This window comes from Pecten maximus, chromosome 12, assembly GCF_902652985.1.
Source record: "Pecten maximus chromosome 12, xPecMax1.1, whole genome shotgun sequence".
In the NCBI taxonomy this organism is placed as follows: Eukaryota; Metazoa; Mollusca; class Bivalvia; order Pectinida; family Pectinidae; genus Pecten; species Pecten maximus.
The window spans coordinates 5,314,808-5,443,104 of NC_047026.1; the positions used below are offsets into that span (position 1 = coordinate 5,314,808).

Below are 128,297 nucleotides of genomic sequence, written 5' to 3' on the forward strand. Positions count from 1 at the left end.
ATACACATGTACACATGTCGTCTATACACATGTTCACACATCTTCTATACACATGTACACATGTCGTCTATACACATGTTCACACATCTTCTATACACATGTACACATGTCGTCTATACACATGTACACATGTCGTCTATACACATGTTCACACATCTTCTATACACATGTACACATGTCGTCTATACACATGTTCACACATCTTCTATACACATGTACACACGTCGTCTATACACATGTTCACACATCTTCTATACACATGTACACATGTCGTCTATACACATGTTCACACATCTTCTATACACATGTACACACGTCGTCTATACACATGTTCACACATCTTCTATACACACATACACATATCGTCTATACACACACATGTAAATGAGAGATCGTTTTCAAGAAAATCACTTTCATCCATCATTCAAGATAATGACCAGTGGTGTTCTTCCCAAAACTGTCTCAGGATCAGGCCATGAAAACTTGATAAACCATATACTGTGATCAACTCAGTATTCAAGATAGATTAGGTCAGTAATAATGAAAATACATTTTAAAAGTTTTCAATTTTGAGATGATATTTTTGTGCTGCAAATTTACTGAAACGGAATTGAGACTTGAGACCTGACAGGTAATCTTCAATTTGTGACGAGACAGAATACCCTGGTATTCAGATAAACTGTGGAATTGGCTGAACTGTGTTAAGAATCTTGATAATTGCACTTAACAGAAACCACTCCATATTAGGATTGCTTTTATAAAAGCCTTATTAGTTTAGTTGTTTTATTACCTTGCCAACAACATTAACGATCATTTTGAGACAGTGTCTCACTGTAGTAGCTGGTGGCTACCATGCTGACTTAAGGAGGCATGTCACATGACATCTAGCGCAACTGTGGGACACATCTGGGAGGTGAGTCTGGTCCCTGACCTAAATTCAGTACGATACACAATCCAGCAAAGATACAGATCAAACTAGGCCCCTCTGATTTTTACCTGAGATGGCTGAAATAGACGAAGTATGAGCTACATCATGACCCATTCGTGTTAAAAACAAGAGGCCCAATGGGCCTGTATCGCTCACCTGGCTCTAGAGCAAATTTGCAGTTGATTGAGGTCATTTCTACAGATACTATGCTGATAACAACTTTATTCAAATATCAGAGTAAGCTAGGTTTATTCATGTCAATATATTTTTTAGTCCTTCATTCCAGCATACTATTGGCCTAAGATCGGGTCTTGGCTCTTGGCTCTAAGCATGCTACAGACAGGCCCAATATCAAGTCCCTGGGCCTCTTGGTTATTGAGAAGAAGTCATTTGAAGATTATAGTGTATTTGACCCATGTGACCTTGAATGATAGTCAAGGTCATTTATTTTAACAAACTTGGTAGCCCTTCACCCCAGCATGCTACAGGCCCAATATCAATTCCCTGGGCCTCTTGGTTATCGAGAAGAAGTCATTTGAAGATTATAGTGTATTTGACCCATGTGACCTTGAATGATAGTCAAGGTCATTTATTTTAACAAACTTGGTAGCCCTTCACCCCAGCATGCTACAGGCCCAATATCAATTCCCTGGGCCTCTTGGTTATCGAGAAGAAGTCGTTTGAAGATTATAGCCTATTTGACCCATGTGACCTTGAATGATAGTCAAGGTCATTTATTTTAACAAACTTGGTAGCCATTCACTTTAGCATGCTACAGGCCCAATATCAAGTCCCTGGGCCCTAGTTATTGAGAAGTCGTTTGAAGATTATAACCTATTTGACTCATGTGACCTTGAATGAAGGTCAAGGTCATTTATTTTAACAAACTTGGTAGCCTTTCACCCCAGCATGCTACAGGCCAAATATCAAGTCCCTGTGCCTCTTGGTTATTGAGAAGAAGTCTTTTGAAGATTATAGCCTATTTGACCCATGTGACCTTGAATGAAGGTCAAGGTCATTTATTTGAACAAACTTTGTAGCCTTTCACCCCAGCATGCTACAGGCCCAATATCAGGTCCCTGGGTCTTCTGGTTATTGAGAAGAAGTTGTTTGAAGATTATAGTGTATTTGACCCCTGTGACCTTGAATGAAGGTCAAGGTCATTTATTTTAACAAACTTAATAGCCCTTCACCCCAGCATGCTACAGGCCCAATATCAAGTCCCTGGGCCTCTTGGTTATTGAGAAGAAGTCGTTTGAAGATTATAACCTATTTGACAAATGTGACCTTGAATGAAGGTCAAGGTCATTTATTTTAACAAACTTGGTAGCCCTTCACCCTAGCATGCTACAGGCTCAATATCAAGTCCCTGGGCCTCTTGGTTATTGAGAAGAAGTCTTTTGAAGATTATAGCCTATTTGACCCATGTGACCTTGAATGAAGGTCAAGGTCATTTATTTTAACAAACTTTGTATCCCTTCACCCCAGCATGCTACAGGCTAAATATCAAGCCCTTCGGGCAGGTGAGCTAATTAAACTTAACTTCTGATGTTGGCAAAGACAAAAACAGACAATGTCATGGTATTTCACACAATGGCAAAGACAAAAACAGACAACGTCATGGCAGTTCTCACATTGGCAAAGACAAAAACAGACAACGTCATGGCAGTTCTCACATTGGCAAAGACAAAAACAGACAACGTCATGGCATTTCTCACATTGGCAAAGACAAAAACAGACAACGTCATGGTATTTCATAAGTTTAATCACAATCAACAACCCGATTAGTTAATCACCTTACAGGTAAAATAAACAAGTTTAGGTACAACAACAGATATTTCACACCAGTACAGGTAGTATGTTTTAGCAGTATCACTGTCAATCAAGGTGGAATATATTTAAAATAACATGATACTTTATAGTACAGATCTCTGTGATTAAATTAAAAGCTCACTCATCCTGTTTTCCAATCAATATAGTAATTATTTAAACAATCATTAAAACAAGTATTTGATTTAAAACATTATAGAGTATTTATATACTTAATAGGCCCAGTGTTCCAACAAATAAATTGTTGTCTATAAGTAGGGGGTCAAAAAGTCAAAATGTGAAGGGCAAAATCAAATGGAGACAGCCATTTTGTTGCCATGTTCAATTCATGATGTCACACCATTATTAATACGACATCACAATCAATTTCAGACTGGCGCAGCCAATCAAAAATGCTACAGGGTATCTTCCATTCGTAACATAATATGTAAAAATGTTATACAGAGTGAATCCACTCAATAACAGGCCGATTATGTGATATAAAGGTGTTCTGTATATTATATTTTGAAAGAGATAGGATTCTTGGTAGAGGTCAAACTAGTGGTTACTTTGGCTCGGTGTGTTGTGTCCATCACATGACCTTTGCTCAAGGTCAAACATTAGTAAATAAAGAATATTAAGACTCAAGAGCCTAGTAATACTATTTCATCAATGAAACGCACACAAAACCAAAGAAACTGCAATATTTCACACATTCTGAATTGCATAACACTATGGATGTCAACCGGTGATAGAAATAAATAAAATGTTTTGCTATAACTTTATGTATACACAGTAAGTTTTTTGACGTTTCATATATCAATGAAATAACACACGCCACTTGTATGATAATAAATAATTTCATTCATAAAAATAATTTAACAAATATAGAGATAAAGTCTCTGAAACAATAATTAATAAATATCAGCCATCGGGATCTCAAATTGCACATAATGTCCCATGCCTATGAATCTGTATCTATCATCAATAAATAGTTCTGCTTTTTTCAAATGATATCAAAATTCCATCAACACCTTAAAATCCTGATTTCTATTTAAGAAGTCCTTTAAAAATGTTTGACTTAGAATTTTATTTATTAAAGTTTGAAAGCCATAAACTGGATAAAATATCTTCAAAACTTTCTTGTAACGGTCCTGGACACAGGACACACATATTTGTAAACAACAGTTATCCCCCTTTGTGTGATAGACGTTACAAATATTCTACTTAACTCATTCACCCCTAAAGACACATTTAACCTCTTCCAATTCAATTTCAGGGGTAAATGAGTCAAGAGTTACAAAATATATCAAATAAACTGGCAAAAATTCTGCATAAGCTCTGAAGAAGACACATATATGCATAGTAAAAATATTCTTTTAGAAATGTATTAGCAGAAATAAATATAAACAAGAGTTTGATTTCAGTCTGGTGTTTGATTACAATGTAACATGTTTGATGTTTCCCCTTTGAATAATGACATGAAGATGTGTAGCACTAGTTATTTCCTGTGGGAAACAGAAAACTAAAATTTCCCACCACTTAAGTGTGGGAACCTTACACTTACCAACTCACCACTCCAGTGTGGGAAACAGAAATCTAAAATATTCCACCATTCCAGTGTGGGAAACAGAAATCTAAAATTTCCCACCACTCCAGTGTCAGACCCTTATATGTACCATCCCACCACTCCAGTGTGGGAAACAGAAATCTAAAATATTCCACCATTCCAGTGTAGGAAACAATAATCTAAAATATCCTACCACTCCAGTGTGGAAACCTTATATGTACCATCTCACCACTCCAGTGTGGGAAACAGAAATCTAAAATATCCTACCACTCCAGTGTGGGAACCTTATATGTACCATCTCACCACTCCAGTGTGGGAAACAGAAATCTAAAATTTCCCACCACTCCAGTGTCGGAACCTTATATGTACCATCCCACCACTCCAGTGTGGGAAACAGAAAACTAAAATATTCCACCATTCCAGTGTGGGAACCTTATATGTACCATCACACCACTCCAGTGTGGGAAGCAGAAATATAAAACACCTCACTACACCAGTTTGGGAAACAACATCCCACCACTCCAGTGTGGGAAACAGAAATCTAAAATATTCCACCATTCCAGTGTGGGAACCTTGCAGGATCCTTCCGGGAACCTTGCGGGAACCTTGTGGGAACTTTGTGGGAACTTTGCATATAAACGTACCCTACCGATATCCTTCTGTAGCCTACCTACTGACGTAACTGGCCTCACACCATAAACTACTCACTCAATGTAAGTTTACACTGACGCAATTTCCTTTTGATAATTAATGATTAATGTAGTTATTCAAGGAAAACAGATTTAAACTACAGCCTGAATGATTTTAGTCCTTACTGTATTTTTGTCACATCTGGGTAAGTTTACTCCTCCAATGTTCTCTCTATGTTCTCATTCACACTTACAACCTCTAGTGATACAAGACAAGGTCAAGGTCACAGGGTGAGGTCACATGACAGGGATACAGAGGATTGTGGGTAAACAAATCCAAGGGAATTAGGATAACTTCCTCTTACAAGCCTCTACTGTTCACAGTGTACCCTGTCAGCTGTCCCTGTCCGACTATCTGAACGAAACATGCCGAGATTCTAAATGGTCAGTCAAAACTGCATTGACCTTGACCTTCACAGTCATTGGCAGACCTTAACATGTGAAGACAAACACTGTCCGCTGTTAGGGGAAGCAACTCTCAATTGAAGAGGAGATCTTTGTAACAGGACAGGAGACTAACAATGCTAGTAGAGTAGTTTGTTGTTGTCCTAACGACCTTTACTCGATCTGCTCTCTCGAAATTCGACTTGACCATTTCATAATATTCCCCGTCACTCAGAGTAAAGGACTTCATGTTTGGGCAGCGTAACCTACAAAATACAGGACAAAAATACATTTCTAATATTAAAACAGGATACTGGAAAATTTACCCCAATAAATGAGATTTTGGTTTCATGACATCATGAACCAAAGTCTATTGGAAAAGTGATATAGAACTTAACTCTATGTGTTAGTTAGCAACTTAACCCTATGTGTTGGTTAGAAACTTAACCCCATGTGTTAGTCAGCAACTTAACCCCATGTGTTGGTTAGAAACTTAACCCCATGTGTTAGTCAGCAACTTAACCCCATGTGTTGGTTAGAAACTTAACTCCATGTGTTAGTCAGCAACTTAACTCCATGTGTTAGTCAGCAACTTAACTCCATGTGTTAGTCAGCAACTTAACTCCATGTGTTAGTCAGAAACTTAACTCCATGTGTTAGTCAGCAACTTAACTCCATGTGTTAGTCAGAAACTTAACTCCATGTGTTAGTCAGCAACTTAACTCCATGTGTTAGTCAGAAACTTAACTCCATGTGTTAGTCAGCAACTTAACTCCATGTGTTAGTCAGCAACTTAACTCCATGTGTTAGTCAGAAACTTAACTCCATGTGTTAGTCAGCAACTTAACTCCATGTGTTAGTCAGAAACTTAACTCCATGTGTTGGTTAGAAACTTAACTCCATGTGTTAGTCAGCAACTTAACTCCATGTGTTAGTCAGCAACTTAACTCCATGTGTTGGTTAGAAACTTAACTCCATGTGTTAGTCAGCAACTTAACTCCATGTGTTAGTCAGCAACTTAACTCCATGTGTTAGTCAGCAACTTAACTCCATGTGTTAGTCAGCAACTTAACTCCATGTGTTAGTCAGAAACTTAACTCCATGTGTTAGTCAGCAACTTAACTCCATGTGTTAGTCAGAAACTTAACTCCATGTGTTGGTTAGAAACTTAACTCCATGTGTTGGTTAGAAACTTAACTCCATGTGTTAGTCAGCAACTTAACTCCATGTGTTAGTCAGCAACTTAACTCCATGTGTTAGTCAGCAACTTAACTCCATGTGTTAGTCAGCAACTTAACTCCATGTGTTAGTCAGCAACTTAACTCCATGTGTTAGTCAGCAACTTAACTCCATGTGTTAGTCAGCAACTTAACTCCATGTGTTAGTCAGCAACTTAACTCCATGTGTTGGTCAGCAACTCCAGCCAATGTGTTGGTTAGCAATTTAACCTTTTGTGAAGGTAAGTAACTTCTTAACATCTAATACATAGACATGAAAAACCTAGGTAATACAAGTAGATGGTACTACACTTGTAGCATAATTTGAAGAAAACCTTAACTATCAGTAAGCCATATGCAGTACCAACATTTGTCATTATAAAACTAGCGATATCTTTACTGTAAAATTTGACAATTGTCATTATAAACCATTCCCAAGACATCCATGAGTTTATAAACCATTAATTAGACAATCTTGAGTATAATCTTCCAACAGAAATTGAAAATCCTTACTGACGGGGAACATCTACGTACAAAGTTTTGTTACCAATATCATACCTTATATGGTCGACAAATTTGTTGCTCTTGTCAGAGAAACGAATAGTGTCAGGATCCCATTGGATTTCGAGGCGTTCCATTCGGGGACAGTTCTGGGCGTACCACTCGATCACCTGATCGATATGGACCTTACTCTGCATCTTCAGGAACCATCCATTGGCTGTACCGAGTACACAGATCCTAGGTAAACAAACAAAATAACATGATAACTCAGATTCAGTAAACAAACAAAAATAACAGGTTTAATTAGATCAGGTAAACAAACAAAACAAATCCGTTATTAAGTGTCTGCACCGAATGTGACACTATCTACCCAGAATAGATTGACTCATGCTTTAAGTATAAAGTTCTAGTAACAAGTAGTGTAGGAGATGAAGCCTGGAACAGGTCACTTTGATGTAGGTCAAAGGTCAAAATGTAGGTCAGACTGACCTACTTTTGATACATGATAGACTGCATCACCAAGGTCAACCCATGCTCTAAGTATAAAATTCCAGTAGTGTAGGAGTTACAGCCATGACGGATGGACAGATACAACATGAAATTAGATTTCCCCTCAGTTCTGGTAGTGGACCGATTGATCTTAGAAAAAGAAGGGAATCTGACTGAATGGGTAAGTGATGCTTGTAAATAGTGTTACGGTCTCTGTTACTAATCTGTTTGGTTTGGTTTATTTTGTTTATAGTGTCCTATTAACAGCCAGTGTCATTTAAGGACAAGCCTGGAGGTGGAGGAAAGCCGGAGTACCTGGAGAAAAACCACCGGTGCTTAAAATGTTAAAAGTGTTTTCCCTATTCTTTTTTTCATTGTGCTATTTGTTAGCTGTGTATAATACTCCAATCAACATCCAGAGTCATTGTGAGGCAGGGTATCATTGTAGCAGCTGGTGGCTAGCTCAGTGAAAAACATACTGTAAATGTATATAATTTAGCGGTAATATTATTATAGCATTTTTTTTCGCGAGAGGTATTCAGTTAAACTATGATTACCGATATGCTAATTGTAGTTTATCTACATTGATTGGTTTCTATGGCAATCATTGTTGGTGTGCTAATTCAGACCGATGTACAATATCTAAAACCAATCTAAATCATGTAGATCTGTGAATTAATTTCGTTAGTTTTATCTGCAATATTCTAGTTACTGTAAAATATGTATTTTAGTGGTAATCTTATTTTAGAGAAATCTGCACATTCTGCTAAATAATAATGTAATTTCTGCCTGATGTTTTATATAGCAAGTATCATGAGAGAGCCAATTTATTATTAAGCAAAATTATTTTAAAGTGGATATCTGGTATATACAAATGTACGCTAAAATCTGATTCCCCCAAAATATCGTTAGGTACAATAACTGTAAATAGCATTTAAAGTATATCGCTCCTTGAACACCTTATTTTGCATTTTATCATTCATGAATCTGTTAAAACAAATCAGGAATGATGAGCAAAAAGGTCTAAAAACTTGACAGAAGAGAAAATTACTTCAATAAATATGTATATTGGTTTTCAAATGGAAATATATTTGTCATGCATTTACAATAGTGAATTGGACTTTCCATTCTTATTTTGCTATTGTATAGATTTCTGTGTGATGGTAGCAATGCTTTTTGACAAGGCGTAGATCGAACCAGCTGTCTTTATAGAATGACTTCAAGGCGTTTCTATCCTGTATTACATTCCTTACGTCAGAGTTTTATTGCCGGACGAGCAGCGACAGACGTTCCACAGCTCCACACCTTACTCTACCTTTTATCTGGAATGTATTTTTTTTGTCGGCTATCTAACAAGCAACGTAAAAATCTGGATAATCAATAGGGGAAATTCTTACCCAAGACGACCAATTACTATCCGTTCTCACACAACAAATTGGTCTGTCTTAAAGGCACATGGCTGTGTATTGATTTTACAAGGTTTATTTTCTAACTCTGGTAAACGCTTCCGTACCAAATAACTCCCATAACATCTCTCATAGATATTTATTTTTATTTTCGTCCCTAGACAAGAAATGTTGTGACACGACAATTAGCCTCTGTACAAGACTGTATGGTGAGCGACATTGTGTGGTATTTAACTTGTCAAAGATACACATGTCTACCACTTGACTCTTTATGAATTATACATGGAGCACCGCGAAACTAAGTAAAGGGCTGTCTCGAGTCCACGGAAACAGCTTCCGAATCTATATTATCAATCTATCACAGCGGAAAACTAGTCGATGAGGGGTATCCCAGCTTCCGATTCTATATTATCAATCTATCACAGTGGAAAACTAGTCGATGAGGGGTATTTTCTTATTGGTAAAGCTTTAAACATGATCAATACCATCTCATTTTCCTCCCCCTCCAGCAAGAAAAGTCGAAAGATATTTCTAAAACAAATAATTCCTAACTATGACAGAGATATAAAACAAAACATTGACAGCTGCTGAAGCTGGTATGAGGTTTTGAATTATTCCGAATTTGTTAAGATTTACCAAGAAAATGTTAATATAATAGGTCAGTATAATATATTGTTTAAAGTATTATCTCACCGATAGATCCTTAATCAACCCTTTATTTTCACGGTAAATATCAAATGTTCATACCTCAAACGTCTGGTTATGAAGACTTCTCAAAAATTTTACTTAAATAAAAACTAGAAATTGATTTTTTTCTTCTTTTTTATTTGCACTTAATTGACCTTTGACCTTTAAGTCAAAGACACACTGTACTTTGCCAGTGTGGTTATAAGGGTATACAGCAATTCCATTAGAATATCTTAGATGATTTAAATGTGATTGCCCAGAAGTTATTAGAAAAATATGCACTTTGACCTTTTGAAAAATATGCACTTTGACCTTTGACTTCAAGATTAAGGTCAAATTGACCTTACAGTGGTGCATTACACATCGGCTTCTGGTAAAGCAAACATACTGCAATTTTCACCAAGGTATCTTCAATGATTAAGAAGTAATGACACGCAAGAAATTTGCACTTACTTGACCTTTGACCTTGAGGTCAAGATATCTATAATGATTAAAAGTTATTGCCTTGACAAGAATTATTGGAAAAATTTACACTCATATGACCTTTCGTTGACCTGGAGGTCAAGGTCACAGTGACCTAATGTCAGTGCACTGCATAACCCGTGAAGGGTTCAATTGTCAATGGAATGGGCCAATATCTGTTCTATATGATGGAAATAAATTTCAATAGAATGGCCCAATTTCTGTTGTATATAATGGAAAAACATTTCATCGGACTGGCCCAATTTTGGTTATATATAATGGAGACAAATGTCAATGGAATGGCCCAATTTCTGTAAAGGTACCGAATGGAAATGGACTTGCTCAATTGCTATCGTTCATGGATCAAAAGAAAATGTTGTCAAGCAAGAAGACATAAAAAGTCAGTTTTAATCAATTTTGCAAAGGTAATTGATAGAAATGGTCCTGCAATATTTCGCTATCTATGGAAAATGGATTTAATTAACCCAATCCCTATTGTCGAGGGAGAGAAGAAGGCCTACCTATCCCGGCTGAATTCTGGAACAAGAGATAAGGCAGGAAGGATCAGTATTAATCAAAGAGTTACAAGAGTTCCAACTCCAAGAGTTCATACACACATTGGATCAAGAAAAAGTAAAAAAAAAAATTGCTAAGAATTCTGGAAAAATGTCTTCAAAAATAAAAGTGAATTGACCCTTAGTTAGTTCAAGCCTTTGTTTTTTTTAACAAGAGTCTCTATGAGAGTATTTGGTTTGGTTTGGTTTGTTTAACGTCCTATCTACAGCCAGGGTCATTTAAGTATGTGCCAGGTTTTAGAGGTGGAGGGAAGCCGGAGTACTCAGAGAAAAACCACCGGCCTACGGTCAGTACCTGGCAACTGCCCCATGTAGGTTTCAAACTCACAACCCCGAGGTAGAGGGCTAGTGATAAAGTGTCGAGACACCTTAACCACTCGGCCACCGCGGCCCCATGTATGAGACTATAAGGAGGCCATACTGATGTAAAAATCATCGGTGTAGAGATATGGAATGTCATATATATCAAAACTTAACAGCAGGAAATTAGATTTCTTTTGAAATACTGTCACAGGAGCTTTATGCTAAAGACCTTACCAATGCTTACAGTCAAAAGACATATGATTAGACTAAGGTTGTGTCACATAGACTTACCTGATGTTTTTTAAGAATGAAATGACATTGAGCCAGAAGTTTTCTGTGAGTTTGGGTTTGCCAGCAATCATTAGACCCTCCAGGTTGCCCCCTAGTTTCTGTAGCAGCTGATAGATGGCGCTTTCTGACAAGGCATTGGTGTAACTAAGGTCGATGGCCTTCAGATGATTCAGTTTTCCTCTAGCTATCAGCAGTTCTAAAATCTAAAAATAGTCAAGACATATAAATCAAATTCATGTATATAATTCTCAAGATCCTGTGTATTTGAAATATTTTGGGAGATATATAATTTCCGTTATTTTTTAATAAAACGTGATGAACTGTCACAGTGAGAATACATCTTTTTAATTATTGACCAATCAGAATAATGCTTTCTATTTACTGCATAAAATTCAGCAGATTTTCTGTAAGATGTAACTGAGGTGATGGAAGAGGTGACTATTTGGGTATCTATTTGTGATAATAATGTTACAAAATTATGGTATATAACATGGCACTGTGACATCACGACACATTCGACCTTGGACCTATTTTGACAACTTAAGTGACCTTGACCTAGTTTTGACACCTAATTCTTAAAATCAATCATGTTTATCAATTCAAGAAGAAGAATAAAGAGGCAAACTCAGATTATTCTCCTTGGTTTGGTTTGCCTTGACTTTTGACCCTTGACCTTTTTAAAGCAGCAGAGATCATCCTCTCATGAATGGGAACAAATAAATTAAGTGTGATCATATAATATTATCTTATTTGACCTTGACCTTTGACCCCAACATTCCACAGGATTCATCCTCTCAAGAAAAGGGAACAAATACATTTCTATAGATAAAGAAAGGAGATTGATGACAAGAAAAAGTTAACAGCGCTGCAACACAGGGTTGGGTTTGGGGTTATTTTGTTTAACGTCCTATTAACAGCCAGGGTCATTTAAGGACGTGCCAAGTTTTGGAAGTGGAAGAAAGCCTGAGTACCTGGAGAGAAACCACTGGCCTATGGTCTGTACCTTGCAACTGCCCCACGTAGGTTTCGAACTCACGTCCCAGAGGTGGAGGACTAGCGATAAAGAAGTGGGACACCTTAACCACTTGGCCAGTGCGACTTCTCCCCAACAAAGAATATGGACCACAAAACTCATTTTAGATGGAGGCTTAATCCCCCTACTAGATCATTTCCTGTGTTAACATAACTGTAACAAGAGGTACACTGGGCTTGTATTGCTTACCTACTACTAATGCATTTTTTAAGAAGTTTATTTAGTTCATTTATATGCTAAGTTGCATAAATCTTCATTGTAATACAGGTATGTGATGAAGCCAAGTTTACAACAAGTTTTGTACCCGTTCATCACAGCATAAAACTGGACCAACACCAAGACCCTGCAACCTCTTGGTTAATGAGTAGAAGTTGTCTAATAGATTTCAATTCATTTGACCACCATGACCTTTAAAGAAGGTCAAGGCTATTCATTTCAATAAAGTCAGAAGCCCTTCATTCCAGCATGCTACTGGCAGAGTATCATGATCCTGGGCCTCTTGGTTAAGATTGCCACACAATGACATAAGCTCACTTTGTTTTTGGTCAGGTGAAGCTAAACATTAACATTGTCTCTTACTTACACGATCTGAGAAGAATTCACAGTAACCCAGACCAAGGTAGGTAAATCCTGATATGCGGAGCAGCATGCTCTCCAGGCATACAGTGGAGAGTTCCGTGGATGTCAAATCCAACTCCTGGATTACGGACATTTCCCATGGGGCTGCGATCATATGTTGGTCGACCACACCTACAAGTAAACGTTAAGTCAGTAGAAGTAATTCTGTTACAGGTCAGGAAGGGAATCTTAGGTTATAAATACATTCTTTCATTCTGTCTTTCTCCCTCCCTTAGTCTCGCTTTTCCTGTTTCTTTTCCTTCTCTGTATAAATAACTTTCTCCCTGTGTGTGAGTCTATCACTGTATAATTGGCTGTAAATCTTTGTCTCTGTGTGTCTTTGCGTATGTCTCTGTGTGTCTTTGCGTATGTCTCGGTGTGTCTTTGTGTATGTCTCGGTGTGTTTTGTGTATGTCTCTTTGTGTCTTTGCGTATGTCTCGGTGTGTCTTTGTTTATGTCTCGGTGTGTCTTTGCGTATGTCTCGGTATGTCTTTGCGTATGTCTGTGTGTGTCTTTGTGTAAGTCTCGGTGTGTCTTTGTGTATGTCTTGGTGTGTCTTTGTGTATGTCTCGGTGTGTCTTTCCGTATGTCTCGGTGTGTCTTTCCGTATGTCTCGGTGTGTCTTTCCGTATGTCTCGGTGTGTCTTTGTGTATGTCTCAGTGTGTCTTTGCGTATGTCTGTGTGTGTCTTTGTATATGTCTGTGTGTGTCTTTGTGTATGTCTGTGTGTGTCTTTGCGTATGTCTGTGAGTGTCTTTGTGTATGACTCAGTGTGTCTTTGTGTATGTCTCGGTGTGTCTTTGCGTATGTCTGTGTGTGTCTTTGTGTATGTCTGTGTGTGTCTTTGTGTATGTCTGTGTGTGTCTTTGCGTATGTCTGTGTGTGTCTTTGCGTATGTCTTGGTGTGTCTGCGTATGTCTGTGCATGTCTTTGTGTATGTCTGTGTGTCTGCGTATGTCTGTGTGTCTTTGTGATGTCTGTCTCTGTATGTCTCTGTGTGTCTGTCTCTGTATGTCTCTGTGTGTCTGTGTCTCTCTCTTTCTCTCTCCCTTTTTCTCCAACTGTCTGTCCTATTTTCTAAACAGATTCAGATCTTATTATCATAGCATAATTATCAATGAAGCAACCAGAAGGAATGAATTCAAAAGCATCACATTATAATAACTTTATCGGAAACAATTTCTTCGGAAAACATGACATAGTTCTATATGACTACACTTACCTGTATGTTGCAATAGTAAACTCTTAAGTTTTTTACATCTTTGTAGAAGGACTTTGAATGATGACCCTTTGACCCTGAGACAAAAGTTCAAGGCCACACACTCTAGATGAATACAGTTGGAGGCTAGCAGCTCAATATGTGAGTCGTCTATGAATGAGATTCCGTACAGGTTCACGATCCTCAGATTAGGGGTGTGGGCTTTGATCTTCCCGATGTTAACAACCTCATAGATGTCGTCTTCTGCTTCTGTTGACATTTCAAATGTACCTGGAAAATAAATGTATTCATCGAAAGATGTTAACTAGTCATCAAAGCCATAGATCGTCTATAGTCTAGATATTATATAGACAAAGTCCTGTAATAAGCCTATGGGGCTAACACATAAACTTTGACTAGAGGTTGGGTTATTGTAGGACAATGATTTAGCTTTGGTAAGCAATGTTACTGAAGAGCAACAGACATGGGTGGGCTTATTACCAGACATGTGTTGGCTTATTACCAGACAAGGGTGGGTTTATTACCAGACATGGGTTGACTTATTACCAGACATGGGTGGGCTTATTACCAGACATGTGTTGGCTTATTACCAGACAAGGGTGGGTTTATTACCAGACATGGGTTGACTTATTACCAGACAAGGGTGGGCTTATTACCAGACATGTGTTGGCTTATTACCAGACAAGGGTGGGTTTATTACCAGACATGGGTTGACTTATTACCAGACATGGGTGGGCTTATTACCAGACATGTGTTGGCTTATTACCAGACAAGGGTGGGCTTATTACCAGACATGGGTTGACTTATAACCTGGTACTGATTGGGTGGGCTGTGTCATCATGATTAAGTTGAATTCATTTTGTATCAATTTTTTTTTGTAAATCTCATTTTTATGTTGTTCACTAAACCTTTTTTATTTGCACAAGGATATTTTCTATGAACCCTGTTGGGCCCCTTTACGTTTTATGTGTTCTGGGAGATTGCTAAGAAACATATCCGAATCTGACCATAGAAAATTTTACAGCTGCCATAAATCAGATCGTAAATATTCTATAAACAAAATAAATCAGAACATGGAAATAGAAACTATCGCTTAAATAAAACCAAATGATCAATATTTATAGAGATCCCAGCACCAGGCATTTAGCTTTGCTTCATAAATAATTCACCCCATAGGAAATACATACGAGTAGCATTCAGACTGGTGTGTTCTAGCTATGAGATGCCCTCACTCCACATAGAACTAACGAACCTAGTAAATACAAGATATCAATATATGTCGGATATGATCATCCCATTCATCGGAAATACGGAAATTACTTCCATGACTTAGTTAGTTGTCAGGGCGACAGAGACTGCAAGAACGGAAGTTAGTTACTTTATATATTGACCAGTTGCCATGGAGATAATTGCGGTAAAACATATTGCACAACCTAACATTAATGGACACAATTTTCACCTGAATTTGTTTTTATTTCGAAAACAATTATGTCACATAAATCTGATCCTGCTAGCTTCACAGAGCAAACTGCATGATCCTAGTTTAGCCAGCCTACACCATCCAAGCAAAAGAACTTGATATGTCTAACATCTGTTTGGTAGAACATACACTCCATATAAGCTGGATCAACAAAGTTTAATTTTGTACACTATCTTCTCCACATACTTCAGAATTTTCCTGTACCCAAATAACATGTATTTTCCTTTTTTCTGCATCACTAAATTCATGGTCTCCATCGTTCTTACTACAAATTGTTGCATTTCAATTCTGCACTGAAAACTTTTCATCCATACTGAGCTTTAAAAATAACTTGTTGCACCCAACAGCTCCAACAAGTAATATATTGCACGACCATTTTGTTACATAGAGCATTTATATGGGTTTTCATTGGCACTTAATGACTGTAAAAGAAAACAATAAATATAGGATTTGAAGATAATGTTAATTTTCACAATGCATTTGTAAATTTTCACAATGCATTTGTAAGTTTTCACAATGCATTTGTAAGTTTTCACAATGCATTTGTAAGTTTTCACAATGCATTTTATGCTCCATTTAAAATTTGAACAGTTGATTCAACTTGAGTTGGTTACTGGTATAGGAACTTTGTAGAAAGTTCAATTCATGAATTCTTCAGTAGCTTTCTGCTCTGTTATAACCCTATGTGAGATGATTGTATGCCATCAACATCTATTAAGTACATGTTTAAATTTATGTTGAAACAGCTGCAAAACAGCAGTTATGACACTCCTTAATGGTGTATATATATTAACACACAGTCATTATCACGTAATTATATAACTGTTGGAAAACTCAGCATGTCTACAGCATCACATCCAAGGTCCTTACTACAGACTGTCAGGGATACAGACTGATACAGCGGCTGTCTGGGATACAGATTTATACAGCGACTGTCTGGGATAGAGACTGATACAGCAACTGTCTGGGATACAGATTTATACAGCGACTGTCTGGGATACAGATTGATACAGCGACTGTCTGGGATACAGATTGATACAGTGACTGTCTGGATTAGAGACTGATACAGTGACTGGGATACAGACTGATACAGCGACTGTCTGGGATACAGACTGATACAGCGACTGTTTGAGATACAGATTGATACAGTGACTGTCTGGGATACAGACTGATACAGTGACTGTCTGGGATACAGACTGATACAGTGACTGTTTGGGATACAGACTGATACAGTGACTGTCTGGGATACAGACTGATACAGCGACTGTTTGAGATACAGACTGATACAGTGACTGTCTGGATTAGAGACTGATACAGCGACTGTCTGGATTAGAGACTGATATATATACACCGACTGTCTGGGATACAGTCTGATACAGTGACTGTCTGGGATACAAACTGATACAGCGACTGTTTGGGATACAGACTGATACAGCGACTGTCTGGGATACAGACTGATACAGCGACTGTCTGGGATACAGACTGATACAGCGACTGTTTGGGTACAGACTGATACAGCGACTGTTTGGGATACAGACTGATACAGCGACTGTTTGGGATACAGACTGATACAGTGACTGCCTGGGATACAGACTGATACAGTGACTGTCTGGGATACAGACTGATACAGTGACTGTCTTGATTAGAGACTGATACACCGACTGTCTGGGATACAGACTGATACAGCGACTGTTTGGGATACAGACTGATACAGCGACTGTCTGGGATACAGATTGATACAGCGACTGTCTGGGATACAGACTGATACAGTGACTGTCTGGGATACAAACTGATACAGCGACTGTTTGGGATACAGACTGATACAGCGCCGGTTTGGGATACAGACTGATACAGCGACTGTCAGGGATACAGACTGATACAGTGACTGGGATACAGACTGATACAGTGACTGGGATACAGACTGATACAGCGACTGGGATACAGACTGATACAGCGACTGTCTGAATTAGAGACTGATACAGTGACTGTCTGGATTAGAGACTGATACAGCGACTGTCTGGGATACAGTACAGTTGAAGTACCTATGTCCAGGGATACAGTGACTGTCTGGGATACAGCGACTGTTTGGGATACAGTACAGTTGAAGTACCTATGTCCAGAGATACAGCGACTGTCTGGGATACGGCGACTGTCTGGGATACAGCGACTGTCTGGGATACAGTACAGTTTAAGTACCTATGTCCAGTAATACAGCGACTGTCTGGGATACAGTACAGTTTAAGTACCTATGTCCAGAGATACAGCGACTGTCTGGGATACAGCGACTGTCTGGGATACAGTACAGTTTAAGTTCCTATGTCCAGGGATACAGCGACTGTATGGGATACAGTACAGTTTAAGTACCTATGTCCAGGGATACAGCGACTGTCTGGGATACAGTACAGTTTAAGTTCCTATGTCCAGGGATACAGCGACTGTCTGGGATACAGTACAGTTGAAGTACCCATGTCCAGGGATACAGCGACTGTCTGGGATACAGTACAGTTTAAGTTCCTATGTCCAGGGATACAGCGACTGTCTGGGATACAGCGACTGTCTGGGATACAGTACAGTTTAAGGCTGTCTGGGATACAGTACAGTTTAATTTCCTATGTCCAGGGATACAGCGACTGTCTGGGATACAGTACAGTTTAAGTACATATGTCCAGGGATACAGCGACTCTCTGGAATACAGTACAGTTTAAGTACCTATGTCCAGGGATACAGCGACTGTCTGGTATACAGTACAGTTTAAGTACCTATGTCCAGGGATACAGCGACTGTCTGGTATACAGTACAGTTTAAGTACCTATGTCCAGGGATACAGCGACTGTCTGGGATACAGTACAGTTTAAGTACCTATGTCCAGGGATACAGCGACTGTCTGGGATACAGTACAGTTGAAGTACCTATGTCCAGAGATACAGCGACTGTCTGGGATACAGTACAGTTTAAGTACCTATGTCCAGGGATACAGCGACTGTCTGGGATACAGTACAGTTGAAGTTCCTATGTCCAGGGATACAGCGACTGTCTGGGATACAGCGACTGTCTGGGATACAGTACAGTTTAAGTTCCTATGTCCAGGGATACAGCGACTGTCTGGGATACAGTACAGCTGAAGTTTCCATATGCAGGAATCTCTACAGCACATGTATTTAACTAGCATATTAGGATGATCAAATACAATAGGAAATGTTGGAAGTGAAAACATGAGTATCAGAAGATTTTATCTTTTTTGAATATCAATGTCAGTGGCATTTACTGACTATATAAATGAATCATATAAAAACACGTGTATTTTTCGGCCAGATTTAATTAGTTTTATGCTAGCTGTTGTTTGAACAGAAGAGAAGCAAACAAAATGTAAGATTATTACTACTGCCATAAATCTGAGACAAGAGGCCCATCATGGGCCTTAACTGTCCCCTGATTCAGCTAATTCGACCTTATTTGGCCTCTCCCATCAGCCAAGGGTGCTAGTCAGGGCCAACATGTGCATACCATCAAACTGTTATCCCAATCTGCTAATTTGAACTATGTTAGAATGAATTCCAATAGAACAAATGATAGTCAAAATGTGATTGTGATTTAAGCTAAAGTAAACTTTTAAATCCCTCCCCAGGGGCCAACATGAGACCCCGGGTCATTAATTTCATACTTTTGGTAGAGCACCTTAAAACCCTTCTACATGTATCTATGAACAGTATTCTGATTCTATCTTATTTGGGTTTTGAGAAGAAGTTTTTTGAATTTTCACTCAATTTGACCCATTTTGGCCCTGCTGCTCAGGCCCCTGGGGGTTGGTGACAATACAATTCATAATATTAACTGACCTTTAGCCATGGAAGATTTCTGTAAAATTTAATTGAAATTGGTTCAGGGGTTTCTGAGAAGTTGAAAATGTAAATTACTTATGGACAGACAACCAATGTCGACAGACAAAGGCAGTTAGAATGGGTTGCTTGAGTTTGATTTGATTTCTTTTTTGTTTAACGTCCTATTAACAGCCAGGGTCATTTAAGGACGTGCCAGGTTTTGGAGGTAGAGGAAAGCCGGAGTACCCGGAGAAAAACCACCGGCCTACGGTCAGTACCTGGCAACTGTCCCGCGTAGGTTTCGAACTTGCAACCCAGAGGTGGAGGGCTAGTGATAAAGTGTCGGGATACCTTAACCACTCGGCACCGCGGCCCCCTTGGGTCACTTGAGACTTTGTCTCAGGTGACTTAATAAAAACCAGATAACTGTGTAACTAGTGTCTCTGAGCACCATGGGAGGTTTGACATGCTGTAATGCAGAAACAGGTATATACACAAACGGGCAAATGGAAATGTTTCTAGCTTAAACAGAAAACAGGTATTTCGACACCGCTATTATTGACAAAACACAATTTCAAACAAAGGCTGACATGGTTTTTTGAAATTGTAATGTTTGTAAAAACTCAATGATTTGTTAAAAAGGCGTAGGCCAATATATATAACTAAACTGTTTTGAAACCGGAAATATTCAACATATGCATGAGTACTTTCAATGGAAATTCCATAAAGGTGACAAGAATGCTTTGTCACATATACTTTATACAAACTGCCAGGTTTGTGTTTTATTTATTTTTTGAAATTCTGTTTTCTATTTACATTTCAGCTTAAATATTTGATTGCTTTAGGTCATTGCAAACTTCTGCCACAGTGTCTCCTGGTAAAAATGATTTTATTCAACATAAAATTTGAATAAATTCATTGAAATTTCACAATCAATTCTAAGTTATAAAATTTGTAAATAAAGCGAAAGTATATCAGCCATTCATATAAGAAATATTGATAAATTTTACATTTAACACATTTTTGTAATTCCAAGCTCCTACATCAACAAAACCTCAACTTGCTTGATTATATTACAGTATTTATCTGGTAAATGACCAGCTAGCTCTGCCATTTCATCAATGTTCATAGAAATGAAGACGTTCCTTCACTTAAAATTGCCCAAAGCACAGCATTACTGGAACTTAGGACAAAATCTTAGTCATTGGAAACTTACCTTAAATATTGTAATGGAAAAATTAAATTTCACAAATTTTCCTAATGAAAGATGATAAAACTGGGGCTAAGTGAAAATAAATGATAGACAATATCCTTATGAGTTGGGGACCATATGATTACCAAATTTGGCCTTCCTTTGGCCATGGAAGGTTTCTGCAAAATTTTGCCTTAACTGTCCCCTGATTCAGCTAATTCGACCTTATTTGGCCTCTCCCATCAGCCAAGGGTGTTAGTCAGGGCCAACATGTGCATACCATCAAACTGTTATCCCAATCTGCAAATTTGAACTATGTTAGAATGAATTCCAATAGAACAAATATTAGTCAAAATGTGATTGTGATATAAGCTAAAGTAAACTTTTAAATCCCTCCCCAGGGGCAAACATGAGACCCCCGGTCATTAATTTCATACTTTTGGTAGAGCACCTTAAAACCCTTCTATCTATGAACAGTATTCTGATTCTATCTTATTTGGGTATTGAGAAGAAGTTTTTTGAATTTTTACTCAATTTGACCCCTTTTGGCCCTGCCCCTCAGACCCTGGGGGTTGGGGACAAAATAATTCACAATGTTAGCTGACCTTTAGCCATGGAAGGTTTCTGTAAAATTTAATTGAAATTGGTTCAGGGGTTTCTGAGAAGTTGAAAATGTAAATTACTTATGGACAGACAACCAATGTCGACAGACAAAGGCAGTTAGAATGGGTAGCTTGAGTTTGATTTGATTTCTTTTTTGTTTAACGTCCTATTAACAGCCAGGGTCATTTAAGGACGTGCCAGGTTTTGGAGGTAAAGGAAAGCCGGAGTACCCGGAGAAAAACCACCGGCCTACGGTCAGTACCTGGCAACTGTCCCGCGTAGGTTTCGAACTTGCAACCCAGAGGTGGAGGGCTAGTGATAAAGTGTCGGGATACCTTAACCACTCGGCGCCACGGCCCCCTTGGGTCACTTGAGACTTTGTCTCAGGTGACTTAATAAAAACCAGATAACTGTGTAACTAGTGTCTCTGAGCACCATGGGAGGTTTGACATGCTGTAATGCAGAAATCAGGTATATACACAAACGGGCAAATGGAAATGTTTCTAGCTTAAACAGAAAACAGGTATTTCGACACCGCTATTATTGACAAAACACAATTTCAAACAAAGGCTGACATGGTGTGATCTTTTTTGAAATTGTAATGTTTGTAAAAACTCAATGATTTGTTAGAAAGGCGTAGGCCAATATATATAACTAAACTGTTTCGAAACCTGAAATATTCAACATATGCATGAGTACTTTCAATGGAAATTCCATAAAGTTGACAAGAATGCTTTGTCACATATACTTTATACAAACTGCCAGGTTTGTGTTTTATTTATTTTTTGAAATTCTGTTTTCTATTTACATTTAAGCTTAAATATTTGATTGCTTTAGGTCATAACAGACTTCTGCCACAGTGTCTCCTGGTAAAAATGATTTTGTTCAACGTACAATTTGAATAAATTCATTGAAATTACGCAATCAATTCAAAGTTATTAAATTTGTAAATAAAGCGAAAGTATATCAGCCATTCATATAAGAAATATTGATAAATTTTACATTTAACACATTTTTGTATTTCCAAGCTCCTACATCAACAAAACCTCAACTTGCTTGATTATATTACAGTATTTATCTGGTAAATGACCAGCTAGCTCTGCCATTTCATCAATGTTCATAGAAATGAAGACGTTCCTTCACTTAAAATTGCCCAAAGCACAGCATTACTGGAACTTAGGACAAAATCTTAGTCATTGGAAACTTACCTTAAATATTGTAATGGAAAAATTAAATTTCACAAATTTTCCTAATGAATGATGATAAATTGGGGCTAAGTGAAAATAAATGATAGACAAATCAATATCCTTATGGGTTGGGGACCATATGATTACCAAATTTGGCCTTCCTTTGGCCATGGAAGGTTTCTGCAAAATTTCACTGAAATTAGTTTAGTGGTTTATGAGAAGTCGAAAATGTGAAATGTCAATGGATGGTAATCAATGATGTATGGAACATGATTGCTATACAGGATGACCAAAAGACTGTAACAGTGACCTTGACCTTGGCTGCAACAAGCCTGAACCTCAAACTTGTCCAAGATATGATGGTCTGTCCTATTTGTGTGAAGTTTGTTCACATTCCTTAAAGGAATGAAGCTGTGAGAGCACTGACAAGCTTTGGTGTTACATATACGATGATATATCTTTATATATATAGACAGAAAGGAAAGCCTGGGTAGGGAACTCATAAATCACCTCACCAACTGGGTAATGTGTCTGATCAATTACTGGAGTGTTAGTATGGGATAGACACATTTATAATAGTGAAGTGTATATACTGACTGTAAGGGTCAGTAACGGGAGGGATTGTTATCATTATATAGGGGATAGACCACCTACCAACCCCTATCAGACGCACAGTAACATCAAACTCTTTCAACCCCAAGAAACTGAAGTGGACTCTTCCATACAATCATTATTTGAAGTCCAATATGGTCAGTAGGGGTGAGAGGGTTAAGCTTCATCAGCAGTAGAGAAAACTTTTAACTATCTTTCTGAAATATGAGTCTATATACAAGATAGGGGTGGAAACCTTGACCTTCGATGGCATGAAGGTCATAGCCAATAGCAAGAATCTAGAGATGCTGTATATATTGTACCAGAAATATATAGGAATATGTATGAAAATGTCAGCATCTATATTTTATATTCTAGGGTAAATTGGACTAGAGAATTTGTTAAAATGTTAGTCCCCTATACTCTTTTAAGAGGTGGAGATAAATGCAAAATTCAGCTAATTTCAAACACTGTGAAAAGTTGGATCTGACCACACAGTGGATTTGATCCATAAATCTAAGGTTACATATATATCAACTACACAGAATTGGTATTTGATTCACTGAAAACAAACTTTCATGCCAAATATCAGCAACCTAAATAAGCTAACGGTTGAATGGAAAACCCTGCATATGATCTTTTCAACCAAATTTGTGGACCAACGGACCAATGTTTACATATTACATTTCATTAAACACTTAGTGAAGAGGGTATCAAAGTGAAGTTTATACCTGGTAAGATATGAAATGGTAGAGAATGGAATTCAAAACATGGAGTCTGGTCTTTCCTCAAGTGCCTCCTGGTCTATTTATAGACACTCCTGTTTTTATTTAAAGTGACTTAAGGTCTTATTTCAGGTGACTTGTCTTATTTCAGGTGACTGGTCTTATTTCAGGTGACTTGTCTTATTTCAGGTGACTTGTGGGCTTATTTCAGGTGACTTGTCTTATTTCAGGTGACTTGTCTTATTTCAGGTGACTGGTCTTATTTCAGGTGACTTGTGGGCTTATTTCAGGTGACTTGTCTTATTTCAGGTGACTTGTCTTATTTCAGGTGACTTGTCTTATTTCAGGTGACTTGTCTTATTTCAGGTGACTTGTCTTATTTCAGGTGATTTGTCTTATTTCAGGAGACTCTTTGTCTTATTTCAGGTGACTTGTCTTATTTCAGGTGATTTGTCTTATTTCAGGAGACTCTTTGTCTTATTTCAGGTGACTTGTCTTATTTCAGGTGACTTGTGGGCTTATTTCAGGTGACTTGTTGGCTTATTTCAGGTGACTTGTGGGCTTATTTCAGGTGACTTGTGGGCTTATTTCAGGTGACTTGTGGGCTTATTTCAGGTGACTTGTTGGCTTATTTCAGGTGACTTGTCTTATTTCAGGTGACTTGTCTTATTTCAGGTGACTTGTGGGCTTATTTCAGGTGACTTGTCTTATTTCAGGTGACTTGTCTTATTTCAGGTGACTGGTCTTATTTCAGGTGACTTGTGGGCTTATTTCAGGTGACTTGTCTTATTTCAGGTGACTTGTCTTATTTCAGGTGACTGGTCTTATTTCAGGTGACTTGTGGGCTTATTTCAGGTGACTTGTGGGCTTATTTCAGGTGACTTGTGGTCTTATTTCAGGTGACTTGTGGGCTTATTTCAGGTGACTTGTGGGCTTATTTCAGGTGACTTGTGGTCTTATTTCAGGTGACTTGTGGGCTTATTTCAGGTGACTTGTGGGCTTATTTCAGGTGACTTGTGGGCTTATTTCAGGTGACTTGTCGTATTTCAAGAGACTCTTTGTCTTATTTCAGGAGACTCTTTGTCTTATTTCAGGTGACTTGTGGTCTTATTTCAGGTGAATTGTAGTCTTAAACAGGTGTCCTGAGGGCCGCTTAGTTTACAGTTTTACCCATGATGTGCACTTAGACAGTACACACATCCCAGCGTATACCACTCTACACGAAATGACCTTACAAATTTTGGCAAACAAACCTGTTTCTAGTTGTAGTACAAATGCACCGTTAATGTGCTGCGTTTGTGTGTTTGTACCCCTGTTTCTGGCACCCTAGACCCTGTCTAAAACGATGTTTATACTGATTGTACCCATGTCCTCCATCAAACACAACAACATAAAATGAACCACAGGTCGTGTTCACTGAAATCCTCTACAAAGTTGGCTGGCAGAGCCAAACAATTAATTGAGCAATTTGTATACGAAGTGAGGCTTCAGTCTAAGAAGCAGTGATTCAAATTTGTCTACCTCTATAGCAGAGGGTACTCACTAAAATACATCAAGTTAAAGATAACTGATGTACTGTATTTATTCTAATAAATGCCCCCAACCCTTCTTTGAGATTCTCTTCATGTTTCAGTGATAAAATCCATCCATATGTGTCCAGATTTTAGAACATTTAATAGCTTAAAGCAAAACAACAATGTTTATGTTAGTGCAATTTTATACACATGTGCCAAAATGTTTGTCACTTAGTTTTACCATGTTTTGGACAGATAAACACTTGTTTCATGGTGTTTGAACATGTACACTTAACAGACCTAACAGCTGTTACCGACTCTGAAATTTTGCCTTCTTATATGCCCCCCCCCCCCCCCCCCCCCTATGAAATATTGCACGACCCTGGGGCGTTTTTAGAATATGGTATCCTATTTCACATTTTTATTTTGACTGAAAGTAGGTGAGCTTTTATTTGGACAGTCTTGATAGCATTTCAGCATGCTAATATCGGGTCTCTGGGCCTCTTGCTTAGTAAGAAGTCGTTAAAAGATTTTAGCATATTTGACCCCTGTGACCTTGAATGAGGGGAAAGGTGATTCCTTTGAACTATCCTCATAGGCCTTCACCCTAGCATGACATAAGGCCAAAATCAGGTCTCTAGGCCTCTTGATTATTGAGGAGAAATCGAAAATATAAATTGTTCACAAACAGTTGACGATGACAGACAAAAGGCAATTAAAATAGGTCACTTTAGACTTTGTCTCACGTGACCTAAAAACCTACTACAGTGAGATCACACAAACTTTATCTACTGCCAAAATCATCATATCTCGATTTATTTTATATTGAGCATGACGTTTTATTCTTCTGAATTTTTACTGAACTAGAGCGAAGACTTAGGTTATCAGTTGTTGTAATTGAAACATGATTAAATGTTACAGAGGCTGGGATTGATATCCCTGTTATCCCCACAGACGTATAAGTATCCTGTTACCTATTTGTAACATTTACAATGAAGTTACAGTACAGATAATATTACCTACCAGTTCAGTACCTGAAGTATGGTATACATTTCATAGGAATTACAACCTGTTTCCATTATGTGTTTGACCTCTGACCTTAACCTGGAACTTTAACCCTTTCCTCCAATACTGACATTTGACTTTCAACCAGAAATCTGACATAGGACATCGTAATCTATTTGAACTCTAAATCAGAAGAGAATATAAACTCTTATTTAGCCTATGACCTTTAAACTAGAAACCTAGCCCCTGCCCCCTTATCTGACCTCTAACCTAAATCATAAACCTTGACCCCCACCTCCATTATCTGTTTGACCTCTAACCATAATCATAAACCTTTACCCCTCCTCCATTATCTGTTTGACTTCTAACCTAAATCATAAACATTAACCCTAGCCGCCATTATTTGTTTGACCTCTAAGCTAAATAATTAACCTTAACCCTGCCTCCATTATCTGTTTGACCTCTAACCTAAATGATAAACCTTAACCCCTACCCTGCCTCCATTATCTATTTAACCTCTAACCTTAATCATAAACCTTAACCCCTGCCTCCATGATCTATTTGACCTCTGACCTAAATCATGAACCTTAACCCCTGCCTCCATTTTCTATTTGACCTCTAACCTAAATCATAAACCTTAAACCCCTCCATTATCTGTTTGACCTCTGACCTCATCACTAGTTAATTGATCCTGATCATAGTTCCACTAATGATGACAGCACTTATTTCTTTTCTTAGCCAAGATAGGTCAATACTGGTACACACCATATAATGATGAAACCTCAGCATAACTATCCTTACATTATTGTTCATCAAGTTAGTCTTCAGAGGAATTCATTCCTGATAGTGACGGCCATGAAGATTCCATGAAGATTCCGACATAAATTACCCAAACCAATGACCAAAGTGAAACCAGGTTGGGTTAAAGAGATGTTGGTGTATGTATGAATGCCAGCTATTAGCCTGTATAATTGTAGATCATTACACATCATAGGCAGCTCCAGGCAGCTCTCCTGTTCCCAGTTATGTAAGATTTAGGATGTACCTGGTACACCAAACTCATCACCAGATAGAGGTACCTCTCTTTCTCGACACTCAGAAATCCATTTCACTACGTACTGTACAGCATGTTTTTGCAAAATATCAGCCTCAAAACCTCATTTCTCTCAATTAATATATGTTGATGGAATTGATAAATGGTTCAACTAATGTAATCTGAGGTGTGTTTTTTAATACGTTTGAGTTTAGACACCAATTGGGTGTTGTTAATATGTTGAATATGGTAAAGTTGGACTAACAGTTGAATATTGTTAAGTTGGACTAACAGTTTAATTTATTATATTGAATACAGTAAAGTTGGACTAACAGCTTAATTTATTATTTTGAATACGGTAAAGTTGCATTAACAGTTTAATTTACTATATTGAATACAGTAAAGCTTGACTAATAGTTTAATTTATTATATTGAATATGGTAAAGTTGGACTGACAGTTGTGTTTTTTATATTGAATACAGTACGTAAAGCAAGACAAACAGTTGTGTTAATTATGTTGAATATGGTAGTTGACTGTAGTGTAAGTGTTATACCTGAAAGCTGTGTGCCATAACCCAGTAATAGTGAGGCTAGGTATAGTAAGTACGTAAACAGGTTATTACTATAGGGAGTTAGAAAGAAACAGATGGTTTCTCCATAAAAATTTCCCAGCCGAATCTTCACCTCACTGCACAAGTAAATACGGCTGGTGCTGATGTAGGCTATAGACAATCTTCACCTCACTGCACAAGTAAATACGGCTGGTGCTGATGTAGCTACTTGCTATAGACAATCTTCACCTCACTGCACAAGTAAATAAAGCTGGTGCTCATGTAGCTACGTGCTGTAGACATTCATAACAATATGGCCCCATAAATTGATAAGAGTGATATGATGCCCCTTTGAATTCTGGGTAATTATTTACACAGGAGAAAATTCGGATACACAGTTACATAATTAAGTTTTTTGTTTGTTTTTGTTTAACGTCCTATTAACAGCCAGGGTCATTTAAGGACGTGCCAGGCTTTGGAGGTGGAGGTTTAAGCCGGTGTACCAGCGGCCTACGGTCAGTACCTGGCAACTGTCCCACGTAGGTTTCGAACTCGAACCCAGAGGTGGAGGGCTAGTGATTAAGTGTCGGGACACCTTAACCACTCGGCCACTGCGGCCCCATACACATAATGAAGCAAAGAGATTTCCTTATCATATACATTATCTATAAAATGAAGACGGTTTTGATTCTGTGAAATAACAGGAAAAAGCAAGAATTAAACAAAAGTGATGCCATTTAACATGATGTGCAAGCAACATCCACTTCTTCCTTTTATAATTCAAAAGATTTTTTTATAGAATGAACTTTTTTTAATTTTTTTTTTTTTTTTTTGTAATTTAAGCTTCAATGAACTTAATATTATCATCTTTTGGAAATAATTTCTTGAAATTAGCTAAGAGAAAATTTCTCTTCATAGAGTTACAGAAGGAGCAATAGAAGCACAGATATGTATCCGTATATAATATCTAAATAGTTAGAATGAGGACTGATGGAGGCTTGTGTACATACATTTGTAGGCCAGTACCAAAAATAACTTCTATGTTCATCACTAACACATGCTAAGTCATGTAGAATCACTGGGGAATTGGGCCTGTATGTATATTACACCTGTCTTCACAGACAATGGGTAGATATTGCATTATATATGACACCTTCCTACCAGTCAACTTTCATCACCAACAGCTTTACTGTATTTCAAAGAATGTACATATGTACATATACTCATATTTCTCTCGGTACAACTATGACAGGAAATATACATATTTATATATATATATAAAATAGTAACACAAATGACAAAGGAAGACAACTTTTTGATCCATGCCCTGACTGGGCTTCGAACTCATGAACTAGTACGACTCCTAATCAGCTAGCCAGAAATACCAGCAGCTTATACCACTGTACCACATCCATGTTCTTACATATATTTATATATACAGCCAATAAAACCAATGAAAATATAACTGCTATTCAATATCTATAACAGACTAAAAATCGAAAGCTTTTATGGAAAGAACATACCAGCAACTGAAGGTGGAAAAAGAACAACTTTGAAATTTAGTTATAGATCCTGCATTTAGGAAATATTAATATGATCTGGTAGCTATTGACATCCAAGTATCTGCAAACCCTGCCAGACAAGTCAAAGTGAAATATGATTAAAAGTTATGAATTTAAAATTATATATATTCATTTAATTATGGAAAAAGTCTTTATAATTTTAGTAAGACAGACAGGCTATAAAACAATGAAATTATTTTTACTTCTGATCCTGAAATTACTACAGAAATAAGTTTGTATCAATTGTTTATGCAATAAATATGATTTTGAATTATGCAGTTGTAACTAAGCGCAGGATTAATTAAAAAATCATTTCCTCTGCAAGAGATTAAACCTGGGACCTCTCCCTTGAGGGCCGCCATGGCCGAGTGGTTAAGGTGTCCTGACACTTTATCACTAGCCCTCCACATCTGGGTTGGAAGTTCAAAACCTACGTGGGGCAGTTGCCAGGTACTGACCGTAGACCGGTGGTTTTTCCCCAGGTACTCCGGCTTTCCTCTACCTCAAAAACCTGGCACGTCCTTAAATGACCCTGGCTGTTAATAGGATGTTAAACTAAATAAACCAAACCTCTGGCTTACTAGTCTTACTATCTAATGATTGTTCTCTCTAGCCAAGAGGTATTTTGTAGCTAGTATTCACCAGGGTTACATACCCCTCCTCCAGGGAAGACCTTGTCCCCATGTGAATCCAGGGGTTACAGCAATTCTTTCAAAAATAATGCTAAGTAAAGTTCCCAAGTTCCTGGATGTGAGCCAATGCAACAAAGCACAGGATTAATTGAATGTGTCACCTCTGCAGGGGATCGAACCCAGGACCTCCGTCTTACTAACTTTATGCTCAGCTGATTGAACTGAAGAGAAAACTTCTCTCTAGCAGAGCTTTCGACTGTTGCTAGTATTTACCAGGGTTACAAAGCATTCTAAACCCGTAAATACAACTTACTACATTTCTCCGGTGACTATCTCTCCTCCGGTGACTATCTCTCGGCTTCGAACAGCACTGTTTCTGGTCATGAGTCATTGATAAAATCATTGTATTTGGAACATCAACTTCTCTGGATAATTGTAAATATTCTTCTTGGAGAAAATGTGTACCACTACTAGTGGTAACCATGGTAACAGAGTACTCTTTTTTTTTTAAAGATTGAATGAGATCATAATGTTGTTTTTATTATTTCTTTTAAAGTCTTTTCATATGTTTTATATAGCATTGTTTCATCAGCAGATGCACAGAGAGTTTCTTGCTGTAAAACAACCATTTATTTGTGTAACAGATCTATACAGTGCAGGTTTTATGGCGTCTAAATCCTACATGTATTGATAGAAGAATGGAAAACTTGGGAGATGACATTGCCATTGATGTTTCTAAATACTGCAACAAATTCCATCCCGCAATCTACCGTGGAATTAGAAAAGCAATATCTGCATGATAATTCCATGATTGGCAACATAGAGAAGGGTTGAAAAAAGTATAGACTATTGCATGCCATTCTATATCAATTTCTAATTCCCATGCCCCCAGCCCCCTCTCCAACCGAACCAACCCTATCTTCCATATTCCTTTTCTGTATCTCTAGATTTAAGATTTATTCACAGTCAATTCAGTAAATGCTACTCCCTCCAAGCATAATTGATATTCAAATCTAAAATTATCTAGATGGAAATATTATCTAAAATTTCGTGAAACCAAATACACCGAATCTAAGATTATGTTTGATATCTGTGATAGTTATATGTTTAGCAGAATCACACCTCCACCTAAAATAGATCTTGTTTTATAAAAATAAACCCTATCCTCATTCACTACACAGTAAGCCTGTCTGAGCTAGTTTTGCTGCCAATATATTACTACAAAAGGCCAGATTGGCCTGCATAACTCACATGTTTAGCACCTTAAAAAGTGAGACTTTATTGGAAGATTGAATTCATGAGAACTTTTGAGACACAAGTAAAAATATTGACCTTAAACTGACCTGAAATTGACATAAAAAGGAGGTCAAGTTCATATGAAAAAATTTAAGGTCAACTTGAAGTCAATTTCTTGAAATGAATTGACTATTCTGCTCTTTTCATGTCAATTTGACATGAAATTTACCTGAATTTGACCCGAATTTGACCCGAATTGACATGATGACATTTTGCCCCTGAGTATATGAGTGACCCTTAGTCTAGTGATTCAGTTTCTATACAGTTTGGTATATAGATACATCTACATCACCACATAGGGATTTTCCTACAATAGAGACAGGGTCCATTAAAATGACCCATTCCCATAAAAAACTCTTGTGAAAATTCCCAATTTACCACTGAAAAATTCCCAATTTGCCACTGAAAAATTCCCAATTTTGAAATCACTTTTGAATGATTAAGTATGTTTTATATACAAAGACCTATATTAAGGCAATTTTGAAAAATAAAAAAAACCAGCTACAGATAACAAAATGCAATCAAAATTAATATAAAGGCAATATTCCTCAAAGAAAAACTGAAATTTGTATGAATTTCACTATTTTTTGTTTTTCCCAATGTCACATTTTGTCGCGTAGAAATTCGCAATTCAATGGACCCTGGACCCAGTTGAAAAATTGTAGGAAAATCCCTGCCACACTAAACTCTCCCTTTTAGATCTAAACATGCCACACATCTTCATTGGTTAACCAGCCATGGTATATACTCCCCATCAATTTGTCGTTGCAGACAGGATTAGCAACCCTTTGTCAGCTCCACTCCTGTGAAGGATGATGTATCTGATGAAAATAATTATTTAATTTTCTGTTCATTATAAAACCCATTACAGTAGTCCTGATTTACATTGACAATGATTAAAACTTTTAATTACTTTCCCACACAACATGTTCTATTGGCTATGTCAAGGTCACTAAGATATAACTCATTTGATTTGGTCAAGGGTCAAGGACATCATGTCTTCTTCTAAACAGATATGTTTTTATGTTATTGACAAGTTCTTTTGTAAAACTACTGAAAATGCATTAAAACCTGCCAATCTACTACTGACATTGTATTAGGTATTAAAACCTGCCAAGCTACAGTACTACTGAAACAGCATAAAAATCTGCAAAGCTACCAATGAAACAACATTAAAACCTGCCAAGCTACTACCAAAAATGTTCTAAAACCTGCCAAGCTACCATTGAAAGGGCATTAAAACTTGCCAAGCATCTACTGAAAGGGCATTAAACCCTGCCAAGCTACCATTGAAAGGGCATTAAACCCTGCCAAGCTACCATTGAAAGGGTATTAAAACCTACCAAGCTACCATTGAAAGGGCATTAAAACCTACCAAGCATCTACTGAAAGGGCATTAAAACCTACCAAGCTACTACTGAAAGGGCATTAAAACCTGCCAAGCTACCATTGAAAGGGCATTAAACCCTACCAAGCTAACATTGAAAGGGCATTAAACCCTGCCAAGCTACCATTGAAAGGGCATTAAACCCTGCCAAGCTACCATTGAAAGGGCATTAAAACCTGCAAAGCTACTACTGAAAGGGCATTAAACCCTGCCAAGCTACCATTGAAAGGGCATTAAACCCTGCCAAGCTACCATTGAAAGGGCATTAAAACCTGCAAAGCTACCATTGAAAGGGCATTAAACCCTGCCAAGCTACCATTGAAAGGGCATTAAACCCTGCCAAGCTACTATTGAAAGGGCATTAAACCCTGCCAAGCTACCATTGAAAGGGCATTAAACCCTGCCAAGCTACCATTGAAAGGGCATTTAAACCTGCAAAGCTACCACTGAAAGGGCATTAAACCCTGCCAAGCTACCATTGAAAGGGCATTAAAACCTACCAAGCTACCATTGAAAGGGCATTAAACCCTGCAAAGCTTCAACTGAAAGGGCATCAAAACATGTTAGCATCTACTGAAAGAATTTAAACCTGCCAAGCTTCTACTGAAAGGGCATTAAGTACACAATAAGCTCCTGGAACTGAACAGTCATCTGACTATAAAACATCACAGACTAATGTAATTTCACTGGTGAAGCTTTTGACAAGACCAAAATAACAGTTCCTTAAAATTGCCACCGATGTTCAGCTCCACCAACTCAATAAACCACATTGGTGGAATTTTAGAAGAAGTTTGAAATAGGAGCCGTTCAAGAAAACCATGATTGTACAATCATATTAAAAAATGGCTGCTGTGGCTGCCATGTTGATCTCTTGTTTGATCAGACCAAAAGAGAAGAATGTTTTGTCATGATTTGATCAGCACTATCTCAAGATCAATTGTGGTAAGTTTCAGATCAATCCCACTGGTGAAACTTGACAAGAAGTTTTGTTACGTAAGACGTTTCCACATGACTGATGTGGACAGCTGATGATGACAGACAAATGGCTATAGGTCATCCTGACACTTTGGGTCAGGTGACCTTATAAATCTACTGAAATGCCATTAAAACCTACAAAACTTCTGAAAGGCCATTAATACCTACAAAACTCCTGAAAGGCCATCAAAATCTAAAAAAAATACTACTCAAAGGCCTTCAAAATCCTTCAAAATCTACAAAGTAGCTGAAAAACCATTAAAATTTGAAAAACTACAAAAAGGCAATTTAATTTATATCATTACCCACAGTATTGCGCATTGTAGAATTTTTCCTGGAAATTTGTAAAACAACATTTCCTAGTCTGCTCCATTAATGATGGGCCAATTTTTGCTGAATGAGTTGGGTAATATGCAAAATTGGCTGCATGTATTGACAAAATGTTGTTCTGCATTGGGAGCCAAAATAAGATCCTTCATCGATATGAAGTGCTGTGCAGCGCCTGGCTTTACCATTTGGGGAGTTGGTACAGAGATTTATGAAATATTGATCCAATTGATCAGATTTTGTCTATAATAAACTCGGTGATACAGACAGAGATAGGTCTCATCTATCAAACAGCTTCTTCTCACCCAGCGGGAGGTATACAAAACAAACTCCTTTGTCTGAGGACAACACAAAACTGTTTTCAACAATAACATGTTGTATACTAATACAATGAGAATTCATTGATTTGACTATACTAGTAGGAGTGGGTTGAACTATCAAGGCACTTGTATTCAATTTGCATTTAAGAGAGGTATTGTGGTGAACTTATCAATTCACTAGTAACTGACTGGATAAGTACCCCGGTATGAACCTCCAATTTGGTACCTTAAAATTTGTTTTCAAATTTACCTTAAAATTTGTACCTTTACTGTTTTTTTACTTACAATTTACTTTAAAATTTGTATTCAAATTTCACCTTAAAATATGCACCTAAAATTAACCTTGAAATTTGTATTTAAAATTTACCTTTAATTTCTTACTTAAGATTTACCTTAAAATTTGTATTTAAACTTATCTGAAAATATGCACTTTAAAATTGCCTTTAATCTTTTATTTAAAATTTACCTTAAACTATGTATTTAAAATTTTCCTTTAATCTCATAATTCACCATAGCCACAAGGTTGTTATTTGTGGTTAAACGGCTAAACACATCCCAGAAACATTTAGGAAGTTTTGACAAAATCATCACAAAGAAAAAACATTAACCTTTCTCCCTGAATACAACTTCTGAGATGCAGATCCAACAGAGTGGTAAGTGTTTATTAGATAAAGATTTCCTAGCCATAGATGATAGAATGGTGCATTATATTTATAGATTGTCAGCTAAAACTCTGCCATACCTCTAACCCTGTAGCCATGAGGCCTCACAAAGGAACCCAGAGCACCAAACACTGTGAACTAATACAAAAATATAAATTCTGTCCGACTTGTATTTTAAACTGTACATTAATCAAGCTTCCCATTAAATATTTACTCTGTTGGCTCTTCCTACATAATTTCAGTGATAATCAGACTTTGAATTACATTCAGATTTTTGTTTTGTTCTGATAATACATATAGGCAGTAAGTAACATTGTTTTCCTGTTCTTTCACAAAATATATTAAATTTCGACATTTCAGGCTGGAGGGGGGGGGGAGGGAGGATGCCGGATTCAATATATTTCAGAAATGATAAAACTATTTTAGCATTAGCATTATAGTAATACAACGTATCATTTTCCTGAATTTGAGCTTTAACGATGAAATAATGATGAGAAAGACCACCAACATGCAATATAATTTGAAAAGCAGATGGTTGATTAAAAATATGAAGCTTATATCAGTACAGGTCAACGAGCACATATCAGCTGTTTAGACAAGGAGGCAGTGGTCAGCGGGTCACAGATAGTGGATATATTAATCTTATATAGATATAAGAGTACATTAACTCCGAGGACTGTATATACCTTACAAGACTATCTAGTTTTCAGAAAGATGGCAGGTGTTCATAGAACATCTACCTCTCGGTCAAGTGGCATCAATGTGCAATATTTAATGTTCATGACGTCATGATGGCAATCACACATCACAGTAAACATCTACAATTCAGGGTGGCATACACTTATCACTGTAATATCCACAGTTCATATTGGACAATGGCATATATATCTCGATAAACATCCGGTCCATTGTGGCAAACGTACCTGTAAACAATCATAACATCCACAGTTTATGGTGGAAAACAATTTGCTGTAAACATCCAGTTCATGTTGGCATTCATATCACAGTAAACATCCACAAAACAATTTTCTGTAAGCATCCATAGCTCATGGTGACATTCATGTCACTGCCAAGATCCAAAGTTCATGGTGACATTCATATCACAGTAAACATCCACAGTTGACGGTGAAATTTATATCACAGTAAACATCCAGTTCATGGTGACATTCATGTCATTGTAAACATCCAGAGTTCATATCGGCATTTATATCACACTTAACATCTACAGTTCATGGTGACATTCATATCACACTCACAGTAAACATCCACAGTTCATGGTGACATTTATATTACAGTAAACATCCTCAGTTCATAGTGACATTTATATCACAGTAAACATCCACAGTTCATGGTGACATTTATAGCACAGTAAACATCCACAGTTCCTGGTGACATTCATATCACAGTAAACATCCAGTTCATGGTGACATTCATGTCATTGTAAACATCCACAGTTCATGGTGGCATTCATATCACAGTAAACATCCACAGTTCATGGTGGCATTCATATCACAGTAAACATCCACAGTTAATGGGCACATTCATATCACAGTAAACATCCACAGTTCATGGTGACATTCATATCACTGTAAACATCAACAGTTCATGGTGACATTCATATCACAGTAAACATCCACAGTTCATGGTGACATTCATATCACAGTAAACATCCATAGTTCATGGTGACATCAGTGAGGGATACACTCCCAAGAGAATCATTATAATGGAAAATTGTGAACACCATGTTTCATAATTTTGTTGTGGCTGGATTGGGAGGGTGTGGTCAAGTTTGTTAAGATAGGATGGGGACGAGGTGCAGTAAGTAATTATCACTGTTTACAAATGTGTGTTTGTTGGTGTATTTTAAACATTTCTTACTAACCATCTATACAAAACCAAAATGGAGACAATTTGACCCACTGAGCTACCTTGTCACTACAACCTACTCAGACTAGATCTACCATTTCTTAATAGTAGACTCCATCTCTCTCATAATCCAAACTCAAAATTCGAAAAATTAAAACCAAACTTACCGATCATGTGGAGTACTTCTAATGAGGACAGACAGCTGTATATCCGGCGCATAAATCCCTCCAGGAAAATCACTTCCGAAAGACACAGGCACAGACTTCGTAGATTACAGGGAAAGGCGTTGAGATCGTTGAAGTCGTGCAATTGCATAGCATTGGAAAAGTCAAGGGTCATGTAATTCAAGTTTGGGCACTTGTTAGCAAGTTCGTGTAAAATGGGAGCTGTGATTAACTCACACGGAAGTTCTATGTACTTCATCGTGGCACCGAAACGTATCCCGATGAGGGATAACAAAAGGTCTATGTTCGTAACGTGTAGTCCCGAGTATTCCGGGCGTAGTGATACAACATGCCACAATCGACTGTCATAAGCCAACATACGCCATTTTTTACACACCTGCGCCACGTAACTTAACTCTGGATGCTTGAGGTAAGAAAATACTTTCAGCAGTAACTTTTCTGGTATCTTCTGGATTGTACAAGTCTGAAAAATATAAAGACACCTTGTCAAATACAATCTAAATTTTGCAGGAATTTTAAAAAGAAATACAGATTGTTTGTCACATATAATCTAAATATTTCATAAAATACGAAATTCAAGTTACAACAAATGTCATAAGAATGTATTCAGTGTTTGGTAATCCACCTAAAATGAAACTCATGAGCTAAAATGAAACTCAATGAAACTCATTAGCTAAAATGAAACTCATTAGCTTTGAATTAATCATCCTTTGCCAAGGATCTAGATGTCTCTGACTTCAAAGCTTCCAACAGAATGTACTGTAGTCGATTCTGAAAACCCGTAACATTTCCTTTTGTATGATAAATGTCAAGAATTGAGATGTCAGGATGTGTTGGACGACCCTAAAGTGAAGCTGCATGAACTCTTCTAGGACTATGCCCCCAAGAACTAGAGCTGTCATTGATATGAGTTTGGTGTGTCAATAAAAATTATTATTCAAGAAAAAGGCTTTCTAGTTGTTGTTTTTGACAAATTAACATACTATAAATAAAGTTATGCAGCTGCACCATCTAGATCTGTTATCAAGTTTACTCAAACTAAACCATGCATGGTACAGACGGCAAAAGACATTTCCTTCTGTCATGCTTATTTCATTGGTAATGTATTTTTGAGACCCTGGTTAAAAGGGAATAATTATGTTTAAAATGGAATCGTAATACGGAATTTACAAAATTATACCTGCCTGTTTATGAAGTTATATGTTAAATGTTTGCAAGATCGAACCATTTTTTTTACAGCAGTTAAGAAACCAGAGAGTGATTGTTTTGTGTATCACATAATAACAACAATCGTAGGCAAAATGACTGCTCTCAACTAGCGAGAACGGACAAGAGCAGGAAGACAGAGATATCCAGTAAAATAACAATTTTATCATCATACATGTATACACTTTTTAATTGACACAGTTGTCGATATTGTATCGGAAAATGAGAATCAACAATAGATCGATAATTTAATGTAAATGTAAATTTTGCAAGAAACTGATTTTTACAGCAATGCATATTCAGAAGAAAGTTACAGATTCTGAAAGAGATTATATAAGTCATTCACTACCATCATTCAGTTTAATACAGTGACAGGCAAAATAATTCCTGTGAACCTGCTAGGCAGAACATGAGATATCTCATACAATCATTTAGTATAATACAGTGACAGGCAAAAAATGTTCCCTTATCTGTAGTATAACACAGTGACAGGCAAAAAAATGTTCCCTCATCTGCTTGGGATTTCACAGCAGATAGATGTAAAAATCTTTACAGTATTTGTGAGGTAAACAGATTTACTAGAATGAGATCAAAGGAAAATTTGACTTGGTACTCTTAAGCATGACTTAGTCACTAATGAATGACATATTGTACAGCTGGCTGAGTACCTGGTCTCAAAGATATATCAAAATGGTGTAAAGGTCTCCCAGTCAATCTACCAACAGATACTGGTACTAGCTAGAAATACTCGGGATACTAAGATCCCATTACAGAGGCCTGGGTAAACAGGTCATTAAATAGCAGAGTCTAACGTTAGTTGGGATGAAAGTGAGAATGTACTTTCTCAGTACTTGTAATATACCGATAAGATAGACTGAAAAACTCTTTGAATTTTACTCGGGATACTAAGATCCCATTACAGAGGCCTGGGTAAACAGGTCATTAAATAGCAGAGTCTAACGTTAGCTGGGATGAAAGTGAGAATGTACTTTCTCAGTACTTGTAATATACCCAGATAAGATAGACTGAAATTTCCCAAAGAGCCCTAGTGGGTTTTATTGGGAGATGATCTCTGATCTGCTGGTACCACACCTCCGACTAGACTGGCAGGTCAGTGTGTTGCTGAGATGAACCATTACGGTAAATGTCTTAAACATCTGAAGGTAAATTATAAAATTGTTGCTGTTGAACCATTACGGTAAATGACTTAAACATCTGAAGGTAAATTATAAAATTGTTGCTGTTGAACCATTACGGTAAATGACTTAAACATCTGAAGGTAAATTATAAAATTATCATAAACTGTTGGCGTTACTTTGGTTTTGGTTTTGTTTCATGTCCTAAAAACAGCCAGGGTCATTTAAGAATGTGCTAGGTTTTGGAGGTGGAGGAAAGCCGGAGTACCCGGTGGTCAACTCGCTGATGAACCAATAAGGTAAATGACTTAAACATCTGAAGGTAAATTATAAAATTATCATAAACTGCTGGCATTACTTTGGTTTTGGTTTTGTTTTATTTAATGTCCTAAAGCAGCCAGGGTCATTTAAGGACGTGCCAGGTTTTGGAGGTGGAGGAAAGCCGGGGAGCACCCCTCTTTGAGAAAAACCACCCTCCTACGGTCAGTACCTGGCAACTGCCCCATGTAGGTTTCAAACTTGCTGATGAACCATGACGGTAAATTATTATAAACTGTCAGTGTTACAGTAAATGTTCAAATATTTTGGAGGCATTCACTTTTTTGTAGAAACTGAACATAAGAGTTCCTCTGTGTGATAAATTTATTAAGTGGACACATATTCCGATCTAAATTGTTTGGCCCAATGTATAATTCGAAGTAATTTTGAAGCCAACTTATGTATGTATGTTCTAAAAAATGCCCTCACTTACACACATCAAGATGAACCCAGTATTGTGGACTGGGCTGATCAGGTCAATATGGTGGATGTCAAACACATCTGAGTAAATAACTTGTAATCACTTCCAGTCCGAGTCAGAGTGTTACCTATCAATCATTATTATATATATATATATATATTGTGTACTGATGGGTATATACATCTGACACCAACCAAAGGGTGTGGTACACATCCCATAATAGTCAGTACCAGTATACCTCACCCGTACACCAACCAAAGGGTGTGATACACATCCCATAATAGTCAGTACCAGTATACCTCACCCGTACACCAACCAAAGGGTGTTGTACACATCCCATAATAGTCAGTACCAGTATACCTCACCCGTACACCAACCAAAGGGTGTTGTACACATCCCATAATAGTCAGTACCAGTATACCTCACCCCTATACCAACCAAAGGGTGTTGTACACATCCCATAATAGTCAGTACCAGTATACCTCACCCGTACACCAACCAAAGGGTGTTGTACACATCCCATAATAGTCAGTACCAGTATACCTCACCCGTACACCAACCAAAGGGTGTTGTACACATCCCATAATAGTCAGTACCAGTATACCTCACCCCTATACCAACCAAAGGGTGTTGTACACATCCCATAATAGTCAGTACCAGTATACCTCACCCGTACACCAACCAAAGGGTGTGGTACACATTCCATAATAGTCAGTACCAGTATACCTCAACCGTACACCAACCAAAGAGTGTGATACACATCCCATAATAGTCAGTACCAGTATACCTCACCCGTACACCAACCAAAGGGTGTTGTACACATCCCATAATAGTCAGTACCAGTATACCTCACCCGTACACCAACCAAAGGGTGTGGTACACATTCAATAATAGTTAGTACCAGTATACCTCACCCTAGACTGGCCACCAGACCCTAAGTTTTTTTTTTTTTTAAAGAATTGCCAAGCTAAATTCTAATACCAGATTATCTGCCCCTAGTTTGAAACCTAGAATCAGACATATCCTAGGGATCAAAATCATAAAGCTCAATTTTATTTGTAATTTTAATATTCTAGAGACAGGGGGCCAGTCTAACCTCACCCGTACACCACATTCTCAGTATACCTGCATACCAAGTATTCAAAAGGGCTGTGGCACAGACTGTAACCCAAGGGCCAATTAATACCTAAATTATACACCACCCTTAGATCTCACAACCCCTGACTGTTCAGAATCGGACTAGATCACTGAAAATAATTCCACACCTAGGGTACCTTGTTAAAGAATAATCACCCCAACTTTCTCAAAAAGGTGAGAACCATGTCTGTTATCACCTAGTTATTTGTGGAAACACCCATAACAAATTCATCCAAACAGCTACATACTTTCACTGCTGGGCTTCCTATGGCAACAAATTACTGTATGTATTAATTCACAGCCATGGCCTATTAATTGTTTTTAATACCTATTCTAGAACTGATAGATAGGATAAGATAGTTCTGCTAAGATTACTAGCTCCTCTATCACAGCCTCAGTTCCAAATATAGAAATCATTGTATGAGAACAAAGTTTGGGAAGAAAGATATTGCTTTTGGTAATGATGTGTTTATCACTTACCAAACTACCCAAACAGAGATTAGAGTAACTGAAGGTCACCACTGCACTGTTCCATCACGGTAGAGGTCAGAGTGTATTAGGGAGAGGTCATTACGGTAGAGGTCAGAGTGTATTAGGAATAGGTCATCATGGTATGGATCAGAGTGTATTGGGAATAGGCCATCATTGTATGGGTCAGAGTGTATTAGGGGGAGGTCATTACGGTAGAGGTCAGAGTGTATTAGGGAGAGGTCATCATCGTATGGATCAGAGTGTATAGTGAATAGGTCATCATCGTATGGGTCAGAGTGTATAGTGAATAGGTCATCATTGTATGGATCAGAGTGTATAGTGAATAGGCCATCATTGTATGGGTCAGAGTGTATTAGGGAGAGGTCATCACGGTAGAGGTCAGAGTGTATTAGGAATAGGTCATCATCGTATGGGTCAGAGTGTATTAGGAATAGGTCAGCAGGGCTTTTTTCTCACTGGTTTGGGATGGGTCCTTTTTGTCTCATTTTGGTAAGAAAATTGGTGAATTGGGAAAGAGTTTTTCAGGAGTAAACTGCAAATTTGGGAATTTGGCTTTAAAATGAAATAATTACAATTGGGAATGGGGCCCATTAACAGCGCCCAAAAATCCTCAGAAAAAGCTCTGCGTCATCACTATCTGAGGTAATCAATGCTGTTAAAAGTAGTTAGAAAACTGAATCCATGAATACCTCGGATTTCTCTGATAAAGCAAGCATTACCATTACAGAATACCTGAACAGCTTTTTCTTGGGTGTAGCATTTATGTAATCTTCTAAAGAAAGACATCAGCCTAATGATTGGTTAGCTTTCATGTCTGGATCAATCCAAATTCTTCAATTTGCCATGGTACAATTCCCAAGGGGTGTAGAAAAGAAGTAAACTGCATAGATTTCAAAAAGGAGACATCTACTGATGAAGACGAAAGTTATTTTTAGTTTCTTATTTTTCATTCAATACTGTCATGAATTGAATTCAAAAGTGATGTATAAAACCAATCACCAAACAAGAAAGCATAACAGTTCTGCTAAAAACCAAATACCAAGAGTAATGTTTACAGCTCTGCTAAAAACCAAGTTCCAAAGGCAATGTACATAGGTCTGCTAAAACCAAGTTCCAAAGACAATGTACTAAGCTCTGCTAAAACCAAGTTCCAAAGGCAATGTATATAGCTCTGCTAAAATCAAGTTCCTATGGCAACGTACATAGCTCTGCTAAAAACCAAGTTACAAAGGCAATGTACATAGCTCTGCTAAAAACCAAGTTACAAAGACAATGTACATAGCTCTGCTAAAACCAAGTTCCAAAGTAAATGTACATAGCTCTGCTAAAACCAAGTCCCAAGGACAATGTAGGTACATGACAAGTATGTAGTCCTGTTAAAACCAATTACAAACTACAAATATCATATGACTTTATGATACTAAATCTTCTCTAACATCCAGAAAACCTGGGAGCTATTTTTTCACAATCTAATACAAGTTCATGTTCACGGAATGGCTCCGAATGGCTCCGAATGGCTCCGGCCTATATACATGTATCTTGATGAAATCCATGTCTGAGAAAAGCTGGAGGCTGTTAACCACAGATGCGCACCTTCAGACCTTGTAACTGTGTTTATACTCATCGAGACTATAGAAGTAGAATATGTTATATATCTCCAACAAACTACATCATCAGTGGTACAAGCCCTTGTCTGTTTTCTTTATTAGTAAATACTGGAGAATCTCCCAGGCCGTTTGATGAATGAGCTCTGCTTCAAAACAGGTAAACAGGGCACTAGACTATCTCAGATCTTAGATACAAACTGGGATATGTAGTCTAAGCGGAGATTTCAAATAGGCATTCCCCATCTCCACCTAGTATATACATACAATATCTGGTGGTGTACAGTGGCAGAAAGGTATTTCATGGTAGAATTGACTGCAGGATTTCTCCCAGTTCAATAACACTATAACGCATTGTGTTTTCGGTCCCAACTAATTTCTCTGTATAACAGAGCTCCAACTTTCTCAATACAGGTCAGTTATATCCCAATTTTAAAAATTTGCTCTTTTATTATCATTTTAAACGTGTTTTTGAACAATAACTAGGGATGGGAATTGGTTTCACCTTCAGAATCAAAAATCAGAAAATTGGAATCGATCAATTATCAATTTTAATAGTTTTTTTTCTAAATTAAGCACAGAATTGCCCTTTTGTAGAAAACTTATGTATATCTATGTATATCTAAGTACATTCCTTAAACATCTTAGCCTTTAATTGTTATCAATATTTTTTATACTGAACACAAATGAAACATTTAACAGTTTTTAATATATTTAAATCTCCTAAATCACTTGTAAACATCCAATGAATGTATATCACAACAATCCTGAAACTTAAACTCTCTAAGAGTGGAAAAATGCATGGCCAGATCAGGGTTCGATCCCAGGACCTCCGAACACTAGCCAGATGCTCTACCAATTGAACTACCTGGTCGCTGTCGATCGACCCAGTCCAGTTCTGCAACAGTTGAAAGAGATATTATTGTCCTTAATTAGTTTGTGAAGTTTGAAGAAAATCCTTCAAGGAATGAAGCTGCTACTGTGCTTGACACTGAATATCCTAAAAAATGGTGACACTCATACTTGCCCAGATATTATGATCTTTAATAAAGAGTATGAAAATTCCTCCAAGGAAATTGCTACATAACTGAAAAAGATTTTCTAAAAAAGGGAAAAAAAAGAAGAATAACAGTGACCTTGATCAAATAACCTTGAAACTAAGATATTATGGTCCTTTATGAAAATGTAAAGTTTGAACAAAATCCCTCAAGGAATCAAGCCACAACAGCGCTGACAAATGATTTTCTAAAAAAGTAATGTTGACCTTGCATGACCTTGACCAAACGACATTGAAACTTGAACTTGTCTGAAATATCATAATCCTTTATCATTTTGCAATGATTGATCAAAATCCCTCAAGGAATGAAGCCCCAAAAGTGCTGTCAAACTTTGGTGCTACTTATGTATACATATATGTAGATCTATACAAGATGGACAGTGAGGAAAACTAGAATCACCCCCCCCCCCCCCCCCCTTTCCCCTTTCACTGGTAGGGGATTAATAACAGTTCCATGATCAGTTAATTCAAACATAAATACCAGATATGAAAAAGTAAGAGATTATTAAAATGACAGAACTGACATGTACTTTACTAAGCTCCCTGCTGTAAACTTGTAAATATACAGAGTCTAGCAGATCTGTATGTTACGTTTCTATTACAAAAAAAAAAACTGACTCTGCAGACAATGTAACAGTCTCGCAGCTTTGTATGGCCAAAGGAAAGAAAAGAACTCGGCTTGTTATCCCATAAACAAAGTGTCAATCGACAAGAGATTCAGCCATGTCTAACAGTCTTAGAATCAGGCAATATCTCTAACATAGAAAAGATATATCTTGCTGGAGAGTTTCGGTCTGCATGGAGAGTGTTAGATCGGATACCACGGATACTCCTGATGCCAATAGTTACATCACATGCAATACACCCATTGCCATGGTTACGTAAACCCCTGGGGTGAGGCAGAGCCTATATGTATTCCTAGTGTAAATAAATGAAGGTGTGGAAGAAATTCAACTACATTTCCTGGGTGGCTATAGGGAAAAAAACCTGTCTGGAGGTATACAGTATCTAAAGCCATGATACATGTACGATCTAAAAAATGCATGAAGATTAGAAATCAATACAAGTATTTTCCAATTTGTCCATATTTTTTCCCTGTTTTTTTTTTGCTTCGAAATTGATGACACTTTTGGTATCAAGCGAAAGAACTCAACAATGTACAAAAAATGTATTTTCTTCAAAGAATATAAGGTAATGGCTACAAATTAGATTATTTCTTTGTTTGTCTTGATCGAGATTCCATGAACAACGTATCTCGTGTGCAGACACACGGACATTGAAGAGACGTACCACTCCTTCTCTCTGATGGATGACATCTCCAACATTAACAATGTACATTCCAAACACAGGACAGACATTACCTACATTACAAAGGAATACCCAGGGAATCACACACGGAAAATAGGCTCATCCTTGTCAGAAACACTAGTATCATTACATAACGATGTGCTATTATAGGATAACACACCATCAACTCTAGTGTCCGCAGTACAGTATTAATCACAAATGTGACACTTCTCCGTAATCAGCCATTTCACAGCCCGAAACTATAATTATATTTGTGGTAGCTATTGAGTTTCTTGTTATGAAACTGTTTATTTTACCTGGAAGTTGGCATTTTACTCATTCTAAAACTGCTTATTTATCCTCCAATAAGCCCATGTTTAGTGATAAACCTTGTCTGGTAATAAACCCACCCTTGTCTGGTAATAAACCCACCCATGTCTGGTAATAAACCCACCCTTGTCTGGTAATAAACCCACCCTTGTCTGGTAATAAACCCAACCTTGTCTGGTAATAAACCCACCCATGTCTGGTAATAAACCCACCCTTGTCTGGTAATAAACCCACCCTTGTCTGGTAATAAACCCACCCTTGTCTGGTAATAAACCCACCAATGTCTGGTAATAAACCCACCCATGTCCAGTGATAAGCCCACCCTGGAGGTCAGTGGCTACAAATACCTTTTACTGTCCTGAAGTAACTGGCTAATTTGTGTCACAAGTTTGTCAAGTGGGCTTATTACAAGCATCCAACATATCATATTCTTAAAGTAATGAAAAGGTAATGATTACCCAGATATACAATGTCTAAGGCAGTTATTTTACATGGAAAGATATGTTCTGAGTGAGTGGTGAAATAAACTCCTCAAAATAAAATTTATCACATAAATGTAACTGGCTTAGTTTTGTTGAAATTGTTCTACCATGTAATATGGCTATTTCATAAATATCTCAAGAATATTGTGTAATAACACTAATGTCACAATATTTCATGAAGTCAAAACTAATATATGACATCGCATGATTATTTCTGTAGAGAAACACATTCCCTGATTATTTCTGTATAGAAACACATTCCCTACGAATCAAAATTTGTCTGTGATATGTACAAATAAATTTGAGAGTTTTTACTTACACTCTAATCAATATGAATTATGTGATAAACAGAATCTTAAACTTTTGATGGTTACATAAAATTTCTAAAACTTGTTCAAAAAATGTATATGACAATTGCCCAAAGTCTTATATGACGTAGGTATCAAATTATTGAACTTTTTCATTAAATTACATGACATTATATCTACTAGTGATTCTACATACCTAAAAAGTCTAAATTCAATATCGAATTCTTCTAGGATTTTCCAGATGTGTATAATGGGATCATTTTAAAATTCTAATAATCCCCTTACCAAAAGAGTAAGGGCGAGTCTCGCAGGAAAATCTCTAATACAGAATTCAATATCAGTGTCCGAAAAATCATTAACTCTATAGAAGACTGACTTCGGGGCAGACAGATAAAGATTTGGTCACTAATTAGAAAGTAGGATGAAGATGGTAATTGCATTCCAGCTGCTGTAATATCAGGATTATATTGTAATCTATTAACTTGAGAATCAGGGATGATTTAATTCAATCTGGGGAAATAGATTTTCAGGTTTGTATAGTGATTCCTCTTGTCAGATCATATTTCCAGAGACAAGATTGGAAATGGGAAAGTTCCATGTATGGAAAAGCTGACAGACAATTTGGGTGCACCTGACCTTAAATAGTGAGAAACCTTTTTGCACTACCTACTGAGAAACCATACCAATAGCTTTAAGTCCTTATATCTGGGGTATTTAACCTTTGCTTGACCCACAAAGGTCACAAAGGTCACTGGTGACTAAATTAAGGTAATTCATTTGAATCATTGCTGTATTTATCCTACGATATTTACATTTGGCACCGAAGTCTACTGTTACCGCAAGGTTGATCTGGGCTGTATCTATGAGTGTATTGTATACAGATCACATAATGGGATTGTTATCCCATCTTGATCACGGAAATGCTTCGCACATTATTGAAGTTGAATAAAACGCAGTGAAGATTCTGATTGAGAACAATTGGTAATTATGACATCATTTTGGCGCAATGTTGATCAGCATCATGGCAAGTCTATACTGTGTGTCAGATTGGTTGCAGAAATGATAGAAAGAATTTGATTTAAAGAAATTATTCTTTCAAATCAACATACAGGGAAATAGGCAAAAATAAACAAGAGGCCCAGAGGGCCTGTATCGCTCACCTGGATTTCATGAGATATGAAACAAGAATGATGATTAAGTATATTTGTCACTGGTATTGCTATGTCAATATATCAAAGGCATTTTATATGGGTTCGTGAGGATTTTATGTGCAAAAATGCATTAATCGATGAAATAAAAATTAACTTTTGGCACAACCTCATAGGGATGCTACCACACAAATGTGAGTGATATCCATTGCTTAGTTTCAGAAAAGAAGTTGTTTAAACCAATTGACCCCTTTTGACCCCGCCCTCTACACCCCGGGGGGAGTGGGGGTCAGTTCCTTCCTTTATAAAATTTTGAATCCCTACCCAAAAGGATGCTAACAGGCAAATATGAGCGTTATCCCTTGCTTAGTTTCAGAGAAGTTGTTCATATCAATTCAGCCAAATTGACCCCTCTCTGCCCCGCCCCTCAGGCCCCCAGGGGGTAAGCCTCACCATTTGTACAATTTTGAATGCCCACCCAATAGTGATGCTACCAGGCAAATATGAGCAATATCCATTGCTTGGTTTCAGAGAAGAAGTTGCTAATATCAATATAGCCCAATTGACCACATTTGGCCCCACCCCTCAGGCCCCTGGGGGTCAGCTCCATCATTTGTACAATTTTCAATCCCCACCCCATAGTGATGCTACCAGGCAAATATGAGCGATATCCATCGCTTGGTTTCAGAGACTAAGTCGTTTATATTAAGAGAGCCAAATTGACCCCTTTTGGCCCCGCCCCTCAGACCCCTGGGGAATCAGCCCCACCATTTGAACAATTTTGAATCCCAACCCCATAGGGATGCTACCAGGAAAATATGAGTGATATCCATTGCTTAGTTTCAGAGCAGAAGTCGTTTATATCAATAGCGTAAAACTGACCCCTTTTGGCCCCGCCCCTCAGACCCCAGGGGGTCAGTCCCGTCATTTGTACAATTTCAAATTCCTACCCCAAGGTGATGCTACCAGTAAAATATGAGAGATATCCATTGTTTGGTTCCAGAGAAGAAGTCAATTATATGAATATAGCCCGATTGACCACATCTGGCCCCGCCCCTCAGGCCCCTGGGGGGTCAGTCCCATCATTTGTACAATTTTGAATCCCAACCCCATAGTGATGCTACAAGGCAAATATGAGTGGCAGGCATTGCTCGGTTTTAGAGAAGAAGTCGTTTATATCAATATAGCTAAATTGATCACATTCAGCCCAACCCCTCAGGCCCCTGGGGGGTCAGCCCCATCATTTGTACAATTTTGAATCCCCACCCCATAATGATGCTACCAGGCAAATATGAGCAATGGCCATTGCTTGGTTTCAGAGAAGAAGTTGTTTATATCAATATAGCCAGATTGACCCCTTTTGGCCCCGCCCCTCAGGCCCCTGGGGGGTCAGCCCCATCATTTGTACAATTTTGAATCCCCACCCCATAGTGATGCTACCAGGCAAATATGAGTGATAGCCATTGCTTGGTTTCAGAGAAGAAGTCGTTTATATCAATAGCGCAAAAATGACCCCTTTTGGCCCAGCCCCAGAGGCCCCCAGGGGTCAGCCCCATCATTTGTACAATTTTGAGTCCCCTACCCATAGGGATGCTTCTGACCAAATTTGGTCAAATTCTGATGTGTGGTTATGAAGAAGAAGTCAATTGTTGACGGACGGACGGACGACGGACGCAACGGTATGGCATAAGCTCACCTTGGTCCTTCGGACCAGGTGAGCTAATAATGTATTTATTAAAGAAAGACAGACATAAACATAGGTAAATGTAAATAATATCATTAGATGCTTGTTAGATTGTCATTTTTATAATTGATAATCAAGGATTGGATGCGAGTTACTAATTATCAATTATGATAATTTTTTTCTTTTCATGAAAAACAATATATTTTATTACTATGCTCTTTTTAAAAACTATTTAATGATCAATGTCATATCATCAGATCAATTTGCTCTGTGAGTAAATAAAAATAGTTTTATGTGAAGTTAAACCTTTTATGGTCTAATTGTAAAGCTGTAGAAAGTGTCATGCATTCCCAACTGTCACGTTTGCAGTGTCACATTGACCCGATAAACGATACAAGTCCATAATCAATACCAACAAATCACACGTGTTGTTAACAGCAGAGAAACATGAGTACCATAAATAACAGATTATAATGGCTGTCAGAATTCATAATCATCAATTATGGCTGCCAACAGATTGATAATCCATTACTATAATCAATATTCACCCAACACCACTTAAATCTGAAACATTTCTTCTGTGTTCCACTTACAAAGTTCAAAACTCATTAGCAATTACCAGAGATCATTTTACCTGAATCAATTAATATAAGTTACTTTGTAGAAATGGCAGTGGAACAGATTGAACTTCATTTACCCCAGATAGCTCAAATATTTAGAATGTTTGTCTAGAGTAACAGGGGTTCCAAGTTCGAATCTTGATCTGGTTGTAGCATTTTTTCTCTTCCGTTACACTTGGCACCCAACTAACTACTAGAGCTGAAACAATGTTTGAATGTTCACCAAGGAATACATTTTACCAATTCCCCAAATCTTTGAATAATGAAATGGTATTCAAATATTCGGTACAATATTTATCTCCCTTTGGTCCTGTGATCTGAAACATGGACAAATGATCCAGTTGTCCAGCTAAATTCCGATAAATCTAAAGTAGAAGATAAGCTATGCTTGGGGGTTTTAATGTACAAAGGTACTACATCCAACATAGCAAATCATCTCCGTGTCAAACTCATTGAAAATATGTTCAAACGTCAGATTTCTGTTCCAATCCAGCATTCAGTTTAACATAAAAATACATATGTATTGCAACTATTTGACATGAGTAACGCTTGAATGATAAGATAAAAAAAATATTCTGACATGACATCGTAAATAAGGTGCAATGCTGTTATCATTCACATCCGTGTATTGTCAACTTTGTGGTGTGCCATGCTATAATGTACATCAGTGTCAATAAAATGCTTTAAAACAATAGCGATATACCCGGTTACAAGCACTCAATTGAAAAATTTACCATGTGGACAGTTTGTGGTCATTTTATTTCAGGTTATTTTGCCAGTACATTGTATATGAATACAGACCCGTTTTCGATGAATCTAAATCTTAAAACAACATGCATCTGAAGTTTATCTTTCTGTTGGGTAAATCATATTGATTAAAAGAATCATTTGTGTCAAAAAATAGAGGTTTGGCAATTAGTAACACAGTACCAATTTATAAATCTACTATTGTATTATCCAAAGTTAGTAAATTATTGTAAGCTATAAGGCCGACATGGAGAGTGTGTCATACAAGATCACCTATCTGATATAAATTTTGACTGAAACGAAGAGTTTTCACATTTTCAAAGAATTAGCTTACTTGTATATTGCTAATTAACTTATTCATCTAGAAAAGTTAGTATAAGACATAGGAAAAAATTCCTATGTGGATATATTTCAATATTTATTCAGAAAGTATAAGTCACATTTTCTTCCGTTTCAGTCTTTAGTATGATAGTGCTTTGGCTGATTGCCGCAGAGACAAGGGGCTTATACTAGTACTGCTGACAAAACATAAAAATCAATGTCAATTAAGATGGCTACAAAACAACAGCTGTACAGTAATTTAGCTCTCCACAACTAATGCCTCATTGTTTGCACTCACTTACTCTGGATAAAATTCCAATCATCAGCATGTCCTCAAAACTAGCATTTCTGCTGCTTTGGTTCTGTTTTCTCAAGTGATTTCAATGTATTTTATCATCCCGGTTACTACAGACACAAGGTTCAATCATCAGGAGATACAATCAGAGTGTTCTATAATTAGACATATATATTGAAATGCAATCTATTACAGACCGCTTAATTGTATTAAACTTGCTGCTACAGAAGCAAATTGGATCAGGAGAATGGTAAATATCTCAAATTAAATGGGGGTCTCTGCCATATCAGTCTCTATTTAAAGGTAGTTTAGCTAATTGTTTTCCAATAAATAATAATTAATTGCCTTTTTATGAGTTAATTGGAAAAAGTAAACGTTGCGTTTCACTATACATGCATAGTGTAAACAGGCTAATTGCATTTTACGACAATTCCATTTTTATTTCTTATTTTTTAGTCACCTTCATTTATTTTTTTACCAATACCTAAATTTATATCTATGTATTACACCTAGTCTATAGATGGTTCAAAGGAATGTTTCTGTTTAAAGAATTAATAATTTTAAATATACAATGTAGTTTTATTTGTGATATTAATCTCAAGTTTTAGTATTGATGACATCACAATTCAGAATAAAGTGGCAGTTCAATAAATTTTTAATTTAATATCAAATTAATGGTTTATTTTATCCCTTCCTAATTAATAAAACATTTCATTTTATATAACTAAATATTGTTTTTGTCTCAGATCAATATATTCACTATATAATTTATATAAGCTGTAGTTCTCTATATTAAACATATACAGACAGTCCCCTCGTGTGATTTAGGCCCTTCACGTATTACCTGATCATTGCCACGCCCGATTCGCTAATAATTATTGTTTTTGTACCCACCGGCACGATGTACTCCCTATCGCCAAGGTGGGTGGAGGCGCTGGCAACCTGGGAAGCATCTTGAGCAACGTTGAATATTGTTGCACGAAATCCGTCCATTTTCTTCACTCATAAGAAAGGTTACACCTTGTCAGAAACACCTTAATCCATCGTAGTTCACTCCTAACTGTTCGCCTGCCGTCGTCGGCATGCGGTTTCGTTTACTATGATGTGCTGCTGGTTGCTGCTGCTGCTGATTCAAGCCGTTTCCCGCGATAGTTGGCAATGCAAATGTCAAAGTTCAACTCTATAATTGTTTGAAGGGATAGATCGATTGCTTCAGCTTTTATTTTACACAAATAACTATGTTCTTGCTTAATAATGTTTTTGTTTAAATTTTGAGCAAATATATATTAAGTAGAACGAAACGAAACTAGACATTTTGTGCGAATGCGAAACTACCACCCATCAGCTAAATTAGGCCAGCTTTACTTGTGATCAGAGTTCAAGGTCGGAAAACACCTTCCTGTCTAAGATCAACTTTGTTCAAAGTTTACTTGTTATCTCCGACCTGACTGTCACCAATGGCTATCGGAGGACAGTTGATGTTAGGGATCGTTATCTACGGGCTGCTGATAAGTCTGGCAGATGGAGAAATACACCGGGCAAAGACAAATCATAAAAGCGGGGGACGAGGTAGTCGAGACATAGACGTGGCAAAAGAGAACCTAGCAGACGATATGTTTGGTTCTCAAGAGTTAAATACTTGGATTTATGCGAGTTTGGCTTCTATACTTGTCGGACTAAGTGGTATTCTTCCACTTCTTGTCATCCCCATTGATGCTGGTCCAGCGTTAAAACATGGTGGTAAGTAGCTCTTGTTATTTTGAGATGGCCCTGCGTTCTCCATACGGTACCCTGTAGGCCTAGAGGCTACAGTATCAGTTGAATAACCATACGGTCCCAGACTCCTAATACATGGAGCCAGCGAAGTTTACATTTGCCTTGGGGGGAGGGATTATAGGATAAGATTTCCTGTTTAAACCAGAATGACACGTGTACAAAGTTGTTTAAACATAGATTGGCATTGCTAACTATCCAGAGATACATTGTGTACACAGATGTCTTCATTTCTAAGGGACCCTGACTGGTTGCTCATGTCATATAAATGATCAGGGACAAATATAAGTAAAATATGTCCCTGTAATTATAAAATGCCATAAGATTATCATATTTGACTCAATCATATTGATAGAAATTAAGCAAATTAAAAATGTCCAATTAAAGGCATTTCTCTTCTAAGGCTATAGTAAAAAATAACAAAGTTTGACAGCGACATGTAACTTTCTAGCAGCTGTCACTCTTTGCTAGGCATTTCATTAATAATGCATATATACACACTGAGAATAAAAAAATGTTATATGATAGCTTTTCTGGGGTTCTAAAACCGAATTCCCAAAGTTTTGGTCCTGAAATTTCCTTTTGTATATATACCAATTTTCATCCTAGAGCTCTGCACATATATATGTACAAAATGTCACAGAATATTAAAATTCTATGGCATTGTTATATCACATGGCAGAACAAGCCAGATACAAGTATTGAAGAAAATGTTTACACTGTGTAAAACCTTTGTCAAGATGCAAATTCATGATATCCAGCGATACAGATTGATGTATAGGGATTTTTTATAACCCTTTGGTTAGTTTATTTATTTGATATTTAAACAAGTCAAGTTAGTAATACGGTAAAATAATTAAAATCTCTGGACTGTTAGTAGGATTTACATCAGATATGTATAATAATGACATGTTGACAAACATCTCTCCATGTCTACATGTGCTGATGCATGTCATACACAAAAAGTTCAACATTTCATTAATAACATGTCAACCCCTAGCCTGCTACTTATACCAATGCAATGATATCAATTTACATGTAGATTTGACGTTTAAAATTGTTACCAATACAAGATACATACATGTACATTTTTTGTATATGCATTTATATATATAGATCTAGAGATATTTTTTATCTATTAGTGATAGGAATAAGAATTAAGTTTAGATATATCTTAATCACATTTATACACATGAAAGGATATTTTGCATTAATCTGTTGGTATACTCTTTTTGAAATTATAAACATAGAATAAGATAGATATTGGTAATTTCAATTGTTGCAGATGTTCCTTATAAGATTGTTTGACTATATGTAGTTATAGTGTTATTGTTCTTGATTGTATGAACTCAATAGTTATTCATATATGATATTTCTATACCAGATCTAGACTTTAGAATATATTTATTTACAAATTTATTGAGTGATGACCTTTTGATTCCATAAACTATCAATATTTTAGTGCTTGACCTTACAGTGTCAGAGAGACTATATCTTAGGTGAACTTGTACCAGTTCTTCTCTCCAGCTGATTTCTGATTACCTTACCTGTACAGACACATTTATCTATGTAATCTAAGGTTAATATAACATGTCATTACTGATTCCACATGTACCAAAAATAGGACAGGAATTCTATTTTTCTTTTTGGACCAACATATCGAGTAGCAACTGATCAAAAGTCATCATATTGTAAATATTTAAAAAATATATATTGATTAATATTATTTGAAAGCTGTTTTGAGGTAGAATATGATGCTATATAATGAATTACCTACCCTTGCACTGTAAGAAGTAGCAGACCATATTTTGGTTGTGAATAGTGCTTCAAGTTGTCAGGAGTTGTTTCTCTTGTATTATGCCAAACCTAAGATTGGCATTAGCGACTTCATATTGCATATGTACATTAAAGGATTTTTAGCTCACCTGGTCCGAAGGACCAAGGTGAGCTTATGCCATACCGTGGCGTCCGTCCGTCCGTCTGTCGTCCGTCTGTCGTCCGTCCGTCCGTCCGTCCGTCAACAATTGACTTATTTGACTTCTTCTTCATTACCGCTGACCGGAATTTAACAAATTTGGTCAGAAGCATCCCTATGGGTAGGGGACTCAAAATTGTACAAATGATGGGGCTGACCCCCTGGGGGCCTTTGGTTTAATTTATAAATTGATAACTTTATTTTTATCATTTGGAAGGTGGAAAGTAAAAAGTCACCTTTCTAGTCCAGGCTGGTGGGAAGTTTCATTAATATTTATGTCCACATTTATAGCAACCTTTAGGGGTTGCTAATTCAAGCCTGAGGATGGAAAGAATTTTTTTTCAATACTTCTTCACGTTTCATATTAAGCATGTCAAAACCCATTTCACAGATCATTAACTAAGTACATTTAGTACACATCATTGAATGACTAAATAGATAAATGTTTAGTAGTCTTTACATGTATTAGTGAGTATCAATAAGACATATATATCACTTACATATTACATGTATATATAAATTTCCTTATTTAAAATAAAGAAATTTATATATATAATATGTAAGTGTACAAAACCTAAACCTTCTATAGTAAATAACTAAAGTCCTCATGATGGTTTTCTCAAGCTATTTTGGACTCAATGCAGATATTGGAAAAATGTATCATATCATCACTATATTTGCATGGTCAAATGTGTAAATTAGTAATTATATATATAACTCAACAAAATCTGCAATGTATCCTTGAAGATGGTTAAAAAAATAATAAAACTAAAATATCTATAACATATATATCTGTGTTGATCATGAGTACATTTTGTACCAAAAATGTTTTTCTGCAAATTAATTTTTAGTCTTGACACCATGCACCTTTACTAAAATGTTGTGGATAAAGTTACTGAGTTTGACATTATAATTACTGAACAGTAAAATTATTTCAATTTTCATGTTTTTATCAATTAAAAAGCAATGATTTATGATATTTAATAATTATAAAAAGGCTCTAACTCTAATTTTAAGTCATTTTGGAAGCTATGTATTGGTAGAGCTGTATATGTATCTGGCTGGCAAAAATAATACTGAAATAGTCTGAATTCATTTACAGCAGAAGTGGTCTTCATTCCACAATGAGCACAAAAACTTTCTTCTACATATGATTCCACCCACTCACATACCACATATCTTACAATACTGGCCTTTTTACTCTCATGCATATAGAGATGACACACCGTAACAAGTGTTTCCTGATAGGCATTCCAGAAATATGTTATATAAAATTGGTTGTCTCCCTTGACACATGTACATATCCTTTCATCAGCAATCAATCTTAATTGGGCTGTTTCCCCACACAGTTCAGTTGAGGTGCCAAGTTTCTATATATATTGTTATTATCAGGTTCTTAATAGCATCTCCACTGAGCAAAACATTCTGAGCATTTTTGTTAAATTTTGAAACTTTTGGGTAACACCAAAATTTTCATTCAATCATGCATGCACTAATCCCCTACCAGTAGGAGTGCGAGTTTTACTTGTAGCTTACATGGTTTGCCATAAGTTATCAGAGGTTAATCTAGACTATTTTTACTACCGAAATTTGGTAGTATTCCCCACTGATGGTGTTTTCCCCTTTGAATAAAAACAAATTCCCCATCAAGAAAAAATGACATAAAACAGGGGAAAATCCTCCAAAACACAGGAAATCACCCTAATTTTGATGAAATATGTAAGATTTGTAGCAAATAATAGCTGTTAAATGTTAAATTATATAGAATAATTCAAGACACTGCCATCCCTTCATTTCCTCTAAATTTCATAATGGGTAGTATTCCCCTAATCCTAGATTAGCCCCTGGTTATCCGGCATACATCATATGAGAATATTTATAATTATAAGATGAAAAAAAATTAATGTATCTCTATTAATTATTTGCCATGTTTTCATGATGCCAATGTTGACAATATGATGTTGAAGTGACACATACTACAAAATGTAACGGTAATTGATATTCTGGGATAATTCTGGATTAAGTTACTGGAGAATTTCAGGGTTTTGGAGAATGTGGTTGTTATTATCCTATATATTCTAAATCACATAATTGAGAATTTCAGTGGGATTTTTGTAACCTTGCTAAATGCTAGCCGCAATATACTGATCGGCTAGAGAGATCTTCTCTTTAGCTCGATCGGTTGAGCGTATAAGCCAGAGGTCCCGGGTTCGATCCCTAACAGAGGTAGTGATTTAGATTTAATTAATCATGCGATCTGTTACATTTTTATCAAAAACATCCAGGTAAAAATCCCAAATTCTTGACCCAATGTGATCTGGGATCCCTTTGCCTAGATTGAACTGATGTCATTGAACGTACGCATAGCTACAGGTGATGACTTCAATTGATAAAACTGATCTTTTATCAGTGCTTGGTAATGATTATCTCCATGTTATCACTGATCAGACTATATCCTTGATCAAGTAGCTTGTGATATGGAGTAACTATTACAAGATTACATTCTGATGATAATAATGAGTCTTTGCTAGCTAATATCTCACAGCTTCACTTAGCAGAAATGAATATTGTATAAGAATATTTGAATCAACACTTTTTAATCTTCTGATATCAAAAGAACAAAAGTATGACTTTTTTCACGAAAGGAACATGTCGATAGAACAGATGATTCAGAGGAAAGATAAGAAAAAGTTCTACAGAAAAGATCAAACTGACATTGGTAGGAGCTCAAAGATTCCTCTGGGATCTGTGATAAGTTTGTTTGGTTTGCATGTTGAAATAGAGTAAGATGTCCACCAATTCTTATAAATGCTAAAAATTAGAACATTGATGAAAATTAGCAAGCCTATTTTAGGACAAATAATGAGAGAAAAAATATCTGAAAGGCAAGTTTATATATAAGGGATTGCTTGTTGGATTTATCACCCTGTGAACAGCCAGGGTCATTTTGAGGCAGGTCTCCTTGTAGTAGCTGGTGACCACCTCACTGAACAGAAAATCGGAGGCCATTCCTATTATATGCCCCTCAGATCTAGAGCAATTATGGTTTCTTGCCCAAGGACACAACCATAAAGCAAAGATCAGTGTATTTCTTAGCTTCCCTAGAAATACAAACTGCCACTGTACATGTGTAGGGAACATGGAACCATGCACCTTAAATCTTCACCTGAGGTTATGTAGGGTGACACTGTAACCACTGAGCTATCACAGCCTCCCCCTTTGTGACCCCCATGGAAGTTAGGGAAGAGAGTTAATTATTTTTGCAATTGTCAAACCATCACTTTGTGGTATTTTTGAAGAAGACTTAATTCTTTCAATATAATTTCATAAGTAAACTTTATTTATAATTCATAGTTTGAAAATCCAACTAGTACACAAGAAAGAGCACATAAAATATGTTGTTTCAAGTTAATGTATCTATTTTTGAAAAATATTCTTTTCTATAAATTCTTTTTAAACCTGAGGCTTGAACATTTGAATGTAAAACATGTTGTTTAAAGTTAGTGTACACTGTATCTATTTTTGAAAAATATTCTTTTCTATAAATTCTTTTTAAACCTGAGGCTTGAACATTTGAATGTAAAACATGTTGTTTAAAGTTAGTGTACACTGTATCTATTTTTGAAAAATATTCTTTTCTATAAATTCTTTTTAAACCTGAGGCTTGAACATTTGAATGTAAAACATGTTGTTTAAAGTTAGTGTATCTATTTTTGAAAAATATTCTTTTCTATAAATTCTTTTTAAACCTGAGGCTTGAACATTTGAATGTGCACAACCCCCTGTGGAATTTCCAAAATGTTGGCAAGTAAGTATATGGCATGAGGATAAGAATTGGACTAGGAATGAAAGTGAGGATTACTGGCCTATTAGGGTACATGCATGTGCAAAGCATGTCTGAAGCCTTGATTATAAAGAGAACAGTAAGATAGTATTAGAATAAAGGGTAGGGGTGATCCCGAGGATCATCAGGTGATTAGAGAAGAAAAGAAAAAGATGGTGGTGTATCAGTTCTGGATGAAATCAGCTGAAATGAGGTAGAAAGATTGGTAACAATTTTAATTGATGATGTGCGTAATGTTTGTTGTGTGATGTATGCTGCGTTGGCATTTGATCAAAACAGACTACTGTATATAGATTGTTTGTCATGTACATTGAAGTGAGTTTTCTAAAAGAAACATTTTCCTCTTAACAATAATGATTTAAATGGTGGTAAATATTTTTTGAGTGTTGATTACAGTGATCTGTAGAATTCTTAGGCTGCTGTGTTAAACTCTATAGAAACACTTATACACAAACATCATGTCTACAGGTCAAACGATTTAAACATGCAAAATATCAACATTATTGGTAGATTTGAATACTTAATTAATATTCAAGGTGTTATATATTATATATATCATGGGTGTCTGTGCAATAGTCCAGAATATTTGACATGAGGTACCGGTAATCGACCGATGTTCTTTTGCACGAGGTCGAAGGCGAAAACACCCATGATATACTTGTTTTATTACATAATCATTAAAACACACTATAGACCATAACAAGACTGACTCACAGCTAGTGACCATGATGGTAAGATAATAAATGGAAAAATGATATCGATACCTTTTAATTTGCGAGTCTATAAAAATGGAAATCAAGTAGAAAAATTCATGATTACGTTAAATAGCACTAGCATGAATATGAAAAGAAAAGTTTGTTGGTTTTAACCCCTAGTAAAATTGACAAGTTGAACAGTGTTCAAACGCGACTAATAATTCTATTCACCACATGTATACATGTCTATTGGTTTTAATTGTAACCAATAAATATCATTATTTCATTTCATATTGATGTAAGGTGTTCCAGTTCGAAGATTTATATTTGCCTTTGTATGTACATGGGAAAGGAATTAATATAAGCTCTAAGCTTGTTTTCCCATCCCATAAATTTTTTCTTTTATATGTATTGACTATTTTGATTAATGAATAAAATATTGTTTAAACTAAAAGAAAAAAAAAAAAACCACACACACTAAGCGTAAAAATATCTTAACGTTGAAGCCAGCTCAGCCTCACTGATTATCGTATCTTAGTCCGTCCTCTGACATTTCAGAAAAAAAAATCCTTTGAAAATTTGCATTGACTTGTTTATCATACTATTCTTCTTTTTACTGTCTCCACTAATTTGTCTATGTGCTCTTCATTGGGGACTCCAAATCTCGACTCTCCTGTACTAGAAATCACCATGAATGTTGTCTGGCAGTGCATGTTGCCATCTGAGTGACTTAGACATTTGAAAGGGTAGGACTAAATTCTGAAATGTCGCGCAGTGTTCAATAGTTCGCACATGGCGATGCAATGATTCATTTTAGCTGTTCAATAGTTCAAAATATAGCTTATGGATATAGTTAAGGAAAATCAAACTCGTTATGTAATAATAACATAAAGTAGATGTAGAGTGACTTAGAACTATGATTACCATAATTAACAGGCAATAAGCCCGTAACTGGTAATAAGAATAAGCCTGTGACTCGTAATAAGAATAAGTCCAGTACTGGTAATAAGAATAAGTCCAGTACTGGTAATAAGAATAAGCCAGTGACCCGTAATAAGAATAAGCCAGTGACCCGTAATAAGAATAAGCCAGTGACCCGTAATAAGAATAAGCCAGTGACCCGTAATAAGAATAAGCCAGTGACCCGTAATAAGAATAAGCCAGTGACCCGTAATAAGAATAAGCCTGTGACTGGTAATAATAATAAGCATGTGACTGATAATAAGAATAAGCCCAGTACTGGTAATAAGAATAAGCCTGTGACTGATAATAAGATAACCCCATGTTGTTTCTATGTTAATTTTCAATTCTTGTTGAAGTCACATCAGATTTTCTTTTTGGAAAAGTGATTTACAGAAATTACATTGTACAGCCGTATATGTATCACACGTCATGATAAGTTGTGATGTTGATGTACATTGCATGTACATTGCACACATGCATTACATGTACCTGGACTATTTGTACAGGACATGCACACATGCATTATATGTACCTGGACTATGTGTACAGGACATACTCATTGGCAGGGTCTGTACCAGATCATTTCAGTGTCAGTAACCTCTGGTATGTATACAGGTACATCTGTTACAGCTATAAATGCTATTTAGAGGGTCAGAGGTCAAACAGATAACAATGGTGAGACTGTGTAGAGGACAAGGCTATCACAGGGTCATAGATACATGAGCTGATAAAATTAAGATATTTATCAAGGTATTAACATTATATCTAATTAGTGTCTTTCCCAACATTTTCTGTTCACCTGGGTAAGGAATCTGAGGTCAGACTGTTTCCCTTGGCATGTATAGGTAATGGAATGTAGTACCTTGCTGAGGTAGAGGGCTATCAGGTTGTTCAAAGAAATGACCTTGACACATATTAAGGTCACAGTGGTGAAATATGTCAACTTTGCAAAGAATCAAAATGAATGAATTAAAAAAAAAACAAAAAAAAAACAACAACAAAAAAAAACAGTAAAATAGCGAGGATGACAGTCTGAGCTGAACTGAGCTGGTCATCTTTGTTTGAAAGTTTTTTAAAAAATTTTTGTCAGTTTATATTGATGGAAACAGATTGTGATGTGTCACCAATTGTTATTGTTAATACAATCCAGCCTACAAACCAAAAGTGTTTTCCATTATTTCTGACGTATGTTTAATGATCATAATCAGAATCAGATTGTAAAAATTTAATTGTATTCATATAGGTAATGCAGTTTTCATTATCAGCAGAATTAATGACATGTGTAATTATATAATTATATAGTTGAGATCTGAGGTCACAGTCTAGGTAAGATAATGTAAGTCTAAAGAGAGTATGACAGGGGTGGAGGTAAGAGGTCATGACCTGTGTCAAGATACTGTAAGAGAGTATGACAGGGGTGGAGGTAAGAGGTCATGACCTGTGTCAAGATACTGTAAGAGAGTATGACAGTGGTGGAGGTAAGAGGTCATGACCTGTGTCAAGATACTGTAAGAGAGTATGACAGGGGTGGAGGTCACAGGTCATGACCTGTGTCAAGATACTGTAAGAGACTGTGACAGGAGCTCAAGGTCAGATTACAAACTGTGCAATAATATGCAACCGATAGAGTGCATTACAGGAGTTTGAGGTCACAGGTCATGACCTGTGATATAATATGGTGACAGTAAAATGTATGACAGGAGTTTGAGGTAAGAGGTCATGACCTGTGTCAAGATACTGTAAGAGAGTATGACAGGGGTGGAGGTAAGAGGTCATGACCTGTGTCAAGATACTGTAAGAGAGTATGACAGGGATGGAGGTAAGAGGTCATGACCTGTGTCAAGATACTGTAAGAGAGTATGACAGGGGTGGAGGTAAGAGGTCATGACCTGTGTCAAGATACTGTAAGAGAGTATGACAGGGGTGGAGGTCACAGGTCATGACCTGTGTCAAGATACTGTAAGAGACTGTGACAGGAGCTCAAGGTCAGATTACAACCTGTGCAATAATATGCAACCGATAGAGTGCATTACAGGAGTTTGAGGTCACAGGTCATGACCTGTGATATAATATGGTGACAGTAAAATGTATGACAGGAGTTTGAGGTCAGAGGTCATGACCTGTGTAATAAAAGCAACAAAGTAAATCCTCCTGAATGTATTAAATTATAAGGCTGTCATACAATAAGAAAGAAACTGTTTTCCTAATTTTGCAAATCTATATCTGAAAACAACTGTCATTAAAATGGAATAATACCACATGTATTCAGCTAATCAAACACTCATTAAAATATTCAATTTTAAATGTATTTTGATTAATGCCGAATATTTTGCCGTTATAAGAAAATCAAAAGTATGGACATGATATTAAAGATATAAAGATAAAAATAATATTTTCTCTCCTTGACAGTGTCACAAACATGCTGATTAAAACCTACCGCAATGTAAGGTGATACATCCCTATAAAAGCTCTCGTGAGACTTCAGCTTGCTTGTCATCCTGATACGCTGAGGAAAATCCACAGAACCGGTATCCCTTGTGAATGATACAGCAATCAAATTAAGGAAAGATGCCCTTTAATATCCCTATAACTCAGTACTGGTGTGAGTACATTTTACACTGCGATCTCTAACCACTTGTTTTCTATCGAGGAAACTAGAAAACCCAGATAATGCTGGCAGTAAAAGAGAATTGTCTGGGGAACTCCTCTAGTGGTAGGCCCAGCTGGTCACCAGGATCATATATTAACTTTTGCCCTGTAAGTCTCAGACCCTGGCTAAAGTAATTGACTACTACGGCCAACAATACCAGTGTTTTTACCTATGATGATCTATAACTTGGCCAATTAATGTCCATGTCCATCCTGACTCATATCTTCCTTCCTGGTACTCCCTATCTACGACAATCACTCCATCCTTATGAAACTGGAGTAGAATCTATTGTATAAGAACGGGGGTTGCAGATATATTTCTGTGAGAAACAAGATTCTATACGCTTGTCAATTTCTGATAGGCTGATTGTGTCACACACTGTTTTCTCAATTCTGATATTACCGAAGGTACAAACTCCTTGTTGATAGAATTATGTGTAGGTGGATATAGGTAGAAACGACTGTGAATGATACACTAGCTTGATATATTAAGTACAACCATCCTTTGCAGTTATAAAGTTACAGAGTTCTTGTGAGTAGCTGGACCAGGAACTTGTACTATAGGTAGAGACAGTTATCTATATTCGTAGGTCCTGTTGAAAGAGAAGTACATGCAGACACTAAGTACAACCACCTTCCTTCCTTCTGTCTTTTTTATGATTCGTTCCTGCGATACTTGGCAATGCTAGAAAGGCACACCACCATCCAGTTACATACAAATGTTCATTTCTGATAGGCTTATCTATCTCAGCTGATGTCAGTAGTTGCTGTCTTCCAAGGACTGTTATAATGTACTACAGTTAATATACACTCGGAAGAGACAAATTGTGTATATTCCACTATTAACTTCATCTCCACACAGGTAGGAATTTAGCCTTGACTGAATGACAGCTCTGCGGCATCATCATCATCAATATACTGCCGATAAGTTCATCTCTGTTACAGCTAGGGGTTTGTCTGTAAGAGTTTGTTTTATTAATCCTTTAAGACTCCTCACACTGTATATATCTTCCAAATCCTTGTCCTCCTGTGTATTGTCAGAGCTGTAGGATTGGTATAGTTTATATGGATCATTAAAAACTGGTGCCAATAATTTCTATGTCAGTGACATTCACATGTCATTTCCTGAGATGGTTCCAGCATCTTTATAATCCTGCTGCTGCCTTTTTGAAGTGCAAGACTCTGTAACACAGAGTTCTTAACATATACACCTACATGCCAGGTCGATGTCTGTTTCTGGTTTTTTAACAATATTCAGATTTCGGTGTGTAATGAACCTAATCTGTTAGGTGATGTTCTTACTGACAAACAACGTAAGATATACAAGCACTTGTCAAACCTGCAATTTTGGCACATCAACAAAAAACAGATCTGGAGTTTGTGGGAAGATGGCGATACCTATATAGTCCTGAGGATGGGTCCACACATCATCAAAGGGTTCAGGTCCAACAGAGCTGATTAAAGCAGTGATCTGTTGGGGGAATAGTCTTCCACTAATTAACTTCCAGAACAGCCATAAATCCCTAGCAGTCTCCTATCATAAAATTCCACCAGCAACAATGTATCATAAAATTTACCCTCGTAGACTTCGGGGGCTGTTAAATGCCATGTGTGTCCTGATTCTGGTTATAAAGCTTGTGTAATATATGATAACCAGCATAAATGGCGTGGTAAATTATCTATGATATTGTTTATTGTGGTGTAGGGTTAAGGTACATTCAACATGAAATATTAAAACACTCGACAGCAGGTTTCAAATTCATGGAGGAAACAATCGACCCTCACACACCAGCCTTTCCACATACATTTGGTTTGGTTACCTTCAAAACCAGGCTCATTCTTGAATAACCCTGGCTATTAATAGGAGGAAAACCACTGGCCTACTGGCTTAGGTTCAGTACCAGGCAACTGCCCCACATGGGTTTCGAACTCGCAACCCAGAGGTAGAGGGCTAGTGATAAAATGTTGGGACACATTAACCACTCGGCCACCACAGCCCTGCACATAAATGATTCCTTTTTGTCATTGTCAGACATTTAGGCTCTATTGCTTTGATTTTGTATTTTGTTGGGTTTATTTGGCAGCATCTCCTTATTCAATGTAGTAGCTGGTGGCTACCTCCTTGAACATTACATAGAAGGCCTATTAAATGCTATCCAGAGCACTTTTATGTAAAAGTCAAATATACAAGCCTGATTACTGATAGCACACTGTTCTGTGACCCTGAGCTTATTATTAGGGCATTTTGGGGCAAAACAGTGTATCCCATTACCGATAAAAAAAATAATTCTATAGAAAAATTCCAGAAATTTCCTGATCATTTCTGAAAATTTCCTTTTCAATTCACCTATTTTTTTCCTGAAATAAGCCAAAATATACCCATCCCAAACAAGTGAAAAAAGTGCCCTGTGTGATCATGATGTTAGCTTCCTGAAAGTTGTAGTATACATGAACTGTGTAAATTTATATTTTCCTGACATGCAAACACATATACATGTAGGTATATATAGTAACACAAATGACAACGAAAGACAATTTTATGATCTGTTCCCTGACTGGGTCTCGAACTCATGATGTATCTAATCGCCTATCCAGAAATACCTGCAGCGTATACCACTGCACCACATCCACATTCTTTGTAGCATGTTTATGTGATATATATATATAGAGTCCAGTAAGTAATAGTGACGGTGTAGTCCAATATAGGTACTGGATCCTAAAAAAACCGGTGCTGTATACAGTACATGCGAAATACTAAAAATAAGACAATAGGCCAATAAAGTCATAAGGACGGAATAGATAATTAAAGTACATTGTCTAATTTCTGAGGCAATCCGCCCCTTTATCAAGACTCAAGTAAATTACAACCGATCAGACAAAATTTGTATAGTGTATATGTAAATATGGATCTTACAACATGATCATTGAATATTAATGTTCATTGACAGGGCAGTAGAAATATGATATTATAAGTAACAGCTGTAGCAATATAAGGTAACTCATATACAGAAAAATACTTACAAGAGAGTTGCATGTGTTGATATAATAATATAGTGTGTAGGTATATACGTGAGTTGATATAGGATAAAGATAAAAAAACAAACATTTACTCTAGAATATTGATTTCATTTCAGTGACAGAAGAAATAATCAAATACAATTGAATCAATAATTATAATGTGCCTAGCTAGGAACAAGTTGATTTTGTACTGAAATTAGCATGTAGATTATAGTATTAAAAGTGTAGCATAATAAATTCTGGAGACACCACCCATGCTTAAAACCACCTTTGAAGAACCTGTTTAATGCCACACATATTTATAACCTGACTGATGCCACACACATATAACCTGTCTAATGCCACATATATATATAACCTGTCTAATGCCACATATATATAACACCTTTCTGATGCCACACACATATAACCTGCTAATGCCACATATATATAACCTGTCTAATGCCACATATATATAACCTGTCCTTTATGCCACATATTTATAACCTGTCTAATGCCACATATATATAGCCTGTCTTATGCCACATACATATTACCTGTCTGATGCCACATATATATAACATGTATGATGCCACATATATATAACCTGTCTGATGCCACATACATATTACCTGTCTGATGCCACATATATATAACCTGTCTGATGCCACATATATATAACCTGTCTGATGCCACATATATATAACCTGTCTGATGCCACATATATATAACTTGTCTGATGCCACATATATATAACCTGTCTGATGCCACATATATATAACCTGTCTAATGCCACATATATATAACCTGTCTAATGCCACATATATATAACATGTCTGATGCCACACACATATAACCTGTCTAATGCCACATATATATAACCTGTCTAATGCCACATCTATATAACCTGTCTGATGCCACATCTATATAACCTGTCTGATGCCACATATATATAACCTGTCTGATGCCACATATATATAACTTGTCTGATGCCACATATATATAACCTGTCTGATGCCACATCTATATAATCTGTCTGATGCCACACCTGTCTAATGCCACATTAGAGATACTTTCTTTATGTCTAATTCATCAGCTAGAGTATGTTATAGAGACCACCTCTTTCGTCACTGATATAGACAATGGAATATTTTGATAGTCATGATATAACAATGGAATAAATTGCCTTGGTAAACCAACACTTCTGGCTTCTGCCGATAATTTATTCATTATAGAGCAGTAAAACAACAAAGTGTATTGTTTCTGCCATGGTGCAATATATATAGCATGCCTTCTAATGCATTCAGTCTGAAACAACATATTTCTATTCAGGTACATGTACTACTGTTGCTGAGAGATCTATCCGTTACCTATCAGGAGTTGTGCAGCAGAACTTTACTCGTGCAGTGCATGGTGCTTAAAGAACTTCAAGAGCACTTAATTAAAAAATGCCATGTTTCCAAGAAGTAGCTGTACATAAACATTGAAGCCAATAATTGAATTAGATTCAACACCTGATATGATTGATGTATGGAAGAAAATTTCATAGTCAATGTTATGAAATTTTAATAGATGATATCCAATCAACCATTAATGTATTAAAATTAATATGCTTATCATTGATCAGTCTAGATAGTATTAATTATGCTGCTTGTAATTTGGTAGACTGGAGTCAAGAGTATACTGCAGGTACCACAGTTTGATTTCAGGTATTGGCAATTTGGATTTGAATTTAAAAAAAAAAAAATTTTAGTATACACACTGTAATTGAGAGCTGAATTTTACTTGTGTATTCAAAGTTCAGACATAGAATTTGAATGTGCTGAGAAATCAGTTGGTTCAGAACTCAGAACATTGTTAGACATGTGACCATTGTCATAAATGTACACAACTGTCATTGCTTAAAAACAAACCTTGACCACTGCTGTAATATATCTGTGATATAAAGGGGTACTTTTATATCAACAAGCAAGCTTGTGGACGACTAATATACAACACTGGTTTAAATACTTCTACATCAATATGATGTCAGCTGCACTGTTAATAAAATAGATAACCTTTGAATGAATTACAAAAAGATTATCATTGAAACGGTAATATTTACATTGTAAATGTACACATTACATCGTAGATTTACACAATCAATAAAAAAAACTACGCCAAAAAAGATTAGCATCATTTCTATATACATGTATATATATGTATATAGAAAGAATATTGAATACTTTAGTTACCTTTCTATATCTGTATTCGTACAAGTCCATGTCTGCCTCAGTTTCAAGATTTGACCAGCTCTGTACAGGTAAAAGATATACAGATCTGTTTTGTGACACACCTGGTGGTGTTCTGCTACGGAGGCTGATCTGGTACGTGTTCTAACCTGTGTGAGCAGTCTCTGTAGCTTTATCCCAGGTAAACACCTGATCTGTTTGATTAATTATACATTCCCGAGTCATTCCATTATTGTATAAAAGCCATCATTTCTGTTTTCATTGCTTGTTACATTTCTATAACTGCAGGATCATTGAATTTGTCCAAAGTGTCTGTCTTGTTTGCTACTTTAATAATTGATCATGGTAATTAATAAGTCGGACATGTTTTAAACTGACACTATATGCGAACTTCAAGCACAACAGTGGTTTATTATCTGCCCACCCAAAGTTATAATGCTCCTATAAAAGGCTACTAGTCCAGAATGACAGGACTAATTTTGGTTAAATGTTATATGAACTAAGCATCTATTGGCCAGGGGAATTCTGATGATAAGCTTTTATAAGTCATTTAGCATGAAGTAAACCTGGATTATTTAAATTTATAAAGTTTATATTGATCAATAAAAGATGTGTGGGTCCTTTGGGGGGGGGGGGGGGGGGGGGGGGGAAGGAAATGACCCAGCAGGGGAAGAGTCCCTTGGGAAAATCAGGATTAATATGTCTGTACTCCTTAGAAACAAATGGCATGGGACAAAACCTGGAAAAACAATGTTGAATTTTGTATTTAATAAAGTTGTGGCCCTTATTTTATTATGTCTCATAGAGTTATATATGTATTCCATCAAATGTAAATATTTTCGGAAATATACAATAAAACAAAAGTACAAATTGTATTGTTTGCTAAAAGGCATTGAGGACATAAAACAAATATGTATTACTGGTATATATATAGCTGTCCCTCCTGATGAGAGCTGTACAATGAAGACTACACAGCTGGTATATCTGTTCTCAACAGGGGAGGTATCAGATAATGATCTTTATGTAACATTAAGTACACAAATCTGTCCCCAACAGGCAATGGAGATGTGTAACACTATGGTTACAGAAACAGAGTTCTCCATAGGACTGATCAGGCTATATAGTAAGGTAGTAATAAAGGGCATTTGGTACTTTTCTTAAATGTATTAATATCATAATTATTCTTATTATATTAAAGCTCATACTTGATCAATAGTGTCTAATAAGCTGATATAAGCTGGTTAACACTTTCATGTTTGTAAATTAAATGTTATATCAACCTTTTATTGTTTTGGGCGGTGGACTGACACTAAGATAAAATGAATTTGTATTGTTAGTATAAGCAAATGAAAGTGTGACACACTGAAAATGAATTTAAAAAAAAAAATTGAAAATTAAAATTGTAATTTTTACTTTTCCTTCTTCGTCGATTCAAAGCCCTGAAAATATTTTCAGTGGAGTTTGTTAATTGAACATATTTGTTTGTAGAGATGTTTATTCAGGTGTATTTAGGTAAACTGCAGACACTAATAAATAAATAGATATAATGATAAGCAACAAATTTACATCAGTCTTCTGTAAACAGTCAAGAAAAAACCATAATCTAATCTACTGGAAATACAGACAAACATTCATATATCTGTCTGTACTGGTGGTAATGTCCCCAGTTTGACAGTAAAACGTTTAATATAATATTATCAATCTCCCTGATGACACATGAGCAGTAAAACTACGGCATTTCTAGCTCTACCTCCATCCCAATGAGACATAAGGTCATTGATAGACCGAATATAGAATTGGCTGTACGGGAGACAGAACCAACAGGAAGGCCTTCCATTTGCTTATTTCATTAGCACCTGTTGTTGGGTAGGTACCAACAGTAGCTAATGACAAACTGTGATTAGGCTAAGTGTATGTTTATAAAGCTGCGTCTGATTGGTGGCTTGTATGGTAGGAACCTTCCCCTACACTCCCCGTGTCATTGACGCCTACAAAGAAATACCTAGACAAGGCCAGTTCAGCGCAGGTGATGACATACGTAAATTTTCACTCTTAAACAGCATATGGTGTTGTGTCCTGACAGAAACTGTGTAGTTCTATCACATTTCAAGATGGAAATTTTTGTTAAAGATATTCCGAAATTCGAAGCTTAGCTATATATGATGGATTTGAGTGATCAAGCTACATTGATGTTGATTTGAGGATATTTTATGGAAACTTGTGGCATTGGAAACACAATAATATTGTCTGCAATGAAACTATTAATTGAATACACAGCTAGCCTCTAGATTTAGTTTAATGATATCGGTCAAACTCCTTTAAGATTCTGGCATCACAACATTATGTTTACAGGGAAAACAAACATGCTATTTATCCAAACATAACACAGATTGGAGTGATAAATTTAAATAGAAAGATAAGTCAGGAATTCTGCACAAGTGGAAGAGACAGTCGGTTAGCTAGGGCGGTGCAGCCTTAGATTAAGATTGCAAGACTCGGTGATGTAATGTGTCGGTAGATATGTGGAGATGGTCGGATATAAGGGGGATATGTACTCACTGAGACTTGATGGATATGAGAATGGTCATCAAGTGTTGGATCTAGTCCCATCCTCATATTGCACTGTTAGTCCCAAGAGGTCTCAACTTCTTCTCGAAATGTGAAATAATTTCACAACAATTGACTCACCAAACCTATAATGAGTCCCTGATGTTTGTAAGGTTACTAATCATTCAAGGGTAAAAAGGGTCATCTCCATGGTAATTGGCAAAACAAGAATTTGTGTATATATATTGAGCCCCATGTATTCCATGCATTGAAGGATAGTGAGAGGAATAGTGAGGAGGGGGGTATTAGCCAAGCAGACGGGCAGCCAAATATAGGGAGTAGGCAGAAACCAGACACTCAGTATTACCACATGGTAGGGCTGGGGGGAAACCTGCAGTGCAGGAACAGATAGACTACAAGTTAATAGATTCATAAAGATGTTCGTTGTTGGACAGGGAAACCCTCAAGTGTTTAATGTCAATGTGACCAGAATCGGTGCCAAGAAAACTTTACGCTGTAATTAAATTTTCATTGATATTTTTGGGGGAGGTGTTTGATGCATGTTTTCATACAAATTTCGATGGAATCCAGCTGGTGGCCCAACCAGAGGCAGACATTTTGGTTTACACTGCTAATTGGATGTGTATATTTGTTTTAATTTTGTGTGCCCACACAGATGTAATAGGATTATGTTAATGTGGAGGGAGAGGAGGGGGGGGGGGGGGGGGGGGCAGATACCAGAGTCTGCTAGAAATAATGCACATGTAAGACATGACAGAATTATGTATAAATGAGTATATGATAGCTTCCCTTCGGACCACCAACAATAGCAACATGAGGATAACTGAGGACATGCATAGGTAGCTTCTGACCTCATCCCAGAGGAATGGGTATTGATTACAATTCTTCAAAATTATTACAGTGTATGAAATATCTTTTTCAACCAAATATCAGGGTATATGAATATTTCACCATGTTAAAACATTCTACTGTTTATGTTTTTGTTGGTTTGTGATTATTTGTCTTGAAATATACATTATTCCATAAATGTCAATCAGTATGAATTTTCTCTTATTTTATTGTGGGTTTTTTTGTCTCCTTTTTTAAATTTTTTTCTAAATAATTGTTAACTAAATAATTTCTTTCTTCATTTTTCACATTAATTTCTTTTTTGCAATCTAGAACAAAAATGCAGTTTTAAAAAAACAAGAATCTATTATTAAGGCTCCTTTTTAAAAAACTGGACCAAATACAGTAAGTAATGATTAATTAGGATATTTGGCATGAAATGTTAGCCCACATCCTCTTAATATAGCATACATTGTTATTTCAATTTGGTTCAACTAAAGATTTTTAAAAGGTATTTGAAGGTTGAAAATAAAATGTTTTGTCTCAAAACATTTTGTTTTTGACTCATCAAATAAAATACCTAAAAGTCATAGTCAATAGTTAAAATCATAATATGCATTTGTTTCCCTTAATTAGCATTTTGATTTCACTGTTTATCAAAAGTTATTGCCCTTTATTTATATCAGTATTTGATTCTTGTCTGGAAATCTACATAATTTTTAATGGATCTCTTTTGAAACTAAGTAGAGATAATAACCATATATTGTGTTCTCCTGAATGACATTTTGATTCAAATTCAAGTAACTTCCTTTACCGGGGTACATGTATACCTTATAATAATTATTTCAGTATTTGAATCTTGTGTCTTATTTGTAGATCCCCTCTCTCAGTTTTTAACCAATATCTTTCAAACATTGTAGACGTTGACCAATATCTTTCAAACATTGTAGACTTTGACCAATACCTTTCAAACATTGTAGACTTTGACCAATATCCTTCAAACATTGTAGACTTTGACCAATATCCTTCAAACATTGTAGACTTTGACCAATATCTTTCAAACATTGTAGACTTTGACCAATATCCTTCAAACATTGTAGACTTTGACCAATATCTTTCAAACATTGTAGACTTTGACCAATATCCTTCAAACATTGTAGACTTTGACCAATATCCTTCAAACATTGTAGACTTTGCTATGACTTAAAATTACCAGGTATACTTTCTGGGGGAGGGTGTTGGGGGTGTTGAGGGGTGGGAGGGGATGGAGGGATATATAGTGTTACCCATGCAATCCTCACCTGTAAACTGTGTTTCGTGGTGTCAGGTGACGTGGCAGTGGGGGCATTTATGTCTTACAGACATTTTCTAGTTATTAAGATAATTCAAATGTTTCAATTAAAATTTTTCATTTTGTTTCATTTTGATAGTTTGCATTTCTTTTGGCACTGGATGGGCATATATCATTTCACCTGAAGCACTCTTGTTAATTATTTACAAAATATATCTAAATGATCTCCATATGAACACAATTTTTGTCTGTTTCTGGGATGTTAGTTGAACTGTACACAATAGCCAACCAGCTGATACTGTAATGATGTAACGAATAATTAATATCAGTGTCATTAACTCTGAAACATGATAAGCTGGTAACCATCCTGTATAGACATTTTATGTTAACAATCTCTGGTTTGTGGACCATGGTGGCCATCCTTTATTGACATTTTATGTTCACAATCCCTGGTTTGTGGACCGTGATGATACATTGTGTACAGACAAGTTCATGATAATAGTCTTAGATTCTGATCCTCAGGTACCATCAGCATTCCTCATGGAAATTCTTAAAATTATCGGATTTCAGCAAAAATATCTTAATGAAGGAACTTTCCTTAAATTCTAAAATGATTTAATATAGAATTTTTTATGTTAATTCTTCAAGTTCAGAAATATTGAGGAAACTGATGTCATGTTACGTCTGGCTCTGAAAGGTATGAAGTTCCAGTGACAAAATTCCAGTGATAAGTAGCTATAAAGTGCAGAAGATAAAACTCTAACAAACTTTTAAGCTCACAAGGCACGAAGTGCTCATGAGCGTATATAGTGGGAGTACAGGAGTGGGGGTCCATTGTACGTACATGTTATCTGCTTTCTGTCATCAGTCAACTTTTAAATTCTTTAAGTTTTAGAAAACTATAAAAATTCTAGAAAACTATAAGCAACTGGGAACTTATATTTGGCGAGGAAATACACCGAGGATGAGTATATTGAAGTTTCCTCATGTCAATGACCTTAACCTGATTTTCAAAGTCAAAGGGGTCAAATATGTTAAAAATTCAAGAATCTTCTTATCAAGCTCCAGAATGCCCAGATAGGTGATATTTAGTATAAGTAGTACCTGGATAATTTTGCCATTATTCCTAACTGCTCATGTGAGTTATTCAGGGCCACAGGGCCTCTTGATCTTTGATGTAGGTCAAAGGTCACTGCAAGTACCTAGGACAGAGTGGTATAAAGTTTTCTCATATAAATAACCTTGACCTATTTTCAAGGCCACAGGGGCCAAATAGTAAAACATTTCTTTACAAATCTTCTGATGTTCTGAAAGGCCCAGGGCACTCATCTTTAGCCAGTAGGTTCCTGTTATAGAGTGATATAAAGTTGACCTTGACCTGTTTTCAAAGTCACAGGGGTGAGATATGTTAAAAACTTCAAAGATGCCAAAATTCTACATGATGATTCGCAAGTGCATCAGAGAATCATATCAACTCTGTTAGAAATATTGTATACCATTTCCTGAAACTACAGTCAACATGAAAATGAAAATGAGTACCCGGATAATTTCGCCATCATTCCTAACTGGTCAGGTGAATTATTTAGGCCCTCTGAGACTCTTGTTCTTTGATGTAGGTCAGAGGTCACATCAAATTTTCAATTGGTTTAATGTATCACACTGCATGTATTGGAGAGACCAAGAACAAGGTCTGCTTCACAGGGGCTTGGCACGATTTTCCAAATGATAGTCTATATATATATGTATATAGTATCTACATATATATATAGACTATCATTTGGAAAATCGTGCCAAGCCCCTGTGGCCTGCTGTTATAACCCACTCCATGTTGATCAAGGTGATCAAAAGTCGGTTCACTCCAGAATCATTGATTTTCTTGTGTGTCTTCCTTTTTGGGGGTAGGGAGCATGAAGTGAAAAATTTTTTTCTTTTTTTTTTCTATTAAGTGAAGAAAATTTAAAAAAAATGAAATCTGGTATCTTTTATGTGAGGATTGAAAATTCTGCATCAACGTTGTTTCCAATTTCCCCTCAAATATTACTCTTTAGCTGCATAAAAAAAATCCCAATAATGCTAATAGCAATTTCCCAAAATGGCCAGTAGTAGCACTAATGTCCAAATATCAGTTACTACTGGGGGCTCATTTGTGAGCAGGGGTTTACTGGCGGATAAGTATGAAAGTGGGAAGTGATGTAACAAGACTGGAGAAGATACTGAATGTGTTTACATAAATGGAAAGCAGGAATCAGTGTGTAGCAGGAATCCATTTACAGTTCCCAAGAAACAGTCAGGGCCATTAGAGTCTGTGGTTTGAATATTAAGTGTGTTGAATTGATTTAAGGACAATCTGTAATTGTACACTAGATGTTCATCAATAACATTCCAGTACTCCTGGGGTAACTGCATTTCCATTTCACTACAATCTATTTCTTTGAAGATGCAAAAAAAGTCATTGATTTCATTTCAGTATAGGTTTTAAAGAATGCAAACATGAAAAAGGAGTATATGTTTTATCTCTGGCTTTAGATGTGTATACTTTATAAATATATATATATGTATTGTAGACAAATGCTGATTGCATTGCAGACAGAATAAAAATAATGGAAAACAATATACTGGATTCTTTTATAAAAGATAGTATGTACAGACAATAGTCTATAAACAAAAGGCCCATGGAGCTCGAGGGAAGCATTGTATAAACAAAAAGCCCATGGAGCTCAAGGGAAGCTTTGTATAAACAAAAGACCCATGGAGCTCGAGGGAAGCTTTGTATAAACAAAAGGTCCATGGAGCTCGAGGGAAGCTTTGTATAAACAAAAGGCCCATGGAGCTCGAGGGAAGCTTTGTATAAACAAAAGGCCCATGGAGCTCGAGGGAAGCTTTGTATAAACAAAAGGCCCATGGAGCTGGAGGGAAGCTTTGGGTTGGCCAGAAGTCTGTCACCCTGACAGTTATATTTAGCTTGAGGAACTAAGAGTCTCTGTGATTGATAGGCATCAATGATACTAGACACATTATAACATTGTATATTATTGTTTAGAAATCTGATTGTTTTGTATATGATTAAATAAACAATATTTATAGAGAATTCCATTTTCAAACTAAGAATATTGGTTTTCTTTGCCATGTGATTTTCTGATTGGCATCAAGGTTCTCAGAGGATTGACTGAAAATCTTTCTCCAAGATGTTAAAAACACTCAGCTATGTTTTCTGGTATTCTAGTGTAAATAGATAATACCAAACGTTGTAGGTCTATCTATGACTGATCTGCTGCATTTGTATATCAAAGATAATAATCAGAGGGAGTTGGAGAGAGAAAGGGGGTTGTGTAGGCTTTGTTTGGAAAGAATATTCTGTATTTCGTATAACAGATACCTGAGTCTCTACATCATATGGAATTTATTGAAAGAGTTTGATGATTTGATATGCCACAAGCCTTTAGGCGAGTATAACTTAAATTTATGAGAATAAAAGTGAAAACCTAATAAATTAATTTCTATATATAACAGAGGTGATACCGTCCTGTCCCGTCCCATCTCGTCCCATCCCTGTCCCTGTCCCTGTCCCTGTCCCTGTCCCCGTCCCTGTCCCGTCCTGTCCAATCGCGATGCAATGTAACTAGCTAATCTCAGGAACAGCTGATGCAATCCTCCCCGAACTGTGTTCGGGGTATGAGGTGGCAGTGGGGGCATTTACCATTAATATTCGTGTATAGTGCACACTTTTTTTTCAAAATTTGACAAGTGAAAAATCCATTGCTGACTCTACGCAGGAACAAACATTTGCCACTCAGATGCAATATCAAGTCCCTGATATCATGAATGTGATGCAAGATTTGTAATCGCTTCCCTCGAAAGTAGGATATTTCTTGCAGATGTAATTTTTCAAGAAAAAATAAAATGATGAAAGTGTGTACATTGAATGTTAGTTTGAAACATTTTTTGAGAAAAGTCTAGTCCCATTCATTATTTTCGCAAAAAAAAAAATCTATACATCTAACTTTTTTGTAAAAACCTTAAAAGAGCATCCAACGGTTATCCAATAATCATTATTATATACATATTAAAACACTATTCTATGTTCTAATTTATTATTATTTTTAAGTCAAAAGGTAATATTGTATTGAGTCAAATATATAAGATATGGTGATACCTCTGAGCTGACCTAAGTATTAAGGAATTGGACAGTTGGAGAGTAAAGTTTTGTCCTTTTAGTACTAGCCTATAAGCTATATTAAACTTAATTACAAGATCATTTCCCTTTTCCTAGCATAAAATCTACTTTTAGACACTTCAGATCTAAACATAGCAATTAAGTGCAGCTAGCAGACAAAAACAGATTCAAAGATTCAGACAGATTAAATGAGAAAAACCAGAGGATGTCTGATGAAATTTAAAGGTTAACGGCTCTATGTTGGACATGATATTGAAACAATGCGGTCAAATTGTCAACCTAAGGAGCATGTTATTGTTATAACCAGTGTGGAGAGTGGTGTTGAAAGTTGAAATTGTACTTATTATACAAACAAGCCTGTCTGATTTCAGTCTTTATTGCTTCATATATTTCAGCTGCTGCCAACAAGTTGAAGTTGCTGTTGAGTTTTGCTGTCGGAGGTCTGTTAGGAGATGTGTTCCTCCATTTGTTACCGGAGGCCTGGAAACATTTAAACAAAGGTACTTACAAACAATATACATTATTCTGACAGATTTGTGGGAGGTACATGGTGTTTTAAACTGAAAGAAGTAATTACTACATGTCGAATCTGTACTCCGTTCTATCTTGATAGAATGTTATGTTATACATAGTTGGGGCCTAAAGTTCTGTTTTGGTGTCGGGTGCACATGATGTTTTAACATTCAAGATACTGAATATTAACGGTAAAATATGAGATATTAATGAATGGTTTATTTGTAAAATTTGGTCTTCAATGATCACAAAATAAGTGAAATACATTACCACAAAGTTTAAATGTCTGTAGATGCGATATGCTGTTCACTTTCCAAGACCGACCAATCTAACCTTAATCTGCACGTATGCCAAGTTCGAACTATTTGAAATGTGGGTCTGTATAAATCGGCCGAGTTCGAACTATTACTGGCAAAAAAATTATTGTTTTTCTAGAAAAAAATGTGTGTTCAAACAATGTGTGTTCAAACAATGTGTGTTCAAACTATTTGTGTGTTCGAACTAACCGGAGGTTGACCGTAATGTAATGAAACAATAAACAAATTTAGCTGTCATTTACATGCTACGTGCAGAGCAGACACAATATATATATATTGTACACTACTTGTCAAAAAACTGTTACAAGGGGCATACATGTTATAGAAATATATCTTATTAACCAAGAAACCAACTGTTTACAAAGGATCTATAGTTACTCATTGTCATAGAAATATGTCTAATTACGGTAACCAAGAAACCAACTGTTTACAAGGGACTATAGTTACTCTTTGTCATAGAAATATGTCTAATTAACCAATCTTTGTCAGAGATGTAGCTCCTTAAAAAAGAAATGCATAAAACAATGAAAAAAATTTGCATCTTTTACTCAGAGGAATAAGGCAATTTGTATATACTTGATGACATCAAGTTATACTATACTATAGTACCGCTAGTCGTATTGTCAGTAAATTTTTAATGTCATGTCTATGGCTTTTTTTATTAACATACATATGTTGATATAACTTGACAAATACTATAAAATGCTAAGACATGCTGTATCCCTATCCATGATTTTAAAGCTTCAAACCTTGTCATAATAGACTACAATAAGATTGAGATAATTGGCAGTATAAATCTGTACATTAAGGGGTATTCCACCTTTCTCTTTATACATGGGTTTACTGGAGAGTACATCAAGGGAGATAATCTGTTAACACCTATGTTTACCTCCACACAGGAGAACACAACCATGATGGACACATGCAGGTCGGCCTCTGGGTGCTAGCAGGTATCATCTCATTCCTCCTGATAGAGAAAATATTTGCAAAAGAAGGAGAATTTGATCATGTAAGTTAAAAATTCTTTTAATTTCAACAAATTTTGTATAGAATAAACAACTTGTCTTGATAAAAGGACAACTATATTAAATGTGTCTGTGTTGATAAAGTCCTATTTTGTACGATTTATCTCCCCTCAGCCAAAAAGAGTATACATTTTGTATATACCATGTAGAGTTAATTGTAGTGAATATCATTAAATGTACAAGTCCTAGTTTCATGAACTGAACATAAAGTGAGTTTTGGCATAGAAAAGTATTTCTAGTGAGAGTGACCCATAGGAAATGTTTGTAAATTGACCAAATTTATGATGATTATTTCAATTTTTTATGATTTTGGAATGAATTATTGTAAATATACCTATCATGGTAACTTTAATTTAAGAACAGATAAGCACAATGATGCATTGGAACATCCAAATTTTTTCTCCACAAAAGTAGTATAGCAATTGGAATAAGTGCAATCGTAATTTAGTACAATGCAACTAACATGAGGTAGCCACCAGCTACTACATCTCAAAAATGACCTTGGCTGTTCATGGGAAACAGCAAGCAAACAGCTATATATCAAGCATGTAAATGATGTTACTTTTGTTTTCACAGATAGGAGACGAGTGTGAAGTAGAAACGGATTCAGCATTACAGAAGACAAACAGTCAAAACAGTAAAGATTCTCTACGACAGCGGGAGAAAGGCAGTAATATAAAAGACAACACAAAACAAAAAGAAATCTCTAAAAAATCTTCCAATGAAGTTTCAAATTCACAGCCAATAAAAGTAAGACTCTAAAACTAACACTGTTAATGATAGAATTCTCCATGTATATATCATTAACAGTACAGTCCGGAACATTTTCAGCCTAACAAATATTTCATTAAGTTTCAATTTTAAATAATAACATTAACAGTACCATCAGGAACATTTCAGCCTAATAAATATTTCATCAAGTTTCAATTTTAGATTATTTACAAGATTTAAAAAAAAATAATTTTACAGTGTTATATTGGTAATTGGTATGATATTATTTGACAATGCCTTGTATATTTCAGATCAGTGGATATTTAAATTTACTAGCTAATGTTATAGACAATTACACTCATGGGCTGGCTATAGGAGGCAGTTTCCTGGTCAGCAGTAAGGTCAGTTATACTATTTATTGTGATGTTCAAATGCTTGCAAATAGGATTCCTTTCCAGAAACAAAAATAAATACATGTACAATTTCTGACTGTTTTATGTGAGCAGAATTGATGTAGATAAATTGTTCCCCTTTATCTTAAAAATAAATATTTAATACTAAATAATACATTTTTCTAATATATTTCATTATAAAATAACTTAAAAATATGCAAGTGCAAATCAAATGTAACATGTAGTCACTTTTGTATTACAATGTATCCGTTGTACCTGGTAGATAGACAATTAGCCAGTGGATCTATATACAGTCTATAACGACACAGTGTAAACATACAAATTTAACAATACTTAACATTTCACACATAAACATGTTTTAGGTGGGTGCCATTACCACATTTGCCATACTTTTACATGAAGTTCCTCACGAAGTAGGAGACTTCGCCATTTTACTTCGCTCTGGCTTTGACAGATGGAATGCAGCTAAAGCGCAGGTATATTTCACTATTTCTATCTTAAATCTCAATTTTAGGTCTGTTGTAATCAAATCTCAAATTTAAGTCACGGTGATCAAATTTCAAATTTAGGTCATAGTAATAAAATCTCAAATTTGGGTCACTATGACCTATATTTTCTATTTAATTTTTTCAGTTAAACAAATGTTCTTTGCTCTTTGTCAAGTTCATTTTGTAATATACACACATGTATTAATATTTGTGGAACTAGTCTAGGCAGATTGCTGGTGGCTTGGTACCTTAGTTAGTTCAAGAGTCTTATCTAGAGTTTGCTAGGTTAGAGTTTTGATTGCCAATAAATGTTGAGTTTCCTGTTAAATGTGTAGTGTTGACGGTTTTACAGATGATGACAGCGTCTGGTGTATTTGTGGGAACTATTACAGCATTTGTAGCTGAATCAGCCAAGTCAGCAGGTGAGTACAGCCTGTAACCTTACAAATCTGTCTGCTGTAAGATACAGATAAACTCCTAGTACAGCCTGTAATCTGTCTGTAGATAGATACAGGTATACTACCTAGTAGATACAGGTGAGTACAGCCTGTAACCTTACAAATCTGTCTGCTGTAAGATACAGATAAACTCCTAGTAGATACAGGTGAGTACAGCCTGTATCCTGTCTGTAGATAGATACAGGTATACTCCCTAGTAGATACAGGTGAGTACAGCCTGTAACCTTACAAATCTGTCTGCTGTAAGATACAGATAAACTCCTAGTAGATACAGGTGAGTACAGCCTGTAATCTGTCTGTAGATAGATACAGGTATACTCCCTAGTAGATACAGGTGAGTACAGCCTTTAACCTGTCTGTAGATTGATACAGGTACACTCCTAGTCAATACAGGTGAGTACAGCCTGTAATCTGTCTGTAGATAGATACAGGTATACTCCTAGTAGATACAGGTGAGTACAGCCTTTAACCTGTCTGCAGTAAGATACAGGTATACTCCTAATAGATACAGGTGAGTACAGACTGTAATCTGTCTGTAGATAGATACAGGTATACTCCTAGTAGATACAGGTAAGTACAGCCTGTAACCTGTCTGTAGATAGATACAGGTATACTCCTAGTAGATACAGGTGAGTAGAGCCTGTAATCTGTCTGTAGATAGATACAGGTATACTCCTAGTATATACAGGTGAGTACAGCCTGTAATCTGTCTGTAGATAGATACAGGTATACTCCTAGTAGATACAGGTGAGTACAGCCTGTAATCTGTCTGTAGATAGATACAGGTATACTCCTAGTAGATACAGGTGAGTACAGCCTGTAACTTGTCTGTAGATAGATACAGGTAGTTTACCTATAACTACTCTATCATACACAAAATGTTCAGTTACATCCATGATTTTATCAAAATTGGAAAAAAAATTACACCAAAGATGGGAAATAAGGATTTATTTTTTTCTTGGGTGAAAAAACACATATTGACCTAAATCAATGTACATCATTACTATGTCTTTCTTGGTTCTATAGTATGTTTGACTATTAGGATATGAAGAAAGCTAACAACATGATACATGCATACATTTTAAGTTTTGTTTGAATTCTAGGTGAATGTACAGCATGGATTTTACCATTCACATCCGGGGGTTTTATATACATAGCTCTGGTTACTGTGGTACCGGATCTTCTGGAGGAAAAACACGGCAGGTAAGTTCCACACACATACCTGTGTTATAGTCAATTACATGATATGACTATATCCTGGTCATAAACAAGCTTGAATTTAGACAATATTACCTAGTACTGGGTATTACAGAGATTTCTTGGTCATAACTATGCTTGAATTGAGGCTCTGTTTTTCACTTAGTACTGGGTATTACCAGAGATTACTTGGTCATAAACATGCTTAAATTGAGCCTCTGTTTTACCTAGAACTTGGTATAACAGTTATATAACTTGGTCAGTAACATGCTTGAATTTAGGCTATATTTTACCTAGTACTGGGTATTACCAGTATATAACTTGGTCATGGACATGCTTGAATTGAGACTTGTTACTACTGGTACAGATAACTTGGTCATGGACTGCTTATACAGTACATTCCTGTTCACAGCATTAATTATGTTGACCATTATACTTTTACAGAATTTATATTTTAAGATTTCTTCAATGGATTCTTTAACTCAGAGTTATAAATGTATTTTTTTCTTATGTATCTATGTTTATCATTTGATTATTAACTATCTATAAATCATGATTTATCTAACAATTATATAGACAACACCCAAGTAGATAGGATCTTGTTGGTAATAGATTATGTAAATGCTGAATAATGAATATGAAACACAAAATGTAGGTTCATTCAGGGGGCCGCGGTGGCCGTGCGTTAAGGTGTCCCGAAACTTTATCACTAGCCCTCCACCTCTGGGTTGCGAGTTTGAAACCTACGTGGGGCAGTTGCCAAGTACTGACTGTAGGCCAGTGGTTTTTCTCCGGGTACTCCGGCTTTACTCCACCTCCAAAACCTGGCACTTCCTTAAATGACCCTGACTGTTAATAGGACGTTAAACGAAAACAAACCAAACCAAAGGTTCATTCAGCGTTTTTCTCTTTTTAGAACTCGTCAGATAGATACAATAATGTTCTCAGTCTAATTGCTGTTTACTATCATATCAGAAAATAGATAATAAACAATGATGGTATGATAAGAGTTGTCTTGTGTTTCAGGGAGTCTGTGAAGCAGGTGCTATGTCTGTGTGCAGGGATCTGTTCTATGGCCCTTGTGTCCCTCATCCACTGATCACATCAAAGGGAAATAACTCCAGACTGAAAACCAGGGTCAAAGTCCAGCGAAAGTCTCCAGCAAATGTCCTAGGTCATCATCAACATTCAATTCCTAACTCTAATGAAAAATGGAAACAACTGAATATGGGTCAAAGTCCAATGAAGGACTCCAGCAAGTGACCTTTGTCAAATTATTATTGATGTTCCAATCCCACCTCTGACGAAATACGGAAACAAGTATGGACTGAAAACTAAGGTCAAGGCCAGGGAAGGAAATGGCCTAAGTCAAATTATCATTTGTCCCACCATTTATAATATACCATTATACTGAAAATTATGCTGACTTAAAGCTAGAGTCAAACTCCGTCGAAATAATATACCATTATACTGAAACTTATACTGACTTAAAGCTAAGGTCAACTCCATTAAACTAATATACCATTATACTGAAACTTATACTGAATTAAAGATGGGGTCAAACTCCATTGAAGAACTCATCAACAACCAAGGTCAAATCAGCATTAATGTCTAAGTCCCACCTCTTATCAAATACCTCATACCAGTTTATTGAGGTCATCATCTTGTTTGTGACCAGCACTGTCCATTGATGGTTCTGTCTGCACTTTCTGTTGATTCTGTCTGTTTGTATTTATGTTTGAGGCAATCTAGTCATAATTCATTGATAAACAAGGTCAAGGTCATTTAGTGACGTTCAGTAACAATGAAGGTCAATATCGGCTGGTGAAAATCAATAAAAGGTCAAGGTCATCTGATGAATATTAATACAAGTTCAAGGTCATTACGTGACATCAACAACAACGCTTTGATAAAATCTGTCCCCTGTATATGTTTAAGGTCAATTTGTCTCTTTGGAAGATTGACAGGTTTGCAAAGCTGAAAATAAGATGTTACCAAATATCTCCCAGATAATGAGAATACATGTACTGTAATATTTTACCACCTTGGGGGTGAAACAGGAGGATCAGAACCTGTGAGAGAAGATTATTTGGTTGCCAAACACAAGGCTTTCTGTAATACATCAATGCAAAACAATGTTGACTTGACATAATTGACCGGATTGTATCATTGTCATGGCAACAGACAATTGTTGAGAACCTGCAAAGAGCATGTGTAGCTTGTCTCAAATCTAAGGCGAGATAAGGAAATTTCACTCCAGTAAAATTGTCCAGGATATGAGAAAAATTTATCTTGAACACATTTAGGTAAAAGATCCTTTTACTTGTACATAATAGAAACACAATGACATAATAGCAATATAAATCTATTTCTATTTCCAATAAATCCTTCAGTTTCTCTGTATTACCTCCCCTGCATCAGAAGACAATTGGATAATCTGATATGCCAGCATATTAATTCTGGTGTAAGTTTACACCACATGTAGTGGAAAGGTTCTAGACAGATCAGAGAAAAAACCCAGAAAATTCTGGTGTTAGGTAGTATGTCAGCTTTCTCTGTCTTTTGTACAAGAAAAGGCTTTCTCTAACGACCCTAATAAAACCTCAATGTTCTCTGTAATAAAAAATGAAGGTTATTGTGTACTGTGCCATAGAGGTTGTCTCCTGACAATAGTTATTTGTTCTGTTATAACTGTATTACTGTATAAGCTTTTGTCTTCCATGTTGATGTTTGTGAGGTCTTGATGCCAGATTGTATTAACACAATGGTTGTTTATATCTATGATTATTTTGATAAAAAAAAAAAAAATTTTGAAAATAATGTATTTTTTGTCCGTTTTTGTTTAATGTTATCTTAACATCAGATCATTTCAGATCAAAGATAAATATATGACAGTTATGAAAACAGACAAAAAAATCCCATTCAATTTAGAAAGTTGTTCTGCTTTCAATTAGTGAAATGAAAAAAATATTGTTTTATATGCATCTTAAAATATACTTTATTTTAAGGGACACATGTTCAACAACAATTAAAATGACAGCAAATTATACCTAGATAAAACCTGTGTTACATTGATATACCGGGCGGTACATGAATGAGTCCAGTATTATACCAAAATGAATTTATAACTGTCCATTATGAAAAGATTCTAGAAAAAAAAATCAGAAGAATATTGTTACAAGATATTCTGTTATGGAAGTCTCTAGTTACAGGATAGGTCCCTGTAGCAATTTATTTTGGGTAGAACTTTCACGAATTATTTCTAAGATGTAGATTGTGAAGTGTGATGCAGGTTCTCTGATACTAAATTTTTTTGAATGGAATTTTTAAGAGTTTTGGCAACATTGTATATATTTACAGAAAAATCATAGGACATTTGTATTCATTATTTTGACTCCATCACCTGACCATCAGTGATTCAAGTTTGAAATTAAAAAAAAAAAAATATTTTGATAGAATCAATATTATATAGATCAGCTATTAAATTAACTGCCAACTTGTAGATTCTGTGATGTCCCTGGTGATGGATGTTATAAGAGTTTGTTATATTTGTATATAATATTTTAAAGTACAGTTACTTAGGTTGTTTTTCTATAGAAGATTACTGGTTCTATACTTATTGATAAGTATCTTATGGTTTACATGATCAAGTCTCAAAACTAGAGTGGATTCACAAACATCTAGGAATATTCAGACAAAAGAATAATAATTCAGTTTTGTTCATTGTTTATGTCAATCAATATAGAAATTTAAAAGTTCATTCTGCCATTGGAATACTGTGAATATATAAATTTTAGTGGTGATCTTATTTTCCTGCTCTTCACGGTGGAATCATTGTACTTAAATATATATATATTGCGCTACTTATCATTACATGCAGATTCTATATGCTATTTATATTGCAAGTAGTGTGGATATGCCAATTCATTTATGTTACCGGTCAATCTGTTAAAATTTGTTTATATGCTAAAATTTGAGTACACAAAGACTTAAGAGAAGCATATTGACGGTAATATAAAGGCATTTAGATTTTTTGTTGAAAAGATTGAGGACATATGACATCACAATATCTCAAAGAAATATGAGGCATACTTTTGATTATGTGATGAAGAACAGTTAAATTCTGTTATGTCATAGCAACATCATTGTTAGCTCACCTGCCCGAAGGGCAAGTGAGCTTATGCCGTGGTGCGGCGTCCGTCGTCCGTCCGTCGTCCGTCCGTCCGGCCATCCGGCCGTCCGTCCGGCGTCAACTTTCCATTCAAGCAACTTCTTCTCAATAACCAAAAGGCCTAGAGACCTAATATTGGGCCTGTAGCATGCTGGGGTGAAGGGCTACCAAGTTTGTTCAAATGAATGACCTTGACCTTCATTCAAGGTCACAGGAGTCAAAAAGGCTAAAATCTTCAAACGACTTCTTCTCAACAACCAACAGTCCCAGGGAGTTGATATTGGGTCTGTAGCATGCTGGGGTAAAGGGCTACCAAGTTTGTTCAAATGAATGACCTTGACTTTCATTCAAGGTCACAGGAGTCAAAAAGGCTAAAAAAAAATTAGACGACTTCTTCTAAATAGCCAAAAGACCCAGGGACTTGATATTGGGTCTGTAGCATGCTGGGGTGAAGGGCTACCAAGTTTGATCAAATGAATGACCTTGACCTTCATTCAAGGTCACAGGAGTCAAAAAGGCTAAAATCTTTAAACGACTTCTTCTCAATAACCAAGAGTCCCAGGGACTTGATATTGGGTCTGTAGCATGCTGGGGTGAAGGGCTACCAAGTTTGTTCAAATGAATGACCTTGACCGTCATTCAAGGTCACAGGAGTCAAAAAGGCTAAAATCTTTAAACGACTTCTTCTCAATAACCAAGAGTCCCAGGGAGTTGATATTGGGTCTGTAGCATGCTCGGGTGAAGGGCTACCAAGTTTGTTCAAATGAATGACCTTGACTTTCATTCAAGGTCACAGGAGTCAAAAAGGCTAAAATCTTTAAACGACTTCTTCTCAATAACCAAGAGTCCCAGAGGCCTAATATTTGGCCTGTAGCATGCTGGGGTGAAGGGCTCCCAAGTTTGTTCAAATGAATGACCTTGACTTTCATTCAAGGTCACAGGAGTCAAAAAGGCTAAAATCTTTAAACGACTTCTTCTCAATAACCAAGAGTCTCAGGGAGTTGATATTGGGTCTGTAGCATGCTGCGGTAAAGGGCTACCAATTTTGTTCAAATGAATGACCTTGACCTTCATTCAAGGTCACAGGGGTCAAAAAGGCTAAAATCTTCAAACGACTTCTTCTCAATAACCAACAGTCCCAGGGGGTTGATATTGGGTCTGTAGCATGCTGGGATGAAGGGCTACCTAGTTTGTTCAAATGAATGGCCTTGACCTTCATTCAAGGTCACAGGGGCCAAAAAGGTTAAAATCTTTAAACGACTTCTTCTCGATAACCAACAGTCCCAGAGACCTAATATTTGGCCTGTAGCATGCTGGGGTAAAGAGCTACCAAGTTTGTTCAAATGAATGACCTTGACTTTCATTCAAGGTCACAGGAGTCAAAAAGGCTAAAATCTTTAAACGACTTCTTCTCAATAACCAAGAGTCCCAGAGACCTAATATTTGGCCTGTAGCATGCTGGGGTGAAGGGCTACCAAGTTTGTTCAAATGAATGACCTTGACTTTCATTCAAGGTCACAGGAGTCAAAAAGGTTAAAATCTTTAAACGACTTCTTCTCAATAACCAAGAGTCCCAGAGAGTTGATATTGGGTCTGTAGCATGCTGGGGTAAAGGGCTACCAAGTTTGTTCAAATAAATGACCTTGACCTTCATTCAAGGTCACAGGGGTCAAAAAGGCTAAAATCTTTAAACAACTTCTTCTCAATAACCAAGAGTCCCAGGGAGTTGATATTGGGTCTGTAGCATGCTGGGGTGAAGGGCTACCAAGTTTGTTCAAATGAATGACCTTGACCTTCATTCAAGGTCACGTCGATCAAGTATGCTTAAATCTTTAAATGTCTTTTAGTGAAAAGCCAAAGTGCAGAGAGACATTATATTGGTCCTGTAGCATGCTTTCAAATAACTGCAGGATCCATATATGAAAAGATCACTGCATTGCAGGTGAGCGATTTGGGCCCATTGGGCCCTTGTTTACATATTGATGTAGCATTTGGTTGCCATAGCAACACCAACATGTATGTTTGTGTATGTGTTTAAGTTAACATTGGTGCTTCCCTAGAAATTTCTTCCAGAGTTACCTACAAAAATGTGTTCCCTGGCCAGAAATTATTTCAGGTTTAATTTATATTTTCATACTCAGCATTTCTTAATGTAAACAACAGTTCTGGTCCATTTTGTAGCGTATTTTCATACCGCTACCCATTGTATTTATCTAGCAATAAGCATTTGTCTCGCAATAAGCCCACCCATATAATGTTGTAGCTTTGTAGAAATATCAAACAAAATCCTATTCTGTTTATTTTTCTGTAATAAATTACCTAATATTCTATCTTAATACTGTCAAGGTTTCTGTATTGAACCCACAGGCTTATATTGCAGGACCAATATTGTTATGTAGTCACATACTTCTTTTTACTAAATATGTATTTTTATGAACTCCCACCTACTTCAAATATTGTTTCTATATTCCTGGAAGAATGTTAAAGTGCAAGAGAAAATTGCTGAAGTAGTCATTAAGCTGATAGTAATTTTTTTTTTTTTTTTTCAGATTTTTTTTTTTTTTTTTTAAATAAAGAAGAAGAAAAATTATAAGAAAAAAGATTGATAATATTTGTCTTCCTTTTAACCCAATCTTAATAACTTGTCCTTCCAATATCGGAATTTCTATATTAATATATAAAATCTATTTTAGAAATCTGTTAATATTTACCTACACAATCATAAAACATAAGTATTTTTACACAGTATTTATTATAATAATTATTGCAGCATTATCATTAAAACTTCCAAAACTGTAAAACACTTCCATAAAGGGAGACAATCGTGTGCCAGTTTTGTCACATATATTCAACAGGGTTAGCCTTACTGTTGTTTCTTCTTTGTTGAAGCACTGTAATTCCATATACCTCGTTATTTTTTAACTATAATCGTAGCCTGTAGTATTTCCATTTATACAGCGTTAGGATGATATATCAATATTTTATGAATCACCGTCTATATATAGCTGATGGTGCTGAAGGGTTGTGCAATTGTCTTAATGATAAGATTAATTTGGTATTATTTTGAAATTTTCTTTGAAATATTTATTTTAAAATCAGTAGAAAATATAGATGCTATAGCATGTAGGTAATCTGTTATAGTGACGTGAAAGACAAGGTCTTTTTCCCTTAACCTCTGTGAATTCTAAAATATTCATAATAATTATGACTGTTGCAGTATTTTTAGCTCACCTGGACCGAAGGTCCGGTGAGCTTATGCCATGGCGCGGCGTCCGTCGTCCGTCCGTCGTCCGTCGTCCGTCCGTCCGTCAACATTTGCTTCAAATCGCTACTCGTAAAAAAGTTCTTATTGGATTTTGACCAAATTTGGCCAGAAACATCCTTGGCAGAATGGGAACAGATTTTGCATAAATGGTGACTCTGACCCCCGAGGGGCCAAAGGGGCGGGGCCCAATAGGGGAAATAGAGGTAATTCCTTTAAATCGCTACTAGTCATAAAGTTATGAATGGATTTGAACCCAATTCGGTCAGAAACATCCTTGGGGAAAGGGGAACAGATTTTGCATAAATGGTGACTCTGGCCCTAAAGGGGCCAAAGGGGCGGGGCCAAATATGGGAAATAGAGGTAATTCCTCTAAATCCCTACTAGTCATAAAGTTATGAATGGATTTGAACCCAATTTGGTCAGAAACATCCTTGGGGTAAGGGAAAGAGATTTTGCATAAATGGTGCCTCTGACCCCGGAGGGGCCAAAAGGGCGGGGCCCAGTGGGGGAAATAGAGGTAATTCCTTTGAATTGCTATTAGTCATAAAGTTATGAATGGATTTGAACCAAATTTGGTCAGAAACATCCTTGGGAGAAGGGGAACAGATTTTGCATAAATGGTGGCTCTGACCCTGGAGGGGCCAAAGGGGTGGGGCCCAATAGGGGAAATAGAGGTAATTCCTTTAAATTGCTACTAGTCATAAAGTTATGAATGTATTTGAACCCAATTTGATCAGAAACATCCTTGGGGGAAGGGGAACAGATTTTGCATAAACGGTGACTCTGACCCTAAAGGGGCCAAAAGGGCGGGGCCCAGTGGGGGAAATAGAGGTAATTCCTTTGAATCGCTACTAGTCATAAAGTTATGAATGGATTTGAACCCAATTTGGTCAGAAACAGGGGAACAGATTTTGCATAAATGGTGACTCTGACCCCCGAAGGGCCAAAGGGGCTGGGCCCAATAGGTGAAATAGAGGTAATTCCTTTAAATCGCTACTAGTCATAAAGTGATGAATGCATGTTCTATAAACAATTCTTGAGGTCTTTCAGACCTTAGAGAGTCTGGACTTCATTAATCTCTAAAGCAGTTCGGATTCCCACACTATAACTATATATAGCATTGTTAGAGTTTTACAAATAAAACAAATTGAATATGAACATTATTTCGACATTTGGTCTTATCCAACCAGGTGAGCGATACAGGCCCCATGGGCCTCTTGTTTTTATAAGGTGCAATTTTACAGGATAAGAAATTAAAAAAAAAAAATCAGGATCTACTTTATGTGCTGTTCATGATTTCAATTTTTTGTTTGGACTACACAGAATGGTCAGTTGTGATTATGTTTCCAGTTCAAATCACCAATATTGACCACCAGAAATATTTCAATCCTATCAATATTTTGTATTACATGTCCTCCCAATGCATTGAGGATGTTCTATGTGTTGAGACCATAATGCTATCAATATGGAAATCATCCCTCCAATCTCATTTTGACAACATTCACTTTGCTGTTCCATGAGCTTTACACGCTGACATCAAGCACAGTAAAATACCATCACTACATTCTAATTAAATCTAAATAAAGTGAAGACACTTTTAGAAAATTGTATTATGGTCTTTATGTAACCCTAGTAAATACTAGCCACAATATACTGCTTGGCTGGGGCCGCGGTGGCCGAGTGGTTAAGGTGTCCCAACACTTTATCATTAGCCCTCCACCTCTGGGTTGCGAGTTCGAAACCTACGTGGGGCAATTGCTAGGTACTGACTGTAGGCTGGTGGATTTTCTCCGGGTACTCCAGCTTTCCTCCACCTCCAAACCTGGCATGTCCTTAAATGACCCTGGATGTTAATAGGACGTTAAACAAAATAAACCAAACTAAACCATACTGCTTGGTTAAAGAGATCTTTCTTTACCTCGATCGGTTGAGCATAAGACTAGTAAGCCGAAGGTCCCAGGTTTGATCCCTAGCGACGGCAGAGATTTAAATTTGATTTATCACATACTCTGTTACACTATAACATGTATTTCTATAGTTACACTATAACATGTATTTCTATTGCTGAAAACTAACATATATTACTTTATTAAATATAGATATATTTTTGTTATCATGATATTGAAATGAACTTGACAAAACCTTTTTCAGTTTTAAATTGTTTCTTCCTCATCAGGACTAGAAAATCAAAGCTTCCATTTGTACACTAGCAGCTAGATTGTTCAAGACAGCAATATTTTTGTTGATAAATAGAATTCTCAAATGAAGTCTTTGCATTTGTATTGTTACTCACAGTTTTTGATATTTTCATAAGAACTGCTTAATATTTTGTAATCAAAATTTTGTACTTTATGGTTAGTATTACATATTTTACAGCTAAACATCGAAACACATTTCAAAAGGGTAAATACACGTTGTAACTTGTGTCGTATTTCTTTGAATGTAGCGTGAATAGGAAAAATATTGTACATACCTTGTGTACCTCCTTTATAGGTATGACGTGGCTGATGTCACACATTTTAGATATATTCATGTTGAAATATTTACTCTGTATTGAGATCAGTCCGACCGTTTCACTAATTCTTGCACTTCATCTTGTTAGAAATTGTCACTGCAGAATGTTCTTACTGAAGCCCATAATTATACATGTAAAGCCAGTATTTCTTGGGCTGTTAGAAGAAAAAGGCTTGTATATATGCTGCCATATGTTTTGGTGTCATGTGACATCATGTATTTGTCGTATATTATTTCTGCACACAAGTGTACCATTTTGTTGTGTACTTGACACAGTTTTTACATTGTAGAAATTTGTGTTTACTTGATGTGTCATCATATCATGTGCATTTTCTGAATGTGTCATCGTTTCATGTGTGTTTAATTGATGTGTCATCATTTTATGTGTACTGACTTAATGTGCCATCATATATGGGTATTTACTGAATGTTTTGTCATGTGCATTTAAGTGAGTGTGTGATGCGTAGGTGTTGGTATAGGCAAGTGCAATGTTATGAATAATTTGTCTTTTTTTTCCCTACAGCTTGACAATGTGACATTTTGTTATCTGTCTCATGTTAGAATGATTATTATTACAGGTTGTCGGATGTCTGATTCAGTGAAGGCACTATGTTACTGATTGTATTACAACGGATATCTGGTTTAGTTAAGGCAGTATGTTACTTATTGTATTACAACAGATATCTGGTTTAGTTAAGGCAGTATGTTACTGATTGTATTACAACAGATATCTGGTTTAGTTAAGGCAGTATGTTACTTATTGTATTACAACAGATGTCTGGTTTAGTTAAGGCAGTATTTTATCTTTTTGTTATATAACAGATATCTGACTCATTTAAGGCAGTATGTCACATTTGTAATGTAACATATCTCTGTTAAGGCAGTATGTGGCCTTTTGTCATGTAACAGATGTCTGATTCAGTAGAGGCCCTATGTGACCTTCTATGATGTAACGGATGTCTGTTTTAGTTAAGGCCGTATGTGACCTCTTGTACTGTAACAGATGTCTGTTTTAGTTAAGGCCGTATGTGACCTCTTGTACTGTAACAGATGTCTGTTTTAGTTAAGGAAGTCTGTGACATTCTATGATGAAACGGATGTCTGTTTTTGTTAAGGCAGTATGTGACCTCTTGTACTGTAACAGATGTCTGTTTTAGTTAAGGAAGTCTGTGACATTCTATGATGAAACGGATGTCTGTTTTTGTTAAGGCAGTATGTGACCTCTTGTACTGTAACAGATGTCTGTTTTAGTTAAGGCCGTATGTGACCTCTTGTACTGTAACAGATGGCTGTTTTAGTTAAGGAAGTCTGTGACATTCTATGATGTAACGGATGTCTGTTTTTGTTAAGGCAGTATGTGACCTCTTGTACTGTAACAGATGTCTGTTTTAGTTAAGGCAGTATGTGACCTTTTGTACTGTAACATATGTCTGCTTTAGTGAAGGCAGTATGTGACCTTCTATGATGTAACAGATGTCTATTTTTGTTAAGACAGTAAGTTGTCTGGTGTATCTGATTTGGTTAAGGCAGTATGTGACCTTTTGTAATGAAACAGATCTCTGGTTTAATTAAGGCAGTATGTGACCTTTTGTTATGTAACAGATCTCTGGTTTAATTAAAGCACTATGTGACCTCTTGTACTGTAACAGATATCTGGTTTAATTAAGGCAGTATGTGACCTTTTTGTATTGTAACAGATGTCTTGTTTAAGCTAAGGCAGTGACCTTTTGTAATGTGACAGATTCAGAGTTTAGTGTGTGTCAAGTTAGTGCATGGCATTAAGTGACAATTATATCCAGTTGATGGCAGATTTGTTGAAAAATATTTGTGCAAAATGATGACTTTTTTCATAGCATAACACACAATGTGATATATTTGTTGAATTTTATAGCATACTTAAAAATGCTTTTATTTTAGTAGCACTAGGCAGGTTTAAAACAATTTATAAAAACATGTTAATAAAGATAATATTTCTTGAATATGATGCATTTTTCTTTATTTCATATTTCATATCCCCCTTGGGCTGATATGCTTGCTTACAATGTCAAAATTAGTTATTTCAGCAAAAAGAGTTTGTGTATATGATTTAAACTGTGTATACACAGATAATCTTAAATACTTGCATTGACATCACTCCTTGCTCCATCCATTGACATTTATCATTGACCCATTGACATTTCTCATTGGTCCAACCATTGACATCACTCCTTGCTCCCTCCATTGACATTTCTCATTGACCCATTGACATTTCTCATTGGTCCAACCATTGACATTTCTCATTGGTCCATCCATTAACATTTCTCATTGGTCCATCCATTGACATTACTCATTGGTCCAACCATTGACATCACTCCTTGCTCCATCCATTGACATTTCTCATTGACCCATTGACATTTCTCATTGGTCCAACCATTGACATTTCTCATTGGTCCATCCATTAACATTTCTCATTGGTCCATCCATTGACATTACTCATTGGTCCATCCATTGACATTTCATTGGTCCATCCATTGACATTTCTCATTGGTCCATCCAATGACATTACTCACTGGTCCATCCATTGACATTACTCACTGGTCCATCCATTGACATGCTCATTGGTCCACCCATTGACATTACTCATTGGTCCATCCATTGACATGCTCATTGGTCCATCCAATGACATTACTCACTGGTCCATCCATTGACATGCTCATTGGTCCACCCATTGACATTACTCACTGGTCCATCCAATGACATTACTCATTGGTCCATCCATTGACATTACTCATTGGTCCATCCAATGACATTACTCATTGGTCCATCCATTGACAGGCTCATTGGTCAATCCAATGACATTACTCATTGGTCCACCCATTGACATTACTCACTGGTCCATCTTCTGACATTTCCTTTTTCTCCATTGATCTATTGACATTTTTATCTAGAGAAATACATCTATGACATTGAAAACATTTGTTAATGTAAACCTTTTCCTGGTGTTTTGGGGGATGATCTTCACCTCATAGTCACAAATCAAGTTTGTCTGTGACACATTTGTAGAATAACATAGATGGTAGATATATCACATCTTTATAGTTTTACTGCTGAAACACTTTTCTAAGGTCCGTTAGTCTTGCAATAGTTTATTATACCAAATTAGATATTCCATTCAACAGAAAAGGATAAAAGAAGAGTTAACCTTTATTCCAACCTATCTAACATAGGGCTACTACAGCCCTCTGTCCCAATAAGGTTTAGTTTGTTTTTGTTTAACGTCCTATTAACAGCCAGGGTCATTTAAGGATGTGCCAGGTGTGGGAGGTGGAGGAAAGCCGGAGTACCCGGCAAAAAACCACCAGCCTACGGTCAGTACTTGGCAACTGCCACACGTAGGTTTCGAACTCGCAACCCAGAGGTGAAGGGCTAGTGATAAAGTGTCGGGACACCTTAACCTCTCTGCCACCGCGGCCCCTCAAATAAGGTACCTTTATTCCAACCAATCTAACATAGGACTACTAAGCCCTCTGTTCATACAGTGTGTTTCTATAATACCCAATAAGGTTAATATCCAGTCAGCAGTACTAAGTGTGGGTTTTTGTGGGTTTTTTTATTAAGATATTTCTTTGTTTGTAATGCAAAATAAGACTGATATAATATGAATAAAAACAAGACCAGAATCATATACAAAGGGCAGTGAAAGCCTGAGGATATCTGGAATGGGCTCTTAAAGGTTATACTTGAACAAAGTAAAGAATGAGGAAAGGTCCGTGGTGGAGCTGCAGGAGAATAAAATGGAAAACAAGGGAAACAATTTTATAGAATATTTTATCAAAATCATAAAAGGATATACATTGATGTATCTCCTAAGACTCCAAGAAGCAACCTTTTATCCCATATATATGGGAAAAGTGGTACAGTACTTAGTGAGGACAATTATGAAATAGTGTTGCAGAGTGCAATTACAGAAGGTCATTCATGGCCGGAGTCAGAATCCTGATAAGAACATCAGTTGCTATACAACAAAAACTATGATATACAAGACATGAAAAAAAGAGACAAGTAATTAACATGTGGCAGGTTTAAATTGAAAATAAATTATGGGCCCCCTTATCTCCATTCAGAACTTGCCAAATATGCTAGCTTCTAGCTCAGTCAGTAGAACAGTGGACCAGTAAACCAAGTGTTGGAGGTTTGATCACAGGTGGAACCTCACAACTCTCTCAAGTTTCCTGTTAAAATCAGAGCATACAAACCTGTTCTGGTGGCAGACAATTTAGGGGGTTTATTTTAGCTATAAATGCCATAGTTGGCCAGTTTTGAATGGAGATAAAGGGGTCCAAAAACTCTGGATTAGCTTTGACAAGGAGAACAAAATATACAGATGAATTTGTCAATGTATATGTCATGCCTATGAAGTTTTATTATTTATTCACCGACACATACTAGGTCTCTGGTCCCTCTCTCTTTCTTTTTTTTTTTATTATTATTTTCACCTTTGAATTAACACATATATGTCATAACAAATATGTTTTTTTCTTTTATTAGTAACTATTCGATATTTTTTTAACTTTTTTATTTGACTTTACAAATGCGTGGTAAAAGCCACATATTTTATTTATAATCCGGAAAATGCAGTATTGTCCTCGCCTTATATTAGTTTATACAAACAACTTCCGCATACATCGTTGGGCTGGTAAACAAACGTCAAATATGTTTAGTGACAAAATCTTAGAAGCAGTCTCTTTTCGTTCATCATGGAAGAAGGAGAGGTAATTATTTACACATTTTGATCACAAGTCGACACAATTATTCTTGACTGTAATTGATTCTAACACGTTTTAATTGTATAATTTACTTGTTGACATCTGTACTGATCAGCCGGTAATCTCATTTAGGATTTGGTAACGTTATCTCAAAATCTCAAAAATGTATATTTGCTGGTAGATACGATCAATTCTTAGTTTTATTACTCAGTTATCTATACATATTACCATGAATTAAAAAAAAAACTTTTCTTAAAATAGGTCTGTAAAATATGCCGTTTTAGATTAATACAAGTATGTGTAATGTACAGTATTTGCTCATATCAGACATATATAATCATGTACGAGGGTAGTCCGAATTTTCTGACGATCTTACTACGCAGCTTGAAAGGCGATATTAACATCAGAACACCTTCGGATAAGTACGAGGGCTGATTGATAGATTGTGGGCCTTACATTGAAGGATTCGAATTTTGCGGGACATATTGTATTATTTTTCAACATCATCCCCCTTCATTATCTACACTTGTTTTCAGCGGTGTTTAAGGGCCTCAATGCCACTTTTATAGAACTTCTTTTCTTGGCTGTTCAGAAAGTCATCCGCTGCATGTTAGGGTGCCTGAAATAGCTGTTTTCAGTTTTGGAAATAGACGAAAGTCTGATGGAGCAAGATCAGCTAGGTTTCTCAATCAATTTAAAAATTAAAGCCACAATCGTGAGACAGCCATGGCAATGACAGACTCTTTCACCCTAACCCTAACCGATTTTGAACATCCTGGATTACCTCCTTCAGTATGAGGCTCACAACAAATCAGTTAACCCTCGTAATAGAGTGCAGGATCAATTAAATCACTGCCTCCACTAGGGATTGAACCCGAAACCTCTAGCTTACTAATCTTAGCTCAACGGATTGAGCTAAAGAGATCTCAAGCCGAGGTGTATATTGCGACTAGTATTTTACCAGGGCTACACCTGTATACAGTATAGCTCTGCAGTGTCTCTCATTTGATATTATACCAATGTTTTTAGATCACTGGCCAATGGCTCTGCACAGACTGATGACATGGAAACATTTGAGAGGGCATCACAATCTATAAAGAGAAGAGATAGAGAAGTAAGATTTTCATTATTAAACCTTTTTTTCCCTTTAAATTCTAACTTTATTTATTTCACAATAAATTCGAAGTTATTTATATTATCTTATATAAATCACTTCTGAAGGCTCAGATGGAAGCATGTGTGAGGTCTTTTTTGTGGGAGAAAAACAGAGTACCACAACCCTATGTGGTTGAGCATGTGACCCCCATTACTTTTTCTTCTTTTTTTTGTCTCACCAGAAAGATTTTTCATTCATTTTACTGAGATGTATGCCTATATCAGTCACACTAATTAATGCATACACATGTACATTGTACATAAATGTGTATATGTTTAGTTCTAAGCAACCTTACAGCAGTGCTATGAATAGCATGTTGACTAGTCTTTATTCGTATTTTGGAGTTCTAAATTATGAATCCTGTTAAACTATTGTACGATGGTGGGGCATAAGATATGGTGGAAAAGAGTTTGCTACATTGTATTACCAAAATGTACTTTAGCTCCGATTCCTTTTCTCTATAGGTACAAACAGATGATGATGGTCACCAGAAATTCAGGTTGGCAGAAGACACTGTCGGTCGTCTGGGAGAATTTTTAGCCAGGATAGAGCCAGTTATTTCCCGAGAACTTAACAAAAATTTAACAAGTCATGCATTTGATGGTAGGTATAGCGTTAATAAATTAAAGTTTTATGATAAAGTTCATACAGGTCTGTGGAAAAGGAGCCACTCGCTGAATCTGTTTTACAGACTAAAAACATAGAGGATATCTTTTAAACACTGTCTTCAGTAATACCAAATATATTTCACTCTTGTGGCTAATATTCTGATATTTTTCACTAGTGTGTAGTGCTGAAGATACTGTTAGATATTCTGTTTATTACATTTTATAGCAAAATATACTGAGGCTTCTCAATCCCTCCCAGAATTCATTGCGGCCCCCTGTCAACGGCTCACAAATGTATGCCAAAATATGACGTCATGTATTCTATCTTGCATTATGATGTCATAAAACATGACGGAGAGCTATATGCAAATCTTGATTTCCTCATTATCGTTTGTAAGTAGTGTTCTGATTGGTCGAATCAGAAAAATGATATTTTTCACTAATGAAAAATATCAAAAAAAGAGATTTTTTTTCACTAGTGAAAAATATTATTTTCATAGAATTAATAATTTTTGATATTTCACTGGTAAAAATGTGATTAAGATTTTTATTTAATCTTACAGTAAAATATATGAAATTGAAATTAATTAATTGATGATGTAAGCTAGGTAATGCCTTAAGTTTTCTGTCATGTGTTGTAGATTTTAACATTGGATGGGACGAGGAGCTCGGCTCTGTCACTAGTGTCCATAAACTCACAAATCCAGAAATAAATGGCGAGGTAAGAAAAATTAACATCAGGTATTCGGTATAAACTAAATAATCTGCATTCATATTCTAAACACACAGACTCCAAGCTGAGTATTCTACATGCTATTTTACAGTACATGTACAATGTATTTAAGATTTTCTGATATATGAATTCCTGTGAAATTTTACTCTATTATAATTAGGTGTGAAGTAGTTATTGTATGCCTGTCAATGGCGTATTATGGTATATCCTAAGCTGTACATCCATCTGTCTGTTAACTTTTCCTTGTTAGCGCTCCCTAGCCTTTATTTATCAACAGATTTTTATGAAACTTGCTACAAATATTCTATGGCACAATAGCTCAAGCGAGTTCGTGTTACGGAATTTCGCGATTCATTTTAGCAGAGTTATTGCCGAATTTGGGCATTGTGTAGAAAATTCAAGAAGTTTTCTTTTTTTTTTTTATTCAATTTCTCTAAGATTTTGCACAATACAACTAGAAGCAATTATGTTTAACATGTATTACAAGTTTTTGGCTTGTGTTTCAACTATTGGCATGACAGGCGTATCATGCTCCCGCTTGCGGTGCTCTTGTTTGTATCTTGCTATAGAGAAAATATGAGGTTTGAAAATAAACACAATTATCCAAAGCTAAGTCTTATAAACATGTGGGTATTTAATTTTATCTTTCCAGTTACATGTCACAGGAGTATCCTGGAATTCCACAGGTGCAGTCATCGCCGCATCGTATCCTTTAATGATATGATGGAGACTCTGCTGTTAGCCCCCACAACATAGCATATGGATACTGGAATCAGGTGTCTGTCTGTCTGTCCATGCACAGACATTTTGTCTCCTGACAACTACTGCATAGTTTTGATCAAATTTATTCTTGTGAAATTCTAGTGATGTTTTTTTTTTTTTTTTGACTGGATATTTTTTTTTTCATAGTTATATCCCTTTTACAAATCAATCACGAAATATTGTCTTATTTGTATTTTTCAGGGTTTGAAACTTGGATACAATCAATGTACCATGAAACTATGCACATGTGTTTATATTTCAATCCAGGTATGGCTATGGGAGTTATGCCCCTTTGCAAAATCCCACGTTAAGACTTTTATACCCAGGTATAGTTATATTATGGTCAGAATGTATGAAACTTGCTAGAGAATACATACACATAAATGCAAATATCCTTGACATTAACAAGATATGGTCGCTATGACCACGAGGACTGGTGTACGCACAAGTCAGCATTGTGTACCTGGAATCTGGAGCGCAGAAACATAAACGAAAACAAACCTGATACAGTGATCGACCTGTCGACTTGTCTAACCTGCGTAGCATTTCACCCAAAGAATCCCGCCATTATCGCTGGGGGAACTTACGACGGTAGGTACCTTCTCACCAACATCTCGCCTTAAGAATCCTGGCATCGCCACTGGGGCACATATGACCATATTTATCCAGCAATAAGCCCTTGATGGTAATAAGTCAACCCTAATCTATTGCAGTTCAGTAGAATTGAGATCAAATTCAATATCCTGTAATAAACTCACCCCTACATAAGTAAGAGATTATATGTTGGGTTTATTACAGAATATATATGGTATTTTTTTCTTTGTTGTTCTTTGTTTTTCTGTAGATACCATATTCATTTTTTTTCAGGGGAGGTAATGATGTGGGACTTGAGTAGAGAAGACGACATGTTGGTGACAAGCTCGGGTATTGGGGACGATGCACACAGGGAACCCGTGACTAGGGTACACTGGATACCGGACACTACTACCTCAAAGAGAGACCGGTATCTGGTAGGTTGATGGATGGTAGTATTAACACTTCCTCTCTAACCCCTGACCTTTGACCTCAGTCGCACAACAATAATGTACTATCACTTTCAGATTGTCTAACCTCTGACCTTTGACCTCAATCATATAAGGATGGTAGTATTATCACTTATGCATCATCTCTGACCCCTGACCTTTGACCTCAGTCACACAACAATAATATATTATCACTTTCAGATTGTCTAACCTCTGACCTTTGACCTCAATCATATAAGGATGGTAGTATAACCAATAACACGTCATCTCTGACCCCTGACCTTTGACCTCGGTCACACAAGGATGGTAGTTTTATCACTTATATGTATCATCTCTAACCCCTGACCTTTGACCTCAGTCACACAAGGATGTTAGCATTATCAATAAAATATTGTCTCTAGCCCCTGACAGTTGAATCCAGTCACACAATCTTTTAGCAAATAATAAAACTGGAAAAGGCTTCAGGACCTTATAGGACCATGACACATAAAAAAGAATATCCATTCCTTATGTTTAGATTTTAGTAGAGAGTAGCATAGTACATCTGTACATCGGTTTGTAAAATTCTTGTCTGTATGCAGCATTGCTGCCACAATGAGAAAGACAATGCCACACTATTTATTTATTACTCATCACATTATTGAAGACTATAATTATCACACAACACACATATATTCTGTATGTATTGCTAGGGGAGGATGCTGAGTAAAATTAATGTACATGTCTAAATATACCAGATACTGTAGGCTGTGACATACAATACGATCTGACATATCTGAACTTTTAATTATCCAAACTTTTGTCATGTCTCCCACAAAAGTTTGGATAAATAAAAGTAAGATGGTTTGTATGAAAGTATAATGATAGCTAGTCTGAATGATTTTAACTATCTCTGCATTAAAAGCTTTAGGTTGCAGATTATCAAATGATATATCTGTATATCTGAGACATGAATGCTGAATTTTACTGTATATCTGAGACAGGTATGCTGAATTTTACTGTATATCTGAGACAGGTATGCTGTAATTTACTGTATATCTGAGACAGGTATGCTGTATTTTACTGTATTTCTGAGACAGGTAGGCTGTATTTTACTGTATATCTGAGACAGGTATGCTGTATTTTACTGTATATCTGAGACAGGTATGCTGTATTTTACTGTATATCTGAGACAGGTATGTTGTATTTTACTGTATATCTGAGACAGGTATGTTGTATTTTACCGTATATCTGAGACAGGTATGCTGTATTTTACTGTATATCTGAGACAGGTATGCTGTATTTTACTGTATTTCTGAGACAGGTATGCTGTGTTTTACTGTATTTCTAAGACAGGTATGCTGTATTTTACTGTATATCTGAGACAGGTATGCTGTATTTTACTGTATTTCTGAGACAGGTATGCTGTATTTTACTGTACTTCTGAGACAGGTATGCTGTATTTTACTGTATTTCTGAGTCAGGATAACAAAATTTAATTTCTTTTTGTTCAGTTTACCTTTTCTCCCTGTAATACATCCTTACACATGTCAAGTTAATGACAACTGTTCTTATGATTGTAGCTTGTCAGTACCAGTGGCGACGGTAAAATATTGGTGTGGAAACATGACAGAAAGAAAGATGTCATCAAATTATCTAACGGGTACGTATAGCTGACAAAATTATACCTACATAGGGGAATGTAGTAATTGGATTTTCATGTGTGTTTAAGTGTCTATTTGTGTGAGTCTGTCCATAGCACAAACCTTTGTTTGCATAAACCCACAACTGCTTTACTTAATACCATATTCACAACATCTCAGCATCAAGTTTTACACCCCATTAAATTTTGTATGGTGGTCAAGATTAAAGGAACAGAAGTTATGCTTTCACATTGAAATAAAAATATTTTGCACATGATATTTCATCTTTAACCTATTTATGTCATTTAGACACTACAATTTATCAAAGCATCAGGTTTGACATGATTAAGTATAATAATGTATGTAAGAACATGACTTTGGTGTAGTTGTCTAAGCTGCCAGTATTTCTGGCTAAATGATTAAATAGGTGCTGTAGGTTTTGAGTTCAAGACCCAATCAAAGCATTCATTGTCTTCTTTTGTCATTTCATGTATAACTATGATATATATACAATAATTAATACAATTTATTTTATTTTAACATTATGTGTTGTTGATCCGAAGATGTGAATTTCCTGTTGTAATAGTATTGTGTTGAATATATGTATGTATAATGTATGGATGGATTCATTTTAAGTAGGTCACAGATTTTGAATATCAATTCACATATTCAGACAGAATCCAAACAGTATTCAACAAATTTTCATTGGACGAATGGTGATTTCAATTAATCAAAATACAGTTTTAATAATTACAGAGTATGACAGGCAAAGATAATGTGTTAATTTATCTCCAGGTTTATCCTGATGGCCCAGAACCTACCAAAGGAACTGAAAAAGTCACGTGGGATCCGAGGGGACAAAGAGGTTGGGGTGACATGCCTCTCTTACAACTGTGAGGACCGGGATGCCTTCCTCATAGGGTCAGAGCCCGGGGCGGTGTTCAGGTGTTCTATGCTGTCACATGGGGAACCAGCAGGAAGTAGGTTTTACACTCATTTACCGTATTTATCCACAAATAAACCCCTTTCTTTATTTTTGAAATAGTAAACTAAATGTAAACTTATTTTATTTTACAACAATTGTGACTTTGTATCGTATAATTATTGCTTTATTATTATTTTCTAAACACATCTTGTAAATTATAGGCTCTTATACTACTCAACAAGGACTGAAACTTAAAACCATTATCTGCCTAATTTTTGAAATAATCTTTATGTAATTTAGACTAATCGTCATGTTGATGCCTTGTTGCTCCCTTACTACTTCCTTGGTAATGTAATGACGACATCATGTTGTCCATTGTTAGTCATATGACCTCTATTGTTATTCAGCTTTAAAATGTAACAGTCACACTAATAAAATGTGCCCTGATGATGGCCAGCTAGGACGGCCTGCCTAGCAGGCCAAAATATGTCGGCAGAATCATTTTCAAACTTGGACTCTGGAGTTGCTGCTCTTCTTTCATACCTTAATTGTGAAACAAGTTATAAAAAATAAAATGAATCCCGCTTGTTGGCCTGGATGGAAGCATGCTGGCAATTGTACTGTGGGATGCAACCAGATTACCCCGAGAAAAACCCTTTATAGTAAGCTAAGGTGGTTCTCGAATAACCTTCCTCAAACTTTTATACTAAGGGTGGGAACTTTTCATAAATATGGTATGGTACAAACATATTTGTTATTAACATTATTCCTGTCTGAGTGTAAAGTCAAGGTAAGGAAAAGTTTATTATCTTGGTTTTTTGTCAGAGTACAAATCCCACTTCCCAACTATGTAGTGTAAGGATTATGAAAGTTCAGTCAGTAGAGCGTTGGACTGACACGCCCCCAGATGAAAGTGTGAGGTATTTGGTACAATATCTACCTGGTGGCTGTTCAGTTGAATTTCTCAGGAAGCTGAGATAACAGGCCAATTAGTGCTGTCATGGTTGTGCCCTTGGGCAAGACACTTCATACCAATTGCTCTTGATAGCATGTGATGGGCTTCATGTATGATATTCAGTGAGGTAGCCACCAACTACTACAATGAGGACCCCAACTTACCTTAAAATGTCCCTCACTTTTCAGAGGGGGAAAATTCAGAGAGTAAGCAATTACTCTACAGTAAATCACTAATATTCATGTTTATTCAGTTACTATTTTCTTTGTCCTGATATTTGGAACATTATACAGATACTGAGATACTACTACCGTATTCGCCATAATTAGTGCCAAAGGGCCTTAAATAAATGGTTACAGAGGGGGCGCATATTAAGACATTGTGACCAGATATTTAAGATTAGTCAAGCTTTTATCTCCAAACTGTAGTCTCTACATATAAAATGTAAGTAATATGACTTATTTTGAAGTTGGTTCACAATTAGGAGGGGCGTTTATATAATCTCAATTTCTCGGCCGGAAAGGGGAGGGGCACTAATTGCGGCAAATGCAGAAAGTTTCATGGGAACAACAGTACATCATGATATGTGTATAAATCAGGCAAAAAATACATTTATTTATTCAATTTCAATTTCAACAAATTTTATTGACATGGAAGGAAAGTCAATAGGATAAGACATCAGGCATAGTCTATCTTAGTCTTCTCCTTAGTAACAACAGGTGGTAAGAAATACAGACAAATATAATGTATATGTACAAATTGATATATTACAAATTGACTTAAGGGGAAGTAACTCCTTGAGGTTATTAGACTTATTCAATGTTGTTTAGGAGAGTAGTCCTTACCTAAGTCCGTACTTAAGGGTACTTCATTTTAAATACTGGATTATTATGTTATCAGTGAATAATACAAAGCAATAGAATATTAATATTCATATGAATATACTGTTTAACATCAATATTTGGTGATATTGAATTTATCTCCCCCCCCCCCCCCCCCCACAACAGATACAGGCCTCACAGTTATTTATTGTCCTTCTTTAATGGATATTTGGTCTTGCATGACATACAAAGGATGAACAGATATTCAGGTCTCTCTGAAGTCAGGGCAGTACATTGTTCTTCACTACTCAGAAACATGTAACACAAAATAGATTATCAATAATTTACATACCAATAAGTCTCAGATCAGACAAATAGCTAAAAAGAGGGACTTCATTGTGAGCAGACGACCCAATGATTGTCATGTGATCAACATAATCCAATCAAACACACCAAGGAAGAAGATTTTTTTTTGTATTGATAGGTCACGTCATCTCATCTGTACCACTCCACTCACCCGTGACCTTCACCTACAACCCACACCACGCCCCAGTGTACTCAGCGGAGTTCTCTCCCTTCCACAGAAACGCATTCCTGAGTTCATCAATGGACCAAACTATCAGGCTATATAGTATGTTACAGGTAAGTGTTCGCTACAATTCATGTTGGTTGTCTATATTTGTTCATAGAAATGTTTCGGCCAATCTAATTAAAATCTAGATGGTCATATTCACTAAGTTACATGAACATCTAACATCATCCAATGAGGGGTCACGTCTGGGTGACCTTTCGGATTAGCCAATCAAATGACTACTTCCAGAAGTGAATTTTATATGTCTGAATTAGCATGACTAGAGTGCATAGCTTGCATAATCTGTCAATTTGTTTCAAGTCATTTCGTCCCACAAAGCATAAAGCTATATACATGCTGTGCCGTAATGGTTTGCTTCAGATGCATGCTGTGACGAAATGGTTTGCTTCGATGACATTGACAAATTGACAATTAGCCCTGAAAGTGAAATACACATGTATATCGCATAGGTCATCAGAAGGTGAACCCTGATGGGATGTTGTTAGATGTTTATGTAATTTAGTGAGAATGACCATCTAGATTTTAATTAGATTATATTTCGACTGAATTATACCATACATCTTTATTTTTATCATAAATACCTGCCCAGTATATAGTATTGAACCATGATTTATTGGTACACACAGAAACAACCGGTACTGACCATAGAGCCAGGGGAGGGATTTATATCCTCAACCAAGTGGTCACCAGTCCGGCCATCTCTCATCGCAGCCACCACCGAGTCTGGTCACCTTCTACTGTACGACTTGAAAAATGATCAACCTGTACCGATACAGAAACTGGAGGCCAGCATCAACAAATCGGCAGTACACACGTGTCAATTCAACCCTCACCAGTAAGTCTGTAGGTCCAACCCTCACCAGTAAGTCTTTAGGTCCAACCCTCACCAGTAAGTCTTTAGGTCCGATCCTCACCAGTAAGTCTTTAGGTCCGATCCTCACCAGTAAGTCTGTAGGTCCAACCCTCACCAGTAAGTCTGTAGGTCCAACCCTCACCAATTAGTCTGTAGGTCCAACCCTCACCAGTAAGTCTGTAGGTCTGACCCTCACCAGTATGTCTGTAGGTCTAACCCTCAACAGTAAGTCTGTAGGTCCAACCCTCATCAGTAAGTCTGTAGGTCCAACCCTCATCAGTAAGTCTGTAGGTCCGACCCTCACCAGTAAGTCTGTAGGTCCGACCCTCACCAGTAAGTCTGTAGGTCCAACCCTCACCAGTAAGTCTGTAGGTCCAACCCTCACCAGTAAGTTTTTAGGTCCAACCCTCACCAGTAAGTCTGTAGGTCAAACCCTCACCAGTAACTTTGTAGGCCCAACCCTCACCAGTAAGTCTGTAGGTCTGTAGTCTAACCCTCACCAGTAAGTCTGTAGTTCCAACCCTCACCAGTAAGTCTGTAGGTCAACCCCTCACCAGTAACTTTGTAGGTCCAACCCTCACCAGTAAGTCTGTAGGTCCAACCCTCACCAGTAAGTCTGTAGTTCCAACCCTCACCAGTAATTCTGTAGGTCCAACCCTCACCAGTAAGTCTGTAGTTCCAACCCTCACCAGTAAGTCTGTAGGTCCAACCCTCACCAGTAAGTCTGTAGTTCCAACCCTCACCAGTAAGTCTGTAGTTCCAACCCTCACCAGTAAGTCTGTAGTTCCAACCCTCACCAATTAGTCTGTAGGTCCAACCCTCACCAATTAGTCTGTAGGTCCAACCCTCACCAGTAAGTCTCGTGTCTGTTAATATTTCTGTGAATGACAATTCTGATGAGACTCTACACAAATTATTGAATTTCCTGACAGTTGTAATCTTAAGTCTTGAGGCATTTATTTTGAAGGAAATAAATTACATACCAGGTATGAAAAATTTTAATAAAACAAATGAAAATAAAATAAAAAGTGGTGGTAAATTACATATGATTTAAAAAAAAAATATTTTTCATATTCAACTCTATGCATCAGTATTTCAATGTGTCTCCTATAGGTAATATAGAACTGAACCTAACTTTATATCTGTGTGGTTCTGTGTTTTCCAGGTTTGAGTTACTGGCGACGGGAGATGGAGCAGGGTTTGTCCATGTGTTCAGACTAAGCCAGGATCTCAAAACAGCCAACTCTAAAGACATAGAAGCTATCAATGTATTGGTTGACATTGAGTCTTAACAACAGTTGAAGAACACCTTTCTCACATCTATAAGCTAGAACAAAAGGAATGAACATTTCTCTCATAACAAATTCAACACAGTGGCTTTCTCATGACAATAAGCTGAAATAGGGAAATCGTGTAACTGGAGATGCTGTATGTGAATTTTGGAAGGACTTAAATCACATGTATGAAGTCATCGCATGTTTTCACCCAACAGATTGTCTTTCTCTAAGACAAAAAATCCTGTTGTCATTTATGAAAATATTGATACAGTATTCATTTTCAAAAATAACCAATTGGTTAAAGTCTGAACTCGAACAACAGACAACATGAATATTTTGAGTTTTATCAAGAAAACAAAATGGTCAAAATTCTTCCCCAGAATACTTGAAAGCTCACCTTCCTGTAAGGCATTTAAATATTAAATTTTAAATCATTTTAATAACTTTCTTTCATGATCAATAAAACAAGAGGTCAAGAGACCTGATATTGGGCCTGTAACATGCTGGGATGAAGACTACCGAGTTTGTTCAAATAAATGATCTTGACCAACTTTGAAGGTCATAGTGGCAAAATGTACTAAGATCTATAAATGATGACTTCTGCATTCTCTTATATTTGAATAATGTCGTAATCACCTGAGCAAAGTTATGTTAGAAGCAGATGAGCAATACAGGCCCATTGGGTCTCTTGTTGTGAAGAAAAAAAATCTTAGTGCTTGCTATTTTTCACATTGTATGTTTAATTCCGTCCAGACTAATACAGGGACTGGGCCCTGACAGACTGTGATACTTGTAGATCTTAATGATTATTTATCAAAATAAATCTAGTTGTAATATTTATCCATGTGTTGTTATTTTAATATGTTCACATGATTGTGTCCCGAATATATTAAAAATGTAAGTCAGCAGAATGTATGCCTCTATAGCCTGGAATTGTTCCTTCTCTTTGTTTACACGACAGTGTCAGTCTTGAATAATATGTTTAGGTCAATTTGAGTGACATTGACTATGATTATCAGCAGTTCAGAAGTACTGGGTGTTGATTTCGAACAATAATGCTTGATTTGACCTCTGACCCCTTGTTGTGACTTTCATCTAGGTTTGAAATTTGTATCAAGTTCCTGTGGGTAGATGTTAAGTTTAAATTTGTGTTTAATTAATAAGATAATATTCAACAATACAGAGACAATGATACAGACCAACAGTGCCGTATTTATATCGACATGTTTGGGACTTCCAATTTAATTTAGCTTCTTCTTCGATGGGGTCACGGTGGCCGAGTGGTTAAGGTGTCCCGACACTTTATCACAAGCCCTCCACCTCTGGGTTGCGAGTTCAAAACCAACGTTGGGGAGTTGCCAAGTATTGACTGTAGGCCGGTGGTTTTTCTCCGGGTACTCCGGCTTTCCTCCACCTCCAAACCTGGCACGTCCTTAAATGACCCTGGCTGTTAATAGGACGTTAAACAAAATAAAACCAAAACCAATCTTCCATGAAAGCAAGTTTATGAATTCATTAAAGATGCTACATACACCTCCGACAGAGTGTAATAAATTATTATTTTTACAATAAATGACAACCTACAAATAAAAATAATAATTTTATAACTTCAAAAATTGTCGTAATGAAGCCAAGAAGATAAAAACTTTTGAATATCTCTGCCTATGAAAGAGACCAGCATTATAATCTACTTGCATACACTGGACCTTTATCGCAGTGCATTCTGGGAGATATTTACATACAAAATGGTGAAGTTATTATTTGTGATTTTAATTGATAAAAATACTATTTGTCAGAGGTGTAGTACCTTAAATAATACCAGGGATGTATTTCACTGAAGTGATAGTTTTGTGATTGTAGGTGGTAAACCAATTCCTCACAGTGGATCCATTTGATTGGTTTGAATCGGTTTGTTTTGTTCAACATCCTGTTATATAATTAACAGCCAGGGTCATTTAATGATGTGCCAAGTTTTGGAGGTGAAGCCAAAGTACCCGGAGAAAAACCACCGTCCTATACGATCAGTACCAGGCAACTGTCCCACATGGGTTTCGAACCCGTAACATTTGATTGGGCTTGACTGAACCTAATGTGCATGACCACCTGTATATGGACATGGTTATAGGTACATGTAATATTCTAGTGTGATTGACTAGACTCAACTTTATCAGGATATTATATAAAACATATTACATTACTGTCCACTTACCCATCGTTGTGTAACAGGAGAAAGAGAAAATGTAGCAACCAGGTCTGGGTTCGAACCCAGACCCTCCGAGCTCTAGATGGACACGTACTCTATCAATTGAGCTACCAGGTCGCCAATTATCGACCCAATTGAGTTCTGCTACACATGCATACATTGCAGAGATATCAAGAATTAAAAGGGTTTGGGAGAGGGGTACAACGATAGATTACCTGAAGAAAATACAATATTTTAGGAAGGTTTTATTGCTCGAAATTAAAACCCACTTTCCTTGCTATGACTTTTGTGTTACTCATTTAGGTTATTTCGGTGTATGTTACCTTGTACATATGTACTACAAATTGTGTTTAAGCCGAACGTTAAAATGAAAACATTTGATGTCACTAAAAGATAACTAAAAGGTCTTCTAACATAAAAACAACAAATAAAATTTCTGTACATGTATTATAGCTTCTTTATTTCATTCAAAACATAAAGAGAAACAACAACACTTCAACTTCACTTGAATGAAAGAGCTAAAATTTAAATTTTATAATCATTAAAGTTATAGAATTTGAAAGAAGCTTGAATGATAATACTTTTTGTGTGGAACCAGTACCTGGGCTTTGTTCAAGATAAATAATTTATACAAAATTGGTCCCTGTTCATCCAAGGATGCTTCAAACCCTCAGGATCTGGGGGGTGGGGAACCATTTATACAAAATTGGTCCCTCTTCATCCAAGGATGCTTCAAACCCTCGGGATCTGGGGGGTGGGGGACTATTTATACAAAATTTGTTCTCCTTCACCCACAGATGTTTCAGAACTATTTACACACAAATTTCTTTATTACATGTATACTTTCATTCCATGTTTGTAATTCAATATTAATTTTTTTTCCCAAATTCATCTATGAACTCTAGTTATCTCCCCTCGATCCCACACTGCCCTACATGTTGAGCATATCAAAGTGCCAGTATTGCTTGTGAGGCATCCCCTACACATTAGGTGTTCACACACTCCCTTGTACATCATACTACCATCCTTATAGCACATACAACACATTTGTTCACCACTGGAAACATCTTTCAGGTTTCTAGAATTTTGGTTTTTCAAAGAAGCTGTTGAAAATTTTGTAAATGAAGGCAACGACCCAAGAGTTGAAGCAAGAGCTGAATCGAGACTGTATTTCAGACTGTCGCCATGTGTGGTCCCACTCCTGTCTCCTGTCTGTGTCTGTGTTCTACTAGGAGGTTCTTTATAAATCTTTGTCATACAATCAGTAGCACTAATTTTGGTTTCACTTTTGATGCTCTTGCAATATATTACAGAATTCTTCAACCGCTTCGCTCTGCCTGCTGTCTCAGAGTTTTCTGTAACGTCACAAATAGTTCTTTTGTTATTTACAGGAGTTTTACAACTTCCCTGCACATTGTCGTATGCCATGTTTGGTGACACAATCTTACTTGCTAATGGTCGTTTTGAGGTATAAATGTTACTTTTCCCTAAGGTACGAGGTAGATGGCCAAGAGTTTCACTGTGTGTCAGTACAAATTTATCAATTCTAGTCTTCAGTGAGGTATTAGGAATTGGCTGGAGATTTCCGTGAAAGTGTATTCCAGTGTAAGGGTCACTCGGAGGACGACCCCAGGAGGCTTCATTACTGTTGTGTTTCTCCAAAGTTGACTGATCAATATTTTCCCCACACGGCAACAGCATGGGAACTGTCATGATGTCACAAGTGATCTTGTCAACAAAGTCCTGGGGAACCTCTATTCCCTTTTCATGGTAGACATCAACACTGATATTGTTAGAGACAGGATTTCTAACTTCTTTGGTCACTGTACTGGCATTGTCCTGTACATTGGCAGGTACTGAAGACAGGCACAAGGCCTTGACTCTGTTCAGGATTTCTATTCGACAAGAGCGGGATGGTTGGCCCCAAATCTCCAGACGTTGTATCCCGACAGCACTCCCGTTAACTGTTCTGGACACTCTTACAGAAATTTGACTCACAAAAGCTCAATGAAGACAGTTTATGATGTCTTAAATCTTGAGCATTTGGAAAGTCAGTTGAAGCAGGCATGTTTTTGTCCGGATGCCACTCACCAAAAGGGCGATATTGAACATTGCTGAAACATAATATCCCTGGATCTTGCATCATAGCTTTCCCAACTTGTTGATAAATCATGCTTGCAGGTTTCATGGTTGAATCAGTGTTAGACTGTTCAGATAGTCCATTTAGCCAACATTTGTCTACTTTTTTCGAGTAGGTGAAAATTTCTATTCCACTTGATGTCTGTCGTCCAACTTTGGGGTCAATTACGATGCGGAACACTTCAATGTTGCAAGGAAACGCAACAGTGAATGATAACAGGTGGTTTTATAAAAGTCTCGGCTAGGAATCCCCGTCTTCGCTTTGCCCAGTCTTGAGACACAAGATTAGTCACTTCATGATAGTCAGCACTGACTTTGTCACAAGTGATTCTGGCATCAAACTGACCATTGCAGAAGTCTACCAACATTTTCTGACATCGGTCATCTAACCTGAAACAATGACAAAACAATAAAATTTGTTAGTACCATAATATCTTTACAAAAATAAGAAACTGAATTTATTGTCATTATCCCTTTTATCCGTGTAAATAGGTCAACAAGAGCTGAAACTAATAATTAACATATTATAATGATATTCTTTAATTAGAAAATTCAAGCCAGTGCTAGTTATACATTTGGGTGTTATAGAATTTCAAGAGTCACTATACCATTTTTATAGGAGAGACTCACCATTTTCCACAAATTATCACTAAAGAATTATCATTTATAAATTTATTTTCCAACCATATTATTCCAAAAGAAGAAACTGTTAAAAATATATTGGTGTTAATTAAAGAAGGTGTTTGATAATGAATTATATTTTCGTAAATATTTTTTTCTTTCATTTAAATTATCTTTGTCTTCATGACATTACATTATTCATTCAGGCTGTCCTTACACTCGTCAGAATAATAGATTAGGCCATGCCCACTGGAGGTTAATTGGCTTTGGTCAAGTAGAGTCTAATCACAGGTCCTAGCCTCGTCTGTCAATACATCCAATTATATATACCGTAAATATTCGCGTATAGTGCGCACTTTTTTTCAAAAATTGACAAGTGAAAAAGACCACTGCGCACTATACGCAAGTACAAGCCTTTTCCCAGTCAGAATGAATGTGATTTGACTGAGATTTGTGATCGTTTCCTTTCACAGCAGGATTGATTTAATACTTATATATATATATATTACATATATAAAGCATTTAGAAAGTAATAGTTAACAAATAATCAAAGAAATGAATAGTTATTTTGATGTTTAATTCCTTGAAATTGTGTATTTATCAGCAATTACGTGGATTTATCTAAGTCGATCGCGATCGTGAGCCACACGTTCCGTACACATACGATCTCACTTGAGCATGTTCCCGTATTCAGGTCCAAAACGATGTATAACATCTCAATTAACATCAAACAAAACTTGAAATGATATAGCAGTACTTAGTTATTTCATACTTCTAAATTAATCATCTTATTAATCCAGAGTGCTGCCAGAAACTGATAACGTTCAACTTGTTTATTTACGGAAGCTGTAACAGCACGCATGCGCAATTAGGCAAGGGTAACACTAATGCCTTGATCTCATGCGGCAGTCACTGACCAACTGGCCATATAAAATACGATCTGACTGTGAAAACTACCGGGGGTACTCTTATTTATTGTCTGCACTGTAGATTTATCCATTACATATGTTAATTCATTGACATAAAAGTTGTGACCAGCACGACGACAGCAGACTTGTTTCCGTACTGTATACAAAATGGCGGCCTGTGTTACATTACGTAGCAGTCAGCTTACTAGTCAATCTTGTTATAATTGAGCTTAATTAGCTTTGTATGTTCGTGGACAGACAACACTTGTAAGAGATCATACCTGCGTGAAAATCACAAGGTAATTGAGGGTAGGATTAATTATTTTGTTTGTACAACAGCGTAGATGGGACCGCTACAATTTGCAAGCTGACTAGGCCTGTCGCGGTATAATGTAAACAACCTGTCAATCCAATGTGTCAAATCTGACCGGTGATTCCAATTAAATGTGGTAAATAAGCTTTCATAAGTTACAAATTCCTATCATCTCATGCTTTAGAATTCATCTAGATTTCTACCGCTCAGTTGAATATTGAAAAAAAATTTTTTTTTTTTTTTTTTTTTTGAAAATGAACCTCAAAAACGTACCTGCGCACTATACGCGAGTGCGCACTATACCCGAATATTTACGGTAATCTAGTCTAGTGATAGTTCTATGGCTTTATATATAGTGAATCATGTACCTCCTGAAAATGTACCTGTCGATTGAGACAATTACCAGCGGCACATCTTCGACGGTTTGTCTACAAATACAATTTTCCTGAAATTAGGTCATTTATTTATGCCGGTCAAGTTATTTACCTTGATTGGATGTATTGACAGACGAGGGTATAGGACAAGATGATAATTACTGATATAGCAGTGAAAACTGAAAGGTACAACAGGTAAGAGAATTATTGATTCTTCATTATGAATGTGGCAGGGTGATTTATATAGTTATATTGTATCTAATCTAGTAATTAGTCATTTATTAAGTAGCATCATCATCAATGCACCAGCACCTCACATTCATCTAATCACTATGCAGTGTGTTGTCCAGGTATGTCCATGCATGTCTTTGTGTGTGTCTTTACCTGTAGTGACTAGGAATGTGTGTGTGCGTGAGTATGGAAGAGTGTATGTTACCTGTATAGGTAGATACAGGTTGTTACCTGTATAGGTATATACAGGTGTAAGTAATAAGGCTTTTGGGTCAAACCATTATGTTGGTCACATGATTGTCAACATGGGTTTTATTGGTTATGATAAGATAGTACATATGTTTTTATTGGTTTATATTTTTCCCTCCACTTTTATTGTTTGTGTCTAAGTCTTTGTGTTGAATCTGGCAGTTTTTCTGCTGGAAGTTCAAGAAGAAGGTACCGGTTCTACCTGTACATCCGTCCGGCATTTCAAAAGTTATGGCGATAGATTTCCGTCGTGGTTTTGGAAGATAAATTCAGTGATCTACTCCTGTAAGTTTTCTTTCTATTCTTTACTAACATGTATTTCACATACTCTTGTAAATAGTATGAAATTGTCTATTTTTGATGTTGGTTTGATACAAGTCTGACAAAATGTTGTAAGACTGATTTTGTAAATCCATAATAATCTATCAAGTGTATATCAAGTGTATACAATGTATTATTGTAAAGACATAATGTCAATATTGTATTTTATGTGGAGATACCTTAATTATTGCAACTTTGCTAATTAGTATATTTTATTTGTGTATAGGACCCTGGGTCAACCTGTTTAGATCTAATCAGAAGATTAGATTGCCAGAGAAAGTTCAGCCCATAGCAGGTACATGTCTATTATGAGTACATGAATGATGTAGTTTCGTGTAAAATAAGTATTTGTAACTTGGAAATATAATTCTGTATTATATTTATTAATATAAGGTTAAATGTAGATAAGGGGTAGATTATCTCCCCTTATACTGTGGATGTGATACATTCATATATTGTGTAGTTAATTGATCGAGCATTTTATACATTGTTAGAAGTTAGTTAAATGAATAAGGCCTAGGATATGTATGTATGTGTGTATGTGTGTGTGTGGGTATACATGTATGCATGTATACATGTATGAATGCATGGATGTATTTATGAATGCAAGTGTTTTGCATTTGTGAGATCTAATTGTGTTTTATTTGTATTTATTACAGAACTTGAATTGAATCTGGAATTTGGTTACTGAACCGAAATGGATTGAATAAATAATGAGAACAACCTTTTGGAGTTGTCCTATTTTGTCATCCACCTGGGACCTAACCCAACCCAGTTACATTGGCGCCCATGTAGGGACCCAGGATTTCAGGAGTAGACACGGAAGCTGAAGGAGGCTGTTTATGTGTGATCACCATATGTGGCAGAGATGTATCCAGACACATAAGTGGACACGTATACATTGTGACTTTTCCTTAGATTAGTATACATGTGTGGATTAGTAAACATGTGTGTACGTCATCAAGACTTTTCCTTAGATTAGTATACATGTGTGGATTAGTATACATGTGTGTACACATCATCAAGACTTTCCCTTGGATTAGTATACATGTGTGTGTACACGTCATCAAGACTCTTTCTATGATTAGCACACACGTGTGTATACGTCATCAAGACTCTTCCTAGGATTATTATACATTTGTTTGTATACATGGAGACTTTTCCCTGGATTATCATACATGTGTGTACATGAAGACATCAAGCCATGAAGTGATGGTGAGACTTTTAAAGCAGTGATGAGATTTTGTTCCTGGGATTTGGCATCAACTGTGAACTGAGCTCAACTCAAGAACTTTTTGGTATCTATAACTTTCCATAGTATGGTTGTATTCAAGTAAGGACATTGTATGGCCTTTTGATTACTTATCAGGTACTATTTAATTTAATCATATCACTCATAAGTTTGTTTGCCTTGTTGACCAGAGAGATGGTACCAATACATGTGTATTCCATATAGATTTGTATTTATGATACATGAGTATGTTCTAACACCTTTCATTCTATACTCTATTTCATCGCTATCTCCTCATGGTATTTGATAGTCGCCATAGTAGGGTAGTGGATACAGGTCTCTATCAGTTGATGGTGGTTCGTGGGTGGTGCGAGGTTTTGCGTGTAGGGATGCTAGTATTTGTGATGCATGTACATGTCTTCCCATCCAATCACCACACATGCACATGTTAATCATTGTTTCATCGCTGTTATTACATGTATATGTCACTTGTAACCATTTTGATTGCAGGAGTCTCACCTCATATTCTAGTTGTGTTACAGGTACTGGTGAATTAGTTACATATATATGCAATAGCCATTGTTATTCATTTTCAGGGGGTAAGTATCATATATCAGTTATACTATCTTACACTCCTAACATGTCTACAAGCGAGATAGAGGTATTGGATAGTAAGTTAGACACCATTCCTGAGGAGGAGGAGCAGGCTACCGACATGTCCAGCCAGTCAGAGGAAGTAAGTGAATTGAGCACTCAAGAAGTAATGAACATTATCGCAGCCTTTAAACAGTTGAAGGTGAAGCCGGAAGCCTCCACAGTGCATGGAACTGTATCATGGCTTCGTAGCTATATGACTTCCCCAGCTGGTAATCTTACCCCGAAGCAGGAGGATTCAGAAAGGGCTGAGGCTCTCAAACCACCACCCATACAACCTCGAATCCTGGTGGCACAACCCCCACGACTTCCAGTCTTTTCAGGAGATGGCAAGGGTGACGTCACGTATGATCTTTGGAGATATGAGGTAGAGTCTCTCCAGAAGGAAGACTTCACAAAGGATCAGATAGCAGCTGCCATCAGGAGATCATTGCGAGGAGAAGCCAGTAGGATAGCAATGAGGCTTAGACCAGGAACTCCGGTGAGTGAGCTGTTACTGAAGATGGAAAGCATCTATGGAACAGTCGACAAACCAGAGTCGGTGCTTGCCACTTTTTACAGTGCAAGGCAAGGAAAGGATGAAGATGTCACCACTTGGGGATGCCGCCTTGAGGATCTACTTTCCAAAGCCTGCCAGAAGCACCCCTTTCCTGTTGATGAACAGAATGGCATGCTGCGGGAAATGTTTTGGAGTGGCCTGGTAGGACACCTTAAGGATACGACAGGATACCTCTACGAGACAATTAAGGACTTCGACCAACTAAGGGTGGCGGTTCGTCGCGTGGAGAAAGATAAAGATAAGAGACGAGAAGAGGGAACTAAGGCTACACCAGCAAAAGCAGCTGTGGATCAGAAGTCCCAATTTGATGAGCTGAAGGGAATGATTCACCAGCTTGCAGGGGAAGTTGAGAAGCTGCGGGATAATCCTGGGAGACCTATACCTCCTAGAGGGCAAGGTCAGTATGGCAACCCTAAGCACCACAGTGATAGGAAATCTGCACAGATTCCGAATACACAGGAGAACAGGAGAAGGGACAACCCAACAGATGAACCTGTATGCTGGCGATGTAACCAACCAGGGCACCTAAGGATCGGATGCAAGGTTAGGCTGGACCATTCCAAGCAGCCGTTAAACTCCAACATGCCTACATCGGGGGGCAGATGATAGGCAGGGACCCAGCAAGCCCCAGGAAGCCAACACCAGATGTTGAACTGATAGGAACGGCGAACGAGGTAAGCATTGAGGTGGGAGGACATGAAACTAGAGCCCTTTTAGATACAGGCTCAACAGTCTCCACTATTAGTAGGAGATTTTACCAGTCCTATCTCAGCGACATTGAAATTCAGCCACTGACGACAGTCCTCAACATTGAGTGTGCAGATGGGCAGCAGTTACCTTATGATGGCATTATAGAAGTCGATCTGCAATTAATAGGAATCAACGGTGACCAGATATTGGAAGGATGTATCATGCTCGTGGTCCCAGACAGCAACTATAACGGTTTCGTCCCCGTACTGATAGGAACGAACATCCTCAACATATTGATGAGTAAGACCAAAGACATACACGGATCAAGATTTCTACAGGACTCTAGTCTCACCATGCCCTACTATCTTGCCTTTCGATGTATGCACCTGAGAGACAAGGAGCTGGAGCGCAATCAGCATCGATTGGCAGTTGTCAAGTTGGCAGGTACAAACAGAGTCACCATCTCACCCAACTCTGATATCACAGTGAGAGGATACCTTGACAAGTGCCTCGGGTACCAGCAGGTTTGTGCCATGGTCCACCCCACCCAGAGGTCGGCAATACCAGATGACCTTGATATTGCTCCTACGCTAGTAGCTTATGGACCGAAAGACCGGAGACCAATAGATGTTCGGATCTCAAATGTAACTACCAGGACAGTAACGATATCACCTAGGGCTATACTTTGTGAACTCCAACCCGTTTCCGTGGAGGGCAGTGCAGATATACCACAGGGAGAAGATACCTCGATGGATATCCTGGACCAGGTCAACATTTGCACAGAGGACCTCACACAGACTCAGGTGGAGGATGTTAAGGAGATGCTGAAGAAATACCAGAATGTATTTTCTGTATCAGATGTAGACCTAGGACTCTCTAGTGCTGTCAGACACCGAATCGACCTCACAGACACCACACCATTCAAGCAGAGACACCGCCGGATTCCACCTGCCATGTTCGAAGAGGTAAGGAACCACCTGCAGCAACTTCTGGCTAGTGGAGTGATCCAGCGCTCCCATTCACCATGGGCCTCCAACGTGGTCTTATGTAGGAAAAAGAATGGTAAGCTACGAATGTGTGTGGATTACAGACAGCTGAACCAAAGGACGATCAAGGATGCCCATGCCCTCCCGAGAATTGAGGAAATACTGGAGGCTTTGGGAGGTAACAAATTCTTTAGCACAGTGGACATGAAGGCTGGGTACCACCAGGTAGAGTTAGAAGGGGACCATAAGGAGAGGACAGCATTTACCGTAGGACCCCTGGGTTTTTACGAGTATGTTAGGATGCCCTTTGGACTCGCTAATTCTCCTGCAACGTACCAACGTCTGATGGAACACATCTTATGGGACATGAACTTAAAGATATGTTTTGTGTACATGGACGATGTTATCATCTTTGCTCAGACATATGACGAGCACATGGCCAGGCTTGACACTATATTTCAGCGGTTTCAGGAAGAGGGCTTGAAGCTATCACCAGACAAATGCTCCTTATTTATGAAGAAGGTGAAGTTTGTGGGACACATAGTGTCAGAGAGTGGTGTAGAACCTGATCCTGAGAAACTGGAAAAGGTGAAGTCGTGGCCAACCCCAACATCACCGGAACAAGTTAGACAATTCCTAGGATTTGTTGGCTACTACAGACGTTTCGTTAAGGACTTTGCCAAAATAGCGAGACCTCTGACAGACCTTATACCCACACCAAGGAAAGCGAAGGAGAAGCCTTATAGGAAGGATAAGCCCAAATGGATATGGGAGGCTGCTCAGGAAGATGCATTCCACAACCTGAAGGAACAACTACAGTGCCCACCTATCCTTGGATATCCAGACTTTAACAAGCCATTTATCCTACACACCGATGCCTGTATTTTAGGTCTAGGGGCAGTCCTTTACCAGGAACAGGATAACCAGAAACGAGTCATTGCCTATGCTAGTAGAGCACTCAGCAAGACTGAGAAACGATATCCTGCCCACAAACAAGAGTTCCTGGCCCTTAAATGGGCAGTATGTGAGAAGTTCCATGACTACTTAGTGGGGGCCAAGTTCTCTGTCCTGACTGATAACAACCCACTTACGTACGTACTCACTTCAGCCAAGTTGGATGCTACATCCCAGAGGTGGATCGCAGCCCTAGCATCCTATGACTTCTCCATCACATATAGACCTGGCTCCAGCAACGCAGATGCGGATGGGATGTCCAGGTTGCCTGGGCTTACTACCACGGAGGAAGAGAGTAAAACCATTGAAATGGAGTCTGTCCAGGCAGTCTGCTGTAATGCAGTAACACCACCATATGCTGAGTGTTTGACAATAGATGGGAATGTCATCGAGGAAGATGAGGATGGGGCAGTTTTCCCTATAAGGAGCTTACGCAAGGACCAGGTTAGCGACCCTATTATAGGCTGGTGGATACCCAGAGTCCGAGGAGCCAGGAAACCAAGGAAGCAGGAACTCCCATTAGATAACTTGAGGACTCACCAAAAGTTCCTGGATAGTTTTGACAAATTGAGGCTGCAGGACGGCTTACTGTATCGTCATGTCCAACAAGAAAATGAGACTGTAGAACAACTAGTATTACCACAGATCCATACCAACACAGCGCTACGGTATCTACATAATGATATGGGACATCAAGGGAGAGAACGTACTATTTCTCTTCTGAGAAATAGGTTCTTTTGGCCAGGGATGGTGAAGGATGCAGAAACATGGATTCGCACATGCGATCGATGTCGTCATAAGAGGACCACTACAGACAAAGCACCACTGACCAACATCACCACCTCCCAGCCATTGGAGCTTGTGACTATGGACTTCCTCTCATTAGAGATGTCAAAAGGAGGATACCAGAACATCCTTGTAATAGTGGATCATTTCACTAGATATGCGGTAGCTGTCCCCACACGAAACTCAACTGCCAAAACAACTGCTGAGGCATTCTTCAGACATTTCGTAGTACATTATGGTCTGCCACAACGAATCCACAGCGACCAGGGTCCCAACTTCGAAGGAAAGTTGATCAAGGAGCTATGTCAGTTGACAGGAATGAGCAAGTCAAGAACAACCCCATACCACCCGATGGGAAATGGAATCTGTGAGAGATTCAATCGAACCCTCCTCGGAATGTTACGGACACTGGAGACTCCATACAAACAAGACTGGAAATCCCATGTTCCAACACTAGTCCATGCATATAACTGCACCAGGCAGGAGAGCACAGGATTCTCCCCATATTTCCTGATGTTTGGACGTGAACCACTTTTGCCAGTAGACCTTGCTTTTGGACTAACCAAGAACTCGGGGAGAGCTGAGCCCACTTCAGTCTACATCAAACAGATGAAGGATCGCCTGAAGGAAGCTTACGACATCGCCCAGAAGCATGTCAACAAAGCACAGACGAAACAGAAAACTGGGTATGATCTGAAAGTAAGAGGTGCTGTCCTAGAACAAGGAGACAACGTGCTGGTAAAAGTGGTTGCGTTTGACGGGAAACACAAAATAGCAGACAGGTGGGAGGAAGAATTATACACAGTTATAAGCCAGCCCAACAACGAAGTGCCAGTATATATAGTACAGAAACAGGATGGAACAGGAAGAAAAAGAACTCTCCACAGAAACCTCCTGTTACCTGTAGGACTGGAGACTAATCCCAAACCACCTACTCCAGATACCACCAAAAGGCCACCACAACCGGCCCCGAGGCAGAAACCAAAGAGCCCCAGGATAGGACTTAGTAACCCCTATCAGGAGGAGAGCGACGAAGAGGTCACGTTGGAAGTAATTCCACAGGGACTGGTTGGTACCCCTGATACCTCAGAGGAACAGGACAACCATCCTGACGAAGATGCCCCCTCGGACACTGGTGACGACCAGGCGTCACAGGATAGGGAAGACGACGACAGCGATCACTCCCTACCAAAGGAGGAGGATGAGGGAGAAGACAGTAGTGACCAGGAGGAAACGGTTTCTCGACCCAAGCGGACCAGAATGCAACCAAAGTGGATGCAGAGTGGGCAATATGTCCTAAGTCAACAACCGGATTGGATAGGAAGGGCAAATTATATAAGGGATCTGGCTAAATCTGGAGAGTTCAGGAATGCTCAAAATGACCTTACCAGAGCACTTCTGAAGGTGGTCACTGACAGTGGTGTTGTTTAGAGTTGACCATCTTGTTATATATATTGTTTTACCTTAATGTCCAGAAATTTACTAAAATCATTTTATTTGTTTCAGAAACTTCATCCTGCTCACAAAATAATAAAACTTTGTATCTTTTGCAGAAATCCAGTCTCCTCGATATGGGGATGTAATTAACATGGATAATCCCTTAATTTACTTGTTTAATTGTAGATGCCGGGGACGACATCTTTAAGCAGAGGGAGAATGTGGCAGGGTGATTTATATAGTTATATTGTATCTAATCTAGTAATTAGTCATTTATTAAGTAGCATCATCATCAATGCACCAGCACCTCACATTCATCTAATCACTATGCAGTGTGTTGTCCAGGTATGTCCATGCATGTCTTTGTGTGTGTCTTTACCTGTAGTGACTAGGAATGTGTGTGTGCGTGAGTATGGAAGAGTGTATGTTACCTGTATAGGTAGATACAGGTTGTTACCTGTATAGGTATATACAGGTGTAAGTAATAAGGCTTTTGGGTCAAACCATTATGTTGGTCACATGATTGTCAACATGGGTTTTATTGGTTATGATAAGATAGTACATATGTTTTTATTGGTTTATATTTTTCCCTCCACTTTTATTGTTTGTGTCTAAGTCTTTGTGTTGAATCTGGCAGTTTTTCTGCTGGAAGTTCAAGAAGAAGGTACCGGTTCTACCTGTACATCCGTCCGGCATTTCAAAAGTTATGGCGATAGATTTCCGACGTGGTTTTGGAAGATAAATTCAGTGATCTACTCCTGTAAGTTTTCTTTCTATTCTTTACTAACATGTATTTCACATACTCTTGTAAATAGTATGAAATTGTCTATTTTTGATGTTGGTTTGATACAAGTCTGACAAAATGTTGTAAGACTGATTTTGTAAATCCATAATAATCTATCAAGTGTATATCAAGTGTATACAATGTATTATTGTAAAGACATAATGTCAATATTGTATTTTATGTGGAGATACCTTAATTATTGCAACTTTGCTAATTAGTATATTTTATTTGTGTATAGGACCCTGGGTCAACCTGTTTAGATCTAATCAGAAGATTAGATTGCCAGAGAAAGTTCAGCCCATAGCAGGTACATGTCTATTATGAGTACATGAATGATGTAGTTTCGTGTAAAATAAGTATTTGTAACTTGGAAATATAATTCTGTATTATATTTATTAATATAAGGTTAAATGTAGATAAGGGGTAGATTATCTCCCCTTATACTGTGGATGTGATACATTCATATATTGTGTAGTTAATTGATCGAGCATTTTATACATTGTTAGAAGTTAGTTAAATGAATAAGGCCTAGGATATGTATGTATGTGTGTATGTGTGTGTGTGGGTATACATGTATGCATGTATACATGTATGAATGCATGGATGTATTTATGAATGCAAGTGTTTTGCATTTGTGAGATCTAATTGTGTTTTATTTGTATTTATTACAGAACTTGAATTGAATCTGGAATTTGGTTACTGAACCGAAATGGATTGAATAAATAATGAGAACAACCTTTTGGAGTTGTCCTATTTTGTCATCCACCTGGGACCTAACCCAACCCAGTTACATGAAGACATTTAAAATGTGGTTAAATAACAAGGAAGAGATTGACTTTTAAAGCATCCTATTGAACAAATCCTGAGAACCTGTGGGAGGGGCTAGTCGGTGGACATGATGACATCACTAATCGCTGAGAACTAGAATTCAATAGTCTATTTCAAACTCTAGCTCCTACATGTATGGATTGGCTTAATTAAGTTAATAAGCAAATTAATGGGCTTAATACTATTTACACAGAAATATAAAAACTGTAATGAAATTTAATTGTTGGTGTTCTACTGTAAGATCATTTCTTTACTGTAGATGCCCTTTATAGGTTTTTTTTTTTATTTGTTGTCAACTGGAATAGCCCTCCATTCTCCCATTACAACTACTCACAGGCATAAACTTTGTCATTTTTCTCAACGGTACCGCAAACAAATACAGGTATTTGGCACATTAATAATTTAAAAAAGTAAATATATAAAGACAGTTGTATTTTATAATCGACCTTTAATTTCCGTGATTGTGCGAGATTAGAGATAAACACCTTTGGTCAATCATTTGCATTTTGAAAGATCTATTTTAATGGTTCCCGTCAAGAAAGTCGCTACGCCAGAAACGCGTTTTGTTCGGAAACATTGGTGTAAACTTCGGACTGATCATTAACTGGTCTATACCATTCCAAGTTTCTAAAAAAAACGTGTACCATTCGATTATTGATACATACCTGAACTTCAATCTGTTTCCACTGTTTTTGTTATATGGGCTGTCAATGAATCAATGACCGGATGCTTTGAACGCGACTATAAAACCCGGACCAAAATGCGGACAATTCGGAAATATGGCTAACTAATTATATATTTCACAGATTATTGTATTTTATCATGTGTCATTTAAAATTTTGCACAATAAATTCACAATAATATTTTAAATGTTGAATTTTCACATATTATACTAGAGACATATATAGATATAATTACACCGAGCGGAAATAACATGTTTCTGCACCCAGTAAGCAGAGACATATTATACAGTATATATGTCTCTGGAGTAAGGCATTTAATAAATATTTTATTTTTGAGTTATTTTGTAAATTATGTAGGATGGTATATACATTGTAACTTCACAGTCATTGTTTATAGGTAAATCATACAGCATTTCAAAATTTGTTGTCAAATCGTTTTGTGTGGTGGTATTTGAATTGCACATAATACATGAGTTATTGCCCAATATATACATTTGTACATACAATCCAGTAAATAAATTTAACTATAACTAAATTTTAAACAAGAGGCCTATAGGGATTGCATTGCTCACCTAGATATTTCAGTAATTATAGCAAAATACTCTAATTAAGCTATATTTCAAATATTTTCCTATTTCTTCCTCTCCCAATAATGATTCAAACTACTTTTTTTTGTTTTTGTTTTTGTTTGTTTGCTATAATTCCCCTATTGGGCCCCCTTTCTCCTGCCCCAAGGATGTCACATTTCCTTCATTTATACAACATACAACACTGCCAAATAATAAAAGATTTACCTTTCATTATTAATAACATTACTACAAAGGGCAATAACTTTGTAAGTTACTGTTAAATAATTCCCATTTTCGAACTTGTTTGAGATCTTGTCAATATATGGCAGCATACAAAGTTCCACAAACTTGGTTCATATTTACTCCAGTTATCGTGTTAACAAGGTCCAATAATAATATTCTTACAAAGGGCAATAACTCTGTAAGTTACTGTTGAATAATTCCCATTTACTTGGTACTCATTTAAGATCTTGACAATAGAAGGCTACATACAAAGTTTCATCAAACTTTGTTCATATTTACTCAAGTTATCGTGTTCACAAGGTAATTGTTGTCAGACAGACGGATGGACGGATGTTGGACGTCTCAGTATGAGCATAAGCTCACCTTGGTCCTTTGGATCAGGTGAGCTAAAAATCAACAACAAACATTCTTATATTGCATTTAAGTATTTATTTGCCCTGAATATTTATTTCAATCACACAAAAATAACTATATCAATCAAATGTAGAGTTATAAAATCGACATGTTGAAAATTAAAAAAAAAAAACAAAAAAACTTCCAAGATCTGTATTTTGAATATGTACGGTATGTAACAATAAGAGGAGAGGAAAATGCAGCGACCAGATCAGGACTTGAACCAAGGACCTCCCAACTCTGGATGGACTCTCTTATCATGCGAACTACCTGGCCACCGGCATTTAAGTTCTAATACATACATACATATGATAATCTGTCTGCTGATATCATATTGATGTACAATTTCTAAGGAACTTTAAAAAAAATATAATTGTCAAGATATGATAAAAGAAATTGTGGAATTCTTCAGGTTTGATAGGCTAGATCACAGGGATGTGGCCAAATTTTCCAGACCATGGTCCAAAATTAATAATGTATAGACCATAGAAGCTTCTCATAAGTTTATGTGCTCTACGGGAGCTGATTTTGCATGGTTGGGTTTAGAACTCATGCCAAGTCCCTGTGGCCTGAATGACAGATATATAACGCTGCTGTCTCTGACATTACCCCTCCTAATTCAAATGGAGTGAATACGTGTAATAGCTTTGAATGCTATTACGAAATGACTTTTGTCAGAGAAAAATAATCTCACAATAGTAAAGTGTGGACACACCTGTCCAGGGTAAGAGAAAGATAATATCACACTGGTCAAGTGTGGACACACCTGTCCAGGGTAAGAGAATGACAATCTCACACTGGTCAAGTGTGGACACACCTGTCCAGGGTAAGAGAATGACAATATCACACTGGTCAAGTGTGGACACACCTGTCCAGGGTAACAGAAAGATAATATCACACTGGTCAAGTGTGGACACACCTGTCCAGGGTAACAGAAAGATAATATCACACTGGTCAAGTGTGGACACACCTGTCCAGGGTAAGAGAATGACAATCTCACACTGGTCAAGTGTGGACACACCTGTCCAGGGTAAGAGAAAGGAATTGGTATCTTTGAAATTAAGTTAAATACTATCAGACAGATAATTTAAGTTAATTTCAAAGATACTTATTCTTGATACAATTTGGTTCCAAAAATTACTTGGATTTAGAAAATGTAATTGTTATTTTGAGTCAAATCTTCTTTTCAAACATTCAAATGAGAATGAATAGATGATGCCATGGATAACAGGCTGGTTATGTGATAAAAAATGGTCGTCTTAAGAATGACGGATAAGAAGTAAATTCAAGTCCAATTATTCTCAGGTGTCAAGGATTCTCTACA

The 128,297-nt window shown here is 36.8% G+C and overlaps 4 protein-coding genes across 7 annotated transcripts; 2 read left to right on the top strand and 2 right to left on the bottom strand.

Moving 5' to 3' along the window:
- Window positions 1–2,675: 2,675 nt before the first annotated feature.
- Window positions 2,676–71,551, bottom strand: LOC117339924 (F-box/LRR-repeat protein fbxl-1-like). Of its 4 annotated transcripts, XR_004535339.1 has the most exons (8): window positions 52,581–52,797; window positions 37,076–37,556; window positions 14,186–14,452; window positions 12,928–13,094; window positions 11,312–11,514; window positions 7,156–7,335; window positions 4,902–5,646; window positions 2,676–4,739 (listed from the first exon to the last, which is right to left on the bottom strand). XR_004535339.1 is itself a non-coding variant. In XM_033901638.1 (7 exons), the coding sequence occupies exons 1-7, from the start codon at window positions 71,427–71,429 to the stop codon at window positions 5,475–5,477; spliced, it is 1,527 nt and encodes a 508-aa protein (XP_033757529.1). In that variant the 5' UTR covers window positions 71,430–71,551; the 3' UTR covers window positions 2,676–5,474. The 4 variants fall into 4 exon arrangements, 3 of the variants coding, with proteins under 3 accessions (XP_033757529.1, XP_033757528.1, XP_033757527.1); XM_033901638.1 differs by lacking the exon at window positions 52,581–52,797 and adding an exon at window positions 71,373–71,551 and having other exon boundaries at window positions 2,676–5,646; XM_033901637.1 differs by lacking the exon at window positions 52,581–52,797 and adding an exon at window positions 63,374–64,656 and having other exon boundaries at window positions 2,676–5,646.
- On the top strand, window positions 52,954–86,936 carry LOC117339925 (zinc transporter ZIP13-like). The gene is made up of 9 exons (XM_033901639.1): window positions 52,954–53,426; window positions 78,070–78,174; window positions 79,404–79,513; window positions 80,106–80,279; window positions 80,552–80,641; window positions 81,016–81,129; window positions 81,494–81,563; window positions 82,703–82,802; window positions 83,823–86,936. Exons 1-9 carry the CDS (start codon window positions 53,144–53,146, stop codon window positions 83,893–83,895), a joined length of 1,119 nt encoding a protein of 372 aa, XP_033757530.1. The 5' UTR covers window positions 52,954–53,143; the 3' UTR covers window positions 83,896–86,936.
- Window positions 86,937–97,380: 10,444 nt separating this feature from the next.
- On the top strand, window positions 97,381–109,657 carry LOC117339649 (WD repeat-containing protein 34-like). The gene is made up of 12 exons (XM_033901358.1): window positions 97,381–97,497; window positions 98,521–98,605; window positions 99,112–99,250; window positions 99,897–99,976; window positions 100,641–100,693; window positions 101,160–101,341; window positions 101,618–101,760; window positions 103,335–103,414; window positions 104,190–104,374; window positions 106,580–106,737; window positions 107,314–107,522; window positions 108,706–109,657. Exons 1-12 carry the CDS (start codon window positions 97,439–97,441, stop codon window positions 108,830–108,832), a joined length of 1,500 nt encoding a protein of 499 aa, XP_033757249.1. The 5' UTR covers window positions 97,381–97,438; the 3' UTR covers window positions 108,833–109,657.
- A 2,244-nt stretch (window positions 109,658–111,901) lies between these two features.
- LOC117339439 (RING finger protein 37-like) lies at window positions 111,902–115,950 on the bottom strand. The gene is given in 4 exon segments (XM_033901018.1): window positions 111,902–113,021; window positions 113,023–113,373; window positions 113,375–113,549; window positions 115,693–115,950. Coding segments are annotated over 4 exon segments (1,641 nt in total). The 5' UTR covers window positions 115,695–115,950; the 3' UTR covers window positions 111,902–111,908.
- Between the last annotated feature and the right edge of the window lie 12,347 nt (window positions 115,951–128,297).

What these genes read in the sequence shown, in the direction of transcription:
- LOC117339924 (XM_033901636.1), bottom strand. Translation starts at nt 52,679, where the DNA reads ATGGACGGATTTCGTGCAACAATATTCAACGTTGCTCAAGATGCTTCC. An exon ending in TTTACTATTGCAACATACAG is followed by an intron (nt 13,095 to 14,185) that starts GTAAGTGTAGTC and finishes GTTTACTTGTAG; the next exon opens with GTGTGGTCGACCAACATATG. An exon ending in AAATTTGTCGACCATATAAG is followed by an intron (nt 5,647 to 7,155) that starts GTATGATATTGG and finishes TGTATTTTGTAG; the next exon opens with GTTACGCTGCCCAAACATGA.
- LOC117339925 (XM_033901639.1), top strand. Translation starts at nt 53,144, where the DNA reads ATGGCTATCGGAGGACAGTTGATGTTAGGGATCGTTATCTACGGGCTG. An exon ending in CTGGAAACATTTAAACAAAG is followed by an intron (nt 78,175 to 79,403) that starts GTACTTACAAAC and finishes ACCTCCACACAG; the next exon opens with GAGAACACAACCATGATGGA. An exon ending in CTGGAGGAAAAACACGGCAG is followed by an intron (nt 82,803 to 83,822) that starts GTAAGTTCCACA and finishes CTTGTGTTTCAG; the next exon opens with GGAGTCTGTGAAGCAGGTGC.
- LOC117339649 (XM_033901358.1), top strand. Translation starts at nt 97,439, where the DNA reads ATGTTTAGTGACAAAATCTTAGAAGCAGTCTCTTTTCGTTCATCATGG. An exon ending in GTCATCAAATTATCTAACGG is followed by an intron (nt 103,415 to 104,189) that starts GTACGTATAGCT and finishes ATTTATCTCCAG; the next exon opens with GTTTATCCTGATGGCCCAGA. An exon ending in ACATGGGGAACCAGCAGGAA is followed by an intron (nt 104,375 to 106,579) that starts GTAGGTTTTACA and finishes TTGTATTGATAG; the next exon opens with GTCACGTCATCTCATCTGTA.